The 144,179-nt window shown below is 48.5% G+C and overlaps 1 protein-coding gene across 5 annotated transcripts; it reads right to left on the bottom strand.

Annotated features, from left to right (window-relative positions):
- Window positions 1–24,895: 24,895 nt before the first annotated feature.
- Window positions 24,896–141,319, bottom strand: esrrga (estrogen-related receptor gamma a). 5 transcript variants are annotated; one of them, XM_051919232.1, is made up of 7 exons: window positions 141,202–141,319; window positions 92,052–92,467; window positions 88,347–88,463; window positions 59,325–59,435; window positions 57,414–57,596; window positions 32,152–32,421; window positions 24,896–26,679 (listed from the first exon to the last, which is right to left on the bottom strand). In XM_051919232.1, exons 2-7 carry the CDS (start codon window positions 92,452–92,454, stop codon window positions 26,435–26,437), a joined length of 1,329 nt encoding a protein of 442 aa, XP_051775192.1. In that variant the 5' UTR covers window positions 92,455–92,467; window positions 141,202–141,319; the 3' UTR covers window positions 24,896–26,434. The 5 variants fall into 5 exon arrangements, with proteins under 5 accessions (XP_051775192.1, XP_051775193.1, XP_051775194.1 ...); XM_051919233.1 differs by lacking the exon at window positions 141,202–141,319 and adding an exon at window positions 115,230–115,528; XM_051919234.1 differs by lacking the exon at window positions 141,202–141,319 and adding an exon at window positions 114,273–114,415.
- Window positions 141,320–144,179: the final 2,860 nt, after the last annotated feature.

Below are 144,179 nucleotides of genomic sequence, written 5' to 3'. Positions count from 1 at the left end.
ATATAATGAAACTTTGTTTTTGCTCTCCCTTGTGGCCAGATGTTTCACAGTTTCCGTTTCGTACTTTCTGGACGTTTTGAACGTTTAATATTTAAGAGCCTGCCATTCCAGTTTGGCGCAAGGCTGCCTGGCGTGAGGCCTGGACTTGGTGTGCTTCCTTTGAGGCCTATGATATTATTTATCTTGATTTTCAGAAGGCCACAGAGACTAAACAAAGTGGGAATTCGGGGTGCCATGTCTAGGCGGGTACAAAATTGGCTCAAACACAGGAAGCAAAGGGTTAAGGTGAGGGGACCTGCATCAGAATTGGGTGATGTGGACTCCTGCAGGGGGCAGTGTTAATACACGTATGAATCTAAACGGTCTGATAAGAATATAATCAACACACCGGTGAAGTCTGCAGATGGCAGAACAACTTGGACAGCACGGAGGTTTGGGCACAGACGAAATGTGACGTCAGAGACTGTAAAGAAGTGGAATACACAATGGGTGGTCTAAGACCTGAAAGTTCACCTTATGAGAAGGAGCTGGGAGTCCTAGAGACTGGTCACTGCCCACAGTCACAGTCGAGAAGGCTAATAGGATGTTGGCTGGTATAGTGCCCTGCCTGGCGAGGCCTCCCCTGGGGTCCTGGGTGCAGCACTGGGGGCAGGACAGAGGAGAGCAGGACGGAGAGGTTATGGCGAGAGTGAAGGAGACGAGCCTTTTCAGATGAAGCCATTGGTGACTGAGAGGAGACCTGACTGAAGTGTTTAAAATTAAGATGGAGGTCAGTCCGGAGGATCGAGTTCATCGAGAACACAGCTGGGAACTTGTTAAGAGCAGAGTTTGGACACATGTTAGAATGTTTATCTTCACACGGAGAACCACAGGAATAAATGGCCAAGTAGTGTGTTGGAGAGCAGGACTTGGTGGACCTTGAAATCACCACAAAGCCAACGTGAAGATGATGGATGTGCCTGAAGAGCGGCACGGCCTGTTCTGGTCCCAAAGTTTCTAATGCGCTTAAAGACTAGCTGGAGTGTAATCGGCAGGATACGTCTCTTTAATAGGTGACAGCCTGGAGATCTAAATAGAATGATGGTGGGATATCATTGATTTACAGAATCGGCTCAACACTCTGATTCACACTTTAAAAGTATAAAAGTCAAGCACTGGGAAGGTGCGTTCAAAACCGTGACCAGAGTTTTATTTACCATGCCAGGGCAGCACTGGGCCATCAGGAGCAAAGGCGATCGACCAAAGCCAAGCCAGGGCAGCGATCTGAGCCTGCAAAACACGTCGTAAACGTGGAGCAAAACCCAACGGTGAAACACACCACAACCCAAATGAACGGGGCTTGCAGGTCCGTCCAAAGCTCTAAACAACACAGTACGTTCTTCTTACGATTCCAGACCTTCAGTATGAGTTCCTCTGTATGTGCCGCTATCATAAAAATGGAAAAAGAAACAAAGAGGATTATTAGCAATTTGTTCAAGGGATCATCTTAAATCAAAGAGCACTTATTAATTAGGTGGGTGCTTTGTGTTTGTTAAAAACGGCAGGAAACACCACGCCGTCTCCGGCCTGGGACTGAGCTGGTTGAAGGTGGTGGTCTGAGCAGGCCTGTCCCTAACCAGGTCCTTCACGTTCAGCCAGGGTCCTTGACCTGGACTTATTTATTCATTTCTGTCTCTTCTTTATTTAAGACATATTATATAGTTTTTACTCTTCTGCCATTCATTCTGTTTTTGTTTCGCCTTTCTGTAAAATTAAATCTACTCTCCAGCAATTCTTGGAAAGGATTTTGCTCACCTTGGATTATTTAAGTTATTGATTTATTTAATGTTTTTGACAGAGTCATTATGTTATTGTAAAAAGGGGAGAACAAACCTTAAAATGTCACCCGCCAGACCAGGACTTCTCTAAGTCAAACTTGTCTAAAACAGGCCTCACCCCAGTCAGCCTTAACCCAAGATTAAAGTCTGGGCCTTCTGGCCTGCACAGACTGAAATGGGGCTCAGGTTTTAAAAGTTCAAAAACGCTTTAATGCCCCTCAAGGTAAAGAATGGTCATAAAGACAATAACAAAACAATGCTCCATGTATTTAAACCATTTATTTAATCAAACATTGAAGAAAAATGAGGAAAAAGGGTGCAAAGAAGACGAGTCCAACATCAAGAAATCGAAACACAATGAATGGAACAAAAATTCAACAAGCAGAAGAATCCAAAAAATACTCACAGCGTGCGTTTAACTCCACAAACCAAAATGACACTCGGCTGGGGGGCTTCAGCCTCCTCAACCTGCGTTTATAGGTGCTGGGTGGTCTGTGACATCAGATCTGTGGCATTTCTGGAACTTCAGTGGCACTGAGCTGTCCACAATGACAAGTAATAGGCCACTGTTGGATATAAGATAGAGTCTGAAGGAAATGGCCAGAAATCTTTGAGCCCACACTGGCATTTCTCCATCAGCTGTTTGTCTCTCACTGCCTTTGGGACTTTGCACTCCTTAAATGCCGCTCCAGCTTCGATGCCACACTGTCACGATCCTGCACTGACCTTGCAATGAGAGAAGAGACGCACTAACACAGAAGCAACACCCAGCTCCCTGGTGCCATCCATGTGCCTAGACATTAAGTGCAGCTCGACGCTCTCGACGCCATTCCCTGGGCGGCCGTATCATCCGTGCCAGCGCAAGCGTATCTGAGAACAGGAGAGGACGGGTAATGCATTGGCCTGCCAAGCGTCTTGTTCGTTTTCCAGTTTAACTCTGCTGAATGACTCAGAGCCTTTTATACTGGCCTTGGCATCTCAGCTGCCGCCTGGGGGAGTCTCTTTAATTAGAGATGGGAAGCAACTCGCAATTAACACAAGGGAAGTCAATGGAAAACGAAACAGCAAAGGCAAAAGAAAAAATGGATAAAAAACAAACAAACAAACAAATAAACACCATGAAAAAAAAAAAGTAAGATAGACGGACACATATGAAAGGCACTATATAATACAAAGTGAGAGCAAGGGGGTGCTATCAGATAGATAGATAGATAGATAGATAGATAGATAGATAGATAGATAGATAGATAGATAGATAGATAGATAGATAGATAGATAGATAGATAGATAGATAGATAGATAGATAGTGTAGTAGGCAGGATTAGATAGACAGACAGACAGACAGACAGACATGAAAAGCACTGTATAATAATGACACGCGTGTGTATAGAGGACAGCTTAACGGCTCTGGAGAGGGTAATTCCCTGCCACGCCAGGGGTTGGCGCTGTGTCTTAATGCCTTTTCTTTCCCTCCCTTTGATTGTTGATTCATGTGACCAGCTGAGCAGACCTCACTGGCTGTCACAGAGTTGCAGGACATGTAAAGGATGTCATGTCTACCCCATTGAAGGAGCGCAGTCTGCTCTGTTATCTTAAAGCGTTAGCAAAAACTTGAGTGAGATTTAGGAAGCCTGTTACTCGAGTTATTATCTTAGTAAACACAATGCATGTTGTGAAATATTAAGAGTAAGAAAAGGACCCACCATGATTTCAAACAAGGCTCACATGCACTTAAAAGGGTCTTTTCTTTGAAATGCGCTCTTGGTGGACTTGACGAGAATTGTGAGAAGTTTACTTAACCTTTCTTATTTATTTTTTATTTTATTTCCTTCATCAACTTGATTGTCGGAAGTTATTAGCAGGCCCATGCATTACGTGTGTGTACGACACATTTGCTCAGACCTTGGGCATGTCAGACATAAACACTTAAATAACTGGGGCCTATGCAAATTAAAATACAATAAATCTGATGTTTCAATATCTGTGACACAGACGGCACGTCAATGACAATAAAGCCGAGTCCTTAACTGATTCCTGCATTTAATTCGTGTACACAACTCACAAGATTTACAATCAGAAACTTTCAAGAACTGGATATCCTTGAACTTAAGACTTTACAATTGGGGTTTTTAATTATTAAGCAAAATACAACTGGTGATAGGAAAAGTGTTCACTTTTATTATTATTTTTTGCTTATTTATTCAAATTCACATCACATTGTTTCTTTTTATTGCACCCATTTGAAGTTAGGACTGCAGTCCCCCAACCAGCATCAGACCCACATGCCAGTCGCTGTCTTCTTCTCTTCAGCAGTTTTGTGGAGCTGGCAAAGTGAAAAGAAAGCACCCTGGTAAAGTCACAAGGCGGGCGCCATTTATGGGCGGGGTCAAGACCTTCACGTTACCAAAAAGGCGGAGCTTAGTATGTAATGCCAGCCCTAAGGAATGCAGTTAGACAGACAGACAGATAGATAGATAGATAGATAGATAGATAGATAGATAGATAGATAGATAGATAGATAGATAGATAGATAGATAGATAGATAGATAGATAGATAGATAGATAGATAGATAGATAGATAGATAGATAGAATGTATTTTATTTGTGCCCAGAGGTAAGTTTGGCTTTATACATGAAGCTCTTTCAATAAATAAATACAAACAGGTAGATCAGTACAACTAAATATAATTACTAAACACACACCATGAATGATTCTAAATCAAGTAAATATTCAAATGAACCACAAAACATCTGAGCTGGCAGTGTCGGTCCCTGAATGGCACTAACTGGGCACATCGCAGTTGGCATAAAGGAGCCCCAGTGGTGTTTCTTGACACACACAGAACACAAAAACAGAGGGCCAGAGAATCAGGAAACCTTCAGGCCAAAGACCAGAGCTGTCGATGATTTCATTTCATTTATGTCGTTAAATAATCCAAGTCTACAAAGCAAAAGTTAAAAGCCCTAAGCAGTCGGTAAATCAAAAGCCCAAGAAACAAAACCAAAGGGTGAAAAACTAAAGCGTTAGGAGAGGAGAGGAAAACAAGAATGCCAAGGAGGAGCCTGGGAATTCGGAGTAAAGGGACCGACGCAAAATTATAAATGATATTAAAAAAAAGAGCAAGAGAAAGAAAGAGAGGATGAATACGTGAAGCGACACACTCACCCCAAGGCCAAGCACTCTGCCAGTAAATCACATTCAACTTCCGTCCTGTTCTGTTGAAAAGCACCATCCACAGTTCCTAAGATGGCGTGGCGGCACAGTAGTGCCCGGGTCTATACGCGTGTGACTACGATGCCAGCCTCCCCATAGCGCACTCAACCTTAACATTAATGGAAAGAGGACGTCAGAAGAACACACAAAACCTTTGGTGGTCCTACAGAGAATTTACTTTTCATCTTCTGAAGTTTGGAGCGTACTGCGTATTATTTCTCGATTAAACTGAATAACCTTGGGATGATTTGGGCTCATTTTCATTTTTTTTCCTGATAGTTCTGAACTTTTTAATTCCCATTACAGTTTTTTTTTGTTGCTCCACTTGTGTCTCTTTTGTTTTCCCAAAGTGCCGCCATTGTGTAAGTTCTTTGTGGACGCCCAGAGGTCATGACCTGTGATGTCATTGGAGTGACAGTATGAAGGTCACACTTGCCAGTTATGTGAGATGGCAAATTCCATTCGACTTTTTTGTGTCTGTTTTAATTTAGTTTTGAACTTTCTGGTTTAGATTCATTGCCGTTGTCTTCTGCAATGTTGGCGGCCATCTGTGTGTGTGTGGCTTTAGCATTCGGGTTAACGACTTCCTGGTTTCCAATGCAACTTGTTTATTTGACTACATTTCATCTGTTGCTGTTGTCTCAGCAAGCTGACTCATTTTTAAAAGGTAACTGGGAGAAAAGACAAAAGACAAAAAAAGAGAAAAGGGTCCAGACTGGGAGATCGAGAAAACTGAAGTACGAAAACAAGAAGCGAGAAATCAGAATAATGAATGGAGCTGAAGTCAGAAAAGCAGACATCAAAACAATGAAGAAAGCAAGCAGCTTGGATGAGCAGACAGGAATTGGGCAACCTTTAAACCCCATCGTTGGGGGTCACGACCCTGGGGGACACACCCCCTGGCAACAGGGAAGCTACCTAGACAGCGGAACACAATGTGGTGACCAAGAATGAAGCAAAATATCCAAAATGTGTAACATCTGGTCACAAATCAAATCCAAAAAACCCTCAGGTGTCCCCAGGAAGAAAAGATGGTGGGTGTGACACCAGTTAATAAGTGAGACGGACGGATGTGAAAGGCGCTATATAACAGACAGACAGACGGACAGACGGACGGATGGGTGGACAGACAGAACTTTACTTGTCCCTCCCAGCTCAGGCTCATCGTGGAAGGAATGCCCAGTGATTGAGATCCTGAAAGGCCTTCAAGCCAGTTAAGCTGCACAAGGCTCCTCGCCGCCGGCCCCCCACAGCCCCCCGTGTTTATCTTCTACAATATATATGCATTATAATAACTTCTGGAAATAGGGCCTAATACACTTCAAACGCACCGGAGGCACTGTTCTCCATAAATATGCATAAATACATTTTTAGAATGTTTTCTGAGTTCCTAACACCAGACGAAAAGGAAAGGTCAAAAAAAAAAAATCAAACAAGTAATCTTCAGCGAGTAGAAGAAACAAAACAGAGACGCGAAAGTGAAATGCAATGAGAGCACCCAGCCAGTGCAGAAACCTCATTTCTCTTTTCTTCTTCAGATCCTGTTTTGTGCTTTAAAGAAAAGCAGGGCCTGTGTGGTGTGTTTGATCAGCTGGGACACACACACACACACACACACACACGTCTGTTTTATGGAGGGGCTCCAACAGGTTGGCGACTTTGACCAGACTGTCTCATATGTCAAAGTTAAGAGTAAGGTCACACAAAGCTGTGACGAAGGCCACATGAACTGATTCTGTACGATCAAACCTGAGTGGAGTTTGATGAGTGAAGCAGATTGTAGTCTCAGCAGTGTTGGTGGTAGACAGGCCCTAATAGCAGGAGAGACCACCACCTCTTCTGCTCCTCAGTGTCCCCCATTCCTCCACGCACTCCCATCTGCCTGGTCCTCCGCTGCTGGCTTGCACTGCTGACTTACGCCAGCCACCTGAGGTCCATGGAAGTGCCATCTGCTTGGTGAGGCGATCCAAGGCAGGGTCCTCTGCGAGGCTTGTTGGTGCGAGTGATCTGTGTGTGATCTGTGAGTGATCTTCATGTGATCTGCATGTGATCTGCGTGTGATGTTCATGTGATCTGCGAGTGATCTGCGTGTGATCTGTGAGTTAAGTTCATTAACCAGTGGGATTTGTACTTCAGCTTAGTGGGTGAATTGACGCCCACTCTGCACCCCCCCAATGTTTCTACTGTTATGATCTTTGGGTTTTTATTAATTTTTTGTGGGGTGCCTTATATTTGTGTAGACAAAATAGAAATCCATTATTTAGGGTCAAGATCTTTAAAAACATTTTAAAAATAACCAAAATAAAGAATGCATTTTAAATGAGATACTAAATATTCAAAGAGAACCAAAACCTGAGAGGAAGATAAAGCAGAAAATCCGAAAGCCACAAAAGTCACAAGTGGAAGATCCAAACGAGGCCGGCGTGGAGCGGAGCGGCACTCAGATTACTTTGTAGCTGTGGTTTATTTCACGAGATTTGAGTAAAACTCCTCGTGTTTGGGACACGGCAGCACATAACTGGACGCGTGTCAGAGGGTCTCCTGATCCTGATTGCTGCCATCTCCATAGACTCCAATTCTATCAGAACTTTGATTTCTCAGTTCAGCAGGGAATCATGAGATTCCAAATCACAAGCGGCATGTAAGAATATCATTTCTGGGCGGCGTATTCCTTTAAGTGAGATTTCCTCTAATTGTTTTTTGTTTTAATCTCAATTTCTGTTTCCTGGGATTCTTAAGTTAAACGGCACTCAAACGTCGCTGCTTTTTCAAATCATTTAATATTCTAAAAGTCAACCCAGCGTTATTTATAGTGGCTGCTAAGAGCTGTAGAGGACAGTAAGAAACGTCAGATAATCTGACTTGCTATCCAAGTTTTCTTACAGTGGATGCTGCATATACGTTCAGTCATCTATTGTAGTGCTGCCAAAAGGATGTCGATGGCCCATCTGGTGCCACATTGCAGGCATCGGCGCATGCCAGTGCCGCTCAGTGTGAGCCGTCCAGCCGCACTGTCCTGAACGAATGCTTCCTTGAAAAGCAAGCGTTTGAAATTTTGGCTGCCAAAAGATTCCATTAATCTCTGGAATGCGCATTTCTCCGCTCAAATCCGTGTGTGTAGTTAAGCCTATTTTCTACCGACACATGGTATACTTGGCATGTATATTTGCGTAAATTAAGTACACGTTTCAGAAGTGAGGACAATGAGCCCTTTATTGAAATATGACTTCATGCATTCATAGATTTCCACCCCTTTATCCTGCTCTTTCAGTAACAACTGGGTGGTCCCCCATGTTTGCGCACACACCATAAACTCCTATAGACCCAACAGTCACGTGGTGAGTCGCCAAACATGCCCGTCATGCCACCAGAGGGCACGGACACTGTAATCTTCAGCTATGAATGACAGCATGGACCCCGTTCACACGTGTGAGTCGAGAAAAATGAAGATGTCACCAGCTAATGTCGTCGACACCACCCGCAATCGGTAAAATTCAGGAGCAGAGCCAGCATTCAACATATGTTAATGCTCAGCAGGCCCAGGGCCGCCTCTTCATGTAACACATTCAAACGTATGCGCTGAATCTGTCAAGAAGGGAAGAAAAGAACATGCAGCAGATGACAGTGGTGGTGCGGCAAACGCGCTACGTAAAAGACCCTGTCAGGTGCCTTCCCTCTTTATATTAGCGGGCTAAATCATTCAATCATCGCAGAAAACCTGTCAGCGGGCGAGAGACCCCCCCCCCTCGGCGCTTCCCCTGGGATATCGCTCATATACACTTGACTCCTATTTTTAGCTATAGTGACTTCATCTGATGGGGTCTTTAATTATGAGGCGGGCACTTCGTCACTGAGACAATAGAGGGACCCGTCCATACTGCTCTTGTCTTGTTCAGCATCCAAATTAAACGGGGTGAAGTGGGATAAGAACAATCTGTCAGTCGATGGAGCCCCTCAGAACCAAAGTGCATTGAGGCTCCCCAGGCCTGACGCCATGTTCTGTTACCTCAGGACATCAGGATGTCTGTTGTCATACTCAGTAGACGAGCCGGAGATTACTAAGGTGCAGCCCAAGGAACTTCGGTCAACGGATTCAGTCGGTTTTACTACCCAATTGCCACCTCATCGAAGTGATTTTTGGGTAATGTTAAAAGAACTTCTGCAATAGATAGATAGATAGATAGATAGATAGATAGATAGATAGATAGATAGATAGATAGATAGATAGATAGATAGATAGATAGATAGATAGATAGATAGATATGAAAGGCGCTATATAATAATGATAGATAGATAGATAGATAGATAGATAGATAGATAGATAGATAGATAGATAGATAGATAGATAGATAGATAGATAGATAGATAGATAGATAGATAGATAGATAGATAGATAGAATGTATTTTATTTGTGCCCAGAGGTAAGTTTGGCTTTATACATGAAGCTCTTTCAATAAATAAATACAAACAGGTAGATCAGTACAACTAAATATAATTACTAAACACACACCATGAATGATTCTAAAGCAAGAAAATTCAAAAGATCTTTATTTGGGAGGAATATGGCTTTTTATTAAAATTCAATCAATCAATCAATCAATCAATCAATCAATCAATCAATCGATCGATCGATCGATCGATCGATTGATCGATCGATCAATCAGTAATATTTTTAAATTACGACAATCAACAAACTTCTCTCAGTTAAACATGAGAATGACTAGAAAGCATGAGAAGCAAGCCACCCTCATTGTAAATCCATTCCTATGTTGGCTTTGTTTTTTTCCAGCTTTACAGCCGGTGACATTCCACAACAAAGAACATGTGAGTTTGAGAAGCCAGATGACTCTAAATCCGTCAGAAATACGTTTTGCTTTAGAAGTTAAATATTTTGGAGCAGTGAGGAGTTGCTCTCAAGAGTTTCTCCCGGTAAATACGAACCACTCAAGAGGCGGTGAAGCGGGACAAATAAAATGTACAGAAATGGCTTAAACAAATCCTCTCCAATGACATTTTCAGTGTCCTCCAATGAACTGCAGCTCCTTATCTTTAACACTAGAATTACCAGAGCCTACGAGAAAACTCGTAAATCCGGCCCACCTTAAATCCATTCTCACCTCTCCGCCAGCGTCTTTTGTCCTGTAAATGTGTCGATAACAGCAAGCAGCCTGCTATCCCATCTCCCGGCCCACCGCCGCAGTTCAATTCGCAAAGAAGTTTCTCGGTGCTCAGAGTTTATCTTCGAGTGAAGTGCTGGAGCTTTAAAAGCTGTAAAAAAGTACATCGTCATTTAGAACACATGCATTTCATGTGTGTTCAGTGTCATCAACAATCTGTGTTAAAACATTTTTAGCATAGAAATGCTTTTCATGTTTTGATAATAATTGACAAAATGTAGACATGAAATGTATAATGTGTGAAGCCAGAATTACAAATATGAAATAAACACTTGCACAAAAGGTACAAATATAACAGAACAAGTGCACTTTTATTCAAGAATTTAACCGAAGAAAAAAGAAAGCAGGTTACGGTAGGCGGTTGATACGCCAGCTTGCGTGGTGCTTTGCTAAGAACTGCTGACTCCCAATCAAGAGCCAGTCGCGGTTAGTTGACGCAGACTGCTCAGCCAATCAGGGCGCAGCAGGTTTGCCGTGCCTCAGAGACCTGGGTTCGATTACCCGCGGGGGAGAAAGTGTTATTTTTTTTTTCTTTTTAACCTCAAACGGACATAAAATGTATAAATTGGTATGCACTGTCAGTTAATGTGATTGTTATATTTTCATGGTGGATGCTCCTTTTAAAATATTTTTTAACAATTGAGATGTTTCTGTTCTCTTTCTCTGATCTGAGTTCAGCTCTCTTATTGCGCGTCTTTATGTGAAAACTGCAGTGTCAGATCGGGGTGAGCGTGAATGCAACCGAGAGAATAAAACTGAATAAAAAAATGATAAACTTTACAAGTACCCTACATTTACAGCGGCGGTTACAGACTCAAATGAAATGTATGCTTTTATTGTATAATAGTAACAATAAGAACAGCTCACTGCTCAAAACGTTTATTTTGGGAGACGTTAAGATTCAAACCTGGGATCTTCTGAATTGAAGTCGGCAACTCTAACTCTTGGAAAAAAAGTGCTTTTCTATTTGTATCTTTTGTGAAAGTGCTTATTTGATATTTGGACTTCAGTCTTCACACATTATACACTTCATGTCTACATTTTATTGTTAGTACTAATACATGGAAAAAGTTTGTCTTTTAGGTATGTGTTCAACATTTCTGTCATCCTACACTTACACAGATCTTTGTTAACACGGAACACACGTGAAATTCATGCGTTCCGAATAACAATTTATTTTTTAGCCTATTAGGTACCTGACTCCCTGATAAACAAGGCTTCAGTTGGGAGAACGTTTTTTGCCGTTTTTCCGGCAGTGGGGGAGATGGTGTAGCAGGCTGCTTGCTGCTTGGGATTATCGACACATTTACAAGACAAAAGAGCTGAACGGAGACGTGCGAGTGGATTTACAATGGACCGGATCTACGAGTTTTCTTGTAAGCTTTGGTAATTCTAGTGTTAAGGAGGTAAATAATAATTTGGAATTTACAGAAAGACAGAAGTGATGTAAGGATTAAAAAGGCTGAAATCAAATAAAGTGCCAGGATGTTATAAAGTTGATCCTACATACTGCCCTGTACATAAACTCACCTCTGAAAGACACAAACAAGGAGAGCAGGCCATCTGAGAGAACGCTGGTCGTCATAGAAGCAAATATTCAAGAAAAAGCCAAGCAACGCGCCTGAAGAATGGGCGCATTTGAGAAGAGTCATCTTGTAATTTCATGTGTTAGTTAGGCCTCAGTGTGGAAGCGACAGACGTATGCGATGAGTGAAGTGTGTGCTGAAGGAGACGAGAGAAGAGGAGATGACAAAGCAGGTCTACGACAGCAAAACTCGAGATGAAAACAAAACAAAAACTAACATCCTACTTAGTCAAGAAAAGAAAAGCTGAGAACCAGTGGTGTCCTGATTTTCCTAAAGCTTGTGTTTGCTAGGATTATGATTTACTAGCAAAATACCCGCACTTCGCAGCGGAGAAGTAGTGTGTTAAAGAGGTTATGTAAACATATATATACATATCTACATATACACATATCTACATATATACATATATATACATATATATATACATATACACATCCACATATATATATACACACATATCCACATATATATACACATACATATACACACACATATATACATATACACATACATACATAGTGCGTTGTAACACGGGCTGTGATTGTTACATGGGAGGGAGACGACAAATCACAGCTTCCCGCTTTCTAATCGGGCCTGTGATTGGTGCTTTGACTGAGGCCCAGATCCCACAGTATCTCCCCTTAGGAGAGGCATTAGGCAAGTGTAATTGATTAGCGGTGCTGCAAGTTTAGCTTTACACCTGTTTTTAAGGCTTATTGACTGAAAGGGGCCTTCATGAAAAAACTTAGGGCTTTGCTACAGGATACACCCTCCACAAGTTAAGGAAGTAAAAATAAAGGTATATATTTCTGTTTTATTTAAACCATTTAAGTTTGTATGCGGGCGGTATGGTGGCGCAGTGAAAGGTGCCAGTTAGGAGACCCGGGTTCGCTTCCCTGCGTGGAGTTTGAATGTTCTCCCCATGTCTGTCTGGGTTTCCTTCGGGTACTCCGGTTTCCTCTCACAGTCCAAAGACATGCAGGTTAGGTGCATTGGCGATTCTAAATTGTCCCTGGTGTGTGGGTGTGTGTGGGCTGGCACCTTGCCCGGGGTTTGTTTCCTGCCTTGTGCCCTGTGTTGGCAGGGATTGGCTCCTGTATTTAGGATATAGCGGGTTGGATAATGGATGGATGGACATTTGTATGCATAGCCCCATTTGCCCGTTTTCGTTTTTTTTCTTTCTTCAGTAATATTTCAGTAAACCCGGAGCTTGTCGGTTCAAATCCTGGTACTGACACCACTGTGTGACCCTGAGGAAGTCACTTCACCTGCCTGTGCTGCAAAAAACAAAAGTAATGTAACAAAATTGTACCTCAGATGTTGCAAGTTGCTGGAATAAAGGCATAAGTCAAATAGAAAAAATGTATTATACACATAGGAACTATTCATTTATTTTCAGTTAAGTCATCTGCAGCAAACCTTTATAAATGAGGGTTTCTCCTTTTTAGATAGTGCAAACTGTTTCTTCTTCATTGAGGTTTTCTCTTGGAGAGCTTTTTTCATTTCATTGAAAATTAAATCAGCAGCTGCCAAAATATGTAGCTTTCTTATTAATTTTTCAACATTGTGTAAAATAACTTTATAAAGTAACATAAAAGGTTTAAATACTGGTTATCCTTTTACACTAAAATATTACTAAAGAGATACAAAAAAAGTAAAATGCATATGTTGTTTTTCTTTAAGGAGATTAAATATTACTGAAGAAAGAAAAAAAAAAAACTAAAACAGCCAAATGGGGCTATGCATACGAACTTAAAAGGTTTAAATAAAACAGAAATATATACCTTTATTTTTACTTCCTTAACTTGTGGAGGGTGTATCCTGTAGCAAAGCCCTAACTTTTTTCGTGAAAGCCCGTTTCAGTCAATAAGTCTTAAAAACAGGTGTAAAGATATTGACAATAAGCTACGCAAACCCACCAAGACATGGAATCGTTTAAATCAAGGCGCGAGTCGAAAAACACCATCCCATACTATTAGTTAACGATTAACACATTTCTATATGTATTGTAAGCATACAATACAACTGATAATATGTTGTGCTTATTTATCTGGTGTACCGTCATTTTTGCGCGTTTAACGGCTGAAATCCAACGTGGTTTGTGCCCTTCAGAATGAAAACAGTTAGCATTTACCTTTTTAATAAAAGGCGAGCTTTAAAGCCTGAGAAATCACTCCGTAAATGCACAAGTTTAATTGCACATGTGTTAACATGTATGCTTACACAGTATTAAAAGACACTCAACAATTAACGTCATTTACCTTCGTTCCCAAGTTTGAGTCGTGCTGTAAATCTCTTCCTTGTTTTCAGTTCATGTGATTACGTAGGAGGCGTGATGACGCGTTACGTGACTCCCCCTCCTCCATTACAGTATATGGACAAAAAAGAGGTTCCAGTTATGACCATTACGCGTAGAATTTCGAAATGAAACCTGCCTAACTTTTGTAAGTAAGCTGTAAGGAATGAGCCTGCCAAATTTCAGCCTTCCACCTACACGAGAAGTTGGACAATTCGTGATGAGTGAGTCAGTCAGTCAGTCAGTCAGTGAGTGAGTGAGTGAGTCAGTGAGGGCTTTGCCTTTTATTAGTACAGATATATATATATATATATATATATATATATACATACATATTACGATTGTTATAGTTCTCTTTGTATACCACGTTGTCAGTTCAGCACTCCGGTTGTAATATGACCAAGCCGTGCAAGCACACTCTTGAGAATGCAACGTATAGTTGTACAGGAGAAAAGCAATCTTGCCTCAAATCAATGGCAACCTTTTGTAGGTCTATGAACTTAATTTAAACTTTAGGTTTACGCGGTGCTTTGTTTCCGACGTGCTGTGTTCAGTCAGTTCACAAGAGCTGCTCTCTTGTATGATGTTGCGATGTCTCGTTTATACGTCGTGTCTTCTCATTAAACTTGTATCTCGCGAATATGGTATTGCAAACGGCAGCGGGAGCGTTTCTATAAACTTAATTTAAACTAACAGTTTACACCGTGCTTTGTTTCCGCAGTAGCGAAGTGATCACTCCTGCTGCGTTCAGTCAGTTCACGTGAGCCGCTCTCTTGTGTGATTTTGCGATGTCCACGGCTTTATTTAATGTTAGCTAAGACCCGGCACTTCAAAGTTTCTCGCTACAGCAATTTTAACTCCATTACAAAGTGATCCAAATTTCGTTTATACCTCGTGTCTTCTCATTAAACTTGTATCTCGCGAATATGGTATTGCAAATGGCAGCGGGAGCGTTTCTATAAACTTAATTTAAATTTATGGTTTACACCGTGCTTCGCTTCTTATTGTTTCGCTGCCTTCTCAATTGTGTAATGAATGTTTTCATTAGGGCTCTCTGGGTACATACTGCATTCACAGTCAGTTCACGTGATTACGTGGGAGGCGTGATGACGCGATACGCAACTCCGCCTCCCACGGCCAGCGAGCTGCAGTCCATTACAGTATATGGACAAAAAAGAGGTTCCAGTTATGACCGTTACGCTTTGAATTTCGAAATGAAACCTGCCTAACTTTTGTAAGTAAGCTGTAAGGAATGAGCCTGCCAAATTTCAGCCTTCCACCTACACGGGAAGTTGGAGAATTAGTGATGAGTCAGTCAGTCAGTCAGTCAGTGAGTCAGTGAGGGCTTTGCTTGAATTTCGAAATGAAACCTGCCTAACTTTTGTAAGTAAGCTGTAAGGAATGAGCCTGCCAAATTTCAGCCTTCCACCTACACGGGAAGTTGGAGAATTAGTGATGAGTCAGTCAGTCAGTCAGTCAGTCAGTCAGTCAGTGAGTCAGTGAGGGCTTTGCCTTTTATTAGTATAGATTATTTTTTGTAGTTATTTGTGTTATTTTTTGCTGTTGATAATTGCATTTTATTTTACTTCTCTTGGTATTTTTCCATGAGGACTCTGATGTTGGTGTTTATTTGATTCTCCGTCTCAATCCTGATGATGTTAATATTTTTTAGTGTCGTTATTGTGTGACGACAGGACACCATTTAGTCGTCATGTGAGTTGCCCGGCCTTGCCCATGATGCAGCGCCATCGGATCTCAGAGTTGGCGGACAAAGCAAACTCTTCCTTGGGCTTCTTGCTGGTTCAGCTTGCAGAGCAAGGGCACTGTTGGCACTTGGGCATTGACTTCGGGGCTGCGCTTACCTTTAACTTGCTGTTCTCTCGGACTTTACCAGGTGACTTGTTCGGTCATCTTCTGGTCCTTCTGAAACTCAAACGTAGCCGTGGCAGGGACCCGAGTGTGCCCACCCTACATGAAGGGAGGATTCAGGGCGAGGGTAGGCATGGCATGACACAGTTGGCTCAGACACACAGAGCGGTGGAACCCCTCAGTCCTTTGAGCCCCCTTGTGTTTTACGGTGCTGATAATACAAGACATTTCACCAACGGCCTTGCTGTCAGACTTTGTTTTCTTGTTACTTTTCCTTTCTTTTAAACAGGTGGACATCTTGGGCTCCATCTTGGGCTCCTTCAGAGACGTTTCTTCTATGGGGAGCCTTTGCACGGCTGGCACGGCAAACACAGATATGGACCTGACCTGTCTCTTTCAGACGTTTATAAATATATAATCTTGACTTTATTTGTTTTTATCATACTACAAGGATGCCGTTTCCTTTCTAATATTTCAGGGCCGTTTGGCCTTTTTGTCATCGTTTATTTCTGTCACATTTTTACCGCTCAATTGAACGATTTCCTGGAAGCGGAGGGTGAACTGCGGTGGCTCTCTTTGTCCTAACTGTCACATCAAATGTTTCTGCCGGAGCCTCAGCTCATGTCATGACTCCACCCCGGGTGTGAAAGTTTAGTTTTCTATCAGCCGTAATCCTCAATCGATTTTCAGGTCAGAAGAAGTGAGACGTTGGAGCAGAGCAGGTGGACGGCAGCTCAGACTTCGTTTCTGCCCTTTTTCTTGTTTCTTTATGTTTTTTTGTCATTTGCTGCTGCTTTTCCTTTTCTTCATTGATTCAAGATGGCTGCAGAGCTGTGACGTCACAGTGGGCGTGGCTTGTTGCTCCGTGGGGCGTGGCGGCCATTTTCCCTTATAAAAGCAGGCCTGGTAAGAGGAGAACTTTTCTAGTGCATGTTGGGCTCTCATTTTAAGTAGAAGTTCAACTTTGATTTGTTTGTTCCTTTCTTGATTTTTGAAAGCCTAGTACTTACGTGTGTTTTATTTTGTGTTTGTGCTATTCTGCAAAACTGTGATTGCTAACTGAAAGTGAATTTTAAAACAAAGGAGTAAAATGAGGCGGCCCTGCCAAGTTTAACGGCGGTCAGCCAACACGACAAACTCGATTGAATTCTTGTTTTGTTTTGTTGGGCTTTGGAACGCATTTGTTGTATAAGTTCTGCAAATTCTGTTTGCTTGACTGCATACAGGTTAAAATATGCAGAAAATAAAAGAAAATAAAACCAATCTAATTTTATGGCCCTCTTAAAGCATAAGTCTTATTCTTTCACTGCTGTGTGATTTCATTGGAGGGAGGGAGGGAGGTGACGCCATTAATTACAGCACTCTCTGAATTCCCACTGACCAATTTTACTTGAGCAGCAGCAGAACTCTGCATTTATATGAATTCGTCTGCAAAAATAGAAGAAATTCTTCAATCGCACGTAAACCTACAAAGTGCTGTGCAGTGGTCTGTAAAGCGTCCCCTGCCAACGCTAAAACGAGTGGCCGTTGATGACGAGGACCTCAGATTGCCAGCTAATCCACTGGGTGTTCCATCAAAAACTGCGATTGGCCGGCTAAAGTCAAAGTCTTTAAAGCCTCAACCAATGAAAATTACCGGCCCCACCTTGGGGGGGGGGGGGGGCCCCCTGGCTTTGGAGCGTCATGCTTGTGTGACACTTGAAATCGAAACCTTAAAACACATCTTTTTAACGTTGGTTATATGGCTCCGTTAAACTCTCAAAATCTAATTGGGGTCGTGTAGTGAGAACTTTTGAGTGTCCTTGGGCATCCTGAAAGGTGCTTTTAAATAAAGTTGCTTGTTACTAATATTAATATTCTTATTAAACAGCAGGCGCAATGCAAAAGGGCAAATGTCGACTCCTTCACTGAGTTGGGTTTAATAAAAGCTGAAGGTGGCGATTGTTGAGGAGTCCCTGCTGAGAGACACGTGCGTATGAGAAACGGGAATCACGCGCATGAGCAAACCGCTTCAAAATATGGAAACTCCAGGACACGTCAGAAGATGTCAAGCCAAGCTTACTGTCACATCTCCTCAGTGGAAGGAAACTCGTCATTGGACGTCTCCTCAGACCGCATGGCAAAAATACAATACAAACACATAAAAAAACAGAAATAGTTCGTACGCAACACGTACATCAAAATAATAAGAGCCAATTTGTATTTGCCAGCATTCCATGCCACACGTGCACTCCCTGCTGCTCAGTTCTCAGGAGTGAGCGGCACGAGTTCTGAGTAACAAACGAAAGCGGGCAGGACGGCCGACTTCTCTACTTGTCCCCCGGCAGGCGTTGGGCACAGAAGGCTGTGGACTCGCCGTCCTTGAAGTCGGCAGCGCCTGATGCTTAGGCCAGGGTGGTCCGACAAACCAAAGCAGACCCAAAGAAATCGATGCCCGCATTTCACCTCATAATCCAATAGTCCGATATCATGAACTGTTTGTAATATAACGTTACAGGGACACATGTAAAGCTTTGAAGTTACGGAGCAGTGCCCGAGTGCCATTAACGATAACTAAATGTTTGTTTCTGTTCTTTTTATAATTGTGCTGTTGTTCTGTTTTTCAAACAAGTCCGAGTGCAGCGTAACATTCGGTTGTGTCCTGTGATTGGGTTACGTGTATTGATGGTTGGGTTGTTTTTCATTTTTTTATTTACTTCCTCAATGAGTCCTTTGTTTTCCACTGGGGGTCACCGTTGGGTCTGCTCAGATGTTTCTGTGATTTCGGCTTTCTGACTGCTTTGACCATTGTTGCCATTTTACATGTGAAATTATTGTCTGGTAAGGAATTTCTTGCTGGTCATCGTCTTTGGCGCTCGCCTCTGACCCTACCTGCCCAAGATGAGGTCCATGGAGATCACAAATGTCGAATTCCGATGTTTCCTCGGGATGGGGCTCAGCTCTTAACACAGGTGACACTTTGGGCATGTCGGCCATGGTGGGCTGACAAAGTTTTCGCAGGGATCACCAAGTTTCCTTCATTTTCTACTCACATTTCAAATGGAAGCAGTTAAAAAGGACTGGGGTTTGAATTGCATGCTGGGAAGATGTCATTGCAAAGAAAAATCAAGAGAGGAAATGAAAGGAGCAATGCGACAGTCAATGATATCACGTCCTACAAAGGGATCTTCATACTTCTCCTCCCACCACAAAACCTCCACGTGTTTTAATAAGTGGAACACTGCGGACACGTGCTGCCTCTGTTGAGGGCCGTCACCCTGGTCACCCATGTGTAACTTCCTCAAGAGCTGAATGGATGTTGGCACAAATGAAAATGTGAGGGCCCTTCAAGTAGTCACGCACTGTGCTCTTTGCGCTGCATGTTAATATTAGCATCTCTTACGCTCTGCACGTCAATATCGACATCGTTACCGTTGTTCTCAAAGTCAGGATTTTAAAAATGTCACCGATAAATCCTTTCTAAAACTAAAGTGCTTTAAGTAAAATGTTCTGGCCAGTAAACGGTCGATACGTCAATGAAGTGCCAAGTGAAAGTGGCAAGTGCTCCTTATTTCAGGGGGCGCGTTAATGGTGGACGTTTGGGAAGATCCACTCGAGAATGGATGGTGGCAATGGGGAGCAGTGGTCCGCGCTGGCACCTCCCCCCACCTCAGCCCAGTCACTCGAGTTCTTAAGGAGGCCAGCGAGTACAGACACAAACCCTTGACACATATTTGTAGGAAGTCACTGCACACTGGGGAGATTCCAAAGGACTGCAAAATGGCTAATATGATCCCGCTCTATAAAACGGCTGACTGGGCAGACCCAACTACAGGCCAGTAAGCTTAACGTGCATCACAGGAAAATCGACGGAAGGAATGATTAAGGAGAAGATTGAGCAACACACGGCGAGTGCAGGAGTTTTACTGAACAGTCAGCGCGGGGTCAGAAGAAGGAGGTCGCGGTTTACTAACAGGCTGGAATTCTATGAGGAAGCCATTAAAGGGTATGACCAGAGTGGAGTAGATGATATGATTAATCTGGGATGTCAGAAAGCATTTGACAAGGTGCCACACAAGAGGTTGGCATCAGACTAAAAGAAGTGGCACTTCAGGGTGTAAATGGATGCAGAATTGGCTCAGACACAGGAAGCAGGAGGTGATGGAGTGAAGAACCTCATCAGAATTGGGTGAAGTTAAGAGTGGTGACCAGGAGGGGGCAGTGCTATCTTTAATTTATAGATATACTGTATATATATCCATCCATTCTCCAACCCGCTGAATCCGAACACAGGGTCACGGGGGTCTGCTGGAGCCAATCCCAGCCAACACAGGGCACAAGGCAGGGAACCAATCCCGGGCAGGGTGCCAACCCACCGCAGCTGTATATATATATATATATATATAAATGTTTTGGATAGGAATAGTAATAACAAGCTGGTTAAGTTTGCAGATGATGCCAAGGTAGGTGGACTGTTAGATAATTTTGAATCCTTATGGAAGGACGTGGACAGCAGACAGGCTTGGGCAGATGAGATTGAAGGTCCGTCAAAGTATGTGAGGTTTGACTACACGATGGGAGGTCTGAGACATGAAAGTCCACCTTGTGGGAAGGAGTCGCGGTGGACCCGCCACCGTCTATGTACAGACAGCTGATTTGCAGTTGTATTCATGGCAGTTCTCGTGACGTCACTCGTTCACCTAATGCTCACTCCGCTCTTGTATTTCCACCGTTGATCAACTCTCCAAAGAGCTGCCACTTGGAGAATCGCACCCTCATGTCATTTCCATAAGCGGACCCAATCTCCGCAGCAGCACACGGACTGACGTTTGCCCTTTTTGACTTCACAAAACTCAAGAGATTCTTTGTCTGTCTGTCTGTCTGTTTGTTTTTCTAGGGCAGCAAAACTAAACGCAGCCCAGTCGAAGATGCCAGCTGTTTCAAGTGCCCAGCTGTGCCTCAGTCTGGCTCGACCGGGCTTCTTCTTTCCATTTTATCAACAGTTCTTTTGTGGATTTGCTGAGTGTTTGGATTGTTGTTGCATCTGAAGGTCTCATTCTGGTTGACCATCAGCTTCTTCATCTTCAGCACCTCCTTGATGAAGGCAGGGAACCCAGCTTCAGACGTAGCAAAGCCACCCCGTCACTCGGGCACAGCTGGAAGGGACTTGACATGAGTGTGGATGAAGAGCACTTTGACCAAACTATCTTTTGTGCCAATCACTAACTCAATGTGTCAGTTTTAAGTTCAAAGACATTGTAACACCTTTTGAAAATAATCAAAAAAACGCGTTTCAAAATGGCTTCTGGAGCAAATTCACTTTGGAGGCCTAACCAGTTTAAAACCAAAAACAAGCAATGCCGATGGACGTTTCCTGGCCCAGTTTCACACAAACATCAGGAGGTGTTTCTGCACGCAGAGAACCACAGACACGTGGAATAAGTGTGCGAGTGGTGTGGAGGCCAGGAGGACCTCAGGGCCTTTTAAAACTCGACTTGACGTTAATTTAAATGAATTCCATGGACAGGACTGGTGAGCTCTATTGGGCCCTGCGTGATCTCTCCTCATCAGTGACAGCAATCTAAGCTTCCATAATCTCTCCGATAAGAACGGTTGCAGTTGTTTGTACACCTTTCTTGCTAAATGCTGAATGGTCCGATTTCTGCAGAGGGTCTTGGACAGGCTTTGGCAGACTAGCGGATGATGAAATTTAATGTCAGTAAATGTGAAGTATGACACGTAGGAAATAGAAATGTGAAGTTTGAATACACGATGGGAGGTCTGAAAATGGAAAGTCCACCTTATGAGAAGAATTTAGGAGTCATAGAGGACTCAACTGCCAGACGTGTTCAGAAGCCATTAAGAAGGCTAACAATACGTCAGGTTATATAGCGCCTTGATGTGTGCAGTGCAAGGCCAAGGAGGGTCTGCTCAACTTTATAACACACTGGTGAGGCTTCTTCTGGAGTATTGTGGGCAGTGTTGGACTCCAGGCTACACAAAGGACAGAGCAGCACTAGAGAAAGACCAGAGAAGAGCGACCAGGCTTATTCAGGGCCACAGGGGATGAGTTATGAGAGAAGATTAACAGAGCTGAGCCTTAAAGGGATTAAGAGGAGACCTGATTGACGTGTTTAACATTATGAAGCAAATGAGTCCACTGGATTGAGATGGTGACTTGAGTTCATCAAGAACACGGGGACACCGCTGGAAACTTGTGAAGGGGGAATTTCACACAAACATTTAGGAAGAGGAGCACAGACCCCTGGAAGAGTGGCCAAGTAGTGTGGTGGACAGCAGGACTTTAGGGACCCTCAAAACTTCAAGTTGATGTTTTTTAAGAAGAATGAAGTGGACAGGACTGGCGAGCTTTGCTGGGCTGAGTGGCCTGCTCTCGTCCAGATTGTTCTGATGCGGGTGGGCTTGATCTTTCCATAATAACTCCTGGACGTGTGAAGCGTTTGTTCTCAGCCTCCTCCCAAAGCTCCCACGATAGGCTGCAGGCCACAGGCCCTTCAAGTGCATCAAGAAGTGTCCCGGCAGGAAGGATGGATGGCCAACTATGCACTCAGCCGCCTTCACACCAGCACAGGAAAGCAGAGAAGAAGCAAACCCCGTCAGTTATAAAAAAATTAACAAAAACCTGAGGAGTCCAGCACACATTATAACTGGGGATAAAATAAAAGAAACCAGCTACATCTAAAAAGTTGTCCGTCACCCATCAAATAATCAGCAATAATAGTCGTGACTTCAGCAGCGAGACGTGGCAGGCCAGGAATTTATGATACGGGATGACATGGCAGAAGAACACAAAATCGTCGATTCTCTGTCCCAAGGCTCAGGGTACGGTGGCCCTGCTAATTAGTGACGTGAGTTTTACCAGACTCTGTACAAGGAACAATAAGGGGCTCATAAAGTGACCTAAAAATGGCAAACCCATCATAGCTGACATCCCATTTGACACGTCTCTGTAATTTATGGACCCGAGATGGGTGCCGAGTGTGATCTAAAAGCAGAACAGAATCAAAGACACCTCCATTGGCTTACAGACTTTTGTGGGGACTCCGAGGAGCGAAGCTGCCACCTCCTGCACCGTGTAGGCCGACCATGGAGAATTTCCAAACCGTTTACGAGTCGGCATTCTGAATTTTAAAATGAAGGAAGCGCTCACAGGGGCGCATGGCGTGGTCAGAAGGTTCACGGCGCTGCGTCTGAACCAACGAGGAGGAAGGCGCCGCCGCCACCGCCGCTGGAGTTCATAATAAGACACTGCAGAGGGACAGCCGTCAAAAGTGGAAGCTTGTTTAATATTGCTCTACCATCATCCTGAAAGGCATAATCGGAGTTACACATCTCATTTGATTGGAGTTACAGAATCATAGTTTCTCTTTTTCATTGAACAATATATACAATGTAAAATAAATACATTACACAAATGGACATCGTATTATCGGAACACACTGTATGATACACGTCACAAAAATATACATACAGGTCATTGTTTACCGATGTGGCGCACATCTACATCTACAGACATGGTTCTCACTAAGTTGATTTGCTCAGCAACTCCTGGATCCTTTTGAAGCTTTTAGTTCTTTGTATTTTACTTTATTTTATTTTATTTATTTTTTTTCAATATATTCTTTCAGATTTTCATGTAAAGACTGCCATTAATTATTTCATTTTTGGCAGGAATACACATATGCATAAATAATTTAAATAGAACCACACCAACACCCATAATCTCTTCTATAAGAAAAATAGCAGTTGTTTGTACACATTTATATTATTATATTTATTATTATTATTATTATTTCTATTAATTTAAACGCAGAATAGTTGAATAAATACAGCACTTTGATCTAATTGAAATACAAGTGCAACTAGTGAACGTTGCACAGTCATATTGCTTTAAATAAGAAGATCTACAAAACCCAGAAATGGACGAGAGATCATTGAATATGGCTACATGACACCTCTTTACAATGGAATTCATTTTTGGTGTAAAAAAACACAGAAAATCAGGCAAGTGAACCACTGAGCAGGATTTAAGCCGAGTGAAAGAAGATTCCCAGACTCGCAGATTCCTGCTGGTGTCTCATTATGTGTCTTCCTTGAAAACAAAAAAACAAATCAAAAGACCCAACGGCAGGATGGCTTTCAAACACAACGTGCAATGGAAGCGGACGCGGGTTCCTCTGCCACAGCTTAAATCCTGTCCACAAGGGCTGGCCCGTCTCCCCAGAAATGAAAAGCCAAGTGGAATTTCCTAACAAAAGCAGCACCTTTTATTCCCAGGAGTTGTCCATGGAATTTCATGGAAGTGCCGAGGTGGCTCAGGCCACAGCTCTGAGCACCTCATGAGTTGCTATGCATGGTTATAAAGTTCTAGAATCACAGTACGGTCACTTCTCTACTGAGAAACCACAAGCTACAATATCATCGACGTTTGTAGAGCTAATGAGAGATACACAGTATTTATAGACGGACGGACGGACAGACAGACGGACAGACGGAGAACCCGCACCCTTTTCTCTTTACTTTTACATTTTTCTTATATAAGCACACAAAGTTCAAGCGGTAGTTTTGGAAACGGGTCTCTGCGTCAAAAAAGTCTTTGCAACTACGCCGAGCAAAGTCAATCTATCGACAACTGAGATGATTGAGGGGGTAAAGGGGGGGGGGGGTGGGGGGCGATTATTTACAGCGGTTCTTTAAAAATGAGACTTAACCGTTTGGAAATATTCAAAGTCCTTTATCGCTAAGATATACATTATTATTCTACAATAAACCGTTACACAAAGTCAGTGATCAGTTCAGGTCTGCTGAAGTTCTCGTAGTTCTTAGGAAGAGCCTACAGGATGGACTAGTGGAATCTCCTGAGGAATGGTACATCCATTACTGTCTCTAAACCTACCCTGTGTCTAAAAAGAAAACGGGGGGGTGGGGGGGGCAGAAGAAAAAAACAAGTAAAGCAATTAAGAAACATCACGAGAACAAGAAAGACGACAGGCCTCCAACGCAACGTTCGACCAAAGAGAAAACAACGACAGATGGTGACGACGACTGTGCCAAAGGAAAAGAGAACCCCAAGGCTGGAGAAGAAGAAGCAGAGCAAACGTGAAACATTCAGAAAGCAGGAGTACGAAATTTCCTTTTGTTCCAATACGCGGCTTCGGCTTGGCTTACAATCTTGATTTTACGCTAACGGAGGAAGCCAGAAGCTCCTCGCCTACTACTTGACTGACGTAATCCAGATCCATCTGGAAGGTGCTTGGAGGGACTCGCTTCGCACAAACATGGCCGCGGCTCCGAGTGCTCGTCAGCCTGGCCAGTCCCGTCGCCTTAACCGATCCATGTTGTCGTCGTCGTCGTCCTCCTTGATTTGCGTGTGTTTGTGCGCGCGCGTTGTAATCTAACAGTGGGATTCAATCTCGGAAGAAGCACGTCTTTATTTAGAGAAATGAACAAAAGGAAAAACAAACAAACAAACAAACAAACAAACAAACTGCGTCCTTGACTAGACTGGCACACAACGAAAATTGCATATAGCTTCATATGCACCTTCCCTTTTTTGTTTTAAGAACTATTGCTCAAGAAGAGAAAATTCACACAATTAATAAAATGGCTGAAAGTGTTAAAGCTGTTACAAAAAATCTCAATTAATTATCAACAAAATATTATAAAAAAATCTTTCTTAAAAGTTTTTTTTTTATTACTATTGTTTTTTTTCTTTTTTTCTTTTGTCCTTCATCGTTGTTCTTCATTGCTTATGCCGCATTGAAAAAGAAATGCAGTATATTCGTTGTCGTTGTTCTTGTATTGCATGAGTGAATAAAGCTTAAAGTATTCCCTGAAAGAGTAGCGATAAGTTACGAAAACCTATGAAGGATCTGGAAGACTTGAAAGAAAACAATGAAGGAAGGAATCAAATGGCTGTAACTGATCTAGAAGGAGAACACAATGATAAGAAACAGCCGACTGAAACGACACTCGGTCATTTAATTAGAGACTGCTCGTCGAAAACCCGATACCGCGATGCGCCACGCCGGACTGCAAGGTGAGACGCCTTCAGCTTGATTCCTTTCGCTACGTGGGGACGTTAGTGGGAAATTCGCTGGTATCCATGGCATGGACTTCCATCCTTTGGCAGGGCTGGCTTCCTTCTTGCGTCATGTAGAGACAACTTTTATGGAAAAAAAGACAAGTTTCAGAAGAGCACCAAGGTGCGTTCAAGTCCGACGAAGAGAGAGTCGAAAGCTGATTCCCAGTCTTAGCGCGAAACACTCAGTGCAGTCGTTAGTTAATTGTTGACTCGTTTTAAAGTTGCTGTTTGTTTAACATAAAAAAAAAATTAGAATAATAAAAACCCAAAAGTTTCCATTGTCTTCAAGTTGTCTAACTTTGAATGTCTTCCCGTGGTCTCCCCTTGGAAGCGGTGGCGGTGGCCTGGCTCGTTCTCTGTGCGCGACAAGCGGAGGCCGGGACCCTCCAAGTCAGACCTTGGCCTCGAGCATTTCTAAGAAGAGTTTGTGCATGGGCACCTTGCCCTCCAGTTTGATGCTGTAGAAATGCTGCACGGCCTTGGTGGACGTCTGCCGCAGCAGCGGGAGGGTCATGAGCATTTTGCCGGCCCGGCGGGGGTCCTCCACGTGCTGACTGGCCTCATAGTCTTGAAGGGCCTCGTGCAAAACATCCTGCAGTTTCTGAACGGCCTCCACATCTTCTATGTGCATTGAATCTGCGAAAGGGGAAAGGGAGGAAGAAGAAGAAGAAGAAGGTTAGGATTAGCGGAGAAAGACAGAACACCAGGGGTGGGCAATGGGTTGGTAGTACAAATGCAGCTGTGGCCTATTTTGGCATCAGTTGCTTTACCCACACATCCCCAGGGATGACATCCTGGAAACAACGCTGACCGTAGCAAAAGTGGCTCGATGGAGACGAATGACAACTACAAGTACATCCTGCAGTCCCCAAGCAGGGTCACCCGAGAGTACCCCGCACAATTCAATCCACTGTCTCAAACTCTCTGGGCTGTGACACCGAAGAAACCCCAGGTGATGCCACCTCAGTGCATTCATCTTGAAATCGTCTTAAGGCCACACCACATGAGCCGACGTTTCCTTCATTTACGTCATCTCAGCGAATCATAGGTGCCAGCAGTCGACTAAGCGGTTAGGCTTAGGGTCTGATGTCTCGTGTACCACAATAGAATGGAAAAAAGAGCAAAGGAAAAAGAGGGCAGAGCAATGCCAGGCACTCCAGATGTTGAGTAAGCGAGGCGAGTGACAAGGCACTACAAGGTGTGCTGGTCCTTCATTGACTAATGGGAGCCTCATCTCCATTTCTGTGGAAACTGTCAAATGTAGAAATACAGAACGAATGTTTGATGCGAATTGCAGTGAGCCGTAGCTGAGGCTGGCATGCAGGGCAGTGCCGCTGCTCTTTGGCTCCAGAGTGGACCTCTGACTTGTCCCTGGCTGTCCTGAGCCGGCGTGTTCTCCCTTTGTCCATGTCCTAAAGACCTGCATGTTACAGAGGTAAGCTGGCCTGGGGTGGTGGAGGTTGCCCTGAAGGGGGGCTGGCACTTCCTCCAAGGTCTCACCAAAATGGTGTGGCTTTACCCTGCCATTAGAAATCGGGGTAGGCGGGTACAGCCTATTTTAATGCACAGCCTGTGGGAAGAGCTTCACTGTACTCTGTACGCAGGACCACTGTGAGGACTACAGCCGTATACAGGCGCTATAAAAGACAGCACGAGTGGGAGGGCATTAAATGTGGCACTGCCACTAACGTTTGCATCGTCTGCTTTCTTGGAATGGAGGGAGGAAGAAAAATGCCTGGAGGACCAATGAGATCCCATCCGCTAGCTGCAAAGCCCCACCCCTTCCGGCAGGGGAGATCTCGGCCCCTCGGAGGGACCCACCTTGTTTTTTTATTAAAACATGGCATCATATGGGACCCCATCCCTCATTCTTTTGTGTTCTACCTTTAATAACGCACTGAAGAAAGGCACTATATAGAATCGATGGGAAATGTGAAGGATTGAGTGTGCTAAATGGATATTTAAGATCAAGAATGGAGAGAAGAAGAATCCCACATGTGCCATGACTGATGGAGTATGAAGAGCACAACACAATCAATACAGGACCGATGTGTAGGGTGAAAGGCACTAGATGACATTTGGACTGAATGGGCCATGCATGTAAAAATGCACTGTGGTGACCGTGACAAGGTTGCTGCTGCCGATGATGATGACGATGATGATATTGGTAGATTTGTGTTTTCAGTCAAACTGTATTTATGACGTTCTTGTCTATGGTGGCACCAAAGAGGGGGCCATGTGGTGAATTGGATATGAAACTTCAGAAAGTACAAATCTCTCTTTCTCTTAATATGTAGTGCCTGTTACCTCGTCCATCTCCTAATATATAGCGCCTTTCACTTCTACCTATCATAGGCTTTTGGGCCACCATTGTCACGTGCACAGAGTTACTTGCGTTTATATAGCGCCTTCTCTCTCACGGCAGCGGGATGCAGGTTGACACCGTGTTGACACTCGTGACAATCTTAAGCCTCAATAAGAAAGTGACAGCATGAGGTGATCTCGAGCCGATCGGCCAGCGCGTCGCCTCCCGGTATGAAATGCCAAGCGCCTTTCGTCTGCGCCTCGTGTCCTTAGGGTTCCTGTCATTAATTCGCATCTGGGGAATTCATTAATGATGCTGCCCTTCAGAATGCAAATGTTATTTTTGTTGTCCTCAGCTGCATGGCGGTCGGCCGGCCCTCGGTGGGGTCTGCCGCTTGGCGCTTTGCAAACACGTCCCCTCTAACCGGTGCCAAAACAGGGGGGAAAAAAAAATACACACACTCAGGCCCCGTGTCTTGACAAGTCCCTGGGGAGCTATAAAAATAATTGGGAAATCATCTGAGTGCACGTTGGAAATACGGAGCGGGATCAGGGAGCGGAGAGGAAAGGGAATGAAATCGTAGATCACTGGCGGTGGCGGCAGCTCATCTCCTCGGCTAAATGTCGGCGTGGACCGGCCGACCCACCGCACTCATTTCTCCTTACGTCTTTCATCTCCATGTTTGTGAAGGCTTTTTCTATTTAGCCTAAGATGTCGTCTGCGTTCTTTGCCTTTTCAATGTGCTAATAAATATTCTGAATCCAATCAGCTTGTCTTCAGAGGCCAAATGTTCACTTTGTATGCAAAGCAGGACACTTAAATATAAATAAAATTTAAATATAACGGATGAGAAGGCCTGACATCAGAGAGCAGCCAGCCGCACTCCTCCAGGCCTGACTTCACGTACGACAGCGGGCGCGTCCCGCCATCTGCACACTGGAGCCGAGAGCCCAGGTAGCCACTCTGCCTCGGGGCCCTGGGCGCTATATGAAATGGGGCAAGGGGGGTTATTAAATAATGAGGGCACCTGACGACTGAGCAAAGGGCTTAGGGTACAGCATCAGGCGACTGGCTGAACGGGCACCGGGTGCTACATAAAGTGACTGGCTGAATGGGCACAGGCCGCTACATAAAGCAATTGGCTGAACGGGCACAGGGTGCTACATAAAGAGACGGATTCATCCAAAGAGCCCAGAGCTCTGCATAAAATGGCGTGCTAACTAAAATGACTGAGGAAAGGGGCGCCATATATGAAAGGGTGGATTGGAGGGGCACCATCTGAAATGTCCTGTCTCAGCAGGGCTGCTCCCCTGGCCGTGTCTCGTCTCTCTTTTCTTCATTTTTCATTCATTTATTTGTGTTGATTTTGTACACCATTCCTCTCTTTCGGTTTTGTCTCTGTGTATCGTTTGCTCTTACTTTGTTCCGTGTGCTTGGTGGGTGGTCCCCCAAGAGGCGGGGCCACCTGCCAATCACCGCCAGACCCTGCCAATCTGCCCACAGTTCCAGGCAGTTCCTTTTTGGTGGGTCTACTTGTGTTGCTTTGCTTATTGCCCCGTTTCGGACTGCGTTTCTGGACTCGGCGTCTGCCCTCATTACTACTAGCTGGGGCTTCATGGTGATATCCCCCTCTAGTGGAAGTGCTTTTGGAGCTTACTGGGATTTATGTGCTTTAGAACTTCCAGTTCACAGCATAAAATGATCGATTGATTAAAAGGGCATACGAAAGGCACTACATAAATAAAATGACTTCTTACTGTTATTAAGATGATTGTTTACGTGAGTCTGGCAAGCCATATAAATGACTGAATAAAAAGGCACAGGGCGCTATATAAAATGACTGAGATGAAGGATGCAGGGTGCTGTATAAAGTGATTGAATTAAAACACTTGCACTGAGATAATTGGGATATGACAGGAGCCTGGAGCACCCAAAGAATGCCCACATGGCAATCGAACCTGCACTCACGGGGCAGAGTGGCATTCCCTGAACTGTTTAGCAGGATAAGGACTGACTGCAGACATCTTCTGCCCTCCAATCTGCCTGATCCCACTCAGGGTCTCAGGGGCTCTAAGCCTGACTGGGGTGCCATGCCTTCGCCGGGCACACTCACACAACTAAATGTCAGCAGCAGACGGTCGTGCCAACTGCACACTTGGCTGCTGACTGCTGGGCTTGGGATTTGGACCCGAGTTACTTGGTATATGAAGTGCTGCACCGCCGTGCCACACTACCGGGGATTGAAACCCCCCAGTGATGATGAGGCCACTGGCGAGCCCAGTTACAGCAGTAAGATGCCACACTCCACCCACAAATGGACAGCCTGAGCCTGCAATGCAGGGAGCGGTTCGATGTGAGAGTGGGCGCGGGGTCACTTACTAAAGCCCAAAATCACCCGCCTGCCTCTCTCAAGCCGACTCGCCTCCCATCAGTCAGGGAATCGTCCAGGAGAAGAACCGTTAATTACAAAATCAATTAAAAAAGAATTCCTCAAAAGAGTCACGCGCTGCGGCTCTCGCGGGTGCAATTTGGGCAGAAGGGCTCATCTGACTCCGGCTGGCCAGACTGGGTGCCATCATCCGCAAGCAAGCAAAAGCAATCTGGTTTTTCATTTTTCAGCGTGGCTGAGCCCAGCCTGAGATTGATCGTCACATATGGCCCCAGAAAACAAACTGTCAATACCGTGAGCGCCGGAGAATTGGAACAAATAGCCGGCCGCCCATTCGGGCCGCTCATTGCGTCCCATTTAACAGATTTTATTGACAGTTTCCTTCTTGTAATTAAAGGGAAAACCACTGGCCGGCAACCAAGATAAAGTTCAAAGATGGGGTCAACACAAAAGGAGACGGAGGGCCGTGGCGGGCCTGTCAATGGCGCGGCACGTCACAGCACCTCCACGGCTAATGACCGGGATCTGCCTCATGCAAATGCAGGACAAAGGGGCCGGGCGGGGGGGCTACGGCTCGCCTCACTTCGGCTGTTTGATTGGAGGACAGTTGTGGGGAGAAGGGACCACCCATGAGCGATGGGGACTGGTGGGGGGGGCCATCGTTACAGGTGACGGCGTCTGCTTAAAATTCGATGAGGAAACACAGCACAGCGTCTGACCTTTGTGATCAGGCGATGTGAAAGGCGCTATAAAACACTCGCATCCATCCATTTGTTAGCTGAGAGCCAAGTGGGCCCAAATCTCTCGACATGCAACATCCTAAAAATGAAGACACAAGGAGCACAAACGGGGAATGGCGCCATCTGATATGGAGTGGGAGGCTGTGAAAGGCGCTATATGACTACACAACTCGAAATGGCACGTTAAAGTACAGAAGAGGTAGATGACCTCCAAAGTGGGCTACAGATGATGGACATGCAAGGCACTATATAACAGAAACACTAGAAAAGTCTCCATGGCCCCCAGCGGGTGGACTGCGATGGCCGCTGCACCCCTCATACACAGAGAGGGATGTGAAAGGTACACAGAAAGATGGCTGGGGAAGGTGCTATAAAGCAAATGCAGTCACACAGAGAGATCTGAAAGATGGCACTTAACAGAACTGGGGTTAGGGTTAGGGTTAGGGTTAGGAAACACAGAAATGGCAGGAGAGCAGAGAGACGTGAAAGGCGCTGAGACTGGCGGGCAATAAGCCAGATCATCTCTGTATTATACCTTATACACTACATTATAGCGCCTTTCCCATACGTTTAACTAAGAGCAGTTTACACAGAGACAGCTGGATCATCAACTCCGAGCTGCCCCTGGCGGCGAGTGCCCACAACAGACATCGAGAGCATGCAGAAGTGCCCACCTGAGTTGGCGAGGGCGATCGCCTTGAGGGTGACGAACTCCTCCTTCTCCAGCTTCATGCTCTTGTATTTCTTCACCAGCTGCAGGATGGCGTTGTTGAGCTCCAGGAGGCCGGCCAGCTTGGACTGCTCCTCGTCCATGATGTAGTCCTCCGCATAAACCAGTTCGTCCTCGAAGGAGAGGGAGCGGTAGACGACCCCGAGGATGAGGATTTCCATCCACGCGCTTTGTAAAAGGCTCATTTGGTCGGCGAGGGACAGAGTGGAGAATCCTGCGGAGAGAACAAAAGAGAGCACAGCCATGAAGGAGAAGTCCGCCAGGGCCCGGGGACGAGGACTTGTCATCGTGGCTTCCACCTTTGGAAACGTGCAGACAATACACACGAGGGGGCACGAGGCTCAATACACTTTTAAGATATTCATACAGTTCAACTCTGATGTGCCCAGACAGGACCTCTGCTCCCGAGTTTGAGGGAGCATTGGCACTTTGAGGGTCTATTGACCATAAGAAAAAAAATCAAAGCCTGAGACAGAGGGGGGCACAGCTCAGCCGTGCCATGGCGACGAGCACAGGCACACAGTACAATGGTGCTGAAGCGTGGCGTATAGCGCCTTTACCGTCTCTAACGAGCTTCACAAAGAGCCCACCTTCACACCTCCCCGCTTCTCCGACTTGAGCTGATTTTCTGCTGACAGGCCGGGGATCTTTGGCATCATCTGAACATTGAAATTCAGATGGCGCGATCTCCAATAAAGTGTGACTCGGGGCGTTCGTCTCGCCCACCATTTGAAGCTGGGACGTTTCTGCTCTCGGGGAAGGCCTTATCTTCCGCAGCACACAGCCAGAATCAATTTCAAGCGTCACATTGCCGGATGAAGTCGCCAGGACTTGGTCTCCCTTTTTTGGGAGGTCAAATTAACCTTTTAAAGGCCATCAAACGTGGAGGGGGACAAAGGAGCAGCAGGAGGAGCAGCAGGAGGAGAAGGAGGAGGAGGAAGACGGGTCTCCATTTGATAAGATGTGCTGCGCTCATTGGCACAGACTGGGAGAGGAGAATTCTCAACATTACAATGAATATGTTCATCCCAGACAATGGCCATTGTGGGGGCTCAGCTCTGCACCCTTGTGCTCCACAAGTGCGACTCCGGTGTTACCAGTCACTGGCCCAAGACACAAGAGGACACACGCGCCACATATGTTTACATACAATGCACACACACACACACACACCCCTCCTGTGGATAAGATCGTCACATTTGGGGGCCGATTGACCAGTAGGCCAAGTAGAGTGGGGGGTCAGGACAGAGGAAGTCCCGCATGTCATGAATGGGCCAACGTGGACCAGCGGTTTTCATTCGTTCTGAGTTGTGGACCCCCTTTTGGAATTTCAGGCGTCCACATTTCCTAACATAAGATTGGAGAGCGGAGAAGGCCGTGGACTGGCAGAGTAGAAAGGCTGAGCTAAAATACACGAAATGTTCACGGCAGGCCGGTGGTGGTCCGCAGAGCGGCGGTCCGCGGAGACGCCGATGTGGACGATTGTTTTCTTGACTCGCCGGCGTCCTTTCTGAAATCTCCCGGTGTGTCAACATTCCTTCATTGTCACTTTTGTTCAGTTTTCATTTTTGCAACATCTGATGTGACCTACACAAATACGGCGCAGCCTGAAGCTCCAACTCCGCACAACTCCTTCAGGAGTCTTCACTTTCGCCATTCTGTTCTCCAGTCTTGTGCCTTCTGTCTTGCCTGACGTTTCGGTTTTCAGCGCTCGTTTTTTTGGGGTATTTGGACTTTGCCTCATTTCCCAGTACTATGTATTCATTCTTTTTGTGCTGCTCACTTTCCTAAAAGTACCCCACCAAAGACGGGTGACGTCACTGCTTGTCCCCCAAGACTCGTCCCCCTTCTGTTTCTCGATGGCAGCATTTATGGATTGTGCTGTTCAACTTTTAGAGATTCCTGCCCACCCGAGCCAAACGGAAATGAAATGTGGTGTCCCTGGTTGGGAGCTCAAGTCTTTCTTCATGCGTATCACCTCTTATTGTACTCTCTGTGTGTGTGGATATCGACATGTCTCTCTATGTTCTGGGGTAGCAACCACGGGCTGCTCACTACCTCCCCCGGGACACTTGGTGGCAGCCTCCCTGGCTGATGGTGGTGCTGCAGCTTGCCGCAGGGCTCCATGGGAGATGGAGTTCTCCACAGCCCTTTTGGGATCTGGGGTGGCCGCCAGGGGGCGCTGCATGGGTCCATGAGCCCGGCTGGATGAGTCTTCAGCCCTGGAAGTGCAACCGGACAGAGGTGATCAAGCACCTGGAGCACATCTGGGTGGGCTTAAAGAGGGGCCGGTAACCAGCACTCAGGGCCAGTGTCGGGAGGAGGAGGAGGAGGAGGAGTGGTGGTGGTGCAGAAGGGAGTGTTGTGTTTTTGTGCTTGCACATTTTGGACTGTGTTGTGCCAGTGGGGTTCACAGGGAAGATGTGCCCCACAGGTGAAGAAAATAAAGGTTTTCTTTGTGTTTATACACGTGTCCATCAGTGTGAGTCTGTGCCGGGTCGGGCGCAATATAGCGCCTTATTACACTATACATACCGTAGAGTCACACGTGTCCACATAGGGAGCACCTAATGATAAGACCCCTGACACAAAACCTGAGGAGTGGCATTTTTCACTGCCATCTTCCCTCTCACCCGCAGCCCCAAGACAAAGCCTGCTGTTCCCTCTTCCACCCCGCAGTTAATTAAGAAGTAGTGGCACCAGAAGTCATCGTTCAATTGAGAAGCAGCATTCAAAGAGCACGGAGCTCCTCGGAGGAAGATGCCACGCGCTGGAGGGGCTCACCTCGAGAAGTGGCGGTGACGGGGGTCACGAGGCGCCCACGATTCCATTTGGGACTTTTCTTCTCTTTATTTTCTTATATTAAATGGGGTACCTGGGTGGTCTTTCCTATGTATAATACGTAGACTTCCCATCGGTGACAAACACAACGAAAGCCTCTTCATCTCCTTCTTTATTTATTTATTTATTTGTTTGTTTGTTTTTTGTTTTGTTTTGTTGTTTTCTTTCATGTCACATTGAAGCGAGACTTTCACCGTCACAAAGACCACTAAGTGTCACTAGCGCATCGTGGAAAGGGGAGGAGACAAGTGCATTGGGGCGGGGCCAGAACGTAGCCCCAAGAGTTGGCCCCGTGTTTGTCCGCGCACCACCCTGTGCAGTGCCCACATTGAGGGTCAGTCCCCCCTTGCTGTAAGCCCATTGGCTCAACTGCTGACTGGGTTGCCGTGAAGATTCTCCACTCAAGGTGCTCTAGAACTGAAACACTGGCACTTGAATGGTCAGCCCGGTCACCGGTGGTCCCAATAAAGTGCCTGCACAGGGAGTGCCTGGTGTGTCCAGTGAATCCAATTAAGTTAATGGCTCCTCAGGCTGAAGATGGCAGTCAGCGACCCCCTGAGGAGAGGCGGGTGGGTGGGGGCCTTCCCAGGTCGCAGGTCAGAAGGGGGGAGGAGGAGGTTTGAGGATGGATGTCGAGAAGGAGGGCGGAATCCTTTGGTTGAGTGGGCTCCTTCTTCTCCCTCCCCAGCTCCTTATGTGTGTGTTTCAGGCTATTGTTGAGAACAACTGCTAATTTATTATCCCAAACTGTTAACATGGCTGATCTCATTAGGAGTGGGAGAACAGTGCCGAGCTTTCTGGCCTGCTGGTAAAACGCAAACAGAGTGCCAGTTGGCAGAGCTGACCACTAGTACTTAATAAAATCATCAAAAGGGATTAGTCCAGGTTTTCTTAAGGGGGTCTTAAACACGTGTCTGTGGCCAGCTCGGGAATGTGGCCTCATGCCATTAAAAGCGAGACCCCTCTGCACCTGCCGCACTGCTGTGGAGAGACGTTAAAAATAATAATAATAATAATAATAATAATAATATAAAATAAAAGTGATGAAGGGGGAAAGACAAGAGAAAGGAAGGAAGGAAGAGTGCGAGGAGGAGCGGCGTGTGGCGCGGCGGTGTGTGTGCGCGCGCGCGCGTGCGCGGCGGCTTGTGTGTGTGTGTATATATATATATATGTGTGTGCGTGTGCGCGCACGTGTGCACGCGCCCTCGTCTCCCAGCAGCGGCAGATGGAGCGAGCCGATCGCCCGAAGCGTCTTCCTGTGACAGAGCCATTCTTCCCTGGTAGACACCGCTGTTAGTAAATAATTAGATTTACACATTCCCCAATCTCCACACATCTTTCCGCCGAATAATTAAAAGCGGGATGATTAGTTTATTGAGTGGAAGGAGGAACTTTTTTTTATTGAGGTCCATCAATGATTTTATCAGGGGCAGCACTTTTACGGTTGTCATGCGAGTGCAGGCATCCAATTTTTCTTATCTGCCTGATTAATACAAACGCTGTTTCAGGACGCATTAATTAACAGATACAAATCTACGTTCTCATGGAAGGATCAATACGGAGAAGAAAAGAGGCATCAATGTGAATTTAGTGCTGATGATGGAGAAGGTACTCTATTGACATTTACGTGCATGGAAACTTGAAAGTTCACCCGGGCCTTTTTGTCCTGTTATTTCCTTTTAAAAAATTAACTATTTTAACCTTAATTACATTTCACATCTCCTGCTCCTTCGGTAAAAGGATCTGAAAGAAGCAAATTAACGCCGCGGTGCGGGACAACAAATGAGTTCCTCTTCCTGCTTATTTATTTATTTCCACAATTAGCTGCCTTCTTTGCGCCATTCCTATAGAAAGGGCCTGCCAGGCGCTTTTATTTTTTTTATAAATTTAATTCCCTTATCTATTTAAATGCCACCCCCCCCCCCCCCCCCCCCCCAAACAATGCCAGGTTATCCGCTCGATCTCCCTGCCCCCGCCATTACATTAAAGCGTGTGAATGAGTAAAACGCCGCAGACGGGGGCTCCCTGGCGCCCGGCCAAAGCCCCCCGCTTTTTCTTTCTGGTTTGGGGGTCCGGGGGGATAAACCGACGCACTTTGCAGTCAGCTAACCTAAGCATTCGAAAGTGTGAGGGTCGTGCCCAGAAAACGAGTCTGACGGCCGCTCCTCAAAACAGAAGAATAAACAGAAGGAGCCATGCGGGGTGAAGCTGCCCACCGGGCACTCGTGTCCTCTGCGGGGTACGAGGGGTCGCCCTACTGCCCATTCTGAAGGGCCCTGTCACCTGCCGTCCATTTTACTGTCCCACCAGTGTTGAGCTGGGAAGTCAGGGACAGAGCCAACCCGATGAAGACCCCCAACGAGGAGCCAGTGAAGACGCACACGCTCTCGTCACTTTTTATGTTTCGGTGTCTGTGTATTGGCACTGCCCTGGGATGGGCTGATGGGCACTCCGTTCAGGACTGGTGCCGATGCTGCCGGGGTAAGCTTTGTCCCACTGTGACCCTGAATTGGATTAAGTGGGATTGATGGTGGGATTTTCAAGCTTACTCTGCAGGATGCTACTCCATCATATGGCTTATGCCACCTCGGCTATTCCCATCGAGGTGGCTTAGTGACAGCCTGGGGGGGGGGTGAGGGGCGAGGACAAGGAGGACATGCGGACTTGAAAGTGAAGCCACCCAAGGGCAGCAAAGAGGGTTGCTGGGGTCCGAGCTCTGCAGGGTCCTTACTGTCACGTGAAGTTCTCACTGTCCAGTGCTGTGAGTGGTGAGATGAAGAAGCCCACTGAGAAATGCCTGGCGTTCCCCTCTGAACTGTGAGGGTCTGAGTGGACCTCAATGTGAGACGTGACGGGGGTCCGCAGTTTAGAGCACACCACCGGTCCGGGCTCAAGATGAGTACAAATGGGCGATGTCAGCGTCGGCCCACCAGCAGGACCACCCACCACCTTTTTTCTTTTTATTTTGTCCAGCATGTCATTGGAGTTTTTATTACTTTGTCTTATGACGATGGATGCTCTTTTTTGGAGAATATCTTTTACTTTTTAAATATTTTTTTTCCTCATATGCCGTGCATTTTCCACAGATTTTTACACCCTCTACTTATTTGTCTGATGGATTTCGTTTAAATTTTTTTTTTTTTTTTTTTTGCCTTTTGTTTATTTCTGTGGATGGCATCATTTTGGTGAACTGTTGCCAGGGGGTGTGGTGGCACCAGAAATCCCCGTCATATGATGTCATTGGCATGACCATATAAAGGTCAGCGTTGTGGGAAACGATTTGTCCAGAATTGCGGATGAACTCTTGAAACAAGTCGATGTGTGGCCGTTTCTGGGTCATAGACTTTGGTGACATGTCGGTTAGTCCTTCCACTCTGTGACCTTTGCTGGGAGGTCCTCATCCTCCTGCCATATTCCATCTTCTTTTTCTGTTGATTCTGCCGGCTGCTGTTGCCGTTTCTTACTTTAACTGCTGAGGGCAGAAGCGCCAGGCACTGTGAGGGACTGTGAGGTGACAGATGTGTCACCGTGTGAAGTGACCGCAGATGTGGAAGCGAAGGGCCTGCCTGGGCTGGCGTAGGAGGTGAGCTGCTCATGGGGTAGAGTGAGATGTCGACGACTACGTCAGCCGATGTGTTGAAGAAATTTAAAGAAAAGACGTCAATGACCCTCTGAAATACTGAGTCAGCAGCTGCCATATTAAAGGAAAGAACAAAATGAACGAAAGTAAAAACATCCGCCTTCTGTCTACTGGACATCAGGGCGGCCATTTCACCATCAGTGGCTGTAAAAGTACAACACGCCGTGCCGCGATGGAAATCCTCACTCAACACTTCGGCTAATTCAGGGGGCTGAAGGTGGGAGCCCACCAGACCAATGCTGGGCCAGTCACACCCAGCACTATTCCTAAAGGATCGAGCTCTTCAGGGGTCCTGAAGGTCTTCACCCAGCAGCGCCACAGTTGGTGGGCCCCATAATGGACCTCTTTGTTCATCTAGCCGCCCTTTTATGTTTCTTCTCTTATTGTGCATTTCTTAAACCCGCTAAAGTGCGATAAATGTCTGTAATAAAGTGGCAGGGGTGGCTGGCACTGCCCGGGGTGGGAGCACCAAGTGAATGTCGGAGAGTATGGTGTTAGACTGACACACTCGGTCTACAGTCGGGATGGTTTGCCAGGTACGGTACACTACAATTAGAGATATTAGGGTCTTTCCTATTAGTTTTGCTCCCTTAATCAGACCCAACAATGAGAATTAACAACAAGCAAAGCAAACGATACGGAGAGTGGAAAGGCTTCGACTCCCTCGGCCATGTCAGGACACCTGCTGATCTTAAGAACATGAAATGGCCCCACGTGTTTCATAAAGAAATACCCCTAAACTCCAATAAAAATGCAGGAACTCCCCTCTTTAGGAACACCAAGGTGCAGGACCCGGGAAAGAGCGGCGTCATCACCAAAGAAAAGGGACGAAAAGCTGCAGCCAGGGGGGCCACAGGGCTGAACCTGCCAGCCTTTGTTGCAAATGACAGTAAAAGGCCTTAAGGAATAAAATCATCGAAGGCGATGCTGGTGCGCTGTTACGGTTTGAGAATGTTACAACATTTTTAAAGATGCTGATGAAAATCCACAACGTAGGACAGACGGTCAGATGACTGCATGAAGAAACTCCCAGTCGCTCAGAGTCGAGTTCAGGGGGTCGTCCGTTCATGCAGACCACCACGCCGTGGCTCAGTGCGCTTGCCCCGAGAAATGGGGGCTCACAGCTTAATGTTTGAATTTGACACCCAGGCTGGCTCTCTCCAGTCTGGCAGATTAGCGACATTTGTACGCATCCAGGGTCATTGTTGCCTTCCTTATCATTTCTTTAAGTCGGCCCAGAGGAGTGAAGTGCCAAAGGGGCCACACTCGAGCATTTGTGGACGGCCCAGTAATGGTTACCAACGGATCATTCCAAAGGTACCCCACGTAGACACGTAAAGGGGCCAACTGCTCTGGGGAACTTGTGGTGGCCCGCCGATCAGCGAGTTTAGAAATGCTGCTGAGTGTCGGCCAGCCTGCCTCCCTCGATCGAATGTCATCCTCTTAAGCCTTTGTCGAGGAATCCAGGAGCTCTCCCGGTCTGTTCCAGCAGGTCGGAATACCTGGGCGGCATACGGCACCTTGCCGATCTTTACATTTGCCCCCGGGAGCGGGATGTTGCTTCACCAACTAATCACTAGTCTGAAAGAGCCGCTTGATTCTAATACACCTAATTAGCAATCGGCAGACTCTTAATTGCATACATTAGGACCAATTCGTAGTGGAGATTAATTCTAAATATACCCAAGCAGCTGGTTAAGATGCCACGGATTACTGTACGGACTGTACTTTTCCACTTAATTAGATATCAAAATTAAGCGGCAACAAGCAGTTTGACATAACGGGGGATTGAACCGCTGCTTGGAGTCCCAGGGCTGCACTAAAGTGACCGCCAAACAGAGCCGCACAGATGGAGTGATATTAAACACCGCACTGGAAAGCAATTTCAAATAATAAAATATCAATATTTACATTTTAATTACCCCATCTGAGAGCTGCTTTGTCATTCTCACCATTGCCACTGCAGTGCGGGGTGGCAGCAATGACATTGGCGCCTGGCCGGTGAATCTGCTTTGGCTCCGGCGTTTGCGTCCGTCGAGCGCTCGGCCCACCACGGGGGCTCTCTTCTCTTTGTTCTCTTTGATCCTGAAGGATTTTCTGTTCGACTCCTGCAAACTTCCGTTGAATTCCCCGGGGAAGCCGCATCCAAGCAAACAAAAGTGGAACAGAGCTCTGCCTGGATACTAACAACCTGACACGCGGCGGCAGCGGCGGCGGCGTCTTCATATCTGTGATAGATGAGCGTGTCCACATCGTGTTCAGGCTGCACGGGACAGGGGCGATACCTTTAAAAATCCTGGAAGTTCTCTCCCAGTACCAGTGCCAGTCCATCTGCTCATGTAAAGGGCTCAGTGTTTACGGGCACAAGTTAAGGATTAAGGACATGCCACTTGACGGACTGGCACTCCTTTTCTGCCCCTCGTGGCACTGGGCGCCGTATAGGCTGAAGTTAGAAGATGGCGCCCAGCCCAGGCTCTGAACGTGAGATATGGTGGCACGACAAGGTGATGATCCGCTGGTAGGTGAAGGCCCAACACACCCGCACTATGAAATAAAATGGCCAAGCACCACAAAATGTTTGGGCTTTGGTGCTCTGTCTGGGTCCGGTGAGGCTCGTGACTCAAACTGGATTAAACTGGTTTGATAAAGCGTGACGTCTGACTTACTTGGAGGGTACGTGTCTGAGTGTCTGCTCAGGCTTCGTTTCAGCTTGTGCCCCTCCGGACATTCAGCGATTCCAGGTGCTTGGCTGTGGAACAGGAGGCCTCGACATGACCTCCCGGCGGGCAGCACGTTGGATTTAACGACTCCAGTGGTGGAATCTCGTAGCCTCTAAAGGCGTCCAATTACTCGATTACAAGTCGCAGGGACGACTGACTACACAGCTGCCCTGTGACCTTCCATCAGGGCCGCGTTACGTTACTTTGACATGAAGAGCACTGCAATCTCGACCACAAAACGAAAATCCAGATCACCTGCTTTCCTTGTCCCTGAGGCCACCATTGTCTCTCACTCTTTCAGGACACTCGACACCTTGTACTTCAGTGGCTGTTAATGCCAATCCACACAAGAGCCCACACTTGACCTGAGTCAATGGGGCCGAGACATGGCACCACTAGCGCTAACGAGTTGCTGTGATTTTCTAAAGATTACGCCAATGAAGGTAGCAACTGAAAATCGTCAGAAAAGTCGTGCAGCATGAAGCCAGCGGTAAAGAACGTCTCATCGACAACTCCTCGCTTACAAAAGGCCACCTCCATGAACGGCCTGCCACAGGAGAGGGCAGAACAGATGGCACAATCGACTGTAAGGTGGCGGTGAGTTCAAGAACGCTAACCACCTGAAGAAGCGTGTTGGTGCGCTACACATAATGTCAAAGCCGCCGTCTATGCATTGAAGGACAGTAAAAATGGCAAATGTCGATCCGGACCCCGCACAAGCACACAAAATGTTTTAATGGTGGGGAATAAAAATAAAAACACACAAAAGCAAAGCATCTGCTTGTAGTTGGCATTTTAGTGACATGTCGCCTTTGGCCCGTCAGGGACTGGGACCTCCAGTGAGTTGTGCGAGTAACAAATCCACCAGCACTACTGGCACGTTCTACTAGGAACACGAGGCAACGTCCACAGTGATGCCAGCAGAGGGGCCAACAGTGTGTGGTGTTGGTGCTCATTTAAACAGCGGCTCTTCTTGATGACACAGAGACCTAATCGGGCAATCCGAGGAAACAAAAGGAGATGGCGAGTGCAGAACGATGGGGACAAGGCACAGCAACAATTCAAGTCCAGAAGTCTCCTCGACACCTGAGGAAAGACCCGCCAAGCAAGAAGCTAAGAGATGGACTGAAAAGATGAAAAGCCACTCTGGCTGAACGAGTTTGTGTGCAAAGAGCGGGGCATGAAACAAAGTGGGGCAAAGTGAACCCGAGCTAGAAGATGGCAGAATTTGCTGGAAGGCCATTCAGTCTGCTGCCTGTGCAGAAGGGAAACCCAGCTGGCGAGGACACAACTTACCCCTCAGCTGTGCTGCACGTGTCAAGTTGACTGAGACCACTGTAACAACAAGGCCAGATCCCGGGCAGACTTTCTTGGTCGGTGCCCACTCAAAGGTTCACATGCTCTCGTGATGTCAATTTCATTCTTCCATCCTTTTTCTTAACCACCTTAATCCACTTGTGGGAGGCTCAGGTCTACCCCAGCAGTATTATGTGCCAGTTAGGACCCTGGATGGGATGCCAGTCACTCATCAAGGTCACCATTCACACACCCCGATGCCCAATCAGTTTAATGTCACCTGCTATGCTGAACTGCAGTGTCTGAAAATTGTAGGAAAAGCCATGGAGGGTGACGGTGACCTTCAAGGACAGCCAATGCCCACCTCTGCTCCCATGAGAACACAGGTGACCTGACCAGAACAGGTGGCATGATGAATCAGACCGAGAGGACGGGTCAAACTCGACAGAGAATCAGAGACACTGGGTCAGGGCCAAAACGTGGGGACAGCAGCACCACCAAGGCACCACACGTTCAGCACTGGGGAGCGACATGGACCATTTATATGGCTATTATCACACTGAGTGCCCAGTGGGGTGGCACAGTTGGTCAAGAGTCCTGGTGGGTGATGTTGGCACATTCCACCCACCCAAACTATTTGGAGGTCCGCTTAATCGGATGCAGTGGGCCAACACCATGTTAAGGGGTGGCACTTGCCTTGTACCCGAGGGTGCCAGGAGAACCTCTGGGCCGAGAGACCCTGACATGGATTGAGATTTTGGTTTATTTCCCTTTTAACTGATCTCCTCCCCAAAAGACGAAGGGTCACGTCATCCCATCAAATGCAACCCGGGGGTCCACAAACTAAAAACAAGCCCACAGCAGCCGGGCCCTTCGCAGATAGCAAGTGAAACGGAAAGACAAGGCCCCTTAATGCCTTCAGAAGACAAGACACTTCCCCATTTCACAGCAATAAGCACCTTTTAATTTCTGAAAAAGCCATGGCTGAAAATCTTAATTAATTGTTCCATACAGCTTCAGGATCATTATGCAATGTAATAAAGGCCGTGTAATTATGAAATTTTACAGCCATTACCAGGGCTGATAGCTCGTATTTCATCATCAGCTGGACCCAATGGCTTTGGAGGCATTCAGCTTCCTTTGATGAACTACAGAGAGATCTATCAGGCCCAAACAATAACCGGGCCAGGCAGCGGTAATAGCCACCCCCAGATGAAGCCACAGATAAAGATAAACTGTAAATCCTGGCACAAACGCCACACCGCCGCGCCACGCCACGGCCTGACGGGAGGAGCAGAGCGGGGAAGTGATGGAGGGCAGCTGCCGGCTGAGCACTCGGACCCCCTCGGCCGCTGGCCTTTCTAGCGTGACACCCGTGAGGGCCTCTTCAGACGCGCGAGGTGCTCAGGGAGTTGAGAGGGGGACGATGGCTTCAAATGACTATCCTAACCATCTCCTCCACGAGGGTCTCGCCCTGAGCAATTACGCTACAAGATGCAATATGTCACCGCGCCACGCTGCACTTCAACAGGTTCTGCAATCAGATTTCGCAGCTTCCAAGTATTTATCTTACACAAGGCAAGTGACGCAGGAAAGCCGGGCCTCTTTATTCTGCTCTCGGAAGGGAATTTGAAAACCTCCCCGAGTAGGACGTTGATGTATGAGGTTCAGCATCTGGAGCCCCTCTTCATCCAGTTCGTGGTGGCGGTGGGGCCCCAGACACTTTTGACAGAAGATGGGAAGTGAGGATCCTGAGGACATTGAGGGGACTTTTAAAGGACATAACGGGGATGGGCAGCTGGCCCCTCACCATGATGGGCTGCATTAGCCCGGGCTTACATGCATCACAGAATAGAGGGGGGACCATTCAGTGCCAGGATTGCTCTTCTGGTTGGCCAACTGTTACGTTCTCAAGGCTTCCACTTCAGCTGCACGACTCGGTGGTTTGTTCCAAATCCCCACAATTCTGCGTGAGACGTGACTTGAGTGTGAAATGCAGTCCCCTTAGGCCGGGGGTGTGCTTAACGCTAAGTGACGCGATGTGACGCGAGCAGTGCACTGACTTTATGGAAATCTGGAGGATTCCAGCAGGTGGCAGTGTGAGAAATAATCGCGGTGAGAAAACGACGTCCGCGTTCAACGTGTTGTGAGTTTAGGGAAGAAAAACGTAAAAAGGAGCAAAAAAAAAAAATGTAAAAAAGATGACACCAGTGACACAAAAGATGGTATGTGAGACCTTTAAATGTATCGCGTCATTCTGATGGGGAATATGTCACGCTCGTACCGTCTGTGCAAGTAAAGGATGAAGAAAAGCAACACAAACACTTTGGCATGAAGTGTGATGATTTGAGTCCCCTCATTGAACCTTTCATCGAACATCGAAGCACACACGGTGGTCCTGTAGGGTCTGCAATGCGGCTTGTTGTCACATGTCGATAGTGAATGACGACGCTGACGTCACCCATAGTGTTACCGGTACTGCAAGTGCTGCAGGCATCTCGTTAACTTCGGACGATGTGTTCAAAATAATGCTGGGAATGCCGTGATGTGTGCGTGTAACCCGGGCCTTAGTCTCCACCAGCACACGAATCGTAGCCGACTTGGCGTCACCAGCCAGAGCCACTGCTTTTATCTGCTCACACATCACTACACTTAACGCGCTTTTTCTGATATTTTGTAAATTAAGGTAGGACATGTTATGAGGGGGGTCTTCTGGGAAGCCCCATCTGTATTGGTCTGGCGTTGTGACTCCATTGCTACATTTCTATGTATGGATGAGCAGAAGTGCGTGGCATGTGGCGTCACCATGGCGACAGTTTAAAGGGCGGTGCCAGGCACTTCCTGTTATCCGTGATTGGAGGATCAGGACTCGAACCTTTGGCATGTGTGTTATGTTTCAATTATCTGAATCACGACTTCGACATTCTGACTACGGTTTTGCTGTCTGTCTCTTCTGTCAAGTCAAAAACAATCGACTCTTAGGGTTGGTTATCTAGAGACATCTCATCTTCCGCCCCTTTGCTCCAGTGGCACGTTGTTGTTCATCGGCTTGAGAAGTGCTGAATGTTAAAAGCTCAAAGAAGAACCTGAGCGGCCGGCTCTCCGGACCGACGACTGCACGTTGTCCACAGTACTTCACTTTTAGCCGCAGACACACAGCCCTCCAAAACGGCTCAAGGTATGGTGGGACACGGCCAGAGAGTGACATCAGTTGAGGTGTAGGATTCATGGAGCGTGATAAGTCGTCCTCTTGTCGCACCTCCTAGGGGGTCCTCCTCTGTTGATGTCAATTCAGTAACGTCACAGCACTGGTCACCTGACGTATTTTGGACGGTCAAGTTCCCCCGCGGCCATTCTGATAGCCGGCCACTTGTCCTCGCTCTTATTAATAAACACATGTGAGCTTTGGTTGCAGTTCTTCAAGCAGCGGACTGCCGAGCGTTAACGTAAGTTGCAGGTTAGGGTCCGACGTGCCTCTTTAAGAAGAAGCCCACCCACACTCTGCGATCCGCCACTTAGTCCACAGATCCTGCGTGAGTCGATGTCACGGGTGCTGCGTAGCTAATGACTTATTAAGTGGTGACGCCATTCCGGCCCCCATTTCCTCCTCCTCCTCCTCCTCGTGTTAGCAAGGCGGCCTTTGCTCTTTGTCTTCTTTTCTTGCATCTCCCCTGACGTTCCCCAAATTGGGATCTTCTGAAAGTACTTGGCGGTGTGTGTGTGTGAGTGTGTGCGTGTGCGTGTGTTTGTGTTTTCCTGCCTCCTTTGTTAAGCCACATCAGCAAGTTATTTTTTCTTTCTTGTGTACCCCAGGAGTGTGACAGTTACAAATGTGTTGAACTGCGGGAATTCTCTTTGTTAAAACTGAGACAGGGGAATACGCGGCGTATCTGAGCATCATAGCCGCTCTTAATGATTAGAAGCCAGGGATCCCCCAGTGGATTTCTGCCATATATTCATTCTAATGACTGCTGAACTCCAATGGACTTAAAAACAAGAAACTCCAAATACTAAACGTTACAACGAGGAGGAGGAGGAGGAGGCTGCCAGACCACAGGCTCTTTAATCATCTCAGCTTTTCCACTTTCCTCTTTCAAAGCGGGCTGGAGACCCCGATTTTGTTGTAGTCGCGCCAGGCTGGGCTCCGAGGTGACAAATTGTAAATCGGAGACGCCACTCCCGCCGTTTGTTTCCCTTTCGGTGCGGTTTGGGGTAGGTGGGCTTACCAAACGGACTCTCGACTGTCATTTCGAGGGGCCCAAGGTGAAGCTGAAACCAAATGCCAGAAAGCCCCTGAAGGAGTCCTGAACGTCTGTACTTGCCTGCCGTGGCCCCTCACCTGCAGATAAGGCCCGAGGACCACTCGCCCCGCGAGGCGGGAGTTACTTTAGGTGCGCTGCGTGCGTGATGCGGCATCGGCGCCGGCGTCTGTGTGCCGGTGTTTACGGCTAAAGCTCGTCTGCTAGGAGGCAGGGACCCCCGTTTAATGGGATCAGATCCGGTCCAATCCCGTTTGGCCTGGCTGGCCATTTCGTGCTCGTCTGTGAACTTTGCATGAACCGCCAGAAATAATGCAGTGCGCTGACAGGCCCGTTATACCTTCCACTACATTTGCTGTCTGGAATGAGTTGAAATAGTGTTTGGTTTGTGTAATTATGTCCATCTATCTTTATATTCCAGCAGCATATCGCAAATTGAAAATACTAAAAATTGACTGTTCATTCTGATATTTAATGATTGCCGAAGACACACCAATGATTTATTGGTTACTTACCGATGTGACACATTTGCATCTTATTAGATGGAGATTACTAGGCCTTCAAATTGCGGACGCGGCCCTATCGTGTCTGATGGATTGATTTGATTTGCAAATGTAATCAAACTAATAAGAGGGAAAAATGAGCAATAATGCCTTGTTTTTTCAACTGGCAATCACACCCCAGTCAACAAGGCTGATGGCCGTGACAAATCTGGCGAGCAGCTCCCTCCGTGCACTCAGGCGGGCGCCGGGCCCAGGGGCAGTGAAACGGGCGCTGGCAGAGTACCGCCAGATCAAAGGCTGTGTGGTGACATCTTCACCAGCCGTCACTTTCAAAGAGAGCGGCAGGCCATGATGACACTTACATGAGCACAGCAGCTCTCAGGGTGGCCCAATTTAAAGCAATCATTTGAATTGGGGGGCCACGTATAGCGCTGTTTCACATGCCCCCCTACTAGATGCCTGCTAAGTAACAGAACAATGAAGATTCAGACCAACAAATAGTGTCGGCCAAACTCAGCCCCGGGACCCCCTGTGGCTGCAGCTTTCGGGGTTCCACCCAATGGGTGACGACTATTGACGATGACGATGGACCTCATTCAGTCAGCTGGGCTTTTTCTCTCTTCTCTTAGCACAGCAGTGCGACGTTTGCACGCCTTGGCATTCACAAATATTTCTGCTTTCTGTGGTTTTCCTGTCATTTTCTCTTATTCGGCTCCCTTCATTGTATCCTAATAGTGACAATTTGAAACGAGTAGACGCAGAGCAGACGCCCGGTGATGGAAGGCAGCAGCTGCTTCAGCGTCAGACCCTCCAGTAAGTCAAGAGGAGGACAATAACACACACACACACACACACGCACACACGCACACACACACGCACACACACACACACAGTATCACTGCTTAATTCTCATTAGAATGTACTAACACACTCACTTTGGTCATTTCATCATTGACCACCCAAAACATACAAACTGGCAAATATCTGCCCCCTTAATTAGGCTAGGAGTCCAATTCAAAACAGAAACTAAATCCTGCAGCCCCAGGGGGTCCCCAGCGCCGAGTTAGGGGACTTGCTAATGCAGGAGACACATCAGTGGGGAGTTGAAGAGAAATCAGTCCAACTGTTCTTCGCTGGAAAGACCCCCCAAAACCAAACCACTAAACGGCCAAGCGGCACGTCCTGCAGGACCAGCTCAGCCCGGAGCCGCTCTATGAGCCGACTCAATGGGGACCCCCGGACCCTGAGGATGCTCTTTTGGATTTGACTTCAGTGGAAAGCTGAAGAAGAGACGGACTTTACTCCGCGGACGGCAGCAGGTACAAACGAGGACGTGATGTGACTCAACATAAGGACCACGCGAGCAGCTTTGGCCCTCAGATCCTCTTCAAAGGTTCTCCTCCAAAGCTCGACAGACCCCACTGGGCCCCTACAGTCACCAGGACGCGTCGAAGGACTGGGCCTTTTTTGGTTTTTATTTTTTTAATGGCGTCTCGTCCAGTTTTTGACTTCAGAAGGCACCTCAGACAATTTATGGGTTAATTGAATTCCCTTGGTGGCCATTTCTTCTGACACTCACTTTCTTTATTTCACAGAAAGGGAAACCCTCATATTTTTCCTCGGATGCAATTATTTAATGCACCCTCAATAAAGCTAAATACTTAGGGCCATTAACGTAAAGCAGATTACACGATTTGTCCGCTGTTAATAAAAATTACTAGGCAGTGTTTTACACAAGCTTTTATAGCCTGGTAATGGATATGGATGTGATCTTTTCCATCATGAAAATTTTCCAAATAGGTTTTCTCATTGGTAGGATTTCCTCCAGATGAGCTTTGAGGCTGCGGGTCCTCCGACTGGGCCAGGGTGGGCCGCAGCTTCTCCTTCGAGTCACACCGGGACCATGTGGGTCATTTGCCGGCGGGGACCGCGCCGCTGCTCGGCTGGTCTTCGTCATCTTTAGCGTAAACGTTTAAACGTCCTTTTGACTTTCGACGCAACTTCACGCAGAACTAAAATACTGGATTGGTGAGTAAGCCCCCCAGAACTGACGTCAGCCATTAGTCGTGTGTGTGGATTGTCGAAAGTGAGAGCTCTGTGATGGCCAACGGACCACCTGAGAAGGGTCTGACGTGACAAGCTGGTGCTCTTCATTCTTGGTCGACGGGCTAACACAATCGGCCCACTGTTGATGTATTGTGGACTTTGGCTCCTGATGGACGTGGACACATCGCCTTCACTTAACCAGCTAGCTAAACCCACTGTGGGGGGGGGGGGGGGGGGGGGGGGGGGGGGGGGGGCTACACTACTTCCCTCCATAATTGTTAGGACGGCGGCCCTTTTTCTGTTATGATTTTTTTACATCGATTTTGGGGTCCGATTTGGACTTCCAGTTGTGGCGATTTCTCCTTCGTTGTCAAGGTTAATCATTTTTGGTCCGTTTTGTCCGCCTCTTTGGTGTTCACGCTTGACGCCACTTTGGAGCTCCTGTCGTTAGGGGTCTGCCGCCGGAGGTCGTGTCACGACAGGTGATCACAGAGTTGTGGATTCAGAACCCTCATTTCTAGTCGCTCCTTCAAGTTCTTTCCGCTTACTGATCTTTGGTTGCTTTTATTTCTCGACCCTCGTTTCGGCCTCGACGCTCGTTCCTTCTGCTCAAACTCAAGATGTGACACTAGTAAGGCGCTGGGGTGGTCACTAAATAAACTTCCCCAGATGGTGCCCGCCTGTGGTCCTCCCTGTATTGACGTGGAGAAGGAGTGAGGCTCAATGGCATGGACTGGCATACCAGACAACCCCCCAAACACTTTCATCTCCGTACGTTAGAGAAGACAAAGCACACAAGGACCCTCTGCACACAACACCAGGCTATGGTGTCGTCCTCTCTGCCAGCAGAGTCCAGCATGTCCCCACCCCTACAACGCTTTGACCAATCCTCAACAATGTCACTGTCATGTGTCAGGCATGCAGGTAGCACTGTTTTTGGGGAGTGGTGTGGTGGGGGTCTCGTCGGTGGCATGGGGTCTTAATTGTCTTGTTGAAACTGAACATTTCTCATCAGGTGGTCCCCTTTATCACTTTTGTTTTTAAAAAGAATAAAAAACGATTTACAGAAGAACAAAATCACTGGGGGGTGGGCCCCCATGACCCCCCCATCCAACCCACCACCCAGCTGGGATGTCCATGAGGTTCTTCAGCCTTCATTTTGCCTGTTATGATGTCATTTTGTCCCTCCAAACGAGGTCTAAACGTTCTTACAGTGCCCAACGTGGCACCCCATTAATCCTGTTATGGGCCATGGAGGGCCGGCGTCAATCTGGGTAGCACCAGGCACACGACCAGAATTAGGCACATAATCCATGTGTGCTAGGGGGAAGCTGTTAAAGATCTACCCATGTCACATAGAGAGTAACTGGGGCTGCCATTCTGGGCGCTCGGCATTATGGGGCTCTCATTGTCCACGCCGGTGCTGATCGACATGCCACATGGCACCACTCTCTGGTGCCACCTTAATGATTACAACTACATTCCGCATTCCTTTAATTTGAATGGATTTGATTGATTGTCGTCATTTCTTTACCATAAGGTCGTCTTCTGAGTATCCGTAGGAGTTCGTCTGGCCAGGGATGTGGAAGTCACCCCATAAACCGCGTGATCAACGGTGGGCCCTAAAATGAGGAGCACAGCCCACTGTGTGGCGTCAGGGGGAGCGGAGAGTCGCGCGACTTTGGTCTTCTCAGCGTCTTCTCCAGCCCGTCTGCAGTTCCATTTTGTGTTTTTCTCCCGATCTCAATTGGTGTAACGTGATCCACAGAAAATTGGCTCTGTTTTGAATCAGGTTGTCTAATTCCAGGGAAGGCCCTTTTATCCCACTTGTAATACCTAACTGTTTAATAAGCTTACTAAAGCTAATAATACGGTCAGGCGTGGATCTGGAAAAGTCGATATTTTTATTAATACAAACTGAGGATCATCATTAAGAATATACAGGAGACGGATAGCACCAGTAATGAAATTAAGTGTCACATTTGCTAAATCTCTTCAAACAAAATGTAATAATTGAATGTAAAACCTATGATTATGATAATTATACACCCATCACGAGTTCTGTCATAAAAAATATGCCTTATTATCATGTCACAGAGCATTAATGCTTTGAAATGACAGCAAATGAGGAAAAAAGTCATTTTCCCTTTGATAAGCAAACTGTAAGTTTAGCAGCGAGGGAGCCGAACCGTCGAGCTTCAGCAATACCGATATGACGAGAAAGCGCCACCGCCACCGCGTGCCTACAGTGTCACCGGGGAGAGAGCCGTCCCCACGGCCGCGCCATTGTCACCCACCACCTCACTTTCACTTTTGTCTCGATCGCAGCTCTCTACAGAAACAAACTCTCCTCCTAACATAGGTTAAGCGGGCATGAAGCCCACTCGAGCCACAGGGACATGCGAGCGAATAAAAAGAGAGAACGCCGTGGGATTAGAAGATCCTGCTTGGGTTGGATGTTTGTGTCGCGCGCTCTTGACGGCACCAGGTCAGAGGAGTCGGGATGCCCACCGCAGCCACGCCATAAACGGCCTTCTCACAATCGCACACCACAAACCTGCTTGGTATCACTGATGCCACAGCAGACTGGCACACACAAGGATTTCTATGCTTTCTATTTATGCCCGCCGGCACCATGCCCCAGTCATCATCCCCTTTCCCACCCAATACATGCCAAATTTGTGTCCATTTGGTTAATATGGCAATTCCAGACAAGCCCCCCATTGGTGGGTGTGTGTAAATGATGGCTCTGCGGTGAGTGATTCCCACCCAGTGTTGGTAGAAAGTGGCCTGAGCAGATGAGACAATGTCATGCTAAGTTGACGGTCCTCTAGGTCCCATGAAGCCGGGCCTTCTTTCCACATTCGTTTTATTTCCTGCCTTTTCTCAGTACTGCCTGCTCATGCCACTCTGGATGCCCATAGGGGGAGCCAGTGCCAATGCCACCCATTTCTAGTGTCGATTAAGCCAACACGCCCATCTTTCTGGATGGGGGAGGAATCTGAAAAAAGCCCGGGGGCCACCTGGAGGACAGGCAGCGGTGCCAGGAGGGCTCATCCCTGGGCCTCAGTCCTTTAGTGCTATCCCTGAACACGCACACACTCACACACTCACACACTCACATTGTCACACTCACACTCTCACACTCACACCCTCACACTCACTCACACTCACACACTCACACACTCACACACTCACACTCACTCACACTCTCACACTCACACCCTCACACTCACTCACACTCTCACACTCACACACTCACACACTCACACTCACTCACACACTCACACGCACACACTCACACACTCACACACTCACATTGTCACACTCACACTCTCACACTCACACCCTCACACTCACTCACACTCTCACACTCACACACTCACACTCTCACATTGCCACTCTCACACACTCACACACCCTTACACACTCACTCACACACTCACACTCTCACACACTCACACACCCTCACACACTCACTCACACACACTCACACCCTCACACACTCACACACTCACACTCTCACACTCACACCCTCACACACTCACACACTCACACACTCACACACCCTCACACTTACACTCTCACACTCACACACTCACACCCTCACACTCACTCACACACTCACACTCACACACTCACACACTCACACTCTCACATTGCCACTCTCACACACTCACACACCCTTACACACTCACTCACACACTCACACTCTCACACACTCACACACCCTCACACACTCACTCACACACTCACACCCTCACACACTCACACTCTCACACACACACACACTCACACCCTCACACTCACTCACACACTTACACTCTCACACTCACACACACGTGGCCATAAGACAAATGTCACGTCTTTGTCTCCGCTCACACACACGGTTGGGCGCAGTCTTTCTCAAACTTCACATTTTGCTCCTCTCCGCTCCAAAGCCTTGCTTTTTCAGCCATTTTGCTCAAGTGTCAAAGTTAATTTAGTGTGTTTCACTTTGCTGAATAAATCAGGAGAGAAATCCTTGCTAAAAGTGAACATTTGATTTGCTAAAAGGAGCTTAGGGCAACTATTAATCAATATTTTCAGAGTGTCAGGCCGAGGCGTGATAGACGTGCGCTCATTTGGAGATTGGTTCTCGCAGATAAGAGCCAGCCAGCTGCGAGCAGAGGTGACAACGCGGGGCTCTGGGCCCAAGCGGCCAGCAGACGGGCCAGCGCGCCACGACCATCCACGCTCGTCTCCGAGAATTACAGCCGCCGTAAATAACAGCAATGGGAAAATCATCGACTTACCTTCATGGAAATCGCGAGCGCTACTGGCCGCCGTCACACGTGCAACAATGAAAGGCCACCGTGCAGAGAAAGCAGCGCTAAAGGGTCCTCGACAGAGTTTCAGTGTAGAGGTGTGACGTCTCACTCGCCATCCATGAGCGGCGGACGTGTTCTCCCGGTGTCCCCGTGCCTGCAGTTTTTCTTCATTTGGCCGCTCCTGATTTACCCGGGCAGAGCGAGCGAGTGTACCCCGTGGCTCCTCCTGGCCACCGCGTCCAGGTCTGTGGCAGGGACCGACCCTGGAGGGGTCTTCAGGTGTCTGCAACCCAAACCCCCAAAGAAAACCCACCCAAACACTGCAAAGTACCAAAGTCTCTGGAGGGGTGAGGCGTTAACCCGAACCACTGAGCACCCCAACACATATCACTCGGGGGGGCCCGGGGAGGGGGGGGGGGGTCTCTCCATCCATTCTATGTGGGTGCCGTGCACGTCTGACAAGTCGGGTGCAGGGGTGAGGGTTCGAGAGACAGCTGCGGTGGCACCCCTGAGCTTCGGGCCAGCCAGGGCGACAGCTCAATCAGCGGGCAGACGAAGGCGGCACCTCCAGCGCTTTGTTAACGAGGTTCCATGTGAATATTCTAATCCGACACTCGGCACAACAATACGCCTGACCACTGAGCTGATAATCTCCTTATCACGCCCCCGTGAAAACTAGCTGCGGTGTTTGACGGAGCTCCCGTTACGCGGCAGCCCATTCCGCACGCACCTGCCTGACAATGGAGAAGGGAAAGAGACCGAGCCGAAGGAAAGGGACGCAATGAAGTGGAGTGTGCAAGTGCCTCAGTATCTACATAAAAGAGATTAGAGGCGACAGGGTTCCATTTTACAGCTCAATCATATTGTGTTAGAATGCGCTTATCCGAGCGCAGACGAAAATTGAAAGAGAAATAAAAAAGAGCCTGGCAGATAGGAGAAGCGTGAGCAATTTCGAAGAGCATAAAGGCTACTAACCGGAGGGACCCTGTCACGCTAAAAAGGGGACGTCGGGGCGCCGCCTTTCATTCCTCTACCTGCTCGTTTCCATAAAGAAGTCAAGTGCTGCCGGCTGCCATTGTGCCTTTCTCTCCCAGATAAGGGACCCTCGCCTGCCCGCTCGCTCGCGCTGCCTCTGCTCATTTATTCAGGGTTTGTGTCATCTTCACCTTTTTATTTTCTTCAATGCCCCCCTTTCCCGTCGGTGGGGCGTCTCCAGCGGGTCCGAGACGTGTGGCTGTTTAACGCACGCGCTGAGACGTCAGGTCGTTGGACCCGCTTAGGCCGAGTGATGGCCTGTCCTGACAGTGCTGGGCATGAGGCAGGGCCATTGGCACCTGTGCCAGTAAACTCATGGCCAGTCGTTAGAACAAATAGTGCATGTAGAGTTGTGTGAGAAAGTAAGCGCCCCCCGTTGACTTTCTTGATGAGGCACACAGTAGCTACAGCTAAAGGAACACGCGCCTCTTCAATCATTTACTGTCCTCGAGATTATAAGCCAAATGCTGGGGTGGCCCACCAGTGGCGAGATGTCTGTGGGTCTCGCATGTCCCGCCCATTTCAACATTTCAGTTGGGTTCGAGTCAGGGGGGCTTTGGTGACACCACACACACCAATAGCAAAGAGAGCCACCTGCAACATCCCAACTTCTCATGTAATGGATCTGAAGATGGAGGGGTGGACTTGCTTTGCCAAATCTGCAGTTGGGTTCATTTGGATTATGAGAAGGAAGGAACAGGCCATGTCATTGCCATCTGCCATTTATTCACATACATCACGTCAACCATGAATTCTGCATCGGCTCAAAGTGGGCTTGGGGAGAACGTGAGGCCATCAGTCCAGACGCTGACGCAGAACATAATAAGGGCGTGCAGCACGCTGGCAAGGAGGGGCTCAGAATTAGAAATGGAGGATTATGGACTGGCCGAGGGCGGGGAGGACATACAAGGAAGATGTCAGAGACTGGTGGGCAGTTACACATTTCTGCTTAAAGGGTGGCCCTTCCGCCTGTTGATAAGTGGGTCCTTTATTCAGGCGGACCCCCCTCTTTCTGTGGGGTGTACTTACTTTTTCACAGGACTCACTCCATTCTCTCTGTTTGTCGACTACTGGCAGGTGACATGCAGCCCTTGCACCGAGTACCCCAACGTAGCCAGACGGGGCCCTCGAGTGCACACACGCACACACACACACACACACACACCCTGATTCCGGAACGTTCCCCAGAGCTTTCAGGACCCAGAGGTCGCTTCTCCATAAGGCCCAAGTAACAAACAGACCAATAAATGGCGACCCCATGAGGCCTTCGCCAGAAACAAAGAAGACGGCGGGCAGGCGGACGGGTGGGCAGGTGGGTCGGCTGAGCCCAGGCGGCAGCAGCAGCCTGCTGCTTCATTATCTGCTGGGTTGAGGCCTACGCGCCGCTGTAATCCTGAGTGATGTTTAAATTAGTTTACAATTTTCCTGTTCTCTGGTAGAACTGATCTTAAGCGAATGCGCTCAGAAATGTCAGCCGCGCTCCTAACCACTGTAACAAATTGTTGCTCGAACGCTGCACACCTAATGACTTCAAATTAGCTTCACTGCGATTGCCTGACAGTTCGTTACGACTGTTAGCAACATAGCTGCCGTATCATGACCAATAAATTGGTTTCAGTTCTCTCCGGGAAAGGGGGCCTCATCAATTTGATTAAGAAATTACTGTACCATACAGAGAGGAGAGACAAACTAGTTTAAGAGCAGACAAATAAGTTAAGCAAACCGCAGCCAAGTGCAGCCAGACGCCCGGGACGGGGCCACCCTGCGTGACGTCAGACGTTCCTTCATTGGAGGGGCTTGGTGTTGGTAGGAGAGTCCGGAGAGACCCTGGGGCAGCCGTATGCCATCCGTCGACCGCCTTCGGGTGGTTTGGTAGGTCATGTAAAGTTAAGCGTGGTACGGTGGACCCATGTTCAGCTCTCACCAGGAACGTCCACAGGCTAGGCTTGTACGGGTCTGGCGAGTCTCTGACTGGCACTTTGGGGGCGAGGACTGCTGCAAATGTGCTTGGGCACCCTGTTGTCCCTAGCTCTGAGGACCCCGTAAAGATCTCAGCAAGTCCAGAAAGTGACGGGGCTGTGTGGAGCTTCTGCCAATGGGGGATATCGGGGGGGATGAGTATATTTTGTGCGCGAGCGCCCTGCCATGGACTGGCACACCCGCCAGTGCTGCGTCCTACCAGAGCAGAACAGAAGAGAACAGAACAGGCCACACTGCAGCAGACGGACAGCGCAATGGAATCGAATGTGGCAAACGATTACACTTTTCTCAACTTCTTCTTTCTCACAGTGAAAGAAAGTGCAGGATTAAACCAGTCTTATAAATAAATAAATAAATAAATAAATAATCAGGCTCTCGGCATGTCTGTCAATATCAGAATTCTTTGAGTCCCAGATAGAAAATCTCAAGCAAGGCCGGCCATCAGTGTCACCCCAGCCCCCCATCCCATGAGGCATAATCTTACCAGGACCCCCAAAATCAGATAAAACGCCCAGAGGTCACCCGAACAATTTCAGACCGAGGAGAGCGTTAGGCGGCGGGCAGCCAGATGCTCACCTGGGATATGTTTGGCCCACCCGATGATGACGACGAGCTCCCTGTCAGCCAAGTCGCAGAGCGTCGTCAGAGCCTTGATGTCGCTGTCGGGGACCGTGGGGTCCGGCATGGCGTAGATCTTCTCTGGCTCAGCCACCAGTAAGTGGGACACAATCTTGTTATCTGCAAGGCAGCCAAATGGGACTGTGTTTGAACATGAACAGAAAAAAAGAGCAAATGGGTTTATGTTCGTATGCGGGCAAAGAAACGGACGTCCGCCACACTCTCTGGGCTCAGTCACTGGAGTCCATCTTACATGTGGCACCGCGCTTACGGTAACAACGATGACAACGGCCACAGCTCTGGAAAAGCAACAGAAATAATATTGACATCAAATACAGTGAATGACACTTTACAGCGAGCAAGACGAGTGCCCGTCACCTAACACGTGTCACATGCTGCAGGCAGAGAGATCTCGCCATGAGGACAAGCTGTAGCATTTGGACACCGGAGCAGAACGTCACCTGGACACACGTCACCATTACTGGGATGAGCTCTTTCTCCTCGCAACTACACACCCGCTGGCATCTCTGAGAGATGAGGTGGTGGCAGCAGAGAAGCCGACTGCTGCGTCCTGCTTTATGAAGTGACATCAGATGACAAGAGATGAGAGGCGGCCGTCTGAGTGTACGTACTGCGTATAAATCAAGCATACGTACAGAACATGAGGCCGAGGATATCAGCCCCACAAACAGCGAGGATGAGAACATCAAGAGAACACGCAGAGAGAGACACGAACAGACGGACTCGAACTTCACCGATCCCACCAGCACGGCTAAAGTGGCACCAAGCTGGATCAGAGGGGCACTCGCATATTGAGTCACACGCCTGCCCCATAAGAGCGCACGTCATCGATGCCCATGGAGGAGTGCGGGGTACGGTGAGCTCTACTCAGCAAGGGCCAGATGACGGACCACCCATGGGCTCCCCCTCTACAGGCCTGCACCACACACACACACACACACTCCTATAACGTTGGCTTTTCGTAATTGAATGAATGTTTTTTGGGGGGTTCAGGCAATTCCTCGGCTGACTGTGCGACTTCATATTTTCAGCATTAGGTAAACAGGAGGCGCGGGTCGATGCGGACGGCCCCATCACTCAGGGGATTAAAGAACTGTGAACATTATCTGCTGGTGGATCTTATTTAATGTTTCCCTAATTACAATCAATAAGACCCAATTTTCATCCCCGATGACTTTGTTATACTTAAATAATCAATCAGGGTCCAAGGAAAATGTCGCCAGCCTCCCTGTGCTCTCTAGTCCGCCACTGGAAACACAGCATTCAAACGTGGGCACGCCGAGGGCATGTTAAGAGGGCACAAGCCATTCCTGCCCGTTTCCTTTTTCTGTACAGTTGCGTGATGTGAGACAAATTTCTAAAAACACAACATCTAAGAAGGCCCACCTCTCATTTTACCTCCAAGCTGAGCAGTAAGGTGGCACACCGGGCGCTCGGTGACTCAGCCTCACTCATTCTCACCTTATCAGCAGGGCATCGTTTGTATAGTGTCTTGGAACGATTGAACCGGCTGCTCAAATGGAGACCACCATTTTAGGTGGAATGGCCCCCTGAGCCCTCCCCAGTTTTTATAGTCAGTGACTCGGCGGTCTCCTGGTTTCCAGCCCAAGTTCATTGCCATGGGGCTCCACTGCCAGCCCAATAGGCCGTCACTGTCACCTAAATCAAGAGTGACAGGTCTGTCACAGCACATGGACTCACGAGTGCCATGCTAACGCCAGCTAAGCAGGTCAGGATGTGCGAGGCTGAGGGGACTCGCGAGTGACACACTTGACGACATGAGGTCTGGTGAAGCGGTTCAGCGTGCCCACCCCGAGGAGCCCCGGCATGAAGAAGTGGATTGCTTACATGGCTTTTTGGCCGGCTGCACCAGCTGCGGGTTCAGGTACGGGCTGTTCTCTGCATCTATCCGTCGCTTGTATTTCTGACGGCCCCCTCGTACTCTGTCTAGGCGGACTCCTGCAAAGGAAAAGAAAAGAAGGCAGTCAGTCGAGAGAAGGATGACATGGATGCCACCAGGCGGCCACACCTCCCCGATGCCCGTCCTGAAGGACCGCTCACCAAATGGATCCTCCGGAGACACAATGAGCCCTAGGTGGGGAAGCACTCGGACACACCCCCCCAACCCATTTAGAAGTGCCAGTTCACTTAACAGAGTAGCCCAGGGGTTCATATTGCTGCCTCGCAGCTCCAGGACTTGGGTGCCAGTCTGTGCCAGGTCGCTGTCTGTGTGCTTGACAGTGGTGACTAGTGCCTGCTTTGTTCTATGGTGCCCTATGGACCTCCATCAGAGGGTGACAAATGTCGAGAATATTTAGCCTTGAAGCACACATTTCATTATTTCAAATGCCTGATGCAGCTATTCACGTTTAGGTGGGTGGTCTTCTACCTCACAAAGTAAACGCTCACAGATCGTACAGCATGAAGACCCTGAAGTATGTTCAATATCTCACAGACTGATCCAGTAACCTTATATAGCGTCTTTTCTTTATTTTTCTCATCCCCACCGAGTCTCTCTGCGAGGGGCCGAACCTCGACCCAAGTGATCAACAGACCATTGAGATGATGGTGGCTGTCCTTTTGTCCGCCTAAAGCTCATCACAAAGAATGGCAGGCAGAGGAAGATGACGACTGGCATGGCGGCCAGGAGGCGAGGCCCCCCAAAGCCATCGCGGGTTGAGTACGGCCCACCAGCTCTGTAGCCACTTCGAGGGGCTGGGAAGAGTCCGACTGTCTCGAATTTCACCAGTAGACCGACGTGTAAGAAATGTCCGCCAGGCCTTCTGTTTGAACGCGTTGGCACACACACACACACACACACACACACACAAGCTCATCGCGGTCCTCACTGATGTCCTTTCTGTGTCACTGCTGTGGGGGCAAAGCTGTCATCTGGTGTTAAAAGAAAAGGCAAAGAAGAAAAGGCGCCCAGCGATGCTCTTATAAATCGTGCCGAGATTACGAGGCCCAACTTTTACTGTTTTAATTAAGCCTGAAGAGAGGCCCATTGTTACGGTGCCATTAATGCAGCGCGGCAGCCATTGAAATTCTCCTCCTTTTTTACTGGAACTCCACAGATGATCATAAAACCTTACAAGGCTTGTTTTGAGTTTCATAGGTGTCGTGGAATCCTGCAAGGCGTCTGCTGGAATTTATGGGGACTCGGTGGCAACAATCAGGATGCGAGCTCTTCTCTAATTAAAAGGCGGGTGATTAAGTAGACGACGCACCCCGAGCCTTCGTCATCCTCACCAGTCGGGCAAAGCCGCTTTACTTCTTCTTTAATGCCACTGTGGCCTTGGCAGCAGCCGTTGGGCTGGTTGAGATGAGCCCGGTGAAGTGGGCTTGGCCGTGGACGGAGTTGGCACTTATCGAGGTGCTCAAAGCCCAAAGGCCTACAGGAAATGGCAGCAGGGCAGGACAGGACAGCGTGCCACCCTAACCTCCAGCCAGCTGAAACAACAAGGAGGAGGGAGGATTACATGGGAAGGCATCGGTACTGGCGCCCCCAAATGTGGTCCAGACTTGGAGGGGTGGCTCACCTGCCCTTTGCCCTCTCATTGCTGGCACACATTATAGTACTGCATTATATTGTAGCAGCCTTAGGGGTCCTGGCCTGAGAGGGACACACTCCTTAGGAGGCCGGGGGGGGGGGGGGGCATTAATAAGATTGCTGTAAAATGCAGCCCCCTGAGCAGTCACAGACCACTTTAATCATTACATTGGTGTCAGCAGTGGGATAAGTCCAACTAAGATGGAGGCCTGGTTGAGCACTGATGAGTGCGGACCCCTCTTTACGGCGGAACTCCGTCATCTCGGACACGGAGCTGAAGTGGGTGCTTTGTTTCGTAGAGGAGCCTTCGTGACGAGACACACGGCGCCTCCTGAGGGTCTGTCCTTAGTAACAGTGGAGTTACCACGACGGCGTGACGTATTATAAACCAAATAACAAGAACGTTCATATTCTTCTGAAACGAAAGAATTCTTCCATGACGCACACGCTCGTCTTCATTGATGGATGAATATTCGCAATTAGGACATCAAAGTGAGATGCCTGAGGTTTATGAATCCTCGCAGACAGAAATTCATCGACTCTCGCGTTTTCATGACACGGCGGGACTCAAAAGTCACAAGAGGGCGACTGGGGACTCTGAGGGGGTCGCTATGCTGGATTGTCACTTTACTTTCCCTTCCATACCCCCCCCTCCCCAGTCAGTTGCCCTTCTTTTCGCAGTCGTCTGTTGTTGTGAAATGAGATGGAGGCGGTAAGTCAGCAGGTGTCCCCTCACATCGGGGAGTCGGATGTGCACCTCCACCTGATGGCACTGAGCCCTTTGATCTTACCCTGGCAGGACGAGACATTCGTTGTCATTCATCCATTCGTCCTGGCGGATTATGGAGGTCCGTTAGCCACAGCTTTGGGGTCAGAAAGATCAATGGACACGACGCAGTAAGGGTCATGTAAAAAGATGACGAGGTGATACAGTCCTGTGGGCCAACTTGTTCTTAGCAGACTCATTCCATTTTCATGACATGTTTCAATAAGATCACTTTTGGCCTCAGGGCCCATCCCACCGCCATCCCAGACCATCCGTCTTGTAAGTGAAAAGGCCTGGGAAACGGGGGGCACCGCTAAACACATGCTGAGTGCCCGTGACGTGAGGCGTGTTTAGTGCTCCAGTCTGCCTTGAATGCTCTCACTTTAGGCCGATAAAGACCCCCACCATCTCGGCCACCTCGCACAACCCCCCCGTCCCCCACTTGATGTAAATGAGCTCACGTCTGTGGGTCCCCCGCTCTCGGCCTGGCAGCCTACGAGGGCCTTCAACAGCTGACGCTGGCCATTCGAAAAGGATTTGAATGAAGCTGGCAGCGGAACCCTGAGAGGGGCGACTCTGTGAAAAGTGAAACGCAAGGTGGCCGCCGGTGAGAGCGAAGGAGCCAAGTGGAAGGTGGGCCGCGGCTCCGAGAGGGCCTGTGCCCCAAGTGTGGGGCTCCGAGTCTCGATACGCTGACACTCAAAGCCGAAAAACCACAATGACGCAGTCCTGGGGTACCACAAGGTGGCAGTAAGTGGAGGATTCGAGTAGATGCCACTCTGCTCCAACTGCTCAGCAAAGGACTTCAGTGTGGGAGACCCCTAGAGCTGAGAAGAGGGGAGGAGCCAACACAGTCCACCTCCTCAGGTCAACTGATAGGCCCACCGATGACAAACTCAAAAGGCTCCGCCCACAATGCCAAATAGAGTTTAGGCAGGTGGACGCCACCCACTAAGCCGTACTTTAGGGGGGCTCACAGAGCGATCGGTCACCGACTGTCCACCACAAAGAGAGTGTAAACGGTGGAGGAATAAGAACAACGACAGACGGAAGAGGCTCAGCACCAGCAAGATACCATTTAACAAGGAGCAGCAAGCACCACGGCGGGGGGCCTGCCTGCGCTCAGAGGGCTCCCACTAAAATGGCATATAAAGGCTGTCCACACTTAGGTCCATGATGTCATACAAGGATTCTATAGGGAACATCAGAGGGGGACGCCAAAGGGACAACTCACAAGGCCAGTCGGTCACCACACACCCTACTGGTGGAAGAAAAGCTCCCCACAAGCAATGGCTGACAGCAGGACAGTGCAGGGGGAAGAGAGGACGACAATGAGAAAAACTACCAGGGACACTGGAATTCCTTTGGTCATTCGGTCAAAGGCTCCGACCAACGTGCCATCTAAAGACTTCACATGTTGTGTATTCAGGGGGCATCGAAGGAGGGCAACTCCTGGAGTCCGAGAGACTCCCCAGTGATGGCTGACAGCCCAAAGACCCCCGTAGGTGGATGAAGAACGCTGTATTAAGATTATAGAGAGTGGACAGGTGCTATAAAAATCAATAGAAATAAAAGACGCTAAACAAGAAAGGATAAATGGGAAAGGCGCTGTATAACAGTTGGACAGAAAGAGACCTGAAGTCGATGTCCAGGTCGATGTGAAAGGCACAGACGGATAGACAGACAGGTCGATGTGAAAGGCGCTATATAACCGAGGGCTAGAGAAGGGCGTGTGAAAGGCGCTATATAGTCCTTAAAGGCTCTGCACAGTCGACAGACATTACAGATGAAGAGCGGTCGATCAAATCCCTTTCACATTAAGACTAATCAATTTGGTCTCTAAGGCCGGCACTTCAAATTCCTGATTATGCACAAATGGATTTCCTTCAAGCCCCCCTCATCTGCTCCTGAATTTGCATTTTCTGGAAGGTTGTCGAGGGGCTTCCTCCGACACAACCAGGCAGCTTCACGTCGTGGCCGTTTCTCAGTGGTCCGAGTGGCTGTCCCGCTGTGCCCCAGGCGGCCTTTGCCAGTCGTTTTATGCTGCTATTTGGACCCTTTGCTAAAATTTCACAGTGGTCTTTAAACTGAAAGACACAGAAAGACACAAAAGACGCCAGGAATGGCACTCTGGCAAGGCCAGGCAAGGCACTACACAATTATACAATGAGCAGGGAGGACGGACAGACAGACACTTGGATACAATGGGGGCTGTGTAGTTTAGACACAGATGGATCGGTGAAAGGCGCTATATGACTGATTGATATGAGAAGACGAGACACTACAGCGTGGCGTCATGTGTGTGTGTGTGTTTGTGTGTGTGTGTGTGTGTGTGTGTTGGTGCCATGGAGCAGACGGGGACTCCAACGACATGAATGTCAAGGCAGACACGGGCTTGTCGGTGTGTTGTGTCACATCACAAGTGACCGTGTGAAAGCTGCCAGATGTCCATGCACAGTTCAAGGTGACCATAAGATGGACAAACTGGGATGGAATGATGGAAGGACAATAAATAATGGAGTGGGTGAGTGGAAGGAGGCGCAGTGTGCCCTTGTGCTGATGGTGTCTTTTATTTTTTCCAGCTCCCCATGGCCAGTCTGCACTATTTTTGCCACTCAGATGCCCTCTGGCTGTCTGTTATTCCAAGTGGCATCCATCCCTCCATCCACCTTCAAATCCACAGAACCTGAGCTGTGGGGCAGGAACAACCCCTGGACAGGGTGCCAGTCCATCAGAGGGTGAAAACAACGACACCTAAACACACATTAGGAGCCAATCCAGCAGTGTCAGTCCGCCTAACGTGCACGTCTTTGGACTGGCTGACATGGGGGGAGAACCTGCAGCTGGCACGCAGATGTGGACGCCAGTCTCCTGTGCCACGCACATCCGGCCGCTGTGCAGGTGGGGTCGGCTGGCTCTCCTCGTGTCTGTGTGGGTTTTTTACCAGTGCCCCTCGCACATCCCCAAAGCACGTGCGCCAGCTTGATTTGCAATTCTAAATCAGCACAGGCCTGTGTGCAGAAGGTCAGAAGACCAAAGACAAGATGGCGAGGAGGACATTAAGAAGTAACAGCTTGGAGAAGGAATGCCGCTGAGTGATGATAAATTAGAGAGGAGGCCAAGGCCCGTCAAGGTGGGCCCTGTGATGGTCTGGTGCCCACCGTGACTCAAAACTGGTCTGAGAGGATTAAAAAATGAAGAGACCGAGCTGAGGAAGACGCAATGGTGGGCTACCTAGCGACAATCCCAATTAAAAGCGACCCTCTCCAGCTTGCAGATGAAAATGAGGCCGTTGACCGCACAGAAGGGCGGGCAGCCACTTGTGCGATGGCAGCGGATCAAAATGAAGGGAAAAGCGAGAAGCTGGCGTGGGCGCAGCCTTCAAAGCACACGTCTCTCCTCACGCCGCCGTACAAAGAGTGTACTTAATAAAGCTCAGCCTTAACAACCTCATTTATTTTCCAGAAAATTAACTCAGTTTCATCCCTGATTAATGATTTAATCTAAATGAATCAAATTAAAAATTGAAAATTATATTTCCAAAGCTCAAGAAAAGATTGACCATTTCCAGTTAATAAATGATCCTTTCAAATATTAAAAGATGACCACAAGCAGCCTGGGACCCTAATGAAATGTGTCTGAGTGGGGGAGGGGGAGGGGAAGGGAGGGGCGCTGTAAAATGTCTCCACGAGGAATGCCCCCCCACAACACACACACACACACACAGACACAGACGTGAGCGCGCAGCCTTCTGCTTTAATTATCGCGCCGTCGCTGTCACTTCACGGCCTACGCATCCCGTCGTCCTCTCGCAGTCTCAGTGCCGAAGCCGGACGCAATAATCGAAGGAGCCTCACGTGGGGGGCTCACTGGCCACAAATCCCATTGTGAGCTTTTGACAAATTTTGCTTGGATGCAATTGGCACCTTGATGGGAATTCCATTGCGTTTAATGGTTTATAAATGCACTGCTGGCAAATTGGCTTCGTCCTTAATGTACAAATTGATCTGCAGAAATTACAATTTTGACTCTGGAAATTATGCTGAATCGCGCTCTTTTCTCTTTCTTTCTTTCTTTCTTTCATTTTTTTTTTTTTTTGGCCTGACCTGATGATTAGATCAGCATTCAGCTTTTTTTATTTTTTATACAAAGCCGACCTGCCAGGGGGCCGAGGATTTAGATCTGAGGGTGAAGCCCCCTGAATGCCACCTAACCTAACCCTAACCCTTGCTCCTCGTCTCAGTCTGACACAAAGTCAGGAAATCCCCTCTGTGGACACTGGCCAAGCGGTGGGTGGGCAGCATTGTCGCTCCGAGGCCTCAGCTTGCTTTGTGATTTGTTCAACTCAAACCAGAGCAGGGAGCCCATGGGGTTCGAAGTCAGGGGCTGGGTTAACATAGGGTGGGACAGCACCCACAATACCAACTCACCCTCACCATCGGTGCCACTGCAGTGTTGGTGCCTTCCAAACGAGGCTGTAGGTGGGCAGTGACAGGGTGGATCTCTTTGTTTTTTACTGAAAATGCCCGTCCACCTGTTTTCAGAAGTCCACTCTGGAAGGGATGCCCGTCCATCACACCAATTTGGAGCCATCAATCAACCTTCCTGGCACATTCCTGGGACGTGAGAGGAAAAGCAGGCTACATGGACACAGGGGGATCATTCAGACCACGACTTTGACCATGAGTGTCCTGGAGACGTGACGCCTGAGTGAAAATGGCAGAGGTGTCACATTGTGAGCTCACTTACCCCTACAGTGGTGGCAATGGCTGCCAGGGCTGGGTGACTTCCAAAAGTGAACCTCATCCGGCTGCCAGACCTTCAACGGCCATATGCAGAACGCCAGCAGGCCTCGCCAAACAATTCGCTTCGTTTTTGACAAAAACTGAACACAATGTAACATTCTCAAATCCAGTTCTGGGAATTTTAGGCAATAACCCTCAATGGCGCTCTCAGTCCTAATGAAGTTCTTTATTTTATGGCCACCATTGCTCACTGCATGTGGTGTCACAAGATGATTTACAGATGTCAACGCAGCAGCCATCTTTTATGTGGCGAACATTGGCACCAATGTACAAGAGTCTGAGGTGGGGCCCAGCACCCTGGTCACCACTCGGGCACAGTGGGGGACTGGGAGTGTTTCCCGAGCATTGAGAGATTGATGCACCCATATCTGGATGGTTTTCCAGATTGTTCTCCACCCTGCGCATTTCATTCACAGAGGAACATCTCCAACGTTCTCAGCTCACCATCTAACCCTGACCCTAACCCTAAATGTGGCTTTGACGACCTTCGGTCCAGGAGAGGAGCTCCACATCATCTTGTAGGTCCTTCAAATGGCTAAAAGTGGTCATTTTAGCTTCATTTGTAGTGATGGCCAAGATAACAAAATCCCTGATTGAAAGGACGTCAGTGGGAGCCAACAGTGAGCAGCGCAGTGGTAAACGAAATCAAAACGTCCATGGAAAAATGTCACATGAGTCGTGTCACATGATCTGCATGTCACCTGTTTAAAAAACACTTTTGGAAAAGAAAACCCTCTGGGGGGCTTCTCAGACCGAGAGGGGGGCCGAGCTCTTGAACTGCAGGCCTGCTTACCTCCTCGCTCATGGAGCACTAAGGCTACGTCCACAGGTTTTATTTTTAAACAAAACGATGTCCCCCCGCGCAAGCCCTTTGACGTCACGTACGGCACTTAAACGCATTAAAAATGCACGTGACGTAGCCATTCGCCGACAGTGGCCAAGCACACATCGGTGCAAACAGGAGCAAGAAGCAGCGCCATCCTTGAAGAGGTGGGAACGTCGCCAGCCACGGGATTCATCGCAAGTGGCCGGTAAATGATGAGCCTGTCTACGCTTGGACTCAACGTAATTTAGATGTTTAGAGGTAAGCAAAACAGCAAGCGCCACGGAGCACAGCTCCTCTTTGTCCGCCATGTTGGAATATGGAAGTGTGGCCAATCAGAAGAGGAGACATCGTAAGGAGCAGATCCAAACAGGGAGGGTTACGTCTAGAGCACAGACCAATGAGAATGCGATACACTGCGCCGGCTCTGGGGGACGCTTTCAAGAGGCCGAGTTTTAAGGGGCAGTCTGGACGAATGACGAGGCTCGTGTGGACGCCGCGGTGAGAAGTGATGTAGACGAAGCCACAGCTCGAGCTTGTTGAAGAGGCTCAGATACAATGGCGACTTTCGGCTTATTTCGGTTTTCACTCGATTTCCCTTTCATTCTGTACCTCTGACCTCTGGCAGACCCCCACTGTAAAGGGAATGGCAGCCAATACAATGAAAATGAATGAGCAGAAAGGGGGGTCTTCACTCCAGGGCACCCCGAAGTTCTTTTTGAAATGACATTTTAACAAAATGACAGGAGGGTACAAGTGGACTGTGCCTCACATGTCATCGTGTTCAGTGTTGGCCCCCAGTGACGGCCATCACATCGAGACATTTGACATCTCTGCCCGCCACGTTAACGTCAGACTCAAAGTCTTTCTCATTACAATCATGGAGTAGGTAAGAGATAACAAAATGACTTCTGTCAGTTTAGGCTTTTACTCCACAAATCAAATGATTGGCTGGGAAAAGTGGCCAGCACTCCAACATCATGGGCCGCCACCATCGCCTCTGCTTGTCGGCACTCCGTCTCGTACAACAGGGAGGCCGTCGGTCGCCACTCCGAGGCCATCGCCTCCTCCCGTCTGTCGGTCTGTCTGGACTCTCTTATCATTTAGGCACACGCGTGTTGCGTCTTTCCGGTAATTTCCAGGCCCATTCCACTTTTAAATAAACTGCTGGCTTCGCTCGCCCAAACTCAGGTTTGTTTTACCGGATATACAACTTTAAGAGATTGTTATTTTCATGGGATTCGTTACGTATGGATTATTTTCACTGTTACTTTAAAACTTTTGTAAAAACAATATTTGGAATTAACTTTTCTTCAAGATCGCATTGAATTTTGATTCTGTGTTTGGACTTACATCGTGACAACGTAACGTATATCTGCCCGTGAGTGAATATCGTTTCTTTCTCTCTAATAAATAAAACGACTTTCTCGAGCGTTTGTCCTGCTCTCTCTTCTTTCCTTTGTCATTGACGTGTCATCTTGAACGTATAAAATTTAGAAGAGCTGAGCGTGCAGGAAGAGTGTCTGCCCAAAGCGGTCACACGACTGAGATATTAGATGTTAGATGACGGTGGTCTTGTTTGAAATTAGTTGTAAGTCGGGCGTGACTTGACAGAATCTCACGTTAAAAGTCTCCGTCTCACGGGACTTCATACTGCGCCAACGTTTTTGGAATCTTTTCATTCTCGCTGGCAACACAAATTAGACGATCTACAAGTCTCCGACTTAAAGTTTAAATCCAAACAATATATTCAATCTCTTTTCGTTGTTCTGTTATTTCACCGAGTGATAATTTAAATTTGTTTGCGCTAATGCGATCTTTCCTATCATTTTTTTCAGACTTTCATTATCTCTAACCTGCTCTGCATTTGTATCACGCCAACTCTTTACGACGTTCTACTTTGTCATCGACTCTTTGTCTTTTATTTCCGGCCCCGGGCCTGGTTACGTCTCTTTCTCGTGGGACGTATAAGTGTCTTTCCGAGAAAATCACGTCTCGTCTCTCTCTCGTTTTTTTTTATGATAGAGAGATTTATTTGACGTTGCTTTGTGTTTTTCCACTGAGGCAGCCACGTAGTTTCCAGTTGCCTTGACGTGACTGTGCCAATGCGAGGTGACGGTGACCAATTTGCAATGAGAGTCGCGGACCGGGAGATGGAATTGAATTCAAAAAGTCGAAATGGAATCACAACCCAGGAAAATGAACCACACACCAAATCCGAAACCCCTTGTGAACTTGAGGCCAAAATTCACTCCTGCCACAAGTTCACGTGACAGCGGGCACATTTGTTTGTGACGCCAATGTAAATCAGGGCGTGATCTTCATTTTGTTATCCAGCAAAACACACAATTAAAAAACAAAACCAATCTATTTGAGTGGCTGCGTAGTTGGCGCATGGAACAGAAAATTCTTTGTAACTCGGGCGGGTCTAACAAGTGACGTCGCCTCCATTTGAAGTTCCAGTGGTGAGACGCCAGTCCCAGAGAGATACTCGGATGCTTGTGCTTCCACCGGTGGGATTTCTTTTTGTGTTAGTGAACTGAAAGTGAAACGTTCTGTTGGGTGATGCTGTGCTGATTCCTCTCTCAGCCCCCTGCTGTGCTACCCGCCATTTCCACACGTTAGCAAAAGATTTTCTTGTCCAGCCACAGTTAACTGGTAGGTGGCATCCGTCTACAGAGTGCCAGCTGTGACTTAACTCGTATTTAGCAGGCGACATGTTAACTGATCCAGATGGTACGGCGGGTCAAGACGTCAAAGTCACAACTAAAAGCTCAGTAATGGTGACAACTACCCAGAATGCTTGCTGAGCTCCTGTTCTGAATATCCACAACCTCAGACTACCTGGAAGTGCACAGCGATGACTGACCTTTGTACCATTGTGACGGTGACACAGATTAATGACGTTTATACAGCGCTTTTCTAACCCACTCAACGTGGCTCGCATAGACAGTGGGGAGCCACCTCAGTCACCATCAACATGCAGCTTCCTTGTGCCCGTGTGCTCACCACAGATTAACTGTTCCGGAGAGTTCCAGAATCGGTGGGCAGTTTGGCCAGGACATCGGGATGCCCACAGATTTTTTATGACCACAGACAGTGTGCCCGTCACCACACCGGGGCATTGGGATCCCCCCCCCCCCAGACCAGCATCAACGCCCCCTGTTGACCTCACCCACACCTCGAGCTTTCCTGGTCGGTCTCCCTTCCCAGTGCTGGGTGGGCCCAAACATGCTTAGCTTCAGTTGGCCTACCTGTTCTGCGGTGCAGGTGGCATGGCTGCTGGCAGGGATACTAGAAAAAACCAAGGGAGGTTCTGGGTAGACATCCTCAAGAGTGGGTATTTATGGGGCTGAGGACCAGAAGTGACCCCAGAAGGACTCATGGATCGGACTTAAACTTGAATTTAGGAGAGGAGTAGCCATCCAGAGCCCACCAGGGACAGAGAGAGGAGGCTCATGATTGTGAACAGGGATGCCAGTGTCCGAGGAGGTCTGGTTATTTTAGGTCATGGTCTTGATGCCCCTCTGTATGGTGCGTCAGCCTGGGCTGCCATTCTCTGTTACCTGGACCCCCTCAGACATTAGCGCCCTACAGATGACACAGGCTGGTCTCACAGTCCCACCCACCATGACCAGTCCACCGTCACCTGTCAGATAAACCTGAACATCTGAAGGGGGTCTGAGGCATCAAGAAAATCGAGGAGAAAGCCCACATAGAAGTGGAAAGGGAGAGAGGAGAGCTTGGAGCATCACCCCGGTTATGGCTGCCTCTACTGAGGAAGATGATGGAGGGATTCTGGGGCCTGAGTTAGCCAGCAACGCCCGGTCTGCAGAGGGAAGGCCCCGTCTGGGATGGAGCAGGGCCGCCGCGTCTTTGATTTTACTCGAAGAGAAATAAGCAGCTGTTATCTGTGCTCCTGCAGAGGCTCCCCATTGTAGATTCAATAATACGAGGGGCCGCTTATCGGCGGTCCAGGTGACTGATTGACAGGGCGATACGCTGAGACAATGCAGTGCGTTTAAGTGAATTTAGCCGAGCCCCGGCCGGGCCACGCCAGTAAATGCAAGAGACTAATGGCGAATTAAACATGTACAATGGACTCGCTCTGTTTGCACTCGCCGCCAAACTGTGTTTAGTTAACTTGTTTAAAGTGACACTCCATCTTTTTTTAATGGCACTACATCTTAATTTGGCCTTTAGAGCTCGAGAAGATTGAATCTCATCGAGGCCGCTTTATTCAATTTAGGTTGGCTTTGGTTTTTTCTTTCAAGGCAGCTTCTTTGCTTTCTTTGAAAGAATAAAAGTCAAAATTGGGAGGTGCGGCGCTGCATCAGGCAAATGCAAACGTCAAGAAAGAAAGAGAGCAGACAACGAGGACCCCAGGGGGCAAGAGGAGTGACTGGTAAAGCAGGGGCTGGAGCTGGAGGGAGGGAGCGAGTGTCACTGGACATGTGGACCAATCAGCTCGATGCCCTCTTACGTGAGTACCCCTCAGACCGCGGGCTTAGTGGTGTTTCACAACAGTCCAAGTCCAGAACCGTTCTGTGGAAAGACCACCAAAAACCTGGATGGAACGTCTACAGAGTGCCAGCTAGGACTTAACTCGTATTTAGCAGGCGACGTGTTAACTGACCCAGAAGGCATGGCAGGTCAAAGCCCACGCCCTACAAGATGTCAAAGTCGTAACTAAATGGTGGGTCACAGCCACACTTCCTCTCTGCTTCCCTGTTGACCGCACCACAGCGACCACAATGGCCACATTCACGCACTATCGAGCACAGCGATCCCACATGCTGATCAGGCCACCACAATAAGACAGAGTGACCTCACTCTCTGACCAGTCCATCACAGGTCACGGCTGCCAAATTCACTGAATGGTCCGGTCCACTAGAGCCTAGAATGGCCATGTTAGTAAACCAGTCCAGTCCAGTGCAGTGACCTTACTCCAGCCAACCATTGACCGCAGTGGCCACACTGGCTGATCAAACCACCATAGAGCACAGTGGATCTGTTTAAAGATCTGAAGAAATCTGTTTAAAGCTCCAGTACACCAAAGCCTATGGTGGCCACCCTTGCTGACCAATCGATCACAGTGACCACCCTCGCTCACTCACTGCTTCATCTTTGGCCAGATCTGCTCATCAATCCAGTCCACCATACTCTACAGTGGCCAGCCTTGCTGACTGATCAATCACAGGTCACATCGGCCTCATTCACTAATCAGTCCAATCCACCATCGAGCATTGCTCTCCAAACCACAGCAGCCTTATTTGCACCCCAGTCCAGTCCAACATTGGCTACAGTGAACACGCTTGCCAATCACCTTGGCACAGACCTTAGCAGCCACATTGGCTCATCACCCCAGTCTACCTTAGAGCACAGCTGCCAGACTCGCTAAAAGGTCCAGTCCACTTTAACCTGTGGGGGGTCTCACTTTCTGACCGATCCACCGTAGACCACAGTGACCTCACTCACTCACTGCTTCATCATGGACCACATTAGTGACATTCACTTACCAGTCCAGTCCACCATCACTCACGGGGGCCTCACTTTCTGACTGCTTCGTCATGGACCATAGTGGCCAGTCCACCACAGACCACAGTCTAACCTGAACATGTAAGGTAAAGAAGGGAAATGCCACCGAGATAGAGGGAGGACATGTGAACTCCATAGAGATGGCATTTGAACTTGGGCACCTGGAGAGGGGAGACAGCAATGCTAACCAGTCGCCCACCCCAAAGAGAAAGGGAAATGACTACATGGATCAGCAAAAGCCCAAAATACGTAAGGACCCTGTATTGGTGTCCCAACAAGGGTGGCCCTGGCCACAGGTGGTCACAGAAGTGGACCTGAGGTGAGAACGAGTGAATTTAGGGATGTCCATGCTTCACTATGTTTACACGTTTGGTCTCAGAGGTGGAAGTTAGATGTGTTAATTAAGCAGCCATTAGACAGGACCGAGAGTGGAATGGGTGTCTCTTTTACAGAGCGTCCTCCGCAGTAAGAATCACCAGAACCGAGCGTAACTAAAATTCCAATGCACATACTGTGCATGAAGAATCCCGTTGGACGCGGAGGAAGCGCTCAGTTTGGGTGTCATCACGAGACAACTTCTCCTAAATCATCTGCACCGCTCCATCTTCCTCGGGTGGAGGATTCAGAAAAGCTGCCAGCTTGGAGATAACCGAGAATTCTCCGGAGGCCTGCTAGTTTGCTCATTTTGGCACAAATCTTCAAAGGGGATTTCCTGGAGGGATGGGCTCGCTTTGGACCACCACAATCAGAAGGAGATGGACGAATCAGCCGCACGCTTTGTATTTTGCTGCGGCCTTAGCGCTTGTACTGAAGGTTCAATTAGCAAACCGCGCAGAAAAAAAAAAAAAAAAGAGTGGACATCACAGTGCAGAATGCAGATGGCGTCGCGGTCAGAATGTGAAGAGCCTCCTCTCGGGTGCGGGGCCAATGAAAAGGCTGCTTGCTTTATAAAGGGAACGTCGTCCTGCTCTGGCTGGGCCTCTCCCGCCATCGCCAAAACTCAAAAGGGAGGAAAGAGAAAGAAAGAAAAAAAAAAGCAGTCGCCCATTTCTGCAGGATCAAGGGGAGACGATTTATGCTTTCATCCCAACTGACGGGCGATTAAATTAAAACAGATCAGTGCTGCAGTCTGTGGGCAGGTGCTGTCGGCTGGCGACGGCCTCAGAGCGATTAAATTGCGGTGGAGATGGAGAGCCTTCCGCTCCCGTTGCCGCACTTACAGATCAAACGGTGACAAATGAGATGTTACTGCTCTTGTAAAGCAAGGCTACAATCTGTCAAAGTACAACATAATTTGTGACCTGATGTGGCACCCTCTCTCTCTTTTTTGACGTCTGAATGCGGTGATTGTGGAGCAGTCGAGTCCACTTAAAAGAACACAGCCAGTTCTCTCCAAAGAATTACGGCTTGTTAGTTTAAAATGTGCTTAACTTCACGCTGTTGATGACTTACGCGGGTCACCCGCAGAAATTAAAGAGGCACACGCCGCGTTCCTGGGCTTGAATTAACAGACGCCTGGCATCCCTGGAATCAAACGAAGACCAATGCTCCGATAATGGCTGTCGATGGGTCTGACTCACCGCAGAAGAATAAATCTGCGACATCATTCGAAGAGCAAACAAGAATGGCAGGGGGCAATAGTAGAGAGGACAAGCCCCGCTGTGGCACACGGAGATGCCAGGGCCGAGGTGAGTTGAGCAGGAAATGTGCCATCAGGTCTGCTTCAGCAGATTCAGCTCCCAGTCATTGCCCTGTTTATAGTGCCCGATTCTAAAGCCACACTTTAGATGATGACCACCCTCCACCCCAAAAGCTCCTTTTACACGGCTGTTCCATCTATCTGCCTCCATCTTAGTGAAAACCCATGGAAGCGACCCCACTCACGGGCAGAGGGTGTGCCACAAGCAAATCTGAGGTTCATGGGGGTATCATGACTGAGTCCACAGTCACAAGGAATTGGGGCCATTCTAACATCAGCTGGTCCGCTACCAAGGCACCAGGACTAAGCATCTACTCACAATGCTCTGGCAAGCACTAGGAGGCAAAGAGGTGATCAAGCCATTCAAGGCAAAGGCCATGGTTTGAAGTGTCAGAATGTGGGCTTAACACCTCAGCTAATTGTGATGGGCAGCTCCATTCATCATTTCAAATTTGTGCCACCATTCGAGTTCATGGCACAAAACAGTTCACTCCACGGCCTCCTTGTTGAACTGCAGCATCACAGTGAGCCGTAGCCTGTGCTGGCATCATCGAGCAAACTCTGAACTCCAGAAGGTCGGGATTTATGGAACACAACAGAATTCTTTCATAAAGAATTCGGCAAAACCTTTCCATAAGAAAACATCCTCAGAGTTCCCAAATAGAGTCCAACACAGATGACTACAAGTAGAGGTCATGGTATGTGTCAGAAAGGTGACACATAGCATTATGAGGTGTCCTGCAACCGTTCTAACAATAATAAGTGGATCACATTTACAATGTTCTGAATTCTGCTGATCTGCACTCTTGGACCGGCAATGTCCAGGCTTCCAGTGAGACTGTAGCAGCAATCGCGTTAACAACTTAACTGGCGCATCAACCTGAAAGTCCAGGACATCCTCAGAGGAGAACTTTCAAGAGCGGCCAGCTCAAGAGATTGGGCCATCGGTAGACACGATATGGCACGCAGCCATCTGGCAGGAGATCTCTCCACTGGCCTGGAAACAGGCAGCCATCACCATGGAGCACCTGGACAGAGTGCCACAGGAACAGAATCAGGAGACGAGAGGAGTCAAGTCAAGTCTCCAGAGGATGCACTCGTTTGGTCTGAATGGCCACAGCAGGTCGACCCGCATGGAAGTGCTGCTCGCTTTCTAGTTATTGTACTATTCGTGATGAGCTCCTCACCCCAGACTGTTCTCATTTTATTTCATTCTCGACCTACTTTATGGCTTTTCATAAACACGTTTTTTCTAACTTACCTCTGAAAGATTGTATCAAATGTTTTCACATCCTGAAGCTTCGCCTGTCATTGTAACCTTTCACATAAACCGGGCACCACGTAGGTTTACCATATGGTGCCCCCAAAATATTATTCACGGAGATGTAATGGTGGGTGCCTCCAAGTGGGGGACTTAGTGTGATACAGGAGAGGAGAAACGGGAAAAACACCAGGCTGAGCGGCACCGGCGGCAGAACTCTAGGCACAGATTTCATAGCTGGCCAGGCCAACGTCCCAAGCTGAAAGATAGCTTGTTGGGCTTACACTCAAAGGTTACCTCCTGAAAACACAATCAGTGAGAGCAAACACGGGCCTAGGGTTAGGTTAGGTTAGGTTAGGGCTAACCCGTCATATTTGGTGCCCCCTTTACCCCTGGACTTTGTGTGTGGATATCATTCTGTACTGACTCAGCAGGGTGGGACCAGAATTGAAATAAGTAAATAATGAAGAGCTGAGTCGAGGTTTTATTAAAGGTCAATACCAGGAACATAACATTCTAATCAATAAACCTGGGGCGGGAGACCAAAAGCGCAATTCAAGGCATCTAACGGAGGAGTCAACAACCAAAAATCATTTCACGCAACCAAAGCCAAAATGTAAAATGAAAGTCAATTCACAAAAGGATCTGCTGTCAAAATCAGATCAAAACACTAAGAGGAACTTGGAGCTTTTTCTTTGCTGAACCCACAGACGTGGACCCCCAGGAGGTACACGACACTGATCTTTATACCTTTGACCCTGTCAGATCACATGAGGCACACTTCAGCAGAGCGACTGTCAACAAGAAGGTCCTAAAATTGTGACGCTCATAAGAGAAACCACATGGCACAAAATGTCTTCAAACATCAACTAAACGGAACCCCCAAAACCCCACAAATGCTGTTAAAATAATTTGAAGAGACCAAAGAATAGCTGCAGAGCTCAAAATGAAAATCCATCTCTGGACAGGTTCATCCAGCATCTGCAGACCTCCAGGCGGATAGAAAACGCATTTGCATCTACCCTCATTTACTGAAAACACATGTCAGTGCCAGCTGTAAGGAGGCCTGTGTCAGGACGAGAGAGTATGAAGTGGCAGTGGTCACTTTTGTCATGTCATGCCAGGCAGTAGCTTAGCTCAAGGGGACCACCAGGAACATCCACTTCAAGTTTAGAAAGTCGGGCCACTCCTGCATTTGCTCACCAGCATACTTCACACATTTTTAAAAATTCTGCTTCCACACAACACCACATTGTTTTCACTAAATGCTCAAGACCCAGAGGGGCGAACAAGACGACGGCTGCCATACACCAGCGTCGTCCCCCTTAAAGAGCCCCGATGGGTGGCATCAGGCAGTAAACAGTGGAAATGGAAATGAATATTTCAAGCTGGCCGCATGCAGCTGGGTGAGCACAGGAATGTTCGGCCTCCACCCCCCACACAGCCGACCCTCGCCGCTCCGAGATTACCGTTATCTTGGCTCTTAAGCGGCCCTCGTGGGCAGCCAAAATTAGACTTTCATATCGCCAGCTGGGCTCTGGGACAATCAGCTTTCCTTTTTGTTTCTTTTCCCTTTCCAAATATGAGCTTAGAGGGGCGCTTACACGCACTTCACACGTCCTTTGTTGCACAAGGGTCCGTCAGGGGGTGACTGTCAGTAAAGAGCTGGATAAGCCGGACACGTCACGTGAGAGAGTGTGCCTGGCGATGGACTGGCATCCTGTCTGTGGCTGCTGCTACAGCGCCAGTGGTGGACTAAGCAGAATCAGACAAGAGGTGGGCGAATGGATGGACACCTCAGTGGGTCCACTGAGCGAGACTGTCACAGCGGGCATCGTGTCACATCAGTTCAACAGAACATGCTGCGGACTGTAAGCTCTCCATTTTATGAATCTCCCATCCCATTAGGAGGCCATGAGCATGTGAATGGACCGGGAGGGACTCTAAACCAGATGCCTGCCATTCTGTGCCACCATCCCACCCTACATAAAGAGGAGTATTGGCACTATGCGAGTTCATGAGGTGTCCTGGTCACTACATGTTGTCCTGGTGTCAAGTGCCATCCACTGCTCCCCTATACTTTACCAAATCTCTGGGGACAATTTTGGCCAGCCACACTCCACGTGGCTCAAGCCAGAGCTGGTGGGCTACAAGGCCCACCTCTAAGGACCCCAGTCCAGGAGAGGCAGAAGCAAAAGTCATCGTGGTTGAGATGTGCCATCTTAGCTGTTATGTGAGCGGCGGGGGTTCACAGCTCGTTGGCTCAAAGTGAAAGCTGGCATTGCATAATGCAGCCGGCCGACTCCTGACACGGTGATGATTTATGCTCCTCGGCAGAGGCAGGCAGACAGCGAGAAAACCCCACGGAAAGAGGGGCCTGACAGAGACAGAGGCGCAGGAAGACGGATGCTCTCTGCGGGTCGCGGTCCACAGCCGGGCTCCAGCTGACCTCCACGCTTGCACGGAGGAAGAAAGGAAAACTCCTCGGACCGATCCATCACAGGACAAAGGGAAAACCGAGACGGTAAGGCCCTCGGGAGAAGCACCTCTGACATAAGGCTACAGGTGCGCGGGGTGGACAGGGCCCACCCAGCTGAAAATCGGTGCAAAGGAAGTGTCGGCTTATTTGATGCCCACACTCCCAGTAATGCCAGTGCAGGCAAAGAAATATAAATATGTGGCAATGAAATTGAATGGGATTCCAAATGGGCACTCGGCGAGACGACAAGAAGTGAAAAATGGCAGCTTAGAGGTTCCAAACCGCACCTCTGACCAGTCCTGCCAATCGTCCACTTGGACAAAAAGTTCATTAGTAAAAATCAAAAAGTGTTTGGGAGTTGTGGTGTAGTGGGGGGCACCTCTGGGCTCAGTGCCCATTCGCTGTGCAGCATCTGTTGTTCTGTACTCATCTATGGGTTCTCTCCCACACTCAAAGGTGGGTGTGAGGACTTGTACCCCAAACTGGCACTGCATCCTGGGTTAGATTTGCTCTTCTGCCCAATGGCGCCCCATGACCCCAGTAACAGATTGCATGGAGGAATGAATGGCAGTCGCCAACAGAGTGCTTTATCCCTGATGTGATTGAACCTTCAGTCAGCAACTGGCACAAGAGGAGCCCGGGGTTACCCATTTCGGTGTACCCGATTTACTTTCTAGATTCCTAAGCTCCATCTTTGGCCCCTTTGCTTTTCATACACACACTGCCATAAATTAAGCAGCTCCTGCTTAAATGGGGTCCCTGCTACAACCTTAGACGGGATGCCAGGCCTTCACTGGGCACACTCAGGCCACGAGCCAGAAAAGAGAGAAAAAACAGACAGCCATAGGAGGGAAGGTGGGCGGCTGAGAGGCATCAGCGCCAACTGCTGTGCCATTCAAACCAAAGGGCCCCGACACTGAAAAAAGCACATGGCGGTTCTGAGCCCGACGTCCGGATATTCTCACACATAAGAATGCAGGCTGGCATAAGGGGCGCGTCAGGACCGCTAATGGCACTCGTAACGGCCGAGCCTTTTGTGGCCGCGCTTCTCGAGGCGGCTCTGGGAATCCCTAAACTCTCCGTCTCTCGCCTCTAATCTTTTTCATATCGGACAGATGATACCAGGGCCAGCGAGTTATTTTCTGTCAGTTAAATCTGGATTAGTGGCATTGCGGCTGCCTCCACATCACCTCGCACTTTGACAGAAAACTGCAATATCAAAGTCCCTGAAGAAATTGCCATTTTCTTTTTTTTTCTCTCCTGAAACACAATAAGATTTGTGGTGATGGACGCAGAAGGTTTGTGCGACTTGCCTTGCAGTGGTGATTCAGTACCAGCACTGGCATGTCATGCACCGTGTGACATAAGGGTGGCGCTGTGGAGTCAAGGTAAGGGTCACGCAAGCCAATGGCTGATCTTGAACGGCAGCACGAGACGGGCCGGCACGCGGCGGGAGCAAATCGGTAATGAAGCTGCGTGCGTGGGCCGGGTGCCAGCTGCCAGATTTGGAAAGGAACAAGAGCAAGCGCCAAAAGCAGAGGAGAGCATCAAAGAAAGCGCATGTACTGTAGGGTGACACCATGCTTTGGGCGGGCACCTCACAGCTTCACGGGGCCAGCCCAGTCTCCATGTAGTCAGGTCCAAATCGGCCCAGTATGTGTGAAGGTGGGCTGATGTGTGTGGAATGGCCCCCCATAATAGCCCGATGTTCACCATTGACACAGTGCCATCCAGCCACTAGCATCCCTAAAACTTGATTAAGTGAATGTGCAGACAGACGTAGTTACAGTCAGCTGTCGTCTGCGTTAAATTGGCATCTCATCCTGCCTCGACCCCAGTGCCGTTAGGATTGGTTCCATGCTCCGCCTACTGATAACCCAAACTGACAGCAGCAGGTTGATAAGATGGATGGGTGGAGCCTGCTAATTAAGTGACAAACTCTGATGGCCTCATCAGTGCATTGAAGTAGCGCTAAGGAGTCATCGTCATTGTCTTGCATTTTTGTTACATGACCATCAGCAGCGCAAGAGGCTCATCGATTAAGAGCAGGAAAGGTTCGCTCAGTTGAACCCCCCAGAGAAGACCTTGCAAGTAACCAATGAACGGACCAGCCTACCAAACCAATCAACTAAGTAACTACTCAACTGATCAACCAATGAATCAGTGCACCGACCAATTGACCCATCCACTAATTCAATAATCAGCCAATTAACTGGTGGACTTGGGCCAATCGGCGCAATGATCAATCAACCATTCCTAGCAACTGTGTTGGCCACCAATAAAGTTCAAGTTCATCCCTACTAATCTGCCAATCGACCACTCAATCAAGTAGTCAGACAAGTAACAGATTGACTAATCTCTCCATCGACGATCGATCAATAAGCCCACTGACTGGTGAATCAGCCCATCAATCGACCCACCACCTAATTACTCAGTTGACCAACCAGCCAGCAAAGTTTACTTTAAATGGCACCATGCCCATTATGCACCAACATAAGGAGCCAATACAATTAAGGAGGCAGCCCTAAAACACGAGAGCCAGTTTAGACTGGCATCCAACCACATGGCCTCTGATGCCAGCAAGCTCCTTATATAAAAGCTCATGCAGCCAAATGTGCCAGCCCACACCGCAGACACCCAAAGCTCTAGGCATGGTGAAGGAGCCCATTATCCTGTCTCACATATCGGGGCGCAGACACACAATGGCGGTCTTATAATACCCTCTCCGATACCCTGGGATACTCCATGTCAGTCACTGCAGACCTTCATATTTTCCTGGCACAGAGACCCATGCCATGACTAACCAAGGAGTAAAGCAGACAGGGTGCCCATGACAAGATTTGCACAGTTGCTGATTCCCAAAATAGTTGGTTAACTCTTGAGAAATAAAATTCATGCCAGCTATGAAGCTCGTGTGGTCATTTTTAACAGAAGGTGAATGCCAGCACAAGCATAATAGGTCAGAATGGCTGCGAGACACCTGCACACTACGGGCACACTACTGGCACAATAATTTATGAACCCCTTCATTTATTTTGTTTTGGGGAGTCAAAGCCATGCCAGCAGCACTGGATACAAGTGCCAAGCATGCCTAGGTTTGCATTTTTCATCCCAAAGACATGCATGTTGGGTTAACTGGCTACTCCAAAATGGCCTTCTTATGAGTGAGTGTGGGTGTGTGGAGGACTGTGACCTGCGACTAACTGGCACCCTCTCAGGTCCACATTGGCAACGCACCGAAAATTTTTTGAATTGATCTGGTAATAAAAGCAAATTAAATAAATAGTAAATAAATAAATAAATCCTGTTTGCATGTGGCACATGTCACTTTGTTCCAACATAACATGCCATTTGGCCCCCTTTGACAGGGAATGTCCTACAATGGACTGGTCATGTGCCAACCCAAAACTGAACGATGACTGGTATGTCTAGCTGTTTCTTTTGCTTTGACGTGTTTGTATTGACATCCACAAGACAAATGAAAGCCCCTTAGCCAGCCGGTGGGCAGCCTGGGTGGAAAGGCCTCCCTGGTAAAACCACAGCTGGCAGAGCTGGTGGGTGATGGCGGGGCGACTGCTGATTTACCCGTTTTATACCCTGCTCTGGCGTGTTTGCTTGTTTTTTAGCTGCATGCCACCCTCTGCTTGGGTGTTTGATTTGCCGGTGGCACAGCTGTGTTAACCCTTTGCTTGCCAGGCTTACTGTACTGTATATGCGGTATGTTCATGTGTGTATATAGATATATGTATACTGTATGTATATACTGTACATTGTATATATTGATATATACGTTTGTCATTATTATATGCCATTTATTAACATACAAACTTTCAATTTATTCTCTGCAGAAAACTGCAGGTACTGAAATATAATTAGGAGATGCCATAAGCAAGTGACAAACGCCACCAAGGCCCTGCAGGACCAGGGCCAGGGCTTTCTGGGTAGCACTCATAGCATTAAGAGCGGCACAAAAAGAAAATTGATGAAACAATTTCCAAAATGACCCTTATTCATATGTAGAGAGGGACCTCTGTATTAAATTCAAGCGCTTCACAACAAATGGCAGTGCCAGGTTGATGTATGTGTGTATGGGTGGCTGGAAGCAAGAACAAAAGGCTGCTATTTGTCTGGGGGCTCCTGGGACAGGGTGCCATATCAAACAGAGCGCCACATCCTTCAGACCTGTCTGTGTCTCCCTCCGCCACCCGCGACTCTTATCAATTACCAGCCTGTCATCTTAAAGCGTCGCATACGCAAATGCCAGTGCACAGAAACAGGCGGCCGGCATGTCGTCGCAGAGATTCCGGGCAGTGGAGGGGCCTGCGCTTTGTAAAGAGGTCATCGCAGCTGTCTGTGTCACAATGGCCAAGACAGAAATGTGCCAGGGAGGAAGGAAGAAGGGGAAAAGTCAAACCTCATTTCATCTTTGGGACAATCGCCTGCATTTATGTAATCAAAGTTACACTGAATCTCAAAGCGTTCTGCTCAGGGAGTGGCGGCCATGATTGGGGTTGGGGACGGAGACGAGTCACTTTGGTGCTCAACAGGCAGACGGCTGGCTCAGAAATGCCAATCTACCGCAGGGGACTCATGAGGAGCTCTGACTTCAGTGCCACCTTTTGCACAAACATTTCCTAACGGCGGTCAGGCAGTGAAGCGCTCAGTGCCATTTTCACCCGTGTCTGCAGTGCCCACTGCTAATCAGCAGCATCTGGAGAAACAAACTCTACAGAAAGGAGACACCAAGCTGAACTTCGTCAGGATAATCGAGTGGGTGGGAGAAACACCTGCAGCTCTGGGGGTCCACCGCAATGGCGCAGGAGAGCTGGCAGAGGTAGTGATGAGCGACTTTGAATTTGTAGGGAAACTCGGCGTTTCAATTCTCAAAAGATGTGCAAAATAATAATAATCATCATAAGAATAATAAGAATAATCATCATAATAATAATAAGAATAATCATCATCATCATCTGCTTCAATAATGCGCTACTGTGGCTGTTCGTTTGTCTGTCCAGGATTTTAAATCACCTGGAGCTCGCAAACCGTTTGAAAGGTTGACCTGAAGTTTGGTCCACATCTACTACGTGACGTCTACTGTCCACTTTTGGGGTGACGATTGACCTCCAAGGTTATTCCTCTTTTTACTTTATTGTAGAATCAGCTCTCGGCAGCGGCCAGCAGGGTGGCCAGGCGGCTCATGCCTATGGGCGCCGTTCTCATCCCTACCACCTTCGCTGTCACTTCCCCTACCTCTCCATATCTTAAATCATTCTTGCGGCAGATTGAAGACTTAAGTGGCAGCTTAAGTGAAAAATTAAGGAAAACGTACAAAGTAATTGCAACACAAACATGGACTTCATCAATTTTAATGCGAAAAGATGTCAACGAAAGAAGAGAAGCAGTGGGCCGCTAGGGTGGAGACAAGAAGAGCTGCAAGCGCATCAACCTCTGAGCAAACGAACGGTAAACGTGCAGAGAAAGAGAGAGTCTGAAAACTAGGAATGTCAAGTCAAGTGGATTCACGCCGTCCATCCATCCATCCATCCATCATCCAACCCGCTAAATCATAACTACAGGGTCACGGGGGTCTGCTGGAGCCAATCCCAGCCAACACAGGGCACAAGGCAGGAAACAAACCCTGGGCAGGGTGCCAGCCCACCGCAGTATTCACGCCGTTACTGGTAATAATCATCATCATCATCATCATCACCATCATCATAACTTTATTTCTATAGCACCTTATCATCCACCTACAGGCAGCTCAAGGTGCTCTCCGCAGATTAATCAACAAAAGCAGTAAAGATGTGCCGTAGTTGCTCAGATATTACCATTAATTAATATTACAAATCATTTCTAATAAAAGTAAGAATACTAAGTAGAACAACAACCCGCACTTCGTTTCTGGCGAAAGTCGTGCCGTCCTTGCAGAAGGAAAGGCGTTGAGCCCTCGTCATGTGATGATCCCACATGCGTCTGCTTGTTGTTTAGTATTTAAAGAGCGTGTGTGCATATCCTCAGCTAGGATACGGGGGTCTCTGGGTGGGCTGGCAGCGGTGACATTGCGTGTTTGTATGGAGACTGAGCCGCAGGTCACGTGGTCATGTGATCGAGTGGCCCACATGTGTGAATGAGGCTTCAGGGGGCAGCGTTCTTTCTTTGTTTTGGTGGGCTTCACATTGTGACACTACATTTGTGCGTTATGTCATCACTGGTCCAAAGGAATGTCGATGCTTGCTCCAGAATTCGCTGAGAGCCGGGAGCGGACCGCTCGGGTTCGAGAATCAGACACACGCACGTCTCGCTGCCTCAGACTGTCAAGCTGAGGCCACTACACGATTTTTCAAGCATATTTTGTTTCACCCCAGTGAACGGACATCCCGCAGCTTCAGCCTCGATGGCCCACTGCCTAGCGCTCATTGTGGAAGGTCGCTCAATCCCGCTGATTCTCCCTGCGGTGGTCCTGCCAATTGACGCTCCCCCCCCACTGCGTCCTGCTCTCGATCGAAATCAATGTGGGGAGGCAACAAAGCAAAGGGCAGAAACAAACGAGAAACCTTGAGAGTTTCTACCTGTGGGCTTCCTCCCTGATGTCCTTCAAAACGTTGCTTGGCTGTTCCAAGTTTCTCATTGGAGTCAATGGCAGAGAAGAGCCACTCAGGGTGGAAGCCTCTCACAGTTTCTCAATATGTCACCCCATAGTTTGCTGAAGAATGTTCTGGAAAATCTTGTGAAAGTGACCCAGGTATGCAACCTCCTGCGCCGGGGTCACAGTCACAGCACTGGCAGGTAAGACCCCTTGGGATGTCGGGGTCCATGCCAGCGTTGGAGAGAACCCCAAAGATCGTCACTTATGTGCTCCTCTGCACCGCCAGGTCACATCCTGATGGGGCGGCAGGCCTCTCACCGTCTCCAGCCTTATTTCATGGGGATACAACAATTGGACTTTTACATTATTTATTGTGTATAAAATATTAAGATGACAATTTGGGAGAGATAATGATCAAATAAATAATTGAAAAGACGTTAGACGCATTGTTTACAAAAATGTCTGATGCCGAACTTCCACGACAGAATGTCAAATTCCTGGCGGGGCTCGGCCTCCGCTCCATTTCCGCTGTGTTTTTACACGCATGCTGGCTTCTTGGAGATGAGCAGACCTGCCACTTTCTCCACATCGGTGATGTCACGTGGCCATAGAGCACACTGTGCAGAAACCCAAGCGCCACCACTCGCTTTTTAACAACGTCACTACCTTCCACCATCACGTGATAGCTCAGGCAGGGTCTGAAAGGGTTTTGGAAACGGCACCTTATTAAATTCTACTGACACCATTGAGCCCCCGTGAGAGGTGCAGCTTGTGACAGAATATGTCACCTGAGATCGGTGGGTGCTGTGATGGGTGACACTTCTGCTACGGTGCACAAGAGGTCGACTGGGCACCTGAGCTGAGCTGAGACCGTGACTTGAGGGTCACAGACTGGGGTACCGGGGGCACTGGTGGGCACTTGGGCTGCTGGCCTGTGTGTATCACTGATACGCTACTGGAGTGGATCATGGGGGGGGATCTGCGCTTGACATGACTTATTGGTTTGTGTTCTTGAAGTTTGCTTCTCTCCGCTGGCGCTGTGCAGATTCTACGCGCCTGAAGAATTCAAAGAGCCGTCAGTGCCGCTCTCGTTTCTAATGTCTGCTCCTGCGCTTTACTTGTAGAGCGATAAGCTTGTCCTTTGTCTCTACTGAAGTCTCTGCTGTCTCAAATGATACCTACTGATAATAACTTTGGACGACCTCGCTAACCGATATTTACGGATGAATTCGTTCACCGTGTCTTTGTTGTCACAATTTCACCCCTTTAGCGTTTGAGATGTCTTGCACTGTTAGTGTGAGAGGCTGATGTGAATGTAGATGACAATCTAGTTACGTGTTATAGACGTCAAATTGTAAAAATTCAGAAGGACGTTTTCTGAAAACAAAAACCTAAATAAACAAGACGGCGTCCATGTTGAAGTCCCAGCTGAATTCTGTAATTCTGCGCTCTGCCTGCGTGACTTGGAGTGACAATCCAGTGGGGTGACTGCAATGGGCCCCTCGTGACAAAAGTGTTCAGTCTGCTGTGTGTTTGGGTCAAAGATCCGTACAAAAGTCTGCGTATGTCTACCGACGGAATCCACTTGGAATTGAATTGCCACGCACAGTACGCACGACATTGAAACCGATGACCAGAAACCGCACAGCGTGGTGGTGGTGGTGACGTCTGCGCACTTCCTGGCAATTTGCAGAGCAACGTGACTGCAGTCGCAGCACAAAATGGCAGGGCCTTTCATAACCAAAACGGTGATGAAAAACGACTACACAAAAGATAAACGAGAAGAATACGAAACCCCTCAAGGGAAGGAAGAACCGTGAGAAATAACACAAAATGAAAGGAGAAAGAAACTGAAAGTGTGACGGAGGAGTGTGTGTGCGCAGGAATGGCCGAATGCAGCTCCCTTCAATGGGCTGACGCTCCTGCACTTTGATTTGTCACTCCATGGCTTACTGGGCTCCGGTCCCAGCCGCTTATATACAGTAGGAGCGTATTTGTGCTGTCCAGAAGTGTCTCTTATCGATCATTCTGATTACGCTGATCGTGTTTTTGTCAAATCAAAACCTTTGCTATTTGAGAGAGGCAAAGCCACCAAGCTCATGGATGTTGTCACCAACTCCACAGTACCAGTCAGCACTCAGCAAAGAGAGAGGGACAGACGTGACATGTCTAATGCTTCCTGCCTGTTCCTTTGTCTCCTAATTACTTTCTGCGTAGTTTTCTAGATTTCGGAGACCATTCTGTTCTTTATTTCTAATGGCATTTTGTTTTTCCTGTGGGGGGACCGCCATTTTATGGACCCATTGCCATACTGCACTGGCTGGTTGTTGGGGACGTGTCTCTGAAGTGACTTCGGGTGACATCTTCAGTGTGACCACATATAAGCTGGACCTGAAGTGGGACTTTTTGTCCAAGATTGCGGATTCTCCCTGATCTCCTGGTGTTTGTTCTTCTGCTGCCCGCTCACCTACAGTAGGCACCCACCGATTTGGAGTCACCCATTAGCGGAACTTTCACCTCTGCAGTGAAATGGCAGGAGAACTGGAACACCTGGCAGCAATCCCTCACAGGCCCACCACCCATATTGAACCCAGGATGTTGAACCTGTGAGACCATTGCCTCATGGCAGAGCGCTGACCACGGCCCCATCATGCCACCCTGTCACTAAAGCTATACTTTTGAAATAGACGCCAACACATGGTAATGCAGTGAGTGTAGTAGCAGTAGGGTCCATCTGTCCCATAGCCCACACTCTAATTAAGTGGGTTTGAAACTGGATGGTCGGGTAAAGCTAAAGGGCACCACACTGTGGTATGAGGGATGTGAGATGCCATGAGAGGCCAGGCATATGCTGGAGGAGAATACAAACACGCACAGCCCGGCCTCCTCCGTCACGGTCTTTACAGTCTCCCGTGCGCTGGTGGACATGGCACCGTGCCTGCTACGGTCCATATCTACATGAAGATAATCCACCAGAGCCTAACCCTAACCCTTTAACATCTTCAGCGAGGCTACACAAATGTATGCTGCGCCCTCGTGTGTTTACCCTGCTGCTGCCTCCAGGTGCCCCTGGCACTTTAAACCTGCACCTGTCGCCTTTCATTCAACACACTGAGGTCTCCTCTCAGCCTGGCAATTTGTGCTGGCAAACATGAGCTGAGCCAAGTCACCCGACACGGCCGATGCCCGCATTCAATAAAAGAGAGCCACAAATGTGGTGTCCCCAGGACAGGAGCTGTGATGTCACCCGCTGGGCTCACCTCGCCACCTCTCAGCAGCTCCTTCTCATCTCCTTTCTCCCAACCCCAAGGCTCAGCCCACCGGCGATTACATGGCGTTTCAGACTCAAAGACCTCTTACCTTCCTTCATCATCCCGACTTTTAGACACTTCATGAAGCGACAGGCCTGGCAGGATTTGCGCCTGCGCTTTGTGATTTCACATTCATTGGTGGCCGGACAGCTGTACTCGATGTTTCCTGTGGCACAGAAGGGGAAAAGCCAAAGTTACTGAGGGGCTGGCAAATACGAAATAAAAGAATCTGAACAAGAGCAACACCTATCATCATCATCATCATCACCACCATCATTGTGAGCCTCGCAGCCAGTTCCATGGGCAGCACTGGGCACAGAAAGTGGCCTGACCCACCTCACACCATTTAGGCTTTGCCTGTTGAGTCATGGAGACTGCCACAGACAGTCGAGCGCCCACATTGGGAGCTAATATCACAGTCCAGGTGCCCCCCTTCATGCCACTCTCAATGTCGCCCGCTGCCACTGAAGCAGGTTGGACCTTAGTAAGTAAGTAAGGCTCTGGGATTAGATGAGCTTCCTACATGACAAACGAACGAGAAGAGACCAGCAGGTGGGCAGGAAGTGCCATCACCAGAGAAAGGCCAATTGGATGATGGAGAACCAGGGCTGGGTTAAGGCTGCCAGTCCAAAGCGGCATGTGGACTCGGGACCGCCCAGGGTGACGCAGATGTGCGCCCACTCCCAGATTAGTCTTAGAATTATTAAATATACTTCAGCGACACACTCAAAGGGCATGAGACATGAAACTGGTGCAGCCCGGGGCACCGAGGCGTATGCCTATCTGCCAGGATGGACTCTTCCCCAGAGCCCTGCATTGGCTTAGGCAGGTGGCATGCTGACACTGTGGCCTCAGAGATCAACTGTCCCTCTGACCTCTTGGACACTACAAGACAAGTGGAGGTGCCCAGTGAGATGGCGGCACATCGCTAATCCCGGACCTAGTAATGTCCAAGGAGTGGAGGTTCGTGTAATTAACATGGCGTCCGCGGGGACGCGGGTGCTGATGAGATATTTCAGACTTAATCAGACTTTGTAAACACTGATGTGTATTGACTTCCCTTCTCTTGGCCGGTGCTTCCTCATTAAAAAGCAGATTAGTGGGAATGCGCGAGCTGCAGGGCGCTAATGCCACACACGAGGTCGCCCATTCAAATGGAGGCACAAAGCCAAACGTGTCTTCAGAGCAACTCGCCGGGGCTCCCAGCCCATGCCCTGCCAGCACTTGAGAGTTCAGCCACAGGCGCCCATCTCCATCCATCTGGTAACACTGGGCACTGCCTTCCTAAGATCAAGGCCATGTGGGCACACACTAGGCTGACCTTGGTGGGCAAGGCGCCTTGTCAGTATATATTAGGTGGGCCAGAGAGGAAGACGGCTCACCAGAGAACACACAGCGACCAGAGCACAAATGGAATGAGGGTCACCTCAGCGCTGACAAATGTGCCACCCTGCGTGGAATTTAAAGGAGAACGAACTTGTCCAGACATCAAGTCAGTTCACTCATTGCAAACAGGTAGTGAGGGAGTGGGCAGCACTGGAGACCCCCAGGCCTACCCTGACCGATTAACTGGCCTGTGGGACCTGAATGTGCAGCTGAACCCAGGACTGTGCAGCCCTACTCACTGCGCCACCAGGCCGAACCTAAAAGAGATACACGTCAGAGTTATCTGTCACAGGAGCACCGGGTGCAAAGCGGGAATCGGACCTACGGGGGGCACGTGGACAGACACCCCTCTGGCCCAATAAAGACCAGCCTTGCATGTATTTGGACAAAACAAAGGTGACGAGAGGACATGCAAACCTCACACAGATGGTGGTCCCCAAAACTGCCTCGCTAACAACTGCGCCGCGTTGCTCAACAGTTCATCGAGAATGAAGGTGTCGCGACATTAGGCCGATTCATTTAACCCAATACTTGAAACAAAAGAGGCATGGGGCACAAGGCTGGAATCAGCCCTGGACAGGGCATATGGACGGGCAACCACTGGGCAGACACAACCCAACTTGCAGGTCTTTGGGGATGTAAGAAATAAACCTCAAGCAGAGGAGCAGGCCAGAACTTGAACCCGATGCCTGCAGCACGGATCACGGTGCCCATCGAAACTGAAATGAAATGGCGATATAATGTGACTGCAAAAGAGGGACCTGCCATTACCAAGCACAAGGACGACGAGGCGATGGAGTCAGTGGCTGCAATAAATGAAGAAGATGGCGCTTGGCGGCACAGCCAGGCATGTGCAGGAAAACGTAAAGAAAAAGTCTGAGGGGAGACAAGGAGCGGCGTAACCTTGAGAGGAGATCTGAAGACGCCCTGAAGGATAATCAAGCGCACGATTTCTCAGGTCATACGCAGACAATTCAGCATGAAATATGGCCGACACACACGCCCGACTCAATTCTTGCATACATTTCCAAACGGCCCTGAGATGTGACGCAGCGAGCGAGGGTCTGCCCGCTTTGCCGTTGCAGGAATCGGCTAATCCTGTGACAGCCATCACCACAAAGTGAATCGCTGTCAACGGAGGGGGACACAAGGCACAGCCACACGGCCATGTCCTCCTCATGACACTCCCTCAAGGTGAGCCCAAATGTCAGGTGTCACTCGCCACAATGTGAAGCACTGTCAATGGAGGGGGGCAGAAGGAAAACGTGCAGCAGGAGCATTTGGCCAATGGGCAGGCAAACTCATGCCCTCCTTGCTCTGCCCAAGAAATGTCTCAACTTTGACCCTCCCAAATCTATCTGCTATCGTGGGCTGCATCAGGAGTGGGCGGGAGGAGGAGTATAGGGACCTAATCAAGGACTTTGTTAAATGGTGCAACTCAAACCACCTACACCTGAACACCAGCAACACCAAGGAGCTGGATTTTAGGAGGCCCAGGCCCCTCATGGACCCCGTGATCATCAGAGGTGACTGTGTGCAGAGGGTGCAGTCCTATAAATACCTGGGAGTTCAGCTGGATGATAAATTGGACTGGACTGCCAATACTGATGATCTGTGCAAGAAAGGACAGAGCCGACTATACTTTGTTAGAAGGCTGGCGTCCTTCAACATCTGCAATAAGATGCTGCAGATGTTCTATCAGACGGTTGTGGCGAGCGCCCTCTTCTACGCCGTGGTGTGCTGGGGAGGCAGCATAAAGAAGAAAGACGCCTCACGCCAGGACAAACTGGTGAGGAAGGCAGACTCTATTGTAGGCACGGAGCTGGACAGTTTGACATCTGTGGCAGAGCGACGGGCACTGAGCAGACTCCTGTCAGTCATGGAGAATCCACTGCATCCACTGAACAGGATCATCTCCAGACAGAGGAGCAGCTTCAGCGACAGACTGCTGTCACCGTCCTGCTCACTGACAGACTGAGGAGATCGTTCATCCTTCACACTATGCGACTCTTCAATTCCATCCCGGGGGGTAAACATTAACATTATACAAAGTTATTGTCTGTCTGTATACCTGCATTGTTATCACTCTTTAATTTAATATTGTTATTATCAGTATGCTGCTGCTGGAGTATGGGAATTTCACCTTGGAATTAATAAAGTATCTATCTATCTATCTATATCTATCTATCTAAAAGCTGATGCCCAATGTCAGCAGGCCAATGGGCACCAACCCTGGCACAGGATGGTCAAAATGACAGGAGCCCTTTCAGTGGTGCGAGACCAAGATCCTGGTATTTCCTGACTGCGACCTCGGCAGAGGAAGGGGACACAGAAAAGAAAAGATGGAGAACAGAGAACAGCACGCTACCTTGAATCGTCCGCTTGAAGAAGGCCTTGCAGGCTTCACAGGAGGCGACCCCATAATGGTAGCCGGAGGCGATGTCGCCACACACCAGGCACAGGCGCTTGGGCATGGAGTTGAGCATGTATTCGCACTTGGTCTGGGAGTCCTCCGTGATGGTGCTCGAGCAGTCGTCGTACCGCTTCCGGGCCGCCCCGTTGGCCCCCAGGCCCGTCGTGGGGCCATAGAGCGTAGGCGAGTCCAGCCCATTCTGGTGGCCGTTCATGGTCGAGCTATAGCTGCCGCTGGCATCCGACGAGCCCCCGGGACTGTGCTGGTTAATGCTGTCTGTGAGCGAGGCCGGACTGGACGGTTCAGTCTTGATGTACGAGGGACAGCTGGAGTCGATGTGCCGATCCTTGCTGGACATTCTGCAGAGGAGCCTTCGGAGAGAAAGGCGGAAAGGGAGACAGAGAAGAAAAATTAAAAATACGGCATGGAACACAGGCATCACCAGAACACATGCAAGGTGCGGAGCACGAGACCACCGTCCATTTTAACACCGCAGCCAACAACGAGGGCTGGAAACGGCCAAAGACAGTTGACCGAGTCATGAGTGCCCTGCAGTTTAAAACGTCCAATGAATAGTCAGTGAACCCCAGGGACGCGTGTGCCACGGGGTACAGAAGAATTTAAAAAGGTGAAAACAGAAAGACATCGAGAAATGAATGAAACACAATTTAAAAGAGACAGGACATGATGAGAGGATGAAAAAAGGAGAGATAGATAGATAGATAGATAGATAGATAGATAGATAGATAGATAGATAGATAGATAGATAGATAGATAGATAGATAGATAGATAGATAGATAGATAGATAGATAGATAGATAGATGTGAAAGGTGCTATATAATAGATAGACCGATGGATAATGAATGACAGGGATGGCTCATTTCTTACTTTCTAGAAATGCCTTTTGGATTTGGTGAAATGGCTGCCCCACCGCCCCCCCCCCAGCCCCCCAGGCAGACAAACTGACAGACGGACTATTAAACAGATGTGCGAGGGGCTGTATGAGATGAAGCAGAGGAGCTATCTGAGACAGAGCTACGTGACACTATACATTAGGTATCTAGAGGACACCACTTCCCATTCCAAATCCTCTCTCCATCATTGGTGTTGGCTAATTTAATATCCCAGAATGCATTTCTTTAGTCCAAAGTAGATGCGCTCGGACTAATATTATCATAAAGAGTACAGAAAGCAGCAGCACTTTGGGCCTTGTTGATTTCGCTCTGTTGTCGCACATTTCACATGACCACACACATGCGGCACAGAAATGTCACGTTCTTTCTGCTAAGTCATTCAATAACGCAGCTCCAGGACCCCCAACGCATGCATTACTGAGCCGCGTAGTTAAAGATGGCTATCCTTAGGGTCTTACTGGAAGGGACACGCAGAGCACCAATCATCCTTCATTTACACGTCAATATCGACTTGTTCTACATGGTAATCGGCGCGAGGGAATGTCAGAGCTTTATCATGATCCCGTACAAGCAGTCAACAAAGCATTTACAAGGAGCGGTCACTCTCTGCCGTCAGTGGCCACCCCCAGACTCTCTGGCATTTGAAAGATGTAAATGAGTCCTGTTAAAATATAGAAAAACAGCATTGGGGAATTATTTAGTTGAGATTACCACGTGAAAGTCGGCACTTCAGTGCATCTGTCGGAGGCATCGCCATTAATGAGTCCTGTAATTAATAGATCTTTCTCCCTGGTGGCACCAGCAGTAAAGGGACAGGATTCTGCTCGTCCCAAGTCGACATTCACTCAGCCGCTCTGTGTGGTCCACTTTTACTACGGGGTGACTCTGACGCTTACGGGGGCTCCATGGCCTTATTGTCACAACTGAGTGGCTGTGGGCTGGTGTGGGCGAGACGGGGCACACGGAGACAGGGTGCGCTGAGACGGGGCATGCTCACACCACACTCACACCAGGCCCAACTTGGTACAACGGCTTCTTTTTTGTTAAGAAGTCTAAAAGAAACCTGGGGGGCGAGCAGCGCTGTTCAGGTGATGTACCTGTGTGTGCGTCTTGCTTTACCTTTTGCGCATAATGAAGACACGTTGAAGCCATAAACAGTAAGGACAACAGAGCAGACAGCAGCAGGGCCGACCACAAAGCAGCACGGATGTGAAATCATAGACGCTGTCATCTGTTAGGGTGGCCTGATCGCTGCTTGACCTCACGGCCACTCCTGGTGTACACGAGACGAAGACACCGGAGAACGTCGTGCTGTCCACAAGTAGTCTAAGACTGCGGCCTTCTCCCTCAATCCGAGTTTCCAAGTCCCTGTCATTTCAAGACATTTCTCAAGTGACGTGTTCCTCAGAACTCTGCATAATCGCTAGTCCACTCACTTGTATCGCTCGCTCTCAGTGTGTGTTATGTGAAGGTGTCCACGAGGTTTGAGAGTTCAAGTTTTGTCCCCAGATGTACTCGCTCTTGACATGGGGAACCGGGGGGGTCCAGCGTCTTGGAGTGTCACGTCCGACTTTGATCACGTTGACTCCCCCACTGCGTGGATGACTGAGGCCGCCATTGTTATCTTATCTCTTTCTATTCTTGAATTACGTAAAGAAAGATTTCTTATGAAGGCAAAGATGACCATGTGACCTTGTCTACTTCAATGACACGCATTCAATGTGACAAATAAAGTGTCAGATTGGACAAATTTTGTAGCGGTTTGCAGAGATATAAGGGGGTCTTTCACTTTAGCTTAGGCAGGAGAATCGTCACAGTGGGACACAGAAGTCATCAGGAAATGACAACAAACCCAAACCTGAAGCCAGTACCTAACGCCACACAGAGCCCCTAACTCTTTGTGTGAAACTGTGAAGGTCTCCTCTCTGTTTGGTCAAAGTTCAAGCACATAGTGCTCTGTGCCGCCATCTTCTCGCAGCGACATAATTCGTGCTAATTGATAATGTTCTTGACATAGTAAATTTGTCATTAGATACGAGGGTCTTCCCAGACTGCCTTAAGACTGCGGTAGTTAAACCCCTACTTAAGAAAAATAATCTCGACCCCTCTGCTCTTGAAAATTTTAGACCCATCTCTAACCTGCCTTTCTTAAGTAAAATTCTAGAGAAGGCCGTCATTATACAGTTAAATGAGCACCTCAATAAACCTGCTATTCTTGATAAATTTCAGTCAGGTTTTAGAACAAATCACAGCACAGAAACTGCACTCGTTAAAGTAGTCAATGACTTGTGGGTAAATGCAGACAGAGGCCATTTATCTGTTCTCATCCTCTTAGATCTGAGTGCCGCATTTGACACCATTGATCATAATATTCTTAGAAATCACCTTAGTCAATGGGTGGGCCTCTCTGGCAGTGTCTTAAATTGGTTTGAATCCTACCTGGCAGGGAGAAAATTCTTTGTTAGTTGTGGTAATTACAACTCAATGACTCCTGATATTCTATATGGTGGTCCACAAGGCTCTATCCTGGTCCGCTGCTCTTCTCAATCTACATGCTTCTGTTAGGTCAGACTATCTCAGGGCACAACGTGAGCTACCACAGCTATGCTGATGACACACAGCTGTATTTATCAATAGCACCTGATGACCCCGATTCTCTTGATTCGCTAACACAATGTCTAACTTGTATCTCAGAATGGATGAATACTAACTTTCTCAAGTTAAATAAAGAGAAAACTGAAATCTTAGTGATTGGCAATAATGGATACAATGAGGCTATTAGAAAAAACTGGATACATTAGGATTAAAAGTCAAATCGGAGGTAAAAAGCTTAGGGGTAACTGTTGACTGTAATCTGAATTTTAAATCGCATATTAATCAGATCACTAGGACAGCATTTTTTCACTTAAGAAACATAGGAAAAGTTAGACCTCTTATATCATTGAAAGATGCTGAGAAATTAGTTCACGCGTTTGTTTTCAGTCGACTAGATTACTGTAACACACTCCTCTCAGGACTACCCAAAAAAGACATCAATCGTTTGCAACGAGTGCAGAATGCAGCTGCTAGAATCCTAACCAGGAAAAGAAAATCCGAGCACATCTCTCCAGTTTTGATGTCACTACACTGGTTACCTGTGTCATTCAGGATTGACTTTAAAATTCTGCTTATGGTTTATAAAGCCTTAAATAATCTCGCCCCATCTTATATATCGGAATGTCTGACATCTTATATTCCAAATCGTAACCTCAGATCCTCAAATGAGTGTCTCCTTAGAATTCCAAGAGCAAAACTTGAAAGAAGTGGTGAGGCGGGCGACCTTCTGCTGTTATGCACCTAAAATCTGGAATAGCCTGCCAGTAGGAATTCACCAGGCTAATACAGTGGAGCACTTCAAAAAACTACTGAAAACACATTACTGTAGCATGGCCTTCTCATAACTTCACTGTAATTTAATCCTGATACTCTGTATATCCAATTCATTATAATAACTATTCATGGTGGCTCTAAAATCTGTACTAACCCCTACTCTCTCTTCTGTTTCCTTTTCCGGTGTCCTTTTCTACCCAAAGCACCATGATGTTCCAACAATGATGGATGGATTAAAAGCCAGAAGTCTGTATGACCATCAGCATCAAGTGACTCCATGAGAACCCGAACTACAAAGAGGACTATTTCATTTATGTTAGGCAGAATGCCCAGAGGGGACTGGGTGGTCTCGTGGCCTGGAACCCCTACAGATTTGATTTTTTTCTCCAGCTTTCTGGAGTTTTTTTTTTTGTTTTTTCTGTCCACACTGGCCATCGGACCTTACTCCTCTCTATGTTAACTAATGTTGTCTTATTTTAATTTATTTTGTCTTTTATTTTTCTTTTCTTCATTATGTAAAGCACTTTGAGCTACTTTTTGTATGAAAATGTGCTATATAAACAAATGTTGTTGTTGTTGTTGTTGACCTCATACAATGCCAAGTCTGTGGCTGCCCACAGTTTTATCGGGGAGAATGCCAGCTTCCATAAAAAAACAGGGGTAGATGAAATGGGTGATAGCAAGACGTCATTGCGAGGACAGGAACAAACTGAAATAATCAGAAATAAGAAGGAAAATGAAAATGAATTCTTAATGTGCTCCGGACACACCAAACGAAAGCAACAGCACAGGCAGGTCAGAGTTCAGGGTGCACGACTGACCACCAAACTACAACCCGTTAATCTGCCATTTCAGGTGCTCCTCCCTCAGTCGCAGTTTGTAGTGGGCACAGCAGTGGGCAGAGCCAAAGCAGCCGGACCTCCAAACTATTCATATAAAACAGAGCAATGGTCGCGTTATGGAACAACCTGCCCATGAGACTTAGGGGTGCCATCCGCCCTTCATGCATCTGGGCACTAACCGGCCTGACAGTCCTGAAGAGGAGGCGCTGTGGAATAATAACAAAAACTTGGAGGTGAATCACACAAAACATATGAGCGAGAGAAAAGGCCATTGGGGGGTTCTGGAAAGTGGAGGAACAAGAGAGTCGGCGGCAAACGTGGATTTACAGGCCACTGTGATTCTGGGCACCCTGGGCACAGCGGGCTTGATCATTGCATGACAAAGAACACAGCAGGTGGCAAAAATAATGGGGTCCTGTGTAGGTAAAGGTGGAGTGCCTGTGTGTTTAGACGCTTAGAAAGAGAAACAGGGAGCGAACTTACAGTAGGTGGCAGTAGAGGTGCCCTCAACGGAAAACACTTGGGCACGGTGGCCCCCCAAGTCTGTCAAGGTCTTTATCTCTTTATGGCGGTTTGGAGCTGAAGGGTCTGAGATTTTAGGGAATTTCTGGCCTGGGTTTACAGGCTCACTCCATCCTAATTGCTAAACAATTTGACAGTTTGGATGTGGATTGAGGGACACTGGGGGACATTGGGGGACAATGAGGGACATTGAGGGACAGGCTCACCTACGCAGCTGAGGACAAACACGACGAGGACCAGAGACGCCATCTGTATTTTGTCAGGAGGAAAGTGAACTGATTTTGTATTACCCTTAACGGGTGCCGCCATTTTCAAGTCTCCATTGTGCGGATGCAATGATTGGTTGCTAGGGCTCTTTCTCTCAGAAGTCACAGAAGTGGCATCATGCAGGTAAACACCGTCAACTATGTGGCGTCCAAGATTACGGATACGTTATCTTCAGAGCCTCTAGCACTTTTGTCTTTGAACGGTTTTAGTTTTGACAATTGTGCTCTTGACTACTTGTTTCTCGCCTGGTCTTCACATTTTGCCACCCCACCGGGGACTTCTTCTTGACCCCACACTCGTAGCCATATTAGATTGCTGTGTAACATTCTCGCTTTCTCCAGTATGTCCTTGCGCTTTCCTTATCAAGTTTAAATCGTTTTGATAAATTTTTTCTTCCAAGCTCAAGTGGTCTGACATTTTCATCAACATAACCACACTTCATCCTGCCATTTCTCATCGAAACATGCCACTCTGAGACCACCTCAAGGAATCTCTTACAGGCACCGCGAGGCGTGATGGTCTTCTGTGCTCATTTTCATTTGGAACAAGCTAAGAACGTGAGGGGCCAGAGAGAAGAATATTAAGGTTTACCTCAAAATCAAAGAAGCATAGAGCGAGGCCTGTCACGCGTGTGTAGCCGTTCAGTGGCCGCTCTCCGCACACTCTCACGCTGGACACACGCTGGACACACGGTGCACACGCAGCACACGCAGCACACTCCTTCACACGTTGTCGGCCTCCGAGCGCTGAATGAAGCCCAAGGAGACGGCCGGAGCAACGGGTCTCAAGATTCTCATCCTATAGTCAGCCACACACCGTTCGGCATATTCAGGTGAGTTTAGTGACAGCTGTGGGGGGCCCTGTGTCAGGAGAAAATGTCCATAAAATGGAGCCTTGGGTTACGCACTTTCACAAAGCTGTGAAGTGTGCCGACTCGACAGGCGTGTTTATCAACATTTGCCAGGTCAGGACTGTTAGGGCCTGCCGCTTCCTGGGGTCTTCATGTTGTATGTTACAATTCAAGTTTTATTGCACTCTTTCCACCAAATTAGATTAATGGCATCTGGCATAGTTATGGTAATCAAGTAAAGTGAGACCCCCACGAGCCAGAAACGCTTTTGAAGATCAGGCTGAAGGTAGACAGGCACAGCAAAGCGCCGCACCGTATGATCTAATTGTTGTGTAAGTTGTGTAGCTGGACTGGTAAATGCGCATTGGACTCAATCGATTCATCGCCTCCCTCCATCCGCCCGCTCATTGTCGTAATCCTCTTATCCTCTGCAGGCCTCTGAGAAGGGGGGTGACAGCGCATCACCGCCAATACAACCCGCCGCTCGCTCCCACTCATGAAATGTCGAGACACCAATCAACCTGGCAGTGTGTCCCTGGAGCTGCCTGAACCGGACCCCCAGTACGAGCTCTGCCCTCAGCGCCACACCAAATACTAAACTCCCGCGATGACGAGTCTGATCTCAAGGCTTGGGGCTGCAGATGTAAATCCTGTTTGCCCCCACAATTCGACTACATATAAAACGAGCCAAGTGTCATCAAGCGTCAGCGTTGATGTGGGCTTTTTAAAATATCCTCAGAACTCCATTCACATCCCCAGGACTGAAACTGCTCGGCGTGAAAGAACAAAACACAAAGGTGCACCGCATGGGGGTCTGAGGGGTCTGGTGGCCGGCCTTGTGTTGAGTTTCAGCCTAGGTGGGGTCTGCCATCCCAAACGTATGCAAGTAAATCGGTCCAGATTCAGAGGTCTATCACTCATTCGATAGTCACTGCCATCTGGAATGACATTCCATTCTTTTAGGCCCCGTTGGGTAAGCTTTCTACCGCAACGCCACCAAGCAGTGCATCCAAATGCTGTGCCCAGTAGAAGCATCTCGGAATCTAAATACTAAAGGTAGGGCCGACTGGAGGTGGAGGACCGCAGCCCACAGCATCTCCTGAAGGAGCAAAAACCGCCAGGAATCGAGATGTTTGTAAGAAATGCAAGGATTTACGTCATGAGGTAGAAGGACCAAATAAACAAGAAGAACTGAAAAATTAAAATGTGGGCTTCAACTCAAATGGTCCAAGGCTAAATATTCCCAATTGTGTCACCTTCTGACCCATTTGTCTATGAGGGGCTAACAAAGGATTGAAAATCGAAAGTCACATCATCTTCATAATCACTGGCCCTGAAATAGTCCTTCAGGGAGAGGCTCTTTGGTGGCTCAGACCCCTGGTAAAGAATCAAATCTCAGAAAATATGATCACATTAGCGATCACAACCTCAACATAGACCCCGATATTAGCGATCCTCATTTTCGTATTGACCCCCTTTGGTCTGCACAACTTCAAGTCTATCTGATGAGTTTTGGTGAAGGCACTTATCAGTCTACTCTTTGTCATACAAACGTAGGGGGCATCTCCAAAGAGCTCAACGTTCTGCATAGCCAGATATGAAGACGGGTCCGACGGCGATATGCGCACATCTCTCATCTCGAGTTAGGAGGCGCCAGACAGCAGAGACTTCAAAGAGTACAGCAGTCATTCTTAGGAGCACAACGAATGGCGGAGATGACATTCCCTTGGAAAGGCCGGGGTGCTGCCCCCCTTACCGAGGTACTCGGAGCTGGCGCCCCGTTCTCCACTCAAGCCTAGGATTGTGTCCGCCGTGTCTTTGTCTTTTGAGGATCTTTTGTCCCCGTCTCTGAAGACGACAAGGCAGCCGCCTCTCAGGCCGCACACTCGACAGACCGTGGAGGGAGTGGAGCGAGGAAGGCGCCAAGACATAAAAGAGGGCCCGCTGGTCAGTTTACAACTTTTAAGTTATTCCATAGCAGAAATGATGGCCTATAACTTTGGGTGAACGTTATTAGGCCCCCCGTCTCCCCCCAACACACTTTGAAATTCTATGACTCTATTAATCCAGGCCTGCAATATTCACAACTATCTATAAATTCAATTGTCAGATGGTGGGTTTTATTCTGGGCCACACTTGAATCTAAAATTAGAGGCACTAAAATTCACATTAGCTCTAAGAGGAATGGAATTCTAAAGCCTATATTTTAGAAGAAAAGAAAGCCTTTCTGACAGAAAAGAGGCTATTTAAGAGGTAATGATTTTATCTGGTTTCGCCAAGCTGAATGGGCCCAATTCCACAGTGTGCCGTTAAGGCAGAATTTTTCTATGAAAAATGTTGAAATTTAGTTAGGGTTTATGAATGGAAATAATAATTGTCAAGCTGAAAAAGATGTACTACAATTCATGTTAGGGATTATCCATTTGAAAGTCTATGGTACAAAAAAATAAATAAAGTCAAATAAAAAATAATAAGTGACAAATGCTTTTGTGGTTTGATGAATCGAAGAACACGTGTGAATTGTGAGGCAAAGGCGGAGGACGACTTTGAAGCCGTCACTGGAGAGCGGAATGGCGTTGAGTACGCGAGCGGGTTGTGCGATTACAAAGGATGAAATGTACACATTGGCACACAATTCAACGGCGTGAACCTCGAAGCCCACCCAAGCACCCCATTACAGACCAAAGAAAGACGCCGTGCACGTTCCCCAAGGCTCGCCCTGGCTCTGCTGTGGTCGGTGGCCTGACGGCAGTGAGCACGGCTGCGCTCGAATGAGAGTCATCCGACGGACTGGCGCCCCACCAGGCTGGGATCTGCAGAGACGTCACCTCCCTGCTACCGAAATCTCAAGAAAAGGTCCCCGAAAAAGTCCAAGGACATCATTGTGTGGTCATTGTGACTTTGTGGTCAATTACATTGACGCAAAAAACGTATCATAGCTCATGTGTAGGAGCGACTGGGGAATCTCAAAGCTCCCAGGTGCCCCCAATCCGCTCTTTGTTGTGGCTCCGCCGTGACCTCAGACGTGCACTCGGGTGAATGTGAAGCAGCGCCCCCGAGTCTGAGCTCACGGTTTGCTGCCACAAAAGGTGGGGAGCCCTGTGCAGGTTGGGGAGTGAGGTGCTGCCTCAAGTAGAGGAGTTTAAGTATCTCGGGGTCTTGCTCCTGAGTGAAGGGAGCGGGAGACCGACAGGCAGATCGGAAGTCATGAGGACATAATAAAGGTCAGTGGTGGTGAAACGGGTGCTGAGCCGAAACACAAAGCTCTTGATATAGGGGTCAACCTGCAGTACGTCTCACCTGTGGTCATGAGGTGTGGATAGTGAAACAGAACCAAACTGAACCAGATCACGGACACGATGGGCATCGAGCGAAAACATGACGGAGGAGATCAATGAGGAGCCGCTGCTCCAGCGCACCAAGAGGAGCCAGTCCAGTTGGTCTGAGCACCTGAGTAGGACCCTGCCTCCTGGACCCTCCCTGGGGAGATGATGTTACCTGTGGGGAGACCTCGGGGCAGATCATATCTCTCAGCTGGCTGCAGTTGGAGGAGGTGGCAAAGAAGAGGGACCTCTGGGCATCTTTGCCTAGACTGCTGTCCCCACGACCCAGTGAGTGGCAGAAAGTGGATGGATGGATGGAGATGCACACAGTTTACAGTCCATCTGCCCAATTTCCAAATCCTTACGCCATTATGGAGACCTGAACCCTTCCTGTGGGCAGAGGGAGGACATGCACTTAGACCTCTGACCCGTGACCTGTGGCCTCAGAACCCAACGGGTCTACCACAGCCGTGGACTTTCACTCGACGAGGTCTGAACACCTTGGCGCACCACCTTGGTTACACTTCAGGTCAGATCTCCTTGCCAGTGTCACAGGGTACTTGTGAAGAAAAAAAAACAGCAGAAATGTCCCCAATTAGTCCTGGGGGCCGAGGAAAGGCGCTCCACAAGGCGCTGGCGTGAATCATCTCCGTCTCTGACAAATTAATGGGCTGTCGCTGCCAATGAAAACAGAAAAGGTGCAAGAGAGGAAAACAAAGGGCAGTGCGAGGCTCCGCGCCGTTCTTTATGCCTCGCCGACAGGCGTGACTTACGGTGTTAGTTTTTCCGCTTTGTAACATTAAGTGTAATTCATTTCACTTCCGCTCGAACTACCTGAACCCGCCGAGCAAAAAAAAAAAAAAAAAGAAACGACAAAAGTGGTCCCGAATCGTCGAATGGGTGGGGGAGGGGCAGGAAGACACTTTGTAAAAAGAGTCAAAGAAAAGCAAAGCAGGCGACGCGTCGCAAATCAGCAGTGAAACAATTTGGGCAAAACGTGGCTACTTGGCAGTGACAGGGTGTCATTACGGCGTTTGACTGATTCAGTGCTTTGACAACTCCAGAGGCAAACATGTAATCATTACATTAAGGTGCAGAGGCTGCAGGCGCGAGTAAGTGCCTTTTGAGAAGAAAGTGCTTTTAATAATGCGGCGAAAATGGAGCGTCGCACGAGGCCCGATCCGTCCAATCACGTCTTCAGGGCACCCGCCACCTGCAGCATCCCGCAAACCGGACAACAAGCAAAGGATTTACTGGGGACACCCGACGAGCGAACGGCACAAAGTGACGCCAACTCTAAAGGGGCCTGGTGTGAGACGAACAGAAGGTCCTCCTCGAATTCCCGCTTCTGTCCCTACTTGGGATTGCACTGGATCAGATCCCCCTGAATGACCGCCGAGTCGTGCCGTTCTACCCGGGGACCCTTCTCTGTAACACTTAACCGCCTCACGGCCCCACGGTCCCGGGTTCAAATGCTGACCAAGTCGCGGTCACCGTGGCGTTCTCACGCCTCCCACCGACATTCAGGGTAGGTGAATGCAATGTGAGGCACAAGTGCCAGTGGCACCTCACCCCCTTGAATGTGGCACTGACCCTCAAGGCCTGGTTCATTTTATCAACCACGCAATTTGTGGAGTTTGCTCGGTCCCCCCGTCACTGCCAAAGACTCAAAGGGCAGGCGATTCACGGGTACCACTACCAGTCACATCTAACATTGTCAGGCAAGGCCCTGTCTTTCTCAGTGAGCCCAGTAAATTGGGGCACAAAGTGATGCCAAGCACAACTCCGCTTTACATAAAGCCGAGAGACTCAAAGCGGGCGCTCCTCCGGCTTTATTTACAAGCGGCAATTTTCCTAACAGGGGAAGGAGGAGCGCGGCGCTTGCCACGTCTAAAAATATCCCGCGCATCCAAATCCTCTCCCCGAGCGCCGGCAGATCAATTGTTATAACATTACCAGGTTGGAAAGTAGTAATTCACTTCATTGTCAATGACTGGCTGCAAAATAACACCTCTGATTACATGCAATCAATGTGATAATGGCAAAAACACATTTCTACAATGGGACTGCCGCCCATAAAAGTGTCTCTAATGTGCTAGGTGAGACAGGCAAATGTTCTAATCGGGAATTAATAAAAAAGACAACATTAATTTGAATGTGTACCTTACACATTAAAACGAGATTAGCAGCGGCGCGGCGCCCTATTAGATCAGCACGGCCTCCCCTGCTTTGGTTCCTTCCCCTCTCCCGATTCCTTCACGCCACTGCCACTTGTGCTCTCTCCCCCTTTATTACAGTAATCCCTCGGAAATCATAAAGAGCCTTTCCCGGCAGCCCCTCGGCGGGCTCCAATTTGGATGTCCCGAAGCGGAGTCGCCAGCCCTCCGAGGCGAGGGCGCTATGTGCGAATATCGCACACTCATTTGGCTCGGCCGCTGTGAATTTCTCAAATGGCAGCCCCCCACGCTGGGCCTAATTCTATATATCGCGCCGCTTCGCCACACAGCATGGGCGGCCGGGAAGGGAAACAACACCGCCAGGCCCAAACACACATCTTATTGGCATTCAGACGGCTCTTCAATTGATTTGTTGGATTCTCAGGGATGCGCGGTCAGCGGGGACAAAGGCACGGCGGCTTTCAGTGAATTAGCTTTTTGGCTCGTGGGCCGCGGGAAGCCGAAATGAGGACACGCTGAGGGGGACGCCAGCCTCCGTGTTTATCACACTGGGATTTACAAACAATTGGGGATGGAAGTAAAGTTAAGGCCCCCTTAAACACGAGCCAGGCAGTCGGCGGTTAAGTGAATGTTTGTCCCTGAAATCTTGCGGCACACTGTCTGCCAGCGGCAGGGGGTCTCCGGCTTGTTACGACGTCACATTTCATTTGACTCTGATTAGGAAGATGCCTTTTTCACTCTCTGACGGATCGCACTCCGTGGCTCTCTTTACAGACGGACCGATAAAAGAGCGCTGTGTGAATGGAGACCGAGCCGAATGCTCCCTCCTAACGCCGCACGGCCACATGACACGCAGAGTGACCCGCATTTCAGGTGGCCACTCTCATTTTCCTACTTCTCCTCGGCACTCGTCATCCTCTTCGGAGAAGCAAAGACACCAAGTCACACAGCACACCGAGAGCACCGATTGCGCGCCGGGGCCTCTGCAGCATATGGCGCAGTCGTCAAAGCCACTGTTGAGATGGCACGCTTAAGATGACTCTCACCCCGAGTGACACTTCGCTTTTGACATCTGCTCTGCTTCACCTCGCTGACGTTTCAAATTCAACTCCTCACCGTTAACTCCGTTTTACTGCAGAGCTTCTGCGGGCGAAGGCCCCCCGCGGTAGTGCTAGGAAGGGCTCCATATGAAATGAGCGTGGACCCCTCAAATAAATCTAAATATCTGGGGGTGTGCAGAGAATCTACAAAATCATACAAAATGACTGGCGATGTGTCGTGAGAGGCCAGACAAGAAGAAACACACACACCGTGAGTCCGACCGGCAGACGGCACAAAGAATAATCACCGAAAAACCAACATTAGGGTTAGAGGGTGACAGCACAACACACACGCACGCCGAGGCCGCTGCTGCTCGGACCACCGACCATAACGAAGCTCAAATGGGGCAAACGCAACTCGGAGGATCCGTTCTGACTTGCGAGACAATTCCTCGACGACCGAGCTCGCGCTCGACCTTTCATTCATCGGGAGGGCATCGACTTTTACACCTGCCGTTGTTTTTCTCTGTTTTGAAAGTTTAGGTTTGCTGCCACCTGTACAAAGCGCTGTCACCGAGTGTCACTTCCGAACCATCGGCTTGGACTTGTTGTTGTTGACACCACCAGAATGGGCCTGCGTGTCTTGATACGCAGATTTGAGTTTAAATCCGTCTCACGACAGGCAGACGAATGTGAAAGTTACAGAGGTAGCCTACGATAACATCGGGAACACGACAAAAAGGACCGAGGATGAAGCCTAGAAGCCCCCAACTCCAATTAAACGAAGCCCCCCATTCCATTTAATTAAAGAGCACAAGCTCTTTTTTTTTTTTTTTTTCGCTTCTCCAATAAAAAATCTGAGACGGCGAGTCAGGAAAAGGGCAGCTGTTTTCGGTGACTGGAGCAGGAAAGCCGTGTCTTTAACCAGATCAGATTTTTGAAATTGGCTGTCAAGGCCGGATTGTTGTGATTTATACCCGTCTATCAAGCGCAGGGAGGGAGATGCTGCAAGCTGCCTTCCATTTGCAAAGCATCTTACAATTGCAGCAGCAGCGGCGACGGCAGCAGCAGCACCATCTGTTACCAAATCTAATTCACATTCCCCTCCATAATCGGGTTTAGTTCTGTAATATTCATTTAAGCACTTCTCCTTAACATGGCGCCGTCCTGCGCCCAACACCTCAGTCACAGGAGAGGCACAAACACACAAGTGTCTCGGAATGCGATTAGCGTGCGGCACGCGCCGAGGGAGGCAGGCACACCAGGGGAGCGTCGTGACAATTCTTTTCTTTTCTTTTCGATATTTCGGCCTTCTTTTGAATGGCGGTAGCGAGAGGAGTACAGCAGAGAGGTGAATGGCATTAATGCCGCGATGAACTGAAACCAGCTGTGCGGAACCAATCCAACTGATTTATCAAAAGAGATAAATCCTCCACGATGAAACATTAACTAAAAAACAATCTGCTTCAATGCGCTGCGCACAGATGTGCCGGGGGGCCCTAAACTGTTTGCATGTCTACCCTCGGCATTCGCCCGAAACGCCCTGATTGAAAATCGGGCCCAAGTCGCTCGCCTGCCATGCCAGACGTTTGGAAAACGAAACCTCAGCAGACGTTTAGTCCAGCAGGAGGACTGTGTGTGTGTGTGTGATCAGGTGGGGGTCAAGGCATCATGGGAGCTGTAGTCTGACTCCGGGGGGCTACCCGCTGTCATCCAGGGCTGCTGTGTTTACAAGTCAATCTCTCGGCACAGCTGGTGGGAGTGGCTCCTGGCCAAGCACGTCTGTGACAACTTCATCTCCTGCTGGTAATCGGCCTCGGGAGTCACATTCACTTGGGGATCTCGGCACATTCCCATCCCTGCAAGGGTCCCCCGGCTGCAGACCCTCGTCGAAGTGCCTATGCGCACTTACAGGCCACCTTTTCCCTTTGCAGAAAGTTGGAAGCTTCTTAAGAGTTCAGGGCTAATTGGCAGGCGCTTACCGCTCTGGCACACGACTCGGCCACGCCAGTAACGTGAGCATTATTGGCTTAAAACGAAGAGGAGTTTGCATGCGAACTGAGCGTAATTGGTTTGACCCGGACTAACCCAAAAAAGCCAATTCACATAATTCCCTTTGAAGCCCGCAGTCACAGGGAGAGCTTCCCGGCCCACCCATCGGCACAGGCCTGGTCCATTCGGGGGCCGGTTTCAGAAGAGAAACGCATGTCCCAGGCAGGCAGCCTTTGGACGAGTGCAGGGGCGCATTGGGGAAGGTGAGGCGAGTCACAGAAAGGCCCCGTTCCATTTGCGCTCTTCCTCGCTAGCATTAGCGTCTGGGAAAGGCGCATCCGGTCGTATTGCACGGGCCAATCGCCGACTCGCGGGCTGATCTCCATACATCTAAATCTGTACCCCCCAACCACTGAAGACATTCCTCCAGACCCGGTCTTAGCTCCTCCACTCCCCCTCTCCCCCACCTCCGTCCACGTCGGCTCAATCGGCTTGGCAGATGAAATCGTTCACGTTGCCTGCCTGCCTGCCAGCCTCCCTGATGCGACTCCACCACAGCCCTGCAATGAGATCCCGGAGTAAACCAGATGGACACACAAGTGCAGCAGGTGGGACAGATGGCAGGCCTTCCCAATTGACGCTCGCGGCTGTGGCTGGCTATGCCTCCCTTCCAGGTATATTAGCATCCGACCAGAATAAAAAAAACAAGCGACTTCCGGCGTGTAAAGAGAGGGAACTGCGAGCGTTCGGCCATCAAACCATTTCGGACTCGTCCTGAATAAGGGCGCCCCCGGTGCTGGTCACGTGGTCTTTAATTGGTACGTTGGCATGGTGTTGGGCACTCTTTCTGTACCATTTCCTGGTTAAATCTCTTGAGCTTATTAAATGTAAGAAAATCAAAATAAGCAAGAGAAGCAAAAGGGTCCCATGAAGTGAGAACACAACACCATCCAGGACAGCGAGGAGGCGCTCCGTCTGTATTTATTAGATTTATGTGAAATATAGCATCGACTTACGTGTTCCACTTTATTGGAGACTTGTCACTTTCGATCTGTCACCGCTTTGTCAATTTGAGCAGCGCTTCTCGCCCGCGAGAACTTTCTTCTTCTTGGCTCCTGTCCTTAAACTAACAGAATGAAGAGCGGCAATGAGCGCCTCCTGGTAAAGGAGGCCAAGCCTTGTGACGGGTCGACTTGTGCCGACTTTCATCTAGCGGCGGGCCGACCGAAGTGACTGCCTTGTCTCTGTGACTGCAGACGTCTTCACGGCCCAAGGATTGGGCGTAGCCTCCTGTTTGTTTTTAGAGCACTTAAGATGGCAGAAACGATTATCTGTACAAATGAAATAAACTCGCTCCAAACGGCACGGCCAGTTTTAACGTTTGTCCGCTGTGTTCACTACAAACAAGCATCGCGTCATGTGCTTTGGAAGGCGGCGCACGGCTGCCTGTTTGCCGACGTTTAATCTCGGGACGGCATGTGGAGTGAGAGCCCCTGAAATGTGCCGTGCCATTATCCACGGGGTCCTGACTACAATGACTCCGCAGTCCACGCTCCTGTACGTTCTCTCCCTTTGGTTACATCGCCTACTTTATTTACAGTGACTTTTGAACAAATTCACGGGCCAATGTTTCGACTTCTGGCCTTTCCTGTGATGGCACTGCGACTGGTGAAGTTCAAGATGGAGAGGAGCACTATGGCGTCAACTGCCAAGTCTGCGTGAACACACAACTAGGCCTTACATGTAAGAAATGCTCGTCTGCGTAGCTCAGGGGTCCCGATCCATTCTTCAGACAGCCGGCCTACATATCGAGGGTCTACTTCTGCAGGCTTTTATTTGTCTCTACAGAGTGCAAGCGTAACAAAGCCACATGTTCCTAAAGTGTCCTCGTCACGACTTCACCTGTGACAGTTGCTTCAGGGTCTTCTGGAGGATGGCTTTCCCCTTGTTTGCCGTCGGGTGGAGTGGTCCGCTTGTTTACTAAACGCGCCTGCCTGCCAGCCTGCCTGCCCTTGTTGTTGGTATCAACAGCGGGACCCTGCCATTCTGGTTCTGTGCTGCTCCTGCTGGTTTCTGAGAGCTCACCCGCGCTCTTCATCCAGCTGTCACTAGGACGATCAGCCCCTCGTGCTCGGCTTCATGGCTATTTAAATGGAATGCCTTCCCGTCAAGCGAAGGGGAGAGCTGGGGTCTTGCTTTCCTAATTGAGCCAAACAGATCAAGGAGAACTAAAAGATGAATTGCGGGCCAGAGGGGCCTGTCGTCAGCCATGCCCGTGTGAGCAGGCGCCAGGCGCTATACTCGGGGTGCCTGAAAACGTTCCAAAGTGACACATTTGCCAGGGCTGGATGGGAAAGGCAGGTTAGGCTGAACAGATGTTCAGATCTTTGGAGGAATTACGGCAGCAAAAAGGATTAAGAAATGCAGATGTTTCTGAATGCAGCTCAGCAAATAAGCGGTGCAGAAAGCAATGACGATTATCTCTCGGTGCGTTTAGGTGACATTTGACAGAAGCCTCACAGCGGGCCTAAACCCACACGCTACAGCGTCCCCATTTGGGATTTCGTTCCCTTTTGTTGACGTTGCCCTCGAAATGCGCGGCGGGACGTGTGGCCGACAGGCCTCCTGAGGTGCCCGACTCGTCCGGCCCTGGGCGCCCCTGCCAGCCGGACTGCTGGGTCAGACTGCGAGTCTCCTGCAAGTGCCAAGGAGTACAATGACAAGGAACAAAAGGCCCGCTTCATAAGTTCTCTTAATCACATCTTTTATCTCCGCAGCAGCCTTTGAGATATTTGTAATGGACGACGGTGCGCGCGTGACTCGTCCGTCCGTGTTAATCTACAGAGCAAATGTCTAAAATGTTTCCTCGCACTCCGAGACCTGATAAGCCGCCTGCCTGTTGAAACACTTCGGCCCGCTCCGCTTTTTTAGTTTTTTGTTTTCCTAATTGAGGCTCGTATCAACATTTCAAAAGCTCCGTCTCTCCTTCCTTTCGGGGTTATCATTACCTGATAAAGACGACTTAAAAAAATAAAATAAAGAACCCATTTAGAAATGGAGAGGTGGGCAAACAGAGAGAGCGGGCACGCGCTGGCATGATCGAGGCCGGGCTTCACTGTCCGAGAGAGCACAAAACGGCTCAGCCACAAATCAGGGACGATGCCACGCAGCTTCTGGACGATTCAACTGCATGTTAAGGTTTTCCGTTTAAGAAGAAGATTCCTCCCCCCAAAAGACCACCAAGTCCAACAATCTGGGCACACGTAAAAAGGCCTGTAAATAAACAGACAAACACCCCGAGACACTCGAGCGTTAAATGCGGACCTTCAGGACCCTAAGAGCGGCCGTCGGCAGCATTTAAAATACGAATGAAGTCACCTCTGCAGCGGCACATGTAAATGGGTCAGAAGTGAAATGGTCGCCAATAAAGGGGGGACGAATTCATAAAGAAGTAAACGATTATGTAAAGCACAGAAAGTGCACGCCGACTGTGCCGTGAGCCGTCTGTTCAGGCCGTCCGAGGGTCTTACTTCACATGCCAACGCTTGGAAAAAACAACAATGAAATGCCACCACAATGACCCCCCGGGAGATGGGGGATTAAGGGACGTCCCTGATGGCCGGGCCACCACACACCAGCTCCACGAGGCTGCCGGGATCTGCGAGGCGCGGACATTTCACCTAAAGCTGCCGGGGATTTGAGGAGATCTGCCGATGGGATTTCCACATTAGAACTTCCCTTTTGTTTTATTAAATATCCCTAAACAGAATTGTCTCTCTGAGCAGACGATCACATCGATGACACGTGAAATCCCGCTAAGTTACAGCAGTCACCCTTTGAACCTTCTGAACGTGGAGGGTGACCAGAGACTGACCCACCTGGGCGTGTGTGTGAGTGTGTGAGGCGAGCCCACTGACTGTTGCTCTGTGAACTCTTGGATCGATTGGACAGGTGGCACTCTGGAGACACGGCCGTCGTGTGGGACGGCCCGTCACGACCCGTACGTCGTCGTTTGACCACAGGAAGATTCTCCTTCACCCTTTGGCGATTTTGCGTCTTTTCAGGCTAATTTTTGCAGACGGCCACTTCTCGCACAGCGAGGCTGAAGAATCGATTCCTGAGTGAAGCCTTCCTCGGCTCCTTTATTTGCCATTCCTTTAACCCCTTTGGTGCCCTTGTGATTGATGAGGCAGGTGTCACTTCATGCCACGATTGTCCGGCTCGTCATCCCAGATGGACGGGCTAATTGAACAGGACGGCTCGCTGACGGCGGCGGCGACGCCATTCTAAAGGAGCAGGCCGCTCGGCTCTCCATCAGGCGTGGACCAAATGAAAATGACCGAGTGTTTTAACACGCATCCTAAAACAAAGTCAAGTCGGGGACTTTGATGACATTTTTATTTGTGTCAAAATGCTTCATGCTGTAAACAGTAAATGCCGCCCTTAAGATACACAAACATGCCAGGGAGAGTGGCAGAATATTCCAATATAAAACTGAAAATGCCCGTTACCATCCACCTTGGAATTACCAGGGATGCAAGTAAATGCCACCAATAAAACGGGGTGTCGGCGGCCCTGGAAACGAAAGGGGACTTTGGGCGAGTCGCTTGACTTTAGGATTGCGTTTTTCTAATCATCTCGAAGTCGATGAGAGGCAGACACGCTTTACGCTCCTTGTGCCGACTGTCGGACCGGCCTAATCCGACTCACCCCTGCTTTTCTCTCTTTAGATTTAGAAAGTCAGAATTTCTGAATGCCATCCTCGTATCTCAACGTTGCCCCACATGCACAGATTCTGCCTGTTGTTTCCGCCGAGTGCCAATTTGAACCCAGACCGCTTCGTTTCAGCTCTTATTTTTTATTATTTTCTTATTTTTTAGTCCCCCCCCAGCAGATAAATGAGAGCGACTGTAGATTACGCTGAACGTGGTGGTCGCTCTTCGTTTTTAAGCCCCACATAACTGATTTGCCTTCTCCTTGGCCACTTAAGTGAGATTAAATAAACGATACTCAGTAATTAGTGAAGACACAGGATTTGTAAGTCGAAAGTGTCCTCAGCAGCCGGAGAGACCCTCATGCGTGGGGGTCTTTGGGAGGGCGCAGTGGGACGATTTTCATCACAAGGTCTCACCGCCGAGGAGCTCATCTGAAACGGGTCGAGGAGAGCTCAAGTATACCTTAAGGGGCCGAGCTGGTGCCCCTCTGTGCACACTGACAATTATATTAACTTACACCCCAGGAAGGGGCCGCACATGCCAGCAAAGCCATCAAGGGGAGAGAGAAAGAGAAAGAAAGAAAGAAAGAAAGAAAGAAAGAAAGAAAGAAAGAAAGAAAGAAAGAAAGAAAGAAAGAAAGAAAGAAAGAAAGAAAGAAAGAAAGAAAGAAAGAAAGAAAGAAACCCTCCAAAAATGTCATGGTGGCCAGCCGAGAGTCGTCGGCCAAGTGGGCAGCACGTCAAGCCGCCGCAGAGAGACGCACACGTGAGGTACGATTGGGGACAGGGAGGCTGAATATTTCACTGTCACTCGCGCTTGAGAGCAGCAATTCATTTCTCCCCCTGCCGCTGCAGGACAATGACAATTTAATACAAGGCCAGCGGATGTAAAAGAGATAAAACTGCAGCAAGTAGGCCCGGCGTCCTCCGGAGACTGACACATGCCGGCCTCGGTGCATTTTATTGTTGCCTTCTTCTCCTTCTCCCCAAGCGAAAGTCTAAGCCCCCCCATCACCCCCAGGGCTGCCAATTCAAAGTGGCCGCAACTTTCAACTCGACTCCGATGGCAGCTCACGTACTGCCGGGCCGAGTGTGAAAAGCTTTGACGCTTAGTCTCCATATTCCGGCTGACTTTCCACGATCCCCCCCGACGGCTTTTTTTTTTTTTTTTTAATTTGTTCTCCCCTGCCACCCGCCTATTCCACGTATAGACTGATTCAGCACGAGCCTTTCAAACTGGTATCTTTCTCACATGATGATTAAAAAAGCTGAAGAAGATATTAAAAATAGTGGTGCTAAAGAGGGGACTTCACTTTTCCATGGCATGGAGGTGACTGAGAAAGTGACACAGCTGATTCGACATGAACCTAACGCGGCCTCGCTTTTATTACGGTGGGACATGTCAAGCATGGTACAGCGTAGGCCAAAGTGCATCCTCTTCAAAATCTTAGGCGAGCCCGTCAACTTTTTATGTTTCCTAAATCCGCAGCCGGCCTTTCTGGCCAAACGTTAACTGTCACGCCGTCGAGTGGAGGGGCTCGCGTATCTGAGCTGGCGTTCCCTTCCAGCACTCGTCTGACATGAACCTGAAAGCAGACGCGCCAGACAGACCCTGATGGACGACGTGAAATCAGCCGAGGGTTTGGGAGGAGAGCCGGCCACCGCACGCTGACAACAAAGGGGGCCGAGCGGAGAATGGCCGCTATTCACACTGCCCGCCCGCCCACCTTTCAAGTTTCCTTTACGACTCCAGTTTGGCTTTTTCTTAAAAAGGAAAGGTCAATAAACGTTTGGACAAGAAGACCGTAATAAACAGCAACACAGGGCGGCTGTTCCCCACTCGAGACCCCCCAAAAGAGGCGGAATATTAAAGTGCGGCAGGGGCTTTGGTGTAGGGCACTATACACGACAACGTGCCCTGCGTGGAATACACCACTGAAAATGAAACTTTGTGACTACGATGCAGCGGGGGGCCGCAGATTATTCATACAAGCCATTAAAAGCAAAACCAAAAAATCGTTGAGTAGAAACGCACTTGAACCTGCGAAATGACGAAGCACAAACGAGAGCTAATGGGCAGCCATCGTCCCGAGCAATGAAAGAGTAAGCTTAGCCAGACGAGAAGCCACAGCACGCGACAAGGCTGGACCCCCAGAACCTGTCACCTGTGTGAGCCCCTGGGCGGCCCAATCCTTGGCACTCTCCACAGGCTCACTCGGGGGCGGCTCGGGGACTCTCCACTTCCGTCGCCTCACATTTCTAGGAGAATCGCATCGGGTTGAAGTGAAGGAAGCCAAGTTGGGCAGAGTCGCCTCTGGTGGAAGGACCACCTGCAGAAACGAAAAAGACCCCCTGCAACAGTTCAGCTCCTCACTCGAGGTTTTCGTGTCAAAATCAGAAGGCCGCAGACGTGCAGCAGCGTTTAGGGGTCTGACATCCTGCTGTCACGACACACACATCTGCTTCAGCTTCTCCCCAAAAAGCTCTGCAATCGTCCTCGATGCCATTTTGGACTCTGCTAACACATTTGTGATCACAAAAAGAAAAAGGGAATGAAACGAATGCTAAAGGAATGGAAGAAGCAGCCCCTCGGTCACGGACACGGTGCGGCGGGGTGCAGGCGCAGGTTCACAAATTCAAAATCAGCAACAGCACCGAGACGCCCACGACATGGAAAATCGCATCGTACTGCCAGCCAAAACTCGGGGAAGACCAACAGGAGCACCAAGAGGGCATTTGTGAAGTGAGGGGAGTGAGGCACGAAACTTTGGGCATTCGCTCTTGCACCGGAGTCGACCGGGGACACCGCCTCTGGCAGGGACGGACGGACCGCCGACGACTGCATCCCCTCGAAGAGGAAGGTGGCACGCAGCGGCTCGCAGGTGAAGTGAAGTGCCCGTCACCCATTCCTGCCCTCAGCCATCAGTCACGCAGCCCGACTGTGGCTGTCAATTCACAAAACAGAAGGAGAGATGCAGGAGAAGAGGATGAAGGAACGAATGGCCAGTCAGACCGGCACACGCACACACGCTCGCAGGCTCACACACACACACACACACACACACATACACAGTGTTACATGCACGCTATGGCTAGACACATGCTCAGAAAGGTAAAGGTACCTACTCTTCTTCGTAGTGCAGGGAAAAACACTCAGGCAGGCAAAGTTCTACCGAATCCATGTGCGCTCTGCAACCATAATTTGAGCAAACCCCCTCTATAAATCAAAGTTTTCCCTGACAGAGCAGTGCAATTAACACAAATGTTCTCCTGGTGACAAGCCTATAAGCACAGCCAGTTGGGACCAAAAGCTCTGGCACTCTTCTAATCAAGGACTTAAAGCCCCGATTGGAGCTTATTAATATGAAGTAGGGCTTTACATATGCAGTCCCTGTGGCCCAGCCACTTCCTAGATTGGTGGCTTTCTAGCCAATCATCACCAGACAGGACACTGGCTGCACCGAGTGAGGGGATCTGTGCAGGTGGAGTGGGTGGAGAGAGACAAAGAGAGAGAGAGAGAGAGCACAGGGGAGGGAGGGGGGGAGAGGGAGGGAGGGAGGGAGGGAGGGCGAGTGAGTGAGTGACTGAGAGAGAGAGAGAGAGGAGAGCAAGTGTGTGTGTGTGTGTGTGTGTGTGTGTGAGAGAGAGAGAGAGAGAGAGAGAGAGAGAGAGCGCCGGGGAACGAGTGGCAGGCCACCACCTCAGGACCTGCAGCTCTCCAACTCCAAAATCAGCCGACCCCACACTTCATGAACCCTACTTGGGCTCATTAGGATTTCATTAGTCGAGAAACTTTTAACACCGTGGGGGGCGAGGGGCAGGACGGCAACATCACAACAAATACCACAAAGAGAAAAAAAAACAACAACCTGAGCCTCCGTAGCCATCCGGCCCACCAAGAAGGGAAGCCGTCGGCGTTTCCTCCACTGCCGACAAAGACGAAGACTCCTGTCTAAACTGAGTGGCAGGAGTCAAATTCAATTAAACGTAATGAGGAGACCCCAAGCCATGGAAGCGATTAATGACCGTCACCTCACAAAACGGCGGGCCGACCTTCAGCCTCACGCCACGCCGGGCGCCAACCGCAAAGGATTCCCACTCAGCCCCCCGATGACTTCAGCACCTCACTGACAGCCAGCTTCTAAACTCTCGTGGAAATTTGGCTTTAGTTTCTCATTCCCTCACCGCATCTCACCGCATCTCACCACATCACGCAGAAATAAAATAATAAAGACCACTCAACCTGTTAGGTGGTGGCTTTCATGTCATTTTGTTATGTCACCTCTCTATTATAAAGCGCCTTTGGCACGTATCCAGCTAGGCGTCTGAGGAAGATGGAGGACAGACAGGCCAGCAGATCCCCGGGGCGGGCCAGAGCGGGCCATTCAAGCCAAGCAGCTTGTCACCGAGATTCTCCAACATAACGTCAAGTCGAGGTCAGGGGGTCCCATTCTGCTACCAAATTAGAAATGTTCTGACAGGAGCAGGCCATGCAGCCCAGCAAAGCCCACCAGTGAATTTAAGGTACTTACACATGCGGCACGTTACACTCTCCACGTGGCATAAAGCGCCTTTCACTTTTCATATACAGCAGTGCACTGCAAGGCAGTAAGGCAGATGTGAAAAAGGCTACACTGTCTCTCTGTCTGTCCGTCTGTCTGTCTCTCGGTATGTCCAGCTGTCCGTCTGTCTCTCTGTCTGTCTGTCCATCTGTCTCTCTGTCTGGCTGTCTGTTCGTCTGTCTCTCTGTCTGTCTGTCTCTCCATCTGTCTGTCTCTCAGTCTGTCTCTCTGTGTGTCTGTCCATCTGTCTCTCTGTCTGTCTGTCTCTCTGTCCGTTCATCTGTCTGTCTCTCAGTCTGTCTCTCTGTCTGTCCGTCTCTCTGTCTGTCCGTCCGTCTGTCTCTCTGTCTGTCCGTCTGTCTGTCTCTCTGTCTGTCTGTCCATCTGTCTCTCTGTCTGGCTGTCTGTTCGTCTGTCTCTCTATCTGTCTCTCTGTCTGTCTGTCCATCTGTCTGTCTCTCAGTCTGTCTCTCCATCTGTCTGTCCGTCTCTCTGTCTGTCCGTCCGTCTGTCTCTTTGTCTGTCTGTCTGTCTGTCTGTCTCTCTGTCTGTCTGTCCATCTGTCTCTCTGTCTCTCTGTCTGTTCGTCTGTCTGTCTCTCTCTCTGTCAGTCCGTATGTCTGTCTCTCTGTCTGTCTGTCTCTCCGTCTCTCTGTCTGTCTGTCTCTCAGTCTGTCCATCTGTCTCTCTGTCCATCTGTCTGTCTCTCTGTCTGTCCGTCTGTCTCTCTGTGTGTCCATCTTTCCATCTGTCTGTCAGTCTCTCTCTCTGTCCATCTGTCTGTCTGTCCGTCTGTCTGTCCGTCTGTGTCTCAAATGTACAAAGCACTTTCCTTATCCAGCTATGTAGGCATCGACCTACCATCATATAGGGCCTTTCATTTGACTGGGAGGCCACTATATGCTCCCCCACATGACAGGGGGCAGTAGCGTTCCCATGTGTCCACCTGCAGGGCATGCTGGGAATTGTAGTCCAGTTGAGCAGCCCTGCTGGGTTCCATGGTTACTGCCATTGGGAGCTGCGGGGATTAGCCATCCCTACTTGAAGGGTCTTGTGCCTGACCCGGGAGGGCGTCCTGCATGCAGTGTCCTGGCATCAGTAAAAACCCCCGGGTCCTGCATAAAAGAAACCAGTCTGCCTCGACCAGCATGTCTGGTGGGAGAGGACAAAGGGAGGAGAGGAGAGGAGGAAGACAATGGAAGAGAAGAGGATCTTCAATGGTGTTGTGGTCCACAAGAAGCATCGTGTTTTATATATATGTACAGTATATATATATACGGTATACACGTATACAATGTGTATTTTTCTTTCTTTTGCTGTCTATTATTATAAGCTCTTTCCATTCTATATTGCCTTCCACATTTTTCTATCCATTTTTCACATTGTATATCATGAGCCTCTTGCTTATGTTTCTTAATGTTCTCTATTCTATAGTGCCTTTCACGCCTCTCTTTCTACTCTTTCTCACTACGTTGTCTACATCTCCCCTGTATGCAGGTGTCTATGACATACAGCGGTGCTTCATTTCTATTTGTCATACGATGCAATGCAATTTCCCAGCCTGCTACCCAGTGCCTCTCTCTCAGTCCAGTATATAGTGCCTTTCACGCGTATAGTCCCCTTCCTGTCTGCCCACCTCTACGCCATCGCACACGCTATATAAATGACACCGCACTTTCACGGCCCACGGGCACTCAGTGACGGCAGTTCAGTGCCCACCACGGATAGAATCAACGACAGCAAATTCAGGTGACGGCCACGGCGGCTCCAGCTTCTCTGTGTTAAAACGACGGCCCGGTCAGTCATTCTTATCCTCTCCACGGGGGTCTCTGATTGTGAACCCCAAGACGTGCCCTGCTGTGCCACACTTGTCTTTTCTGAGGGACCTCCTGTATTTTTGCCCACATTTCCAGCGCCAGCCGCGTTCTTTTTTTCTCTTCTTTCCGCGAGGACTATAAAATAGAACAAACTTTGAAAGTAGGTTACTGAAATCGCTAGCAGACCCGGGGTCTCTCCGTCCCACGCTCACACGCCACTGAACATTCACGATGTTTGGATCTCATCGCCGAGACCAGAGCCCGCACCTGTGGCTGCGGTATATTCCGGGGGTCTCCATTTATAGAAGGGAGCAGAGACTGAGGGTCCAAGCCCTGAGCGAGTCACTTCACCTGCGTGAGCTCCAAGTGGAAAACAAAAGAAACAGAAGCGACTGCATCTGACAGCCAAATGATAAGAAGTAAGCCATACGTCATTCTTTAGGCACCAAAGGCGCTATATAATTAAAATGTATTATTATTATTATTATTATTATTATTATTATTATGTCACCCCACTGGTCCCGTCGCTGCTCTTTACGTGACATTCCTCTCTCTTCTCCATGGTCACCGGCCTTGGCACAAAAGAGAGAGACAACTTGACAACGTGGAGGGGTCAGCGGCCAGCAGAGCCCCGGATGGTCAACATGAGGCGTCCCGTCACACGCTGGACTTTTGGGTCAGTAAATAAATCCTGGCCAGACTTGGGGATGCCAGCGGATGTAGACGTCATCAGAAGGCCTGCCGAGGTCTTGTGGTTCACACCGTGGCCGTCGCCGACTTCTCACGCCCGCCTTGGCTTTGTGGTCCCACTTTTAGGATGAGGAGCAGGTCATGACGCTAGACGAGCGAGCGGCTCCTTCAACACGGAGCTTCAGGGCGCCATTGGCTCAGAGCAGCGCCAGCATGACGAGCGATAATGGAGCTGTCAGCCGCTTTATTTAGACAGCCGGAGCCCCCGGATAACGTGGAGGACTGAAGTATGCGGAGCCTCCGGAATGAGAGGCGGCCGTGTGCTCCAAAGTCTTCCCGCGAGGCCATGAGAAGTGACACGACGGTGACGCCTCTGAGACGCCTCTGTCTCTTCAGCACCTGGTGGAGCCTGACCCAGCGGCACCGGGTGCGAGGCAGGGACCAGTCCTGGACGGCAGACGTGCGCCTGCATAATGGCTGAATCCCTGGAGTGGAACGGGCATCTGCACCTGCAAGTCACCTGACTGGTCTGGATCTGTACCTGGGCAAGGCGCTACATGAAATGAGAGCCATGTCACTAACAGGGTAAGCAGGACGAGAGGGGGCGCCGTCACTTCTGACCTCCTGAAGTGTCCAAAGGACCCCTTGGAGGGAGAAAGACTCAGACTGGAAAGGGAAAAAGAAATCGCAGGCGACTCGAGGCCGTCTCCTGTTGAACGTTAGGATTTGAAGGGGACGGCGGGCTGGCCCTCCTGTCCTTGACCCCGAGTTTAGAATCACATCCATTCATTCCTTTTAATTAACTTAAGAACACGTGAAATAAGGGGAAGGCCTCAGCTAATTCACCAAAATCAGGGACAAAAATGAAGAATCGGCAAAGAAAAATAAAATAACGGTAGGCCTGCCTGTTGTGCGCACTCATTTACGGCAGGTGGAATGTGAATAAAGACGACCTGTTGACATCTGCCCAGGTCACTCCGCTCAGAGGGGACCATCTGGGTCACCAAAGCCGCCGTCCCGTCAGTGTTATGGTCGGACTGGGCCTGTGCGAGCCCCCCAGGCCACGGCGCCGATCCCTTTATCTAACAGTCCCAGAGATCCCGAGAAGCGCACAAGTGCACGGACCCCGACACCTGCCCGAGCTGCACTCATCCGCCGCGCTCAATCCTCCCTCAACGTGAAGCGATTGCACCGAGCGAGTCAGTCAGCCAGCCAGCCAGCCAGCGAGTCGGCCTGCGATTGAACGAGCGAGCGCGTGCGCCTGTGTGCGCGCGTGTGCGCGGGCGGGCGGGCGGAAGGCTGTTTGGCGACAAGCACAGTGGGGAGTGTGCTGTGTATGCGTACACAAGAGCACAATGTGCCTCCTCTAACGACCCCGCCGAGAGCCCGCTGCTCTCATCCTGCTCACGCCGAGATCAAAACTGACTTGTTTGTTGTCAGCTAGTTAATGCCGTAATTTTGTCTTAAGTGATCTGCTTGATGAGAGTTGTCAGACCTGCACGCCGAAGGAACCGCCGGCTGGCTCTCCGTTTGGAAATGGGATTGCAGGGGGCCCGAAGGCAAATGGCATGGGACAGGCACTATATGTGACACGGGAGGAGGTGACAGACGTCAAGCTACAAGAGGCGGAAGGCTTTCGGGAGAATCGATGTGAAAGGCGCTATATAACGGCAGGCCTCCGGCGGAAAGCTGCGACGTTCAAACCGCTAGGCAGACAGACGCCAAAGGCATAAGAAAGTGGATGTGAAAGGCGCTATATGAGAGGGATCGACAGACATGTAATGAAAAGAAAACACTCCACATAAGATACAGAAAGAAAAACGGGACTCTGCAGCAGACATTACACAAAAGGCGCTATATAACAATAGGCATAAGAAAGTGGATATGAAGGGCGCTGGCATGGCAGCGCCAAATCAAACACAAACAAGGGAAGTCAAAGGTGCTCTGCTCTAGTTATTACAACGGACATGAAAGGCGCTAGATAAGGAGGAATGACAGGTGGTTAGATGTGGGAGGCGCTATATAATACAAAGCTCCAATAGAAGAGTGCTAAATAACCAATAAGACTGATATGAAAGGCTCTTTATACGATGCCGAGATAGAAAGCCGATATGAAGAGTGCTCTCCAATAGGGATTGATAGACATTTATTAAACAATTTATATTAAAATGAAAGGCTATACAGATAGAAGTAAACGATTTGAAAGCACCTATAAACAATAAGAGAGAGAAATAAAAAGCAGATATCAAAAATTCCTTATTTGATAGAAATACAAATGAGGGGACTCAACATAATAAATAGAAATATGGACAACATACTATAGAGATAGATATGAATGCCCCTGTATAACATAATGTATGACTAGATAGCCAGTGAAAGGTGCTATATAATAAACATGGGAATTGTGGAGACAGGCATACTGTACATGAAAGGCTCGCCATGGATAAAGAGATTGGACAGACAGACAGACAGGTGAAGGGCTATGAACCATATGACTTGGACCCAAGACAGACACGAACGGCGCTATATAACGCTTGGGGCTGCACGTGCCTGCCCGGCTCGCCGCTCTCCTCTCCTCTCCTCTCCTCGCCTCGCTTGCTATTCAGCTTTGACCAACAGAGGGCGCTGACGGTTCTTCGCTGTCCGCTCCGCCGGCTCGTCTCCCGCAGTCGCAGGCTTGACGTCGCTAAACAAACGGCTTGCGCCTGCTGGACTCGGGCAGCTTCGGACGACTTCGGCTCGGCTCGGCTCGGCTCGGCTCGGCACGATCTCGCACAGACGCCAGTGGTTTTTGTTTGACGTGCCGGACACGCTAAGGCGCCCGTTTTCTGATGGATTCGCGGCTGCGCTTTTCTTTTTCATTTTCTTTGGGCTCCTCGGCCAGGCCGGTGCTTGTGTGTTTCCGCCGACTCCGGTTTTCCGTGATTTGCGCCCGTTCTTCATTTACGTGTACAGCTCATCTCACTCATTTATTTCAAACACAGCTAAACGACGGCGACATCAGCCCCTGGACCGGCGGTATGGAGCCATCAGAAGAACATTTCTGAAAGTCGGGATTACGGAGGGGCCATGCTAAGCTTTTAGACCCTCAGCTCTAAACGGGGACGGCAGTGCGCTGGTGTCCCGTCCAGGTTTGGGGGGCAAAGTCTATCCTGACAGCATCGGGTGCAAGGGCCACAGTTTTGAGACCAGGAGGACAAGCCATACAGACACGGAGAGAACGTGCAGACTTCGCGCAGACAAAGGGCCGAGTCCAGGGTTCAACGCAGGATGCAGCAGCACTCACCACTGGGCCACCCATCACAGAAGACGAGTCTGGTGAAAAGTCCCATCAGGTGACCTACAGTAAATATGAAGGATGGCAAATGAGGTGAGGGCCACCCTGCTGTATGGACAGCACCAAGGCAGCCATGGGGTATCCAGTGAGCGCTACACGGACTGCCCAGAAAGGGCAGCTCAGGGCTCGCCTGGCATCAGAGCGTGGGCCCCTATTGGCAAAGCTGACCTCTCATGTGATATTCAGTGAGTCATAAAAGTGCCAGATCTACATTGGCACAAGGAAAGACTCAACCTCAGGTGGGACGTTGGCACGGCTTATGTAGAGAAAGAGTCTGGATGCCATCAAATGACCGTCATCAAAACTCCAACTCTGTGACACATTACTAGGAAAAGCCAAAGCAGATGTTGGAAAGCCTGGTGACACAGCAGTTAGTGTCACTGCCTGCTCAGCTGGGCTAAGACAGTCAGTCATTAGTAACGCAAACCGGCTTAGTCCAGTGGAGGGTAGCAGCACTTGAACTGTCCTAGAGGGGCAGCCAGACCACCCCAGCGATTCATAAGAGACTCCCAGTAGTGGTGGTGGTGGTGGTGGGGGGGGTATAGAACAGAATGATTTTATATAGTGCCCTTCACAAAGCACATGGGGTGCCCATCTATCAGTCAGTCCATCTTGATATGATATATAGCGCCCGACAGTAAACAGAACACACAGGGGGCTGCTCTGTCAATCAGTCAGTCACATCGTGCCCTTCACAAGCTCCTGGGGCAAATCAGGGAGGCCACTCTCTCGGTCACTCCCAGTTGATTTTTACATACTGTAGGACATACCAGTGTCCATCCGTCCATTTCATATCAGGGTCCCTGGAGGACAGAGCGTAACGAGTCGAGAACAAGTCGGGAGGGGATGGCAGACTCACTCACACCACCGAGTGACCGGACATGATTGGCCTGGGATTTGGACTCGAGACTCCGGAGCGTGTCGGTGTGTACATCAGTGTGCCTGTAAAGGGGCAGGCATCCCGTCCAGGCCGGAGACTCTCCATTGGACTCAACCTTTCAAAACAACCCAGCAAAGTGTATCGTATATAGCGCCTTTCACACCATACAGTACGATGGCTGCTAAACCATCAATCTTCAAACTAAATATAGCGCCTTACATGTGATTTACACTTTCAGCACAACGGCTCTCAATGCGGGGCTCAGACAGGTGAAGTGACAGTGACACACTCAGGGTAACAAAAGAGCCCATGCCCTACTACCACGCCACTGCCATCCTGTGCCAGCTCGAGGCTGCCACCCTGAATCCCACCCGACTTGGCCTTTTCTCCTTTTTGCCCCCATGTCAGATGAGATCTTCAAAGTGGCCATCGGCCAGGCGTCAGTTGTGCTCACAGGTACCTCGGCTGAAAATCAGAGCCCAGACGAGGGGCCCGAGGGGGCACAGGACTCGCTGCGCCCATTCGTTATCTGCCAGGTAACGAGGTAGCAAGTCCATCGAAAGTAAAGCGCGAGGAGTCCATGCTGCAGCAGGAGGCTCCACGCTTCTGAGTAACGTTCTGCGCTCACAATTAATGAAGCCACACAGCCACAAACTCAGCAGGGACCAAACTCCACTCCGCTCCGCTCGCATGTTCACAGTACACTTCGGAAATGAAAGTCGGCCGCCTCGGATGATCCCCGGCGGCTCGTGCTCCTCCGTCCTGAGAGGCCACCGTTGAAGGCTGTAAAATGTCCTTTACGTGAACAGCCAGCGCCCCCCCACACCGCACCGCTACGGCCCGCCGTTCTTCAGACGATCCCCTTTCAATCTGCCGAGCTAACTGACACCGCCTGGGCCGACGGCTAATTCATGTTTAATAATTCAGCTGGAGTCGGGCCTGGGGGTCACTTTGGAGCACCGAACGCCTCGGTATTTTTATACATTTGCTCGTGTGCAGCTGCGCGTGCTTCACTTCTGCTGGGCTCTTCGATGATTTATTTCAGATGTCATCAAGTGCCCTCTGGCAGCCATGACAAAGCTCAAAGTGCTCCAGTCCAGGCAGCAGGTAACCGTTTGCTTGTTTCGTTTGGCTTCATAAGCGTACGTACGTGTGCCATTGGCCTCGGTGTGGGCACACAGCTCGCTGGCAGAGAGTCTGCGTTCGCTTCTGCTGCTGTCACTCCGCCATGCCAGTTCAGGTCAAAGTTCCACTCCGCCATTGGCACCTCGTCTGGAACAGCTGATTCGGACTTGATGGACGGTGTTAAATAGAGGGGTGGACTTACTTTTTCCACGTGGTAAATCTGCATTTGTGTTCATTTAGATGATGACAATGAATACGCCATGCCAGTTTGGTGTGCCATTTGTTCAGGTAGATCACCTTCATCAGTAGGCTTGAACTTCTACTGTTTGCTTGTTCAAATATGATGCAATGAAGTCAACAGTTTCCATGGGGTGCCTTTACTTTTTCACATGTGATATGCGTGACCCAGAGGTCACCATGCCAGTCCCTTGGTGTCCATATTTAGGGCACAGGGCATCAGCATGTCACTGTTATACAATCTTTTGAAGAGGTTTATGTGGCCTGCTGGTGTTCTGCCACAGATTGAAAATTGGCAGGCAGTGGGCAACAGAATAGGACCACAAGATGAAGTGGCGAGGGGTAAAGAACTGAAAGCCAGTGCCAAAGTCTCAAAACTACGAGACAGGAACGCCAAAGCAAGCTGTCCTTAGTCTCTGCTAAAGCATCCGTGATCTCGGACAAAGAAACATGCGCGGCACCAGCTGAAATAGCGTTACACGGAGAGACCTGTGGGACTCATTACATCGGGAGCTCCCGTTAAAAATACGACAGCATCATACCATCATACCGCTTTCAATACAGGACCATAACGTAAAATGACAAAACAAAAGGGGAACCGACTTCTACGTAACGCAAAATCCAAATTACAAAAATAAAACACCTCCAGAATAACCGTTCAAAGCATTGCTAACGTGGTAACGTCCATTAAACCAACTCTTCAACAAAGAAGCATCTCACAAACCAAATAGCAGAGTTCGATCCCCCAAAACAAATAAGTTAAAAGTTTTACCAACAAATAAAAACCAGTATAAAAAATCAAAATCATAGCAGACGTCTAAAAAGCCCCAAAGTCCCCGAGAAAGGCCCGACAGGCAGGACGATGAGGTTCATAAACCCCCCGACAGCAGCGGTGTCCAGTACTAAATCTCACAGCCAAAAATGTCACCGAGTGATAATCATAAAGCCCAAGGCCACCCACGATGTGCCACCGCCAAGGCCTCGTCCTGTTTCTCCGTCCGGCGGGGCTCCCTTTAAGGCCCCTTGAGCCGCCATTTGCTTTGCTCTGCTTGTTGCGCACATTTTAGAAAATTTTTGCCATATCGTATCCCACGTCTCTCCACTGGTCATTAAGATTCATTCTCCGAACAGAAATATTTGTTTGCTGACACACAGAAATGTTACTAATAGTATCGGATAATAAAAAATAAAAAAGCAAGAAGAGGTCTGTGAGCGTCCCCGTCGCGTGGCTCTAATGTGATTGCGGCGCCCCTGATTTTTGCTCATTACCATGTTGTAATAATAGTATGCAGACACACTTTCTAATCAAATTGCAATGGTGATTGTCCTCTTTTGCATAACAGCAGCCAGGGGCTCGTACAGTAATGACAATCCTTCAGCCTCATGCTAATTCGCAGCACCTCAAATGGCGGCTCTCGTGGCGCTAGCACAGGCGGCACGGGACCACCCAAGGGACCACCCCAGGCTCGTCGAAGCAGATTCGGACAGGTTACCAGGCAAATCCCACTTTAGTGCAGCCACCATAAGTATCGTGAAGCAGGAAAGGACATTCTTTATGGCTGTCATTGCACGTCACAGTCAGCAGTGACATAGTAACATGGCAGAGATGTTCCACTATGTTGCTTTAATTAATTGTTTCAAAGAATGAAACATGAGCGGGAAATAAAAATAAAAGCCTAACGAGCCCCCCAACATTCACTTACCCGATGGGCGTCAGTCGGCACGGACATCTAACTTAACTGCCACGGACTTTAAGATATGCGGGGACTCCGCTGTGACGCTGACCAGACTGCCGTTTATAAGCCACCCAACAGAGCCACTCTTGTATATCGTTAGATGACATCGTTATAAAGCTCCTTGCCCTGATTGCATTCTATTGGTCAATAACAATGCATTTCCTTATTCTGGTCACCTGTTGATAACAAATAAGTTGTGAGATTCAAGGTAAGGCAGTTCTGCTCCTTCACGATGGCACCAGAGAGTGGCAGCAGGGTGGTGAGCGCATCCTGGGGACACGTAAACCTAGCAGCCCAGAGGGCGATGGTCAGGGATGCCATCCGTGTCACATGTCGATGTGCAGAGTGACAGGACTCAGGACACATGACAGTAACGACCCTATCATTGTCTTAAAATCATTTGTACAATCAACAAATCAAAGAAAGAAGAAACAAAATAAAAGCCCCCAAAAGATTAAATGAAACGAGCACAACTGGAAAGTGATCAAAAGAGTCAAGCCGAGAATAAATCGAGATGCCAGGGGGGACGTCTCCTGCTGGCACACTTGGCCACACCCACTGCCCACCAAAGTGCCACAGTCATAAAAGAAAAAGAGGAAAAGCAAAATACGGCATGAGACATCAGCTCAGGGGGCTGCAGAGCCCAATTAAGCCCACCAGGCGGCCTCACAGACTTTGGATGAACCCTTGAGTGTCCAGCCATCACATGCATGAATACGATGACAAATGATAAGATGACAGTGACAGAGCGGCAGCCATCACGTACTGAAGGCCCAGAGAAGCCCCTCTGCTTCAGCACACAGATGTGTCCTCTATCCGCCATCGCACGCCGGTGAAGCAGGCTGGCAGCTTCTTCCTTCGGCCCTCAAATATTTGTCTGCTGATCTTGAATTGCTGAAGGGTCTCGTGTTCGGCGCAAGTGAAGACCCTTTCACTTCTGGAGGTGGCACAGCTGCTGAATTGTGGGCCCTACAATTTCTTCCTGTACTTGCAGTGGATAAACGTTAGGAATGGCTCCTACCCCACGGCGGGCACATGTGGGGCACATCTGTCTGGACACGGGATTGTGGACCAGCCCCAGCTTAACCCCCCATGTTTAGGTGGCCTGCTGTTTTGTACCCCACTTTATTATTTCACTTTATTTAAGTGGCTGAACTGTGGGAAGTTGTTCAAGCTTCTGCACCCGTTAAGACTACAATCCCTTCGATGTGCGTGTACCGTACGAGCAGATCTCCTCCCGCATGAACCTATGCTCCTCAGTCTGAAGGTTGGCCTGCTGGCATTAAGCTGCCTACGTAACGGCATATTCAGCTACACTCTCGCCTCTTGCATGGACCGCTGATGGCCCGTAAACGACTTTCACGCGTTAGCAATATGCAGCTGGCTCGACGCCGAGATGAATGTCCTTCAGTGAGGTAGCAGTGGAAGTTTCTCCCTCCATGGGAAGCGAATACCACTGACAGAATGTGGCATCAAACATTTCGTTTTTGAACTTCTTCTCCACAGAGGAGTGTCGCTCTCAATGCTTGCAGCTTTTAACGTACGGGTGCAGCTTGAGCTGCCCGTTGTTTTAGTAGACGCAAACCCCGCGCTATCCAACATCTGACTTGAAGACTTTAGAGGGCGGACCAAGCGGAGAAGGACGGCCACTGAGCTCCACATATCAGACAAGCGGTCTTTACTGGCAGAAGGACCAATGGAGCCATCGCCGTGGTACAGCCTGTCAATCAGCGACCCTCAAACATTGGCAAGTTATCTTAGACCACAGCTTTCAAGATGGCTTTGGTGTCTTCTGCTTCTGCACTCATATCCATTTTGCTTCCCCACACAGGGTAGCGTTTTGTCAAAGTCCTATTAATGCTGCTCGGGTTATTCAGAGTTTTGTGCCAGCTTTCTTTACGATGATATATTTTAAGGAGTTTGGAATGCTTGGTCTCTGAAGAGTCAGCACCCACCTACACTACGTCTTGTTTCATGCCAAGTGGCCATGTTTTATAATGCAATGGCAGACTCTGCGGTAACTGATACCAGGGAATGGAGGTTAAAAACGCCTTATCAACCCGATAAACGTGTTAATAACGTAAATGAGCGCACCTGGAGGCTGTCCTGCGGTCATCTGTGCTGATGGCACGTTGGTGTGTACCCGCTGTATTTACTTTGAAGGGAAGCCCAGACTACAATCAAAAAGTGAAACGTGCGTCACGCTAATGGAGGTTGCCACACTTTGTGTTTTGCCCGGTCCAGAAGATTTCTGCTTAATTGTTTAATTAATGCTTTAATGAGGCTTATTTACTGAGCTGCCACACTGGCAAAGCAGGTATTGTAATGTTGTGTTATCCAACATTGCGATACTTCATCGCCATGGTCTGAGACCACAGCCACGCCACGAGTAGAAATCGAGAAGTCAGCATGCAGAATGATGCAAACATCTGGCTGCCACATTCACATTCTGCTCAAATCCCCGTTTGCTTTGCTCCACCGACTTATTTTTTCAAAGCGTCCATCTTATTGGTTAGGTCCCTCTTGAAAGAGATTTGATCCTGAAGGTCTCCCAAGGTGCAGTCCATCAAGAGAACTCAAAACCACTTAGTCCAGCGCAGTGTAAAGAAAACGAAACATTGCGTCACCGATGTATCAGTTCATTCATGTCTGTCACTCTCGTCATCCCGATCAGGTCAACATGAAGTTGGCAGCAGTTAAAGTAGAATTAAAGTAGAATTAGAATACGAATTGGAATATGAATCCGAATACAAATACAAATTACAATACGAATAAGACTTAGAATATGAATACGAATTGGAATACAAATACGAATTAGAATATAAATATGAATACAAATTACAATATGAATATGAATACGAAAACGAATTAGAATATGAATATGAATACGAATTACAATACGAATAAGAATTAGAATTAGAAGACGAATTAGAATACGAATACGAATTAGAATCTAAATATGAATATGAATATGAATTAGAATATGAATATGAATACGAATTAGAATATGAATATGAATACGAATTACAATACAAATAAGAATTAGAATACGAATAAGAATTAGAATACAAATATGAATATGAATATGAATTAAAATACAAATACGAATTAGAATACGAATATGAATTAGAATATAAATATGAATACGAATTAGAATATAAATATGAATATGAATATGAATTAGAATATGAATACGAATTGGAATACAAATACGAATATGAATACGAATTAGAATATGAATATGAATACGAATTACAGTATGAATAAAAATTAGAATTAGAAGACGAATAAGAATTAGAATATGAATACGAATAAGAATTAGAATAAGAATATGAATATGAATATGAATTAGAATATGAATTAGAATATGAATTAGAATTAAAATACGAATAAGAATTAGAATTATAATACGAATAATAATTAGAATACAAATATGAATACAAATTAGGATACAAATTAGAATTAGAATATGAATTAGAATACAACTTAGGATGTGGATACGGATACAAATTATAATACATATACGAATACAAATTCCAAACTGGATGCGCGCTCACTGCTTGCCAGCTAATGCTAAGTCAGCCACTCCAGGTGTTTGATGGCCGGGGTCCTCAGAACAGTTGAAGTCACCGTTCCTATTCAAGGAATCTGATTCCATCTTACCAGACTTTAGTGGACCTTTCGCCGCCTTGTCTGATGCTTAATAAATCATTCACACTTCCCCATATCTGCATGTTCTCGTGAATTGTCTCGACTTGAGCTCCTTGGCTTTCAGTCCCTCGGTCACAAATTGTCAATTTGTTTACATTGCCGGCATTTGTTAGAATGATCTCCATTCTCTTTTTCCTTATTTATTTATTTATTTATTTATTTATTTATTTATTTATTTATTACTTTACTCCAATGTTTCTCTGTCTGCTGCCATTGCTCGTCTGTGCCTCCTGCGCCCCTCTTTTGTTTTCTGTTTCTGGTAGTTGGTAGACCACCAGAAGTTTGTGCGGTCAGACAATGGGACGGGTGTGTTTGCCACTTGTGTCGTGTACCTGTCTGTCGACGGTGCAGCCAACCAGGTGTCGTCCTCGTTGCCCCAAAGCGGATTAGTAAAATGGATGCTGGTACCCATTGCAGGCTAGGGCCGACCCAGGGGTCTACTTTGATGCTAAGCTGTGCCGTCCCGTCACTTACGGGACAGAAGGGTGATTGTTACAAATACAAGGCGGCGTAAATCGGCTCTTTGATTCCAAACATGTAGAAAACGACGAGGCTCGTTTAAACGAGTGCCTTTCAAAAGTAAAGAGGAGTAAAAACCGATTCCTCTTGATCCTGCCGCGAACGAGCAGTAAAACACGCTAAAGAGCCTGTCGAAAAAGCCTGTTTAGGGCTTTGCTTTTCATTAAACAAGTGGATTTCAGCGCATCCCATGGAAGGACGCAAACCTTTAATTGCCTTTTTCTTAGCCCAAACAAAACGCAGGGAAGAAATCAATTTGGCTCAGGTTTCCTCACATCTTCATATCGCTTCTTCAGTGGACGTGACGGGAGCAGAATTTCAATGAGCTGGAAGCGGCCCCTGGGATCCCGGGGTGAGTTTGCTCCTTCTGGTCACGGCCCATAATTGTGGAGGAGCCCACCGCTGCCACCCGATGACATGGTTTACAAAAATAGACGAACAAGCCATTTGATGGAGGAACAAAAGTCTTCAAATGACTGGCATTGTTGTGCTGGGGCCAAAGTGCAGCTTTGCACGATTCTTCTATTCATCAACAAAAAAAGAGAAAGAAAGAAAGAAAAGGCAGGAGTCGACTCGGAATTAAAGCCGGCTGCACGTGCTCTGGAATTTCAAGCGATTCATTTGAATATATCCCAGTTCCTCCTGTATCAACCCGTCTTCAAGCCAAGATTAATAAATGATTACCATTCCTCCGAGAGAACACTTTGTCTGCTCACTCTGAAAGAGCGAAAACAACCCTCGTCGAGAAAAATAATCAGGTTGTTTATTCACAAGTAAAATCCCATTTCCAGTTTGTTTTAGGATACAATGGGATAAAGGAGACGGCGTGCTGTAATGGGATAGCCCTAATCCCCGTGGCACTCGAGGTGACACCACCAGAGCCATCCTTTCATTTCTCAGCGATGTCCCGCCTGCCCCCTGCTAATTTAGGCTCTCGTAGCCCCTGAACTTCACAAGACCGCCTGGGGATTTGCTCCTGACAGCCCACTCTAGTTAGGAAGACCCCTACGTGACCCTTGCTCGCGCATTTCTCCACTTGTCTTTCCCGTTGCTCGTTTTCAGCCATTAACTTGCTGACACGAGCCCATCCAGGCCTCCCGAATTCTGAGGGTCTGAGGCCTTGTGGTCGTACCGTACGTGACAAGACCTGGAGAAGACCTCGGCTCTGGTGGCCTTCCACTTACAGAACTCCGTCCTCTCTGTGGTTTGACAATGGGGTCACAATGGCCCTGGGCCTCCAAAGGCTCAGCTCGACTGTCCCGATGTCCCATGTAGAATCCCCTCACACCACAACACCCCACCCAGATCACCCTCTGGGACAGGCAACCCTGTACGCACAGGAGACCGACCTTCACTCCACCGAGCACAATGTCGAAGCCCACCTTACACCTCAGTGCTTGTCTGTGCTGCCGCCATTCACTTTGCTTTGATAGCGGGCTGTTGGCTCTGCCCAACACTGACGTCCCCTTTGAATTTACTGATTGACCGGCACCTTACAGGTTTCTGGTGTCTCGATTGCCCCCCATGTCTAACCTTCATGTGTTAATCAACGTGCCACACCTGGGCACTCCCTGGCACCATCGCAAGTGACCAGAACTACCATCTTCCTCACTTGAAAAACCTCGCAGCTTATTTGTCATTTGTCTTATATGCCTGTCTGCCTTCTGTTACCGGCCAATAACACGCCAACACTCTACTGGTCATCGTGTCCCCTTCTTTCCCCTCAGGCCCAGGAATACAATAAACTTTAAAATGATTCATTTGAAACTGGCAGTATTTTTGAAAATGTCATTTATGACCTGTGGATTATGAAGGTGCAGGATGGATGGGATACCAAAGCCCAAAATGGCCGGAGCCCACTGGGGAATCCTCCTTCATCTCAGGTGCGTTTTCTACTTGAGGGGCTTGTGGCAGGAGCCCCAGCTAAGCAGACCAATTTATACAAAGGCACAAGGAGGGCACCCGCATTCAAAAGGAAAAATTCAAAATTTAACAAAAAGTAAAGACTAAAAAATATGAAAAAAAATAAACTGCAAACAGAAAATCCGGAGTGCCATCGAGAGCACAGGCTGATAAAGGCACCTGTGTCCCAGTGCCACTGAAGGGGCAGCACTTCATCACTCCCTGAATTGTGGCCACTTGCACCAATAGAATTGGTCCAAAGCACATTTAGGTGCAGCACCACACTCATAACGTCCTCACCGTAACTTCTGGTGTCACAGGCCCGACTCACCGTGGATTATTGGTCTGCTCAGACCTCCATGGAGGCAAAGCAATGTCTTTGTGCTTCTGTCCCTACAGAGAACTTCAATACTCTGAGTAGATAGCCGCAGGAACTCACGTTTACCAAAATCAAGTGGAAATTGAATTGAATTTGACCGGGTCCACACGCATATGTTAATGGACACCAAACACCATTAAAGGGCCTGCGCTTTGTATTTTGGTGTGAACACTCGCTGCTGCCACAAGCCGGACGAATGAAACAAAAGGCAGAAAGGAGGCCATCTGGGATTTGATGTGACAACTTAGAATAGCAGGCTAATTTGTACAGGACACTTTCAATTTAGTGGGCGACGTAAAAGAATACTGGAAAAGTGGAGACTACAACACACATTTTAGAGAGATCTGTAAGGCACTATATGACAGACAGACAGACAGACAGACAGACAGACAGACAGACAGACAGACAGATAGATAGATAGATAGATAGATAGATAGATAGATAGATAGATAGATAGATAGATAGATAGATAGATAGATAGATAGATGTGAAAGGCACTATATAATAGATAGATAGATAGATAGATAGATAGATAGATAGATAGATAGATAGATAGATAGATAGATAGATAGATAGATAGATAGATAGATAGATAGATAGATGTGAAAGGCACTATATAACAGATAGATAGATAGATAGATAGATAGATAGATAGATAGATAGATAGATAGATAGATAGATAGATAGATAGATAGATAGATAGATAGATAGATAGATAGATAGATAGATAGATAGATAGATAGATAGATAGATAGATAGATATCAGAAGAAACAGCAGTGCACCTCTAAATGTCACATTAATTCATTTAGCTAACAAAAAGGCCTCCACTCGTCGCTTTTTCTTTCAAACTCTCTGGCTTCTTATTTTTCTTTGTTGTGTCTCATGAGAAACTCCCACCAAGAATGAGTGGGCACAGGGTGGCAATGAGGGGGCAGTAAGAAGAATTAGAGTGGATGGGCCTGGCCAAAGCCACCTGGGAGAAACACCTACACTAGGGGTAGGAAGGTCACTTCTTTATATGGCAGTGTGGGTGCCACTCATAGAGAGCAGTATGCCCTGTAGTTGTTCAGGGTGTCCTGGCAGTGCATTAACCAGGGGGTACCACTACTAAAGAGAGCAGCACTGGGTGCTCTATGGGGAGGGTGCCATCTTGTGCCATGCTACATGGAGCAGGTGAATCTATGGATGGTAAGGGTGCCTGTCTTTTTAAACGGAGATATCTGGGGCAACCAGAGGGAACTGGCAGGTCACAAATGTTTGGGTCCTAAACATTTCCCCAGGCTGGGGTATAAAGCAGCCTCTGGCACGTCACTTGGATAACTTGTCAGGAGTCAGGAGGAGAGCTGGGGAGAGGGTCCACTGTGCCAGGGTGGGAATGTGGCCAGAGGAGGGAGAGAGCAGAATGACATTCTTGTTATTTTTGTTCTAGACGGAGTGTGTGAATGTGGCCGTGGTGGAGCTGGGGTCCCCTGTGCAGTCTGCTCAGGCTGTTTGATGTTGGACTCCGTGCTGGCTGTAGTAAGAAAAGAGAACAAAAGAAAAAGAAATGGATGGACAGAAACTGGAGGAGGCACAGAGAAAATGGTCTCTTCTGAAAGCAGCGTGGGGTCCTGCACCGTCACCATTCTCACACTGATTCATGGAGCAGACAGGGTGCAGCTCAGTCTCGGATGGACTCTGACGATTCCACTGCAAGAGCAAAATGTTTTCTGCCACGTAAGTGAAAAATCAGCTGGGGAACGTAATGCGATTTCGAAGGCGGCCGCGTGTGCCACTATTAAAGCCCAGCAGCCCAGTCCCTCCTGCATGATGTCTGCTGGTTGTTTGACTCCCGGCTTGGTGTCGACTCGGCTCATCTGGGCAGACAGGCCGATCCGGCGCCTCTAACCTCCGTGGACAACGGGCCATTTCATAACCAGCACTGCAAAGCTCCAATTATGTCTTCCCACTCGAAACTAATATTAGTTTTTATTGTGCCAGATAACAAATATTCACTCACCTAAATTAGAAATGTGGAGTAATTATACCAGGCACCCTCCTACGGGTTATTCATAGACTCGCCTGTTGTAAAAGAGCTTTCTTTATATAAATAGGTTACTTCAGAGTGTGACTTTAATTATGTTGATTTCAAACAGAACATGAATACGGTATTCCAGGGGGATTAAGTGTCTACAAGCTCATTGTTAACGGAGCACAAATGTATGCCAGTGTGGAGCGACTGCCAAAGCTGGCGCTTCAATTTATTCACATACAGTACTACACTGGCTGAATCATCCCACTAATAATAAAGATTGCAAAAAGAAAAAGAGAGAAAGAAAGAAAGAAAACATCGACACGTAAAAAGATGTTGTCGGATTTCAAGGACGCAGACATGAACTTTTACCTTTTCACCTCACAAGAGAGTGGCCATCACACACGCAGCGCCGGTCTGTCCGGACACAGCTAACTGGGGGGCTCCTCGGAAAGCCTTGGCAGGTCACTTGAGCGGCTGTGACGCTCAGCGATTAAGTGACATTCACAACCCAAAAATCTCGTCCTTCTCCTGGATGGTGGCGTTGAGGGCACCGAAGAGGTTTATCTCGACTTTAGTGAAAACGAAGAGTCGTCGCGTGGACACGGCCATGGATGCTGTCGGGTTATCGTCTAATTAATTATCAGACCACAAGAGAGCTGGCACTACGGCGACATATTCAATGGCATTACTGGGGTGGGACGCTGCTAAGGGTCCAGGCTGTCGAGGTCCAGAAGTGACTCAAATATGCAAATGTCCGCCTCAGTCGTATTTACTCAGACGTTCTTATTCTTATCTAATTTCATTTACTTTCCTTTCTTTCAAGTATTTCTTTGCCATCCCATAAAGCACTTTGAGCTCCAGTGCCTCCTGCGTATGAACATGTGCTCTGGAGGGGAATGGCGTTGCTGCTGCTGTGCTCTACCTGCGCTTGGGCACTTTATATAGTGCCTTCATAACTGGGCAGCACCGCTGAAACTCACGTGCTTCAAACAGACGCTCCAGAGACGTAGCACACAACCGAAGGGATGACAGTTGACGGGAATGACAAACGGAGACTCGAGAAAGAGCAAGGCGGACACCGTAAAAGGCACAGCATAGATGACACACAGCCAGAAACGCGCCTGGCTTGTTGTCTGTGCGTCTCTCTGGTCCTGGAGGCCGTGGTTTACTACAATGGACACCCACAGGTTTGACTCGAACACAAATGACACTCCAGTTAAATGTTCTCCGGACACAAACTGCTGGTAAGGGGTGGGAAAAAAACGAAACAAATGAAACTTTCCACTCGATATCCTCACTATCCCAAATCTAGGCACAGTGTATAAAATGCTAAGGGTCACCTGACCGTCACGCAAAACCTCACAAACTGCTGGGCCTTGAACCTTGACCTTGGTCTCCATCGAGATCTATGCTGTGATACTTGTAATGCGACCCAAGAACCGGCCATGTGGGCGGCTTTGACCATGAAATTGAGTTTCAGGTTCTTCTCATAGCAAGTGGTGGCGTGACTACATGCTGTGGTGACAGGAAGTGTGGCACTGGTGACAGATAAAGGACAGTGGCAAGCTCTGCTGACAAAGAGGCACATTGCATGAGACGACGGAGTGTATTCCAAGTGCAACAGGAAGTCATACATGACCAAAGAATGTAAGTCCTTCACTTGATATGGCCAAGCAGTGACATCGAATGGCAGTGAAGGACATTGTAGTGAACTAATGGGGGGTATATTTCATAAAATGTGGTCATCAAGTACTGGAGGTCCAAGTCTTCCTAGTTATTCAAAAGGCGTCATCAACAGCTTTCTCTTGGTTAACCTAAAAATGTGTGAAGAAACGAGGCAAATGCGTCAAATGACCCGGACGCATCTCCGATTCGGTATCACAGTTTCGTCTTTCTTCTTCCCTGCTCTGGAAACAAATGGATCAGTTCACTTGTGGGTCTGAAAAGATTTCATGTCCATTCAATCCGCTGCTCATTTTTTGCCACGGAAAAAGTAAATTGTGGTTTAAAGAGACGTTCAGAGAGCAGTTGAGTTCCTTTTCCATGATGTTTCTGGGCAGCCATTTTGTTTTGAGCATGCACTGTAGTCATGCCGGGTGACAAAGGCACACTACTGTCTACATCCAGGTTTTTGGATTTGGAAACAAGTCATTATGGAGCATTTATGGAGTACTTGTGTTCGGCTCACATCTGATCTTTTGGGCAGCGAGTTTTGGCCAACATCTGCTGTTGGTTCTTTGGGTTTTGTTTTCATTCCTCTTTGTTTCCTTTCACGTTCATCGCCTGTCACTTGCCAAGTGTGAGAAGTTTTGCCTTTTTGCTCATTCCAGGCGATTGTAGGCAACCCTGGATGAGGTGCTCTGACACTGAATACTCGATGGACGCGATGCCAGGGGTCTGTCCTCACGCAGATGCCTCTGAAGTTTTGTAACGTGACCCTGTGAACAGGAAGTGCGTCTTGTAAAAATGAGTGGGATTTGATCATTTTTCTTAAATTATTTATGAATTTCATGGCTCTTGATGTTAAAAAGCTGATGGACTCCACACAGCACTGGTCCCGGCTCACACCAGGTGGTGCCTGAATAGGCTTGGGCCCCCGGTGGCCATTTCGAAAATGGAGCAATGAATGAACATGGCTCATGAAATCACGGGATTTGCTCTCTTGTGGTCCTCCTGATGACTCCCCTTCTTTTAGGTTCATCTCTTGATACCATTTTTGAAGCACGAGGCCATGTCTCCTCCTCTGTTTTCAAAGACAGATATCTAGCCACTCTTTTCAGTCACTCCTGGTCCTGGGATTCCCACTGCAGCCCCACAATCCGTGCTAATCGGTTAAACACTCGTGCTCTTCTCTTTGGGTTCCTGCTCCCAGTTGATGAATCTCCATTTTCTCACAGATACCATCCATCTTCTCAGTGGAGTTGTGTTTTTTGGTGAAAGGCTTTTCAATGACCGAGAAAGATGAAGCCTTCATTTTCAAGTCTTATCTTTCGCTGCTCCCTTTGATTTATTAGGCTCCTTCCCCAGAGCGGGTGGCTCCTCTGACAGGACCAGGCACTGGTTTGCTTTCTGAAGGAATGTGGTCTGACACTCTCAAAGGCGCTTCTGCATCTACCCTTGGTTTAGATGGCAGCTCGGTGTGACCTCCGAGACTCAAGTGACTGACAAGTGACTCCTGTCTGATGAACACGACTGGCTCGACCGCTCCTCAGGTCTCCAGAGCTCTTCTGAGACTGGCCTGGTCACTTCCCAGACACCTGACGAGGGCTCACTCAGCAGCTTTTGGACAAGGGATGCCTGTGAAGCTCTGCCCGTTTAATCTCAGCATTCCTCTCAAATTGAGTCATCGTGATATGGACCCTGTGATCGATTATGGAGCTACCAATCAGTGTCACAGCCCTGTATGTGAGACCTCACCGGGATAGCAGGTCCTTGTCAGCAGAGACCTCGTCCTCCCATCTTGACCATGGTGTGATCTGCAGCAAGTCGCTCCAGGGGGCGCTGAAGACCACAATCAAGTGCTACAACACAAGCAGCAGGGATGCCAACCCTCGAGCCCAGCTTGCCAATTATTTAATGTCCATAAAATGAGTGAAGTACGTCTGAATCTGCCGTTTACCCACAAATGGCGTGCTTGAGATGTTATGACAGCAGCTCTCTTTACTTTGCTTTTACTTCTTCACTTGGTCCAGGCACTCAGGAGTGTAAGAAGCCTAACAGACAAGCCGACTCCGTTCACTGGGTGACTTGTGGCTCTCAGATTGTGGTGTCCCCAGGCCTGACTGCGTACAGAAAGCTACAAATAAAAGTGAAAACGCCGAGCTAATTCAGTGATCCAGCTCAAAGTGCCCCGCAGGACTGTGGCTGTGGAAGCCATTAAACCGTTTCTGACATTTTCCATTCTGTCTCTGCTCCTTTGTATGCACTGCTTGGCATCTACAGGGGGTCTAAAGGAGGAGATGAGGGGCAGCGATTGGTCTCCATCCAGAAAAGCTTGGCACAGCAACCACCTGTAAAAGGGGAAAGGAAAAGCCATCCGGCATGGCAGAACATGAAGAACACTGCAGAGCAACTCTTTATAAACGACCTCGGCACACAGTCCATCACAAGGCTCCTCGTGACACACTCACTCCATCAGAGCACCAAAACCAGGGTGATTTATAGGCCAAGGAGGGAGCCATCTGCCCAATTTAATCTTGCTGATAGGGCCGAGCTGGACTCTGCAAGATGGAGATAGGCTCGGTGATAAACTGCTAATATGCGCGCCCGGACTCGACCTGGGCACAGGCCATCACCCTTGGCAGCCAAAGAGCTGCACAGATGCAGCCCAGGGGAGGCCGAGGCCCAGATTCCCGCTTTCAGATCTTTCTGATTAAGATGTTTTAATTGTATGACTGGCGGCGGCAAAAACAGATTGGTGAGGCCTTTCGATGAGGTTGTCATTAAATGAAGACGCGCAGAGAAACCGCCCTGCTGGGTGCTTCTTTTTGGGACAGAGTGACATTTAATTGGACTTTCTGCTTCTAAGACAGGGTGAGCTGTTCAAGGTACAAAAGTGGAGTTGGCGTCGGGCCTGCATCTCAAAAGGTTAAGAAGGTTACTTCCACAATGAAAAGGAAAAAAGACCCCGTTACAGTAAAGCCTTCATCTGACCTGAACAAATGGATGACTGTGCTCCAGAGGCCAGCTACCGGCATTCATTCAGGACTTTATCATCTCTCAGGTTTACAGTCCACCACAACTCCACCATTTCAGTCTTTCCATCCACTTTCCAGGACTTCAAACCTCTGCCTCCTACAAGGCTCCTGACGAACACACTTACCTTCTCCACAGCTCCTTCCATTCCTGGCACACGAAAAACTCTCAATGATGACGCCTCTGCAGTGATGAGGTGGGCTTCTGTAACGAAGTACTCAGACTGAGGAGTTTCTTCGTCGATAAAGGAGATCCCTCTCATGTTGAGGACAAGGCCCTCAATCAAGACTGAAGTAGACCTCATAACACCCACTCTAAGAGGAATCCCAATAATGAAAGCCACATCTCGCTGGTCCTCCCATTCCACCATAACACCCCATCTCTGCCACAGGTCATCAAAGACAATCTCTCCATTTTGCAGAAAGGGCCTTCCACAGGAGCCCCTCAGCCCAACCCTTCCTTGATCTCCTTCTGTTGACCACCTAACCTACCCAGCTCACCTCACTGAGGAGAACCACAGTCCTCAGCAGGTACCTCGAGCCGTCACAGGGGCCTCCAGGCACACCAGATGAAGGCTGTACAGCTGAAACCTTGTGGCTTTTACCTTCTTCTCTTTTCGGTGTGGAAATAACCTTTAACCTCTTTTTTCCAAGATATAAAAATGTCAGGATAGAGAACTTTAAGAAGCCAGCTTTATATTATATCAACGGTTTAACAACATATGCAAGAGGCACAGTACAGCTGAAATGACACAAGACGCCTGACGCTTGACTTACTGGACATAACAAAATGCTTTTACCACAGCATTTAGTGTAACAAGTAGACGGCAAGGTCCGTGTCTGAGTATTGATACTTGCTGATTGTGGCACCATGATGGTCTGACACGTCCTCTGTGCATGTGATGAGAGATAGATAGATAGATAGATAGATAGATAGATAGATAGATAGATAGATAGATAGATAGATAGATAGATAGATAGATAGATAGATAGATAGATAGATAGATAGATAGATAGATAGATAGATAGATAGATAGATAGCGTAGTTGGCAGGATCAGACAGACAGACAGACAGACAGAGGGCGTAGTTGGCAGGATCATATAGACAGGTAGAACTTTATCTGTCCCCAGGCTTTTTACAGAAGTGGAGGACATAAGAGTATATGTGGGTCTACATAACAAAGAATAAAGGAGCAGGAATTAAAGCATTTCAAGTTTAGTACAAGACCCTCCAAAACCCTTCCACGTGACCCTGAAGCAGAACAAACCGGTCTGGAGAATGGATGGGCCAAGACTGCAAAGTGTGTCACATTCCCTTTCAAGTCTCAGTGACAGACATAACAGTTAAACCCTAACGCATGTCGAGTTGCGGTCTCCACAAGCGGGACACAAACTGGACGCAAATGTAACACGACCCTTTAAAACTTGTGGCTCAAGGCTGACAAAGGTTTCTGACTGTGACACTTTAAAGTGACCCTCGCCCTCCTTACCTGATATCAAGGCTGATTAGCGGCGAGGTGGGCGTGCGTCCTCACAGACGACACAGTAGCTCTTCTGAAACATTCGGGACAACAACGCTGAGTTGTCTGCATCTAAGAGAAGCAAGAAAAAGGAAAAGCAGAAAACAATTAAACAAGAACATAGACATCACTGCCATTTTAGGAGGGCAAGTACAGAGGACTAGATGGCTTTGGGGGAACCTCCTTCTAGGCAGAAGAGGCTGAGACAAGGATGACAATGGAGATCGGCCTCTCCAAAGGTTTATTTTGGTTTTGTAAACCCACGCACAAATGCAATGTATAACTGAACTGCAGGAGGCGCTCTTTAAATCATTCAAGACCAACGTGATGTACTGTCGAAAGACTCAGGACGTCCAAAGACAGTTGACTAGCCTGCAGTGCCAGTGTGGGCTGTTTGAACGAGTGGACGGCGTGAGAAAGAAGCCCTGGAATCATTTCATGAATCCCAAATATTCTGTTATTAGTCAGGATAAAAGGAATAAAGCATGTGGTGTGATTACTCAAAACGAAGGGAATGCGTGGTCTACACACAGGAAAACCTCAGCCCCCTCTGCCTGAATCACAAGGCTTCAGTTTTGACCTCATTAATAGAACTGATTTGATTGGCCAGTTTCTTTCTCTTCTTACTGTCCTCAGGGGCATGAGGTCTATCTCAGAGTGGACAGGCCATCCCAGATGACAGACCCATTTTTCAAGGTTTTCTATTCAAGTGAAATTGTTATCATTTGCTTATGGAGTGAACAATTATGGATTGCAGACTACAAGAGTTATGCGTCTCCAAGTCCACCCTGCGGACATCTATGGTCACATAAACAGTCCGCCTCTTTGGAGTCACAGGCCACAAGGACTCACAGACACTCAATTTGGAAGACGGTGCAGGATGTCACCAAAGCCCTGAATCCATGCCTGCCACTTCTGCGTGAACATTTCAAGAAACAGTACAGTAAAATGTTTAGAGAGTGCCGACAGAAGAAAGAACAAAGCGCAGGTCAAACAATGAAAATCGAAGAAACGCACCAAAATAAACAGCAAGAGAGTCGTAATCTAAAGAACAATGCTGTCCAACTCATGGATCGATTGAAACAGTCTAGGCAAATTTGAAATTGCCATGTCGTCATGCTGCCCCAAAGCATTCTGGGAAGCAAAGTCACAAAAAAACAGCTGATGCAAAGTCCACAACATGGCAGAGCCAAGAATAAACAAAACGGTGTTGATTAGGCATGGAATAAAGTGAGGCTCCAGTCCAGAGAATTGGAGGAGGAGGAGGAGTAGGAGGAGGAGGAAGAGGAGGAGGTTGGAGAGCTCCCACCACATGACAAACCACCTGGATTGGGACCCAAGTGCAGCGGGTGACACCTCAGAACCACACTGGAAGACTTGTTGGGTACATAAGGGTTTAAGGTGGAGTGGTGGCTCTGGGGCTGAGGAGCTGCACTCGTATCTGGAAGGTTACCCCTCCAAACTCCATTGCTACCAGAAGGGATCCTCCTCCTCCACTGGGCTGCGGAGTAAAGCCCTTAACCTGAAAATGGCTCCAGGGGCACTGTGCAATGGCTGACTCTGCACTCTGATGCCCAAAGATCAGGCAAAAAGACAATTTCCACTCAAAGATTACCAAAGTATACCCAAATCAAATATAAACCTCACAAGAACGTTTTATACCTCAGGGGAGGTTCTGGAAAAAAGAAATAAAATGCTCCAAGCACAACACTAGGAGAGTCCCAAAGCGGTGAATTCAGCTTAACAGGAGGGTCCTCAGTGGTCTCCAGGTCTCATCTGTGGTATGAGGTGGAGTGAGTAATCTGAAGATACTACAGACCAGCACCTCTGCCCCAAAGATCTCCTGAAGGGCCCTGGGGACCAACAGGCTATGTGGTATCCCCAATAAAAAGACCACCGAGTGCCGGTTTAACAAAGCAGACACACACAAACTGGAACGTGGAGCCGCCGCGTATTGGCAGCATAGACTAAGGGAGGACCGGGGGGCCGGCAGTGGGCTCCTGATGCTCTCCGCCATGGGCTGCAGCCACACACTTTTCTTTGGTGGACTCGTTGTGGTCGTTTGCATTAAACGTAAGTCACAGGTGCAGCGACGAGGGAATAAGGCGCTCTTTATAAGTCACACACCAAACGGCACAGAATCTCCTTAATTGCAATCACTCGGGGCAGGGCTTAAAATAATTGCAATTAACTGGCAAATGCAATTACCACAAGTAGCCGTCCCCTCCAACTGACTTTCAATTTGCGACCGGCCTTCTCTTTGTTAATCAACAGGACTGCGGTAACTATGGGTTTTTTTTTAATGGAGTAGCATAAAAGAATCTTAATTTGTATGTTCGTTTTACTAACTAAATGTAATAATTCTGGAGCATGTGCCTGGTCAGACATTATACACCTTTTTATTTTGGTGTCACACTTCAGATGACCTTTACCATGGAAACGATAAAGTGGACATGGTGAATATTGATCACTTTTGTCCTGAACTGGTTAAAGTGCGTGGGACGCCGTTTTCTGACCCACAAAAGTGTGACGGCACTTCATAACGTGAAACTTGCTGCTCCAAACTTAAATTTTCCTATGATGACATAAAGTAATAAGCCATCCATACAACTTTCGTGCTCCGAGGGACTACCTGCTTCAGTCGCTTAACTGTTAACACCGCCACAAAACTTTTTTTTTCGGTTTTCATAAAAGGCCATGTGAGGAACACACCGAATAAAGAGATTTAACAAAGCGTGTGTTTGCCTGCTTAAAGCCTGCACAAACAAGTTTCTAAGAAGTCGACAGAGATAAATAGAAGACTTTCTCGATAAAAGACAAACAGAGGCCAACAAGCCACAGTGTATTTGTACACGATAAGACGGCCGCACAGTAAATGAATACAATCACCACTCTTAATGTTCGGAGAAGCTAAACCCATTGTAGTAATTTGAAAAGAGCCGATGCAT

This window comes from Erpetoichthys calabaricus, chromosome 15, assembly GCF_900747795.2.
Source record: "Erpetoichthys calabaricus chromosome 15, fErpCal1.3, whole genome shotgun sequence".
Taxonomy (NCBI): Eukaryota; Metazoa; Chordata; class Cladistia; order Polypteriformes; family Polypteridae; genus Erpetoichthys; species Erpetoichthys calabaricus.
This window is presented reverse-complemented; position numbering and strand designations above follow the sequence as displayed.

Excerpts from the sequence above, each read along its gene's own strand:
- esrrga (XM_028820597.2), bottom strand. The coding sequence starts at position 115,289 with ATGGATTCGGTAGAACTTTGCCTGCCTGAGTGTTTTTCCCTGCACTAC. Across the intron at positions 92,468-115,233 it reads TCCCTGCACTACGAAGAAGA|GCTCCTCTGCAGAATGTCCA; the intron begins GTAGGTACCTTT and ends TTCTCTCCGAAG. Across the intron at positions 26,680-32,151 it reads GATCGCCCTCGCCAACTCAG|ATTCAATGCACATAGAAGAT; the intron begins GTGGGCACTTCT and ends CCCCTTTCGCAG.